The sequence below is a fragment of the Larus michahellis genome, chromosome 21, assembly GCF_964199755.1.
Source record: "Larus michahellis chromosome 21, bLarMic1.1, whole genome shotgun sequence".
Lineage (NCBI taxonomy): Eukaryota > Metazoa > Chordata > Aves > Charadriiformes > Laridae > Larus > Larus michahellis.
This window is the reverse complement of record NC_133916.1, coordinates 401,317-540,251: the sequence shown is the minus strand read 5'-3', so window position 1 is coordinate 540,251 and position 138,935 is coordinate 401,317. Positions and strand designations below refer to the sequence as shown.

General features: G+C 57.5%; 3 protein-coding genes across 10 annotated transcripts; all 3 read right to left on the bottom strand.

The window, feature by feature from the left end:
• Positions 1–23,787: 23,787 nt before the first annotated feature.
• Positions 23,788–28,542, bottom strand: ELF3 (E74 like ETS transcription factor 3). Its single transcript, XM_074564276.1, has 9 exons — positions 28,435–28,542; positions 27,474–27,642; positions 26,574–26,795; positions 26,228–26,314; positions 26,014–26,133; positions 25,727–25,816; positions 25,383–25,499; positions 25,027–25,222; positions 23,788–24,882 (listed from the first exon to the last, which is right to left on the bottom strand). The coding sequence occupies exons 2-9, from the start codon at positions 27,634–27,636 to the stop codon at positions 24,762–24,764; spliced, it is 1,116 nt and encodes a 371-aa protein (XP_074420377.1). The 5' UTR covers positions 27,637–27,642; positions 28,435–28,542; the 3' UTR covers positions 23,788–24,761.
• A 4,020-nt stretch (positions 28,543–32,562) lies between these two features.
• On the bottom strand, positions 32,563–76,680 carry KIF21B (kinesin family member 21B). Of its 4 annotated transcripts, XR_012584367.1 has the most exons (36): positions 76,590–76,680; positions 61,783–62,005; positions 61,240–61,422; positions 58,068–58,217; positions 57,695–57,829; positions 57,133–57,303; positions 56,526–56,641; positions 55,721–55,916; positions 55,129–55,318; positions 54,956–55,019; positions 54,250–54,474; positions 53,872–53,953; positions 53,341–53,458; positions 52,854–53,045; positions 52,010–52,209; positions 51,750–51,857; positions 51,243–51,311; positions 50,634–50,863; positions 50,092–50,239; positions 49,801–49,995; positions 48,126–48,227; positions 47,823–47,988; positions 47,460–47,520; positions 47,077–47,134; positions 46,371–46,576; positions 45,828–45,902; positions 45,542–45,655; positions 44,828–44,866; positions 42,455–42,591; positions 42,003–42,183; positions 40,996–41,160; positions 40,321–40,438; positions 39,408–39,578; positions 38,760–38,959; positions 38,050–38,318; positions 32,563–37,470 (listed from the first exon to the last, which is right to left on the bottom strand). XR_012584367.1 is itself a non-coding variant. In XM_074564345.1 (35 exons), exons 1-35 carry the CDS (start codon positions 76,625–76,627, stop codon positions 37,416–37,418), a joined length of 4,881 nt encoding a protein of 1,626 aa, XP_074420446.1. In that variant the 5' UTR covers positions 76,628–76,680; the 3' UTR covers positions 32,563–37,415. The 4 variants fall into 4 exon arrangements, 3 of the variants coding, with proteins under 3 accessions (XP_074420446.1, XP_074420445.1, XP_074420447.1); XM_074564345.1 differs by lacking the exon at positions 38,050–38,318; XM_074564344.1 differs by lacking the exon at positions 44,828–44,866 and having other exon boundaries at positions 32,563–38,318.
• Positions 76,681–80,941: 4,261 nt separating this feature from the next.
• Positions 80,942–134,081, bottom strand: CACNA1S (calcium voltage-gated channel subunit alpha1 S). Of its 5 annotated transcripts, XM_074564706.1 has the most exons (45): positions 133,886–134,081; positions 131,765–131,904; positions 127,543–127,648; positions 119,839–119,978; positions 119,153–119,286; positions 118,406–118,558; positions 117,922–118,127; positions 117,214–117,317; positions 110,705–110,853; positions 109,635–109,716; positions 108,949–109,109; positions 107,979–108,204; positions 107,198–107,405; positions 106,767–106,887; positions 106,195–106,309; positions 105,980–106,073; positions 104,698–104,767; positions 104,329–104,461; positions 103,916–104,045; positions 103,101–103,160; positions 102,423–102,529; positions 101,904–101,991; positions 101,528–101,635; positions 100,634–100,686; positions 100,221–100,367; positions 99,746–99,947; positions 98,150–98,308; positions 97,688–97,798; positions 97,097–97,180; positions 93,598–93,654; positions 92,443–92,571; positions 91,721–91,786; positions 91,092–91,183; positions 89,939–90,098; positions 89,289–89,416; positions 88,758–88,854; positions 87,303–87,405; positions 86,067–86,168; positions 85,837–85,961; positions 84,667–84,795; positions 83,847–84,046; positions 82,969–83,033; positions 82,371–82,480; positions 81,683–81,799; positions 80,942–81,434 (listed from the first exon to the last, which is right to left on the bottom strand). In XM_074564706.1, the coding sequence occupies exons 1-45, from the start codon at positions 133,937–133,939 to the stop codon at positions 81,174–81,176; spliced, it is 5,586 nt and encodes a 1,861-aa protein (XP_074420807.1). In that variant the 5' UTR covers positions 133,940–134,081; the 3' UTR covers positions 80,942–81,173. The 5 variants fall into 5 exon arrangements, with proteins under 5 accessions (XP_074420807.1, XP_074420809.1, XP_074420808.1 ...); XM_074564708.1 differs by lacking the exon at positions 93,598–93,654; XM_074564707.1 differs by lacking the exon at positions 133,886–134,081 and having other exon boundaries at positions 131,765–132,093.
• Between the last annotated feature and the right edge of the window lie 4,854 nt (positions 134,082–138,935).

The window sequence follows — 138,935 nt, the reverse complement described above, 5'->3', positions numbered from 1 at the left end:
CTTGGAACCATGGAGGCAAAAGTTTCAGGCACAAAAAAATCCCACTCATGGTTTCGCCCCATTCTGTAGACACCATGGGCTGTGCAGGTCTGTGGGCAGCTGGAGCTGCAGCAGAGAGGCTGGGCAGTCTACGTGACTGAGGGTGGCCAGACCACTCACACACCGCTGTGAAGTTTGGCCTTTGGATAGAGGGCTCTTGGGAGCTTGGACATGGATTATGAGAGTCTCTGGGCACAGTCAGGAAAGGCGGGCTGGCTCGGGGGAGAGATACACTTCATCCAGTCCCAGGCTGTCTGCTACACCCAGGTCTCAGACCCTGCAGCGTGGGCTGCCTGAAGGCAGTCAGGCAGCAGACTGCAGGAGGATGCAGGAGGGGCTCTTAGGGTGGGTTAAGCAACACCTGGCAGAGAGAAGAGAGTGAGATCTTGTGAAGTCCTTGCAATGAGAACCTATGGAGAAAGAGTAGGGCTTGCAGCTCCTGGGCAGGCATAAGCTAATCCCCTTCTCCATGCATCCATCCCTGCAGAGAGCACACAGAGACAGAAGAACATGCAAACACCTGTAAGCAACCTGGGGCTCCAGCTGCATGCAGACTGCCACCCATTAAGGCATGTGCACAGCGGCACACACTTTCACATGTGTGCCAAAATGGACACCCAGCACCTGCAGTGCCAGACATGCAGGGACAGCTTCATGTCTGCTCTGACACGGACTCAGGTGGGTTTCAGCCTCCAGTGGAAGAGACACCCTCGTCCTCCAGGGATGCTTCATGTGAAGTGTGGCCTGGGACTGCGTACTGAACCAGGAGAGCAATTACCCAGGGCAAACTGGTACATATGGCATGAGTTGATTTGTCCCTAGACTCCCTTCCTAACACCCCTGCATATACCAGGTTTGAGTGCAGGTTTGATCAATCAGATCACCATGGCCTGAGCACGGGGTGGATACTGTCTGGGAGCAGCCCCCAGGAGCCAGTGCGTATCTGGCCAGGCTGAAGGTGCGGGTGGAAGATGCTGCAGGGAGCATGGTGGGCCTTTGAGCATCCTGGAGATATGCAGGGAACCAGTCTGATACACCTCAGCAGTGCTTAGGGGAGGCAAACAGCTGCTGCGAAGCCCCCCACCTGCAGTAGACCCTTTGACTTCTGTTTTGCTGGGGCAGCTGGAAGCATCCTTGCCTTGGGGGTTGCAATCAAAGTGCAAGAGGGGTTGTAGCAGCTTATGACCAGCAAGGATTTGAACAGGGCAAGTTGCCCTCCATCTTGCTTATGGAGTAAAGCATCTCTCAGGCAGTAAGGACACATTCAGAGGCAGAGACGCATGAGTTTCGGTACCATGGAGGCTCTTGGCTCCTTGCCCAGGTGGGTGCCAGCTGTTCCTATGCAGGGTTGGATCCTCGGGGTGCTGGGACTGGGTCAGGAGGCCAGCAGCACCCACAGGAGGCCAGCGACCAGGCTGGCGTGGCTGTCTGGAGAGTAGGAAAGGGTTAGCATTCCTGGTGATGCCTGCATCCAGGTATGTGAGGTATGTGCCCGCACAAGCACACCAGGCTCGGCAAGGGAGAGACGCTCCTTGCTGGGGCTGTGTTGCCTAGAGATAGCTCTGCTGGAGCATGGTGGGGAAAGGGAGCAGGGGGGTGGTGTGGAGATGGGCCCCCACATCCCACGCCCCACTGACGACAACAGCTTCGTGGGGCCAAGTGGAAAGGTTGGCCGCTGGCCCTAGCTCATGCTCTGCCCCCTGGGGAATTTACCTGGCAAATGAGCAGGTGTCCCCTCTTCACCGCCCCTGCACAGCCTAGATTTGCTTTGCAAAACCAGAAGGTGACATCCAGCACAAGGAGAGGGCAACAAACACACCCAGAAACCACACACAAGGACACTGCTGGCTCTGTTCGTATTATCCATTAATCGATCAACCTGTCAGTCACCACGGCCACGGTCTCCACAGCAGCTGCTGTAGGACCTATGCTCCTGCTTTGGCATGCCCCGTCCCCCAGGGTCTGCAAAGCCTCCATGGGGACAGGCGAGAGGTGTGCTGGTGTATGACGGTGGAGCCAGCTGCTGCTTGAAGATGGAAGACAGTGGCTAATGCCACTGGCTTCCCCGGGGACAGGTTGTTTCATTCCTTAGGCTGAGAACAGCCATGAGATACTTGGCTCCATCATGGTGTATGGGTATGATAAGCATCACCCAAGCACAACCCAAAGCGGTCAGATCAGACCCAGACATGTCCTTAGTGCATGTCCCCAGAGCACTTCTGGGGACACCCTGTTCCCCGGGGACTGGACTCAGAGCTCATCTACTCAAAATCTTGCCTCGTACCCCAGGAAAACCTGACTGTAACAAACCAAGGGAACTTGCACGACCAGTCCCTGTGCCTGCTGCTGGGGAACAATGTGTTGTTTTGACAAAGGCAAATGCAAACCACAGCCTCCATCAGCCCCATGCCAAGCTGGGACCCATAGAAAGGTGGAGGTGCAGACCCCCAGGGCAGGCAAGTGAGCTGGGCGGGCTGCAGTGGGGAGAGGAAGGGGAGGTGAAGGTGCCTCTGCAGCTTCCTGGGCTGGGAAAGGCTGCAGAGCTGGAAAGGATACAGAGGCAGACCATGTAGACGATGAAGATGGTTTTTCAGATGCTGTTTTTCCTGTTCAGACAAAGTCCCAAAGGGGGACAAGGGCCAACAGGCTGTTGAGGGGCTTCTCCTGCACAAGTCCTTCTCTGTTCCTGGTGATCAGCTCCCAGGCTCTGTAGCAGGGCTGTCCAACCAGCAAAGTCTGTATTGCTCTGAGAAATACAGGCTTAGGGTTTTCTCCTGCTGCTCAGGCACCGCCAGAGTGCAGGGGGCTGAGTGTGCAGAGTCTGGAGCAGCGAGGGGCCCCAGGACAGTGCCTGAGGAGCTGCTGTGTCAGGGACAATGCCAGGATCCTTTCCCTTTGATGGCAGCACACAGCAGAAGTGCCCACCCTGCGGTGCCCTGGCTCAGGGACCTGCTTCACAAGCAGGGCGTGCCCTGCATCCCACGGTGAGGTGTTGGGTGCAATGCACTGGGAGACACAGAAACCCACCATGTGCAGAAGCACTCCGTGTGCCTGCTTGGCCCATCCCAGAGGCTGCATTTTGGATTTTGGGATGTGCAGGCGTTTCCCCCAGAGGAGCAGGATGGTTTTGTGATGCATCCTGGGGGTGAAAGGCTCTCTCCCTGGGCTATGCATTGGGGGAATTTGACCTCCCGGCACTAAAAGCCTCCCATTTCCCATGAGGAATGAGGATGCTAAGCTGGGTGGGCTCCTCCCACTGCTGTCCCTCACCGTGTCACCCGCCCAGAGAAGGAGCCGACCCTGATGAGGGCTTGTGCAGTGGCGCATCCTTCCCGCACGCCAGCCTGCTCAGCACAGGGAGGGTCCAGCACGCACAGCGACATAAAGAGCTCATTGTTCCCAGATGGAAATGATCATCCCAGTGACCTGGAAACACAGAGCAGCTCTGTCAGCAAAGCTATAGGGTTTCAAAGGCTGAGATCAAAGGGCCCCCGGGGTCAGACTCTGCCAGGCCTTCAGAGACACCTGTAATAAAAGATACCTCCTTCTAATTATTCTTATTTTTGCCTGTGACAGCCACGGGGGCTGTGGGGCTCGGCGCTGGCTGAGGGAGCAGCGGCAGGGACATCCTCCCCGCTGTGATGGGCATGGACAAAGGGCCGTTGTGCGGGGAAGGGCAGGCGCCGTGAGCTTTGGCAGAACAGCGTTTGCCCCCCTCTGCCTGCTGGGAGCCCTAGCCGTGCCCCTCACCCTCTCTGCCCCTCATCATCCCCGGACGGGCACCCTCCACTGCCCACAGCATGTCCCCAGGGATGTCCCCCTGCCAGGGCTGTGCTCTGGGGCCACACGGCTGAGCAGGGTGGAGAAGCCAGAGCCGCACCGGGCTGGTGGCCGGTGGGGACCTGACCTCTCCCAGCATGACATGGGGGCCCTGGTGCTGTGCACTGGGAACATACTCCGCTCCCTCTGCAGGACCCTGAAATCTCTCCTGGAGGCAGCTCCCCAGACTGCTTTCCTCAGCCTCTTATCTCCTGGACTTCAGACCCCAGCATCATTATCAGCAGACACACCTCAGGCACACAGCTATCAGCCTGTGAACACTGTATTTCTCTGTCTGTGTTAAATTGGAAGAGGGGGCCCTGGAAATGCCAGCGCTCTTATGCAACCAGGCCATGCTCCCTAGGGCCACATCCCTCCGGCTGGGGTCAGCACAGCTCCTGGCACGGCAGGGACACAGAGTCCCCTTGGCTGGTACCTATGGGGTAGATCATGGAGGCGTGAGAAGATACTTCGGGCTCCCTTTTGAGAAGTGTAAATGGCTTCCAAAGTGCCAGGCCAGGCACCCGGGTCCAGCAGAGAGCAAAGACCGTCCTGGCACACGGGTAATGAGCGGGGTATGTTCTCAGTAGGTTGGGCTCAGCAGGTGTTAGGAGGAAAACTAGGACTGTCTCTGACCTGGGACGTCACATAAGAAATTAGCATGGCTCCCCAGCAAATTGTTGTGCTAATTATAGGCGGAGGAGGTGACTTACAACAGAGACTCTTACGGCCAAGGGTCAGCCAGGTCCCGGACTGGCGTGTGGTCAGGTCTGACCGTGGGCTGCAGGTTCCCGAGGAGACAAGTGTGCATGGTCCCAGCATGGCCCTTTTCAGGTCAGATGGGCACCTCCCAGGTGCTGCTGCCTTCATGAAGGCAGCCTGGGCAGGCACGGCTCTGGAGAGCTCACCTGCAAGGCCAGGCCAACACACATCAGTCCCAGATGGGGACTTGAGATCCCCACCACTGCCACCCCTGGTTTGAACCTGGCTTATCCTTCTCCAGGCACTGCTGGGAAGACACTTCAACCTCTCCTTTCCCTCCTCTCCATCAGGGCAGCCAAAGGGAGCTGAGAGCGGAGGCGGCAGGGCGTGCATCACCCTAACCCCTCTGGCTGCAGATGTGCCACCAGCATGGGACATCCCTGGGGCTTAGGGACAACGGCAGGGTGCTGTATGCGGGGTAGGGGAACGTTGCAGATGGAGCACAGGGTCACTCCCCCATGGCGGGACTGACCATTCCAGGTTCTGCTCTTCAGGACAGCACACGATGGCAAATTTAGCTTGACGGCATCAAACATCCTCCCACTGGGAACTGTCCCTGGGCCCTCAGGAGCCACCAATTCCTCTGTCCCTGGGAGCTTGGGCAGTCCAGCTGACATGGCACAGTTGTACATCTGCACTCTGCAGACGTGGCTTGGACGGAGCAGGGGGACACTGCGGGGGCTGCAGCAGCCAGAGCCCCAGGGCTGAGGTCTCCCATGCCATGGGTCATACTGCACTCCTCTTGGGACAAGGGACATGTGCGCTGTGGTCTGAGCTGTCTCAGGGAAGAGGTGAGGGGCTGGAGGGCCCTGGGGTGCTGTCAGCTCCATCTGTGCCCTGGGAGCCCCCCAGATGCCACTCATCACCACGGGAGGCTGCGGGGTTGTGCCAGCCTCTGTTTGCTCTCCTTTCTGCTCCTCTGCACACAGCCGTGTTTGCCTTCACATGGCACCCGGAGCTCAGCAAACAGCGCGTGGGGAGAGACAAGCAGCTGGCAGGGAGAGCCAGCACTGGCTGTGTTCCCACTGCCGCCTCCCTGTGCTCTCCCCGTTGCAGGCTTTGCAATAAAAATGCGGATCCAGTTTGAGCTGGGTGGCTGCAGGGTGGGAAGACCTGGTGAGCCATGACAGCTGGAGCAAGAAAGGTGGTTGTGGGGAATGGGAGAGATTCAGCAACCTTGCTTTCGGGGGCGAACCGATCTGCTTTACCCCACGGATGCTGTCACCCGTGTATGATGGTGGTGGTGATGACACAGGACATCATGGGAAAGGCAACTTGTAGGGTGGGTGCCGGGAGGGAATTGCACCCTGGGTCCGTAGCAGTCTAGCCATGATTTCTGAACCTGTACCAACCGTCCTCTGCGCCATTGTTGTCCTAGGGACAAGGTCTCAGCCGTGGCAGGGCTCTGAACTCTTCTTTTTGCTGTTAGGGTTTATCTCCTGTTTGGGGGCCTAAGCCATGGCTAGCTAGGCCTAATAGCCTGGAGAGCTCGCAAGCACCCCAGGACCTGACCCCTTGTTCCCAGTGCTGCTGGCTCAGCCAGCAAGAGGCTCTTCAGACTGCTCCCAGGGAAGTCCCCGCTGGGAAACTGCACCAGTTAAATCGATGGGTTGGTTTGAATTGATTTCTCCAAGTCCAGAAGGCTAACGTGAACACATCTACAGACCAGAGTCTGCTGTCGAGAGAGGAAAACCACTCCAGTCTTAGTCTGGGGTGAATTCAAGGCAGTAAAATTATACTGGTTGGTGCTAGTGTCTTTTCTCGGCAGAAACGGGACAGCTCATTTATGTCACTTGTGAACTGATTTAAGCCAAACTGAAAGACAGCCAGTGTTATATCAGCAAAAGAACAAACATCCCAGATCTGCGCTTGGAGAATGACCCTCAGGGTTATGCGGTGCTCACCAGCTCGACGCAGGAGGGGTCCCAGTCAGTATACAGTTTGCTACAAGCACTGGCTGTGTATCCCGTGTGGTCATTGCCCTCCTGTAGCCATTTCCAGGCCAGCCAAGTCCAGCACTGTGTATGTGGACGAGGCTGGAAGTGGTCCAGGCTGGCTCAGGCCACCCCATCACCAGCATGAGCTGCGCTCAGAGAAGCAGCTGCATTAGGTCAGGGTGCTCCTACAGCCCTCCCCTGCTTCACTGGACCCGATCCTAAAGCACTGCTGGCGATCAGCTTCTCCTGGTGATCAGCTTAAGTCTCACCTGCTCTCACTGAACTGTCCCAGCCGTGCTAGACAAAAGGGCCATGACAGTGTGCTGTTGGGACACCATCAGCTAAGCTGCAGCAGGACCAATGGGCATGACCACATGCACTCACACCATCACATCCTACTGCTCATCAGTGCATGCCTTAAATCCTCCCACAGCACACGAAGCGGCTGGAGAGCTGGAGTGTCCCCAGAAGCACACATTCCTCTCCGCAGGTCACTAGCAAAGAAGGAGCACGTGGTGCTGAAACACCTCAAGGGTCCTGTGGCACTGGAGAGGCAGCGCCAGGTCTCTGGTGCTGACTCAAAAATACTGCACTTCCCGGATGGAGTTGTATCTGCAACCATGATCAGCATGGGCCTTCTGGGTGTGACTCTGCCAGGAACTCCCACAAGGATCTGATGATGCTCCTTGATAGAGGAGAGGCAGGACTGCTGTCCATCCCCACAGCTGGGGAAGAAGGTGCCCAGCTGGACCAGGCATGGGGTGACCAAAGCAGAACCCAGGGTGACACTATGGTTAATGGGGTGACACTCACTGATGGAGGATAAATACGAACATCTCGGCAGCTTTCCTCCACAGCCCCAGGTTACACATAGGGATATCGTTCCCTCGAGCAAACCTACCAGCTTTCCACCTGTGGCCTGCTCCCTAAAACACACAGACACTCCTGTTTGCAGCCAGGCTTCACAGGTGAGCAAGCCGTACCTTGGGTGGGTAGTGGCCATGAAGAGCTCCACTGCTGCCAAGGTTAAGACCCGTAGTTTTTGCCTTAGGTGGATATAAAGCTCCTCTGCCCACAGGATGACCCAAAGCTAGCCAAGACCCTTCCTTTTCCTAACTGTGGCCTCACTTATTTTGACTCCTGTTCTCCTTCCCTGCCAGCTACCCCCAGTCCCAGGAGTAGAGGGATGCTGGGAGACATGGCATCAGGTGTCATGTGAACCATTTTGCTTGCAGCCCAGCAGTGTTTTTGTATGGTTAAGAGCCAAAGGCAAGGAGGAGCTGCCCGCTGTGGATGCAGTGCTCCACGGGCTGGTCCAGATGTGGGATGAACTGGTGTCAGGGCTGGGCCAGATCCAGACAAGCCCTGAAGGGCTGGATGTGGTGTCTGCATCAGGTCCTTGGGATAGTGCTGCACAGACCCTGTGCTTGAGGCCCTTGCTTCACTTCTTGCTGCAGTCTCACCCTTCCCAAACAGCCTGCAGAAGGGTTGGGGTGGGCCACCAGGTCTGGGCTGGGGACTGGGTGAAACCTGGGTGCTCTGGGCCCTTCCCACCCTTCAGGGCATGGGTCCAGCCCAGCTGGGGGGCACGGTGTGGGGTTCTTGGGTTTGGCCATGGCATGGGCCGGGGCACAGGCACAGGGGAGGAATAGCTGCCCGCAGCGCCCTGAGGTGTGTGTTTTCCTTTCAAACAAGCTGTTACCATTCACCTCCATAAATAAATAAATACCAGGAGCCTGGCACTCGTCTGCTCCCAGCCATTACAAAGAGGCCAGTGTTTGCAGCCAGGCTCCTCCTCCGGCACTGTCGGGGCTTGCTCATCCCCGGGGCCTCCGGGGTTTTGCAAAGTCAGGGCATGGGCTCTTCTCCAGGGCCGAGATCCACTAGGGAGAGCATGTGGGGCTGGCCGGGGGCAGAGCCCTCGGGATGCCTGGGTGCCGAGGCAGAGCAGGTCCTGGGGATGGGAGGGAGGTGGGGAATTTCCACAGCCAGGCAGCCAGTGGCTGAGCCAAGCCTGCTCCTTGGGAAGCCCAATGACACAGGGAAACGTGGTGGACAACCCAAGGTCAGACTATGAGTCAGCAGCATGGATAGCAAGGTGCAGAGCTGGGGACAAGCCTACAAACTCCATGGCACGTGAAGCAGCATCAGGCAAAGCCTGCCAGGCTGCAGGCTCCTGCCCAAGGGTGCTCTACGAACCGCCCTGCTTCCGAGAAGGCAGGAGTGACGTTCAGAGGGTCCTGCAGCCCTTCCCCTCCCTGCAAACCTGTCCTTTCTCTGGGGAATGGGGGCAAATTGCTGCCTTCATCCAGGGTGGATATCTCTTCCAGTTCTGCGTTAAAAGGAGTAAGCAGCTCTGCCACGCTTGCTAAGCCCTAGATCTGCTGTCGGGGGATGCAGAGGCTCTGACACAGCAGAGGGCAGAAGGCAGACAAGCACGGTGTGAGAGCAGGACCACAGGGCTCCAGGCTGGCCGGGGGGAAGGGATTTCAAAATGGGGTTTGGTTTGGGGTCTCCACTGCCACTCTTAGTGTTGCTTTTTATTTCAGTGAGAAAAAGATTTGCAGGCAAATTAGTTTCAGGAATAGTACATGTCTGAAAAAAACCCAGAACTCCCCAGAGCCTGCAGCCCCTGCGCTGATGGCGGGGGTCTGTCCCAGCGCCGCAGGGACTATCCCCGCAGCAGACCTGGGTTGCAGCCAGGCACGGAGCCATCTCTGCGCCCTAAATGGCCTCTGCAGCGGAGAGACCTCCCAGAGCTGCCGGAGGAGCAGGTCCGTGACGGGGCTGACACATCCCTGTGGGCTGGGAGGTTGTACCATGCCTGGCCTCCTGCACCCATCGCTCCTGTCCTGGGGAGCCACCTGCTCAGCCTGATGAGGTGGCCAGTGGTCTTCCCATGCTGTGCCGTGCCATGCCGTGATGTCCCTTGCTGCAAGATGGCTGGGATGGGAAGGCAAAATAGCAGAATGGGGTCCCCAGCCACTGTGGCCACGGACTTCTCTGAAAGGCAGGGCAGGCTTTAGGCACCTCGGCCAAGACACCCAGTCCCTGGCTTTTGCTGCGGCACCAAGAAACAAGTGGTGCTGGGGACCACTATGGCTAAGCTGAGCTAAAAGCCTGGCCACCCTCAGCAGCCCTGGGAGACCCAGCAAGTTTGCAAGATCTCCAGCTGCCCTGGGTGCCGGGAACCTCCTGGCTTCCCGCATCTCTGCCGGGAGTCCAGCCAGAAGGTGACGAACCCCAGGTCCGCGTGCCCATTGCTGGGGGAGGCGAGCAGGAATGCAGTCCCAGTTGTTACAAACCCACTAGGCACTTGGCTGGGGGGAATCCTCAGTCCCAAAATGTTTCAGTTTGAACATGAGTTGGTGGTGTGCTTTGTTTAAACCAGGGCAAAGGGGTTTGCTGTGTCCTCCCATCCACCCCCCGTGCCCCACTGCCACTCTGCTCTCCCGGGGTGACCTGGATGAGGGAGGTGTGGTTTCGCCCTCGCACTGGCAGAACCCACATCTGCCCTTTATGTAGTTCATGACCCAACGTCTGTTTGCAAAATGAATGTCTGGGTGGTGCCGCACCCCCGGCTGACATGACGTCCTCGCTCAGCTCCGTGCTCAGGGGCCCTGCCCACACGTACATGCGCGCGCGCACACACACACACACACACAGAAACCTCCCACAACACAAACAGTGCTGGGGTTACACCAGCCCCAGATTAGCGGTGCTGGTGTGAGGCTGCAGGTGGGTCAGGCATGGAGGGACACAGGGACCTGCTCCGGCACTGGCTCCACGTGCCATCACACGGCAGTGTCTGTGGCCGTATTTCAGCTGGAAAAGAGAAAATTTCCAGCCACCATCAGGCCAGGATGGAGCTGCAATCATTTCGAAAACAAACAGCTGGAGCAAGGACCAGACACGGTGTTAAGGCAGTGCTTGACCTGTCCAAAAGAAGGGGGACCCGTGGGGTCCCTCAGTCCCTGGGGGCAGAGGTCCCTGCTGGCCCCCTGCCCTGCCCTGGGGACGGAGCCAAGGGCAGCGTGGCCAGGCTGGCCCTTTGCTGGCAGTCGGCTGCTCTGCAGCCATGGGGTGGGCCTGGGGCAGCGTGGGGTTGGTGGACCCTGGGAGCATCCTCAGCTCTCACAGTGCCTCCCTGCCCCTTCCTCCATTTTCTATAGGCCTTGGCCGAGGCCAGATCTCTGTACAGACCATACGTGGTACAAGGTTTCCAGCCCTGACTCCTCCAAGGGGACCCTCTGGGTCAGCAGCCAAGACCCTCCTCCAACACCCAAACCACGAGCCCAAGGGGTAGAGCAGGGAGGGACATGGATGGGGGCCGTTGCGGTACCTGGGATGCTTTTTCCTTCTCTTTTCCTTACGTTTTATTTCCAGAGAAGAGCCTCAGGCTTGCTGAAACCTGCAGACGTGCTTTGAGCTACCCCGCTTAGGGCTGGATCCCACCACCACGCTGGTCCACAGCCCAGGGGGAGAAGACGGGTGTTTGCAGGTTCACTGTGTTTATGGGATCCCAAAAGCAAAAAGGGGAGAAGAACCAGACGGTCCCAGGGGCTGGCACATGTGTGTGCGCACATAGGCACACAGAGAAGATGGCTGCAAGCATGGGGAGTGTGTGTGTGCAGGGCTGGAGTGTGCACGAGAGGAGCGAGGGGTCTGTGTGAGCAGAGGGGAGTGTATGGTGCAGGGGACGAGGGGACAGCACCACAGCCTTCCCAATGGCACGTCGGCTGGGCACAGGGTCTGCAGGGGCTGTGGCTGCGGCACATCCCAGCAGGAAAAGCAGCTGTTAGAGAAGAAGAGGTGGAACAGCTTCCCATGAAGCATCAGCAGGTCTCTGAGGTGCCCAGAGGGTCCAGTGCCTTGGGATGGCAGACCAGAAGGGCTGCTGTGCCTGCTCCCCGCGCCCTGCAGGCTCATGGCCCCATTGGTGATCAGGTGGCAAAGGACAGCCTGGGGAGGGCAGGAGGAGGCTCCTGGGGCTGTGAAAAATGTTCTGGTCCATCTGGGGACTTTTAACCCACTGGTTCCCAGGCTGGGAAGATGACAGTGAGGGACGCACAGAAGGCAAAGGAAGGAGGTCCTGTCCCAAGCAGGGGAGGGACGCTTTCATGGTGCAAAACCCATCACAGGGGTTTCTGTTGATCCCATCCAGGTCAGGCCTCCCGATCTGACCCAAATGTGACCCATCCTGACCCCAAACCGCCTTTTCCGGGCTTGAAGATAATTATGCCCTGCAGACTGTTCAGCCTCTGTGACGCAACTTGCAGGCGGGGGCAAAGTCTACCACTCCCCCCATCCGTGCCCTGTGGCTATACCCCAGTGCCTGGGGCTGGGCTCCTGAGCCCCCACCTCCACAGAGCTCCTGTGGGAAGAGGAGGGGGCTGCACCCTGCCTGCCTGCCCTGCTCCCGCACCCCCGGACACCCACCGCTCCTGCTCACCTGTCCTCGCCCTGGGCCCCACAGACCTTGAATAACCTGTTCCCACTCCTCTTGCCTCATGACAAAGCACCTGGCATGCAGCGAGGAGGGTAACCACAGCAAAGTGATCTCATCGCCACCCCAGGGACAGTGTGGGACAATCGCAGGGTCATGGGAGCTGCAGCCAAGGGCCCCTTCCCATCCAGCTTTCTCTGCGGTACACCTGTGTAAGGTGCCTCTTTCCTCAGGATAAGTGGGATTTGCCCTCACTGTTTGGGCATGGGGGACATCAAGCTAGAGACTATTGTAGGCACTGCATCTAGATTCCCAAAGTGCTGTTGTAGATCCAGGGTGAGCATCTGCTCTCCCCACCACCCTGTGCGCCGGCAGTTTAGCTTGTGTGTCTGTACAGTGCCAAGTCAATTCTTGCTATGCTGCACCCTCAGCCTTCCTCATTTGCTTTGAACGCTGGCCAGCGTGTCTGCCTCACGGTAGACCTGATTGCTGCTTTCATCCAAGTGAACTCCCATCAGCCTACCCCTGCTTTCTGGGACCCATGTGTTCTGCTCACCCGACAGCCCCAGGGATGCTTGGTGGCCTTCTCCCGGGAAAACTGCGATAAATACCAGTTGGTTGGTGTGGAGTGCGAACAACCCACTGTGGTCAGCTTGCTGGGGCAGAGGGGTGCTCACCTACCTCTCTGCCTGGGCAGCTGCATGGCACTCTCACCCCAGCCCATGGGACAACCAGGGAGCGGGAGCAGGCTGGAGGGGTGCAGCGCTGGCGTGTCAAGCAGGGGCCCCATGGGATCTTTGGGTTGCATCTCACAGGCAGGAGCAGCAAGAGGACACAGGACCCGCCTGGACGAGAAACACAGCCCACACCTTTGCTTTGTTTCCAAGAAGGTCGAGATGTCTGCAGCCAGTCTGGGAGACCTTGAGCTGTTTGGCTTGTTTGCAAGTGGCTGGGCAAGATGCTGAGGCTCTTTGCCTGGGGCTGGAGTGGCCCGGCCGGATGCTGGCGGCTGTTTGTGACCCTCAGTTATCTGCTGGGATGCTGTGAGTGCTGGAGGTCTCTGACCCCAAGCGAGTCTGGCCCTGAGCTCAGGTCACCAACAGGTCCCTGGGGACTGAAACTAGAAAAATAAACAGCATGAAATCACACAGCCCTTACAAATTGCCCAGCCCAAACAGGCCCTCGCAGTCCCTGCTGGTGACCTGCTGGGTGGATGGCTGCCAGAGCAGGCAGGATGCTGGCCAGCACTCCCACAGGTGCAGGTCTGGCACTGCCACCTCTTGCCGAAATACCAGGGATGGATGAGAGTCCACGCATGGTCTGCTTGCACCTTCACCAGGCGGGGCTGGGGGTCGGCTCCTGGCTGCTGGGGGTTCCTGCTGCCCCAAAACAGGGAGCACTCAACCTGTATCCTCAGATGCCCTCGCCTGTTGCTTCCAGCTGGCCCAGGGCTGGAGCAGGCCACGACACACCACTGCGATTCCTTGGCCCCATCAGCATACCACAGGGATTTCTGCCCGTCCCGTTTCCGCCCAGCCCTGCCCACCCCAGGGAGCTGGGAGCAAGAAGACAGGCTAGGGAGTGATCGGCTGGCACAGTGGGGCTGGGGGGCACCTGGGAGTCTTCTGTGGGTGTTGGGAATGGGACACAGGTGTGACTCGGGCTACCACCGTGCTGGGTGCAGCCTGTCTGAGGGTGTGCGCATGCCCGCGGGCGAGGAGTTGTGTGGGGGCTTGTGTGAGTAACTGCATGTGAGTAACTATGTGTGTAACTGCTTACATGTCTGAGTAGTGCAGTGTGTAACTCTGTGTGTCTGTGTGTACACCTGCAACTCACACACTGTGTGTGCAGCGCACTGTGAGTATCTGTGTGCAACTGTGTCCATAACTGTCACGCTGTGCGTGCATCTGTCGTGTACCTGTGATTGTGACTACCAGTGTAACACACTCTGCACGCATCTGTATGCACCCGTAACTGTGTGTCTACAGGCGTGTCTGCCGCTGTGTAACCCACTGTGTGTGCGGTCTCACGTGTGCAACTGAGTGTGCTTGTGGGTAACACGCCACAGTGCAGGATATCCGCACCCAGACGTGAGTTGCCTCATGATGTCCCCCTGTGCCAGGGGCACGGCCGTGCTGTCCCTGCAGGGTGGCACTGCTCCTCCTGCCCGCTGCAGCGGGGCGATCCCTGGCAGGGCCCCGGCAGGTTGGGGCAGGCGTGCAGGCAGCGGGTGCCAGCAGCTGCCCCCACCCTTGCTCTACCAGTCAGACAGGTGGGGCTGGCTGCATGCCACCGCCTGCATCCGTCACTTCTGGGAAGGGAGGATGCGAGAGGGATGGGTCTCGGCACAAAGGCTGGGGACCTGCACACAGCTAGAGCGGCCCTTGCGACCTGCTCCCTGGGGTGGCTTGGGAAGGGCTCCCAGCACCAGGGACCCTGGAAAGCCTCAGGGCTGGAGTGTGCCCAAGGAAAGGGGATGGCAGCCCACAGACACTCAACACCACCATGTGCCCATCTCCTCTACTGCTGTGCTCAAAGAATCCCTGAGGCACATCCTGGGACCCCTCCTTCCAGTCCCATGGCTGGAGCAGGGTCTCCTGCACTTGGGTCCCACCACTTTGTTGGGGTGGGGAAGGTGAAAGGTTTCCCCTGCATGCCCTGAGGAAGTCAGTGCCCATCTGCCCCTACAGATCCTACCCAGACTACCCTGGTCACTGCCAGAAGCTGACTTGGGGACAGACACTTTCTGTCCATCCTGGTGGACCTGCTGCCTGCTCTGACCCTGGCTCCTGACAAGGCCAGCACCCCAAAAAGGCACCAGTTGGAGCCTGGTGCCCGATAGAGCCAGGTCTTGCTGTGCTCAGCTGGGTACACTGGGAATTTACGGGGAAGAAAACTGGGACACTCAGCAGCTCTGACATCTCCACATCTGGAAGCCTGATCTACAGATCACTTGATGGGCAGTAGCCATGCTGTGGACACTGTATCAGATGCTGCTTATGCACCAGAAAGTGCTTGGTGGCACTAACACAGAGGCTGTCCTTAGTGCAGGTGCAGAGATTGTCCCAGTGGGGTCGGCACTGGGGCATGCGGATCTCATTGGGATAGTGCAGCTGGTGAACATGCTTATGGTCTCATCCCACAGGACCTTGCCTCAAAGTCCCCACCCCCCCTCAAGCTCATCAGCACCTCCCTATGGCTCAGGCACTGGCCTTCTTATCGGTCCAGCTTGCTGCCCCCCTGAAACATGTCTCACGTAATGGCAGTGGTGGAGGTGGCTCCCGCAAAGCGTGCTCTGAAACTCAGCTCATTTTAGAAAGGCCTGGAGCAATGAGAACCTCTTATAGGACCCACCCTTTGCCTGAAAGCAGGCTCAGGCCTGGACTTGTTCTCCTGCAGTCCTGAAGGCAAAAGCCAGAGGAGTGCCAGCTCTCTGGGGAGCCTGAAGATCCCATAGGAGCTGCCACCACATTGCTCCATGATGACAGCACCTTGGCCGGCTGAATGTGCCCCAGCTGACACTGGCGACTGTGGCCACAGGAGCTTGCCAGCAGATGGGGGTCACTTTGCCTTGGGATGTGTTGTGATAGCAAAGACCCTGTTGCCTAGGGGTCACTCCCCTGCATCCCTCCCAAAGGGATTTTCCCCCCAGCCAGATCAATGTGAAGGGACATCCTCGAAGGCTTTGTCTTGGGATGACCAGGACTAGATCCTCAGCTCCTCTCAGCCAAGATCTTCATCTCCCTGGCTCACCCCATCCTCTGGAGATGGAGGGAGCTCTGCCACCTCCACCCCAAGCAGACCTTTGCCCTGGGGCTCTGGAGGAGCAAGCAGCTGACGCAAGAGCATGTCTCGTGCTCGGTGGGTGCGCCCACAGTTCAGCAGGGCACCACCATCCCTGTCGCTGTGTACCGACACACCAGGCAGCTGGAAATTTATAATGTTCGTGGACAACGACAGGATACATCCCTTGGGCTGGCGGGGGTCACCCTGCCCTGTGGCACAGCTATGCTCTCAGGTGCTGTACTTTTCTAGGAGCTTTGGAAGAGACTGAGCTGGGGGGGTGTCCCCACTGGCCCAGCCATCAACTTCAGGGGCCATCAGGCAGAGAAATCTGGTAAATATGGTACAGCCGGCTGGACATTTCATTATATATATTTTCCAGCTCTGCTCACTGACCCTTTGAGCCCTACCAGAAATAGACACTGGAGGGGTGTGATGCTCCCATCCATTGCCATGGAAGTCCTGACCTCCCTGGCCCACCACAGAGTGACACACTGACTATGTCCCCCCACAGGTTCTCTTGTCACATCGCTGGCCATCAGCATCCCTCATGCCATACCTAGCGCTGGAGTCCAGGAACCCACCAGAGCTCTTCGTGGAGCACCCAGAGAGAGACTGCACTCTCCATCCAGGCCTGATGGACACAATAAAAATCTCAGCAAATGGTTCCCCATGGGTCTGGATTCTTTAGGCACCCGGGAACGTGGCATTGCAGTGGGGTGGTCAGCTTCTGTCTTCCAGCTCCCACCACTCCCTTGCATCTTCTCTCAGGTGTTTCGGACACCAGTGCTCCTCATCTTCCTTCCCTCTCCACGACCTTGTTCCCTTCTTCCTTCATCTCTAACTGCATGTGTTCAGGTGCTCTGTCACGGGGTGCTGGGGTGCTTCAGGATGGGAAGGCAGGGAGCCAGGACAGCCTCGCTCATACATCTCCATGCTGCAGCAAGGCAGGTCAGGCCAGGAGGAGTGTCCTGGCCACACCGGCTTTCAAAACTGTGTCTTTCAAAGAGTAGCTCAATGACCAGTGTCTTGCTGAACTGGGGCCAGAATATACCCAAAATGGTTTGGTGGACGCAAACCCCTTAATTTACTACCTGGATTTTCAGCTGAAAACTTAAGTGTGAGCACTTGGCCACATCTGGGCAGGAAGGTGAGCAACGAATGGAGGAGATCAGGGCTACTGGAGACTTCACTGTGAAATGAATCTGTAGAAGCTGGAGGAAAGAAAATATCAGCTAGGAGCTGCAGCCCATGAGTTAACACAGCCCTGTCCTCCCATTCCATAGCTGCAGTGTCTGCAACTGTCCCCATCCCCATGTGCTCTGATCAAGAAGCCTGGAAGAAGCCTTTCCAGGACACAGGGCTTTCAGGACCACACATCCTGACGGTTTGAGAGAGGGTTTCTGTGTTTTTTTCCGCATGGCCTGCTCAGCAGGAGGCAGGGAGAAGAGCTAGAGGTGTGTGGTTGCCCATGAGAAGGTAGGAGATCTCAGGAAGCATTGGTCTGTTGAAGCAAAATGTGTGTGTGATGGGACTTGGGCTGCAGTAACCCTGGGCAGCCTCTTCAGCATCTGCCAACCTGCCACGGATGCCATGAGCTCGGCTGGGCCCTTCAGTTCAAGCCCTCTCATTCCTGGGCTTTCCAGCTCACACCCAGTGACTCCATTTGCAAGCTGGTGCAGTGCCAGGCTCTGTGCCCTGTTTGGTGGATAACAAAAGGTAGAGTTGGCCAGGAAACAAGAATGCAATGAACATTTCTTTTTGTTTCACAATGAAACAGGACTGGGATTTTTGGTGGCAGTGGTGGAGGGAGGGGAAGGGAGGAAGCTGGAAAGACCCAAGAAGACCCACCAGTGCCACCCTTTTGAGGATGCCAGAGACCTAGAGCTGAACACCTACCCTGATCGGGGCGGTCCAGGATCTGGCGTTTTCTGCAGGAGGGGAAGCATCTGTGCAGGAAACAGTCTGGAGAGGATGCAGAAATGCAGCTTTGTCAGACCTGGGTGGGAATAAAGATTTGGGCTGGGACCAGGTCCCCGGGTCTGTTCCTGAGGAGCAGGGACCAGCTGATGTGGCCAGCAGGAGCCACACAAGTGCAGCATGGCCAAGTTACATGCAGAGCCCTGGTCGCAGAGAAGCAGCAAGCACAGCACAGGGCAGGTGGGGCTGGTGCTATCCCTCCCCATGGCTGACAGGGCAGCTTCTGCTTTGGTCCCAGGCTGTGGGGAAAATGCCTGGTGCTGAATCACCATAGGGGCAACCAGGAGCCGACTGTTTGGGGAGCCTGAACCCTCCAGCCCCATCCTGGATATGTTGGCATGCCAGGGAGACAAGCAGAGGACCTCCTGGTACAAACCCCTTGGAGCTCTGGATGGAGGCAAGGGACGGGTGGGATGCAGAAGCCTGAATGCAGTGCTGGACACAGGGAAAGGGGAAGATGGGCACGAGCAGGCAGAGGCATGTGGCATGCCCCAGGGTGGTACCCCTGTGCCCTGCGGGTGCTCCCCACTGTGCCCAGCCCACTGGCCACCTGCTTTCTCTGGTTCCAGGCAGCGACCACAGTAGCTTCCCCATTCCTACAGGAGTAACAGCCGCTCTCTTGTTTAACAACCAAACAGCCCAGGCTTTTAACAGATGAGTTACCATCAGCGAGTAGCTCTCCTGGACAAGCCAGACACCCCCGGGGCAACTACTGCTGGAAGCAATTATCAAAGAAATTGTTGGGCTGCGAGGCAGGGGGGAACGTTGTCTGGGAGCCCAGGTAACTACTGTTACCCTGGGGAAGAGGGACGCGGCCCTGGGGGGCCTGCCCAGCCCCAGGCATGCCAGCCCAGCCCTGAAACCAGGCTGGGTTTGAGCCAGCCATGGCAGCACCCTGCTACAAACCCCCGGCAGCACTGTCCTTCCCCGCTCCTGTGTGATACGTATCCCCTGGGCAATTACACTGCCCTCCTTATCACACCTAAGCATCAACCCCCCCCTCATATAATTCAGCTTCCAGAAGTGCAGGTATAAAATACCCCCATCCCTTACAGCACCACTCACCTTCCTGCCCCTAGCTCAGCCCCTAAAGCTCCATCCACGAGACCCCTCCCAGGACTGTGACCTGTCCATGCAACCTGGCCCACACCCTTCACTCCCCCCGTGCAGCGCGGAGATCCCCTTCTGTGCAATGCCCTTGGTCCCCGAGGTGTGCCTTGTTCCAGCGCGGCAGGTGTCTGTCCCCAGAGCACAGCCGCCCCCGCGACGGTGGCTCCCCTGCTCTGCCATCCCTGTGCACTAACCGCGGCTCTTCCCAGATCGGCTCAGGGCTGTGCAGATGGGGTGCCCCTTCAGGAGGATGCTTCTCCAGGCATATTTATACCAGCTGATTGCTAATCTGCTGGAAAAGCACCCAAAACAGTTGAGTGGTCCAAACTAGACACTTCTGCTCTCTAGCAATTTCCACGGCAGCGTCAGGGTATTCTGGAGCCTGCTTCTGCCCCTGCTGAATCCTGCGCACCTCCTCCGAGCACAGCTGGTCCTGAAACCTGGGAGATATTAGCCTGGGTGCCATGAAGCAAGCCCGGGGCTGGTCAGGGACTGGCAAGGACAGTGCCAGGTGAAATCCTGCAGGGAGAGATTTTCTTGTCACAGCTGCAGAAGTCCAGCTGCAATAAAGGTCTCCCACAGGCTTCCGATGCTTTTTACCCCTGGATGTTTTTAGGAGGACCAGGCCCAGCAATTTAAACACCTTTCTTTCCTTCTGCAAGCTTGTTCCGAGAGTCTGAAGGGCTGATTCCCACCTGGACTGGGTACCCCAAGGAGAAACACACCAAAGAAATGTCCCACCTAAGAAATGTTTCCCCCGAGGAAGTAACACATTGGATATTTTGAGCCAACCTTCCTTTTGGGTCAGGTGCTGCCCTGGCCCCACACCTGGGCTCTCTCCTCCTGCCCTCTCTGTGGAGTTGGGGTCGGTCTCCATCCTTGTGCCACTGGGAGATCCCTTGCACATGGCAATGGGAAGGCAGCTGGGACCCCACAGCCCCAGTCAATCCCAGTATGGGGTTCAGTCCTGCTCCCCGATCCAGCTAAGCTGGAGGCAGGAGGGTAAGAAAGGGTGAGAGCCAGTAGGGACTGCAGGGAGCTTGAAGAAAAGGCAGTGGGAGTGGGAGGGGGAGCAGGGGGTCCCCAGGGAGATTGTCTCTGCCTCCCGCAGGCTGTCCCTGTCCCCACCACATTCCCATCTACCCTGATACGCTGCAGGGATGGCCACAGTCTGGCTCAGCTGGAAAATCAGGTCATGCCGTTGTGCTCAGGGGCAGTTCGTGGTCTGGCATGTGCGATATTGAACACCTTCTTGCTGGCCCAGCTGAAATGTCTCCCCTCGCCCCATTTCTCTGCTCACATTTGACACATTTCAGCCACAGCAGCCTCCTTTGAGTCTGTGGGTCCAAAGCAAGTGCTGGCCAGGGCAAACTGCCCTCCTCTTCCCTAACTAGCACTAGGGATCAGCAATGGCCCCTTTGTCCCTTTCGGGGGTCTTGGCAGAGAGAAAACCCGCTTTAATGCTCAAACTGGAAGGGTGACCAAGATATTGCCATGGGAATTCTGTGACAGAAACATGTTCAGCCCGGGACCACCTGGTGGGAAAGGTCTCCCAGCAGACCCCAGTGTAAATCATAGAATCATAGAATGGTTTGGGTTGGAATGCCATCCAACCTGGCCTTGAACCCCTCCAGGGATGGGGCAGCCACAGCTTCTCTGGGCAACCTGGGCCAGGGGCTCACCACCCTCATAGTGAAAAATTTCTTTCTAAGATCTGAGCTAAATCTACCTTGTTTCAGTTAAAAAACATTACCCCTCATCCTAACACTAATCTGTGAGGTGAGGTTCTTTTGGAGGGAAATCCTATTTTCCTCCATTTTCTGTCATGGTTTGCCACAGCCATAAAATCCAGGCACCTCCAAGGAAATTAAAAAAACAAATAAATCATCTCTTTTTCATGCCAGTATTCTGGGAGGCTCTGCTGGGTTGTCTCAGTACAGGTTTGGAGGTCACTGTAGGGGTTACCCTGAGTGTGTGTTGGTGTGTGTGCGTGTGTCTCTGGCCTTGCTTGCCCTCCCCCAGGTCTCCCTGGCTCTTCTCCCCACAGACCCACGCAGATTTCATGGCAGGCTGCAGGATCTGGTCCCCCCGCCCATGCCCGCATACCCCTGCCCCCTTCTCCTCCTCTGGCACAGGGTGCCCATAAGCTGAGGGGTCTATGGACCCCCCGCCTCTGCCCCAAGCCTTATGGCTGGTGTGCCCCTGACATGACGATGGTGGTGGCGTGGTGGTGGCAGGCGGTGGGGACACCGGGGCCACGGGAGGCGAGGCAGACAGGTTCCCTGCCGCTGCCGGAGCTGGTTAAACATTGTCCCAGGCCAGTTAGGTAACACAAACCGCAGCGGGAAAGAAATGAAACTGCTCAAGCAAACAAGGTGTGCTTGGCAGGGCAACAGGCTGCGTGACAAAGTACTCCCCTCTCCCTGCCAACCTGCCAGGGTTATCTATTGACGGAGAATAAACACCTCACCCACAACCCCAAACTTGGAGGGACAGCAGCCAGAAGCACAGACAGGTCCTGCGAGACCTGGTCTGGGGCTTGGCTTGCCCTGCTCCCCGTGTCCCCTACCTGGACATGCTGATTGCCACCAAGCATCACCCGGACCCCCTCCGCTTATGTGGGCAGCCCAAGCATCTCGGCATTGTCCCTCCTGCCACCACATCCAGCCTGCTCCTTGTGGCAGCTCCAGGAGGTCAGGGATAGGCCTGGAGCACCCTCCGCTCTCGAGCCAGCAGACGCCAGCTGGGAAAACCTGTTCTCTGGGGAAGATTACGCAAGGAACGTGACAGAGGTCTGGCTGCAGCCCAGACCACGGACTGGCTCCTGGTTCACACGCAGGGACTGGGACATCTTCTTGCACCACAGGGCAACCCTGATGGTCTCTTCTCAGCATGTGGATCTGGGAGCAGTACAACTTCAGCCCAGTACACTAGGAGGTGTGGGATGGAGGTTTTCCATGTGATTTTATCATCCCTGGGATTTTGCATGACTGAAGACTCCCTCTTATGTCTTGCTGAATTGCTAGGGTAGGCATGGCATGGCATGGCATGGCATGGCCACAGGAGACCAGGCATCCCAGCTGGACAGTAAGGCAACTCCTCATGTAAACAGCAGTTGAACCCACCCAAAAGAGGTTGAATCTGGCCCATGGGCACCTTCTGCCCCTGGCAAAGCAAGTGAGTCATGCCCTTGATGCCACTGCAGCGTCTCCAAGAAGTTCTTCAGCTGCCGCTGAGCCCACAGACTGGGGCCTGCCAGCAGACAAGTAGGGCACCCAGGGCCATGGCCACTGGGAGTTTGGAAGAGAAACAGGAGACTTCAGACGGGTCTGTGGTTCCCCCAGCTCCTGGACCCATCTCTTATTATGCACCTCCTGGTGAAGCAGGAGCCTGGGCTTCCCCAGGCAGCTCGGTAGCTTTGCAGCAGGGATGCTCTAAGCCATCAGCCTCACGCTCGAGCTGAGGCCAGGCAGACTGGGGGCAGTTCCAGCTGCTGCAGCCAGGACAGACCAGGGGAGACAGCACAGATGGTCCATGTAAGATCTTGCTTTGAAAGACTTATTTCTCTCTCTCTATTTTGCATCGGGTCACACTCTTGCTAGGACAGGATGGGTGATTTTTAACTGTATCATGTCTCCAGCAGTAATGAAGGGCAGCCAGGGAACAATGGCTGAGTCCTCCTGCCAAAAAAGGCATCTCAGGCTTTGCAAGGCACCCTTACTTCCTACGGGCATCCCCAAAACTGCCCTCACCCCTCCACTGGGGGGCTGGCCGAAACTGTTCAGAAGGATGTGGCATTGCATTTGCCTGGGCATCCCAGATCTGGTCAAGCTCCAAGCTCAGAGGATGGGTCCCAGGGCCTTTCCCCTTGAGGGTGAACAGGAGCTGAGCAGTGCTATACCCTGCAGGGTCCTGTGCACCAGAAAGAGGTTAGGTTGTCAACAAGACCCTCTGCCCAGCAGTATTCAGAAAGACTCCTCATGAAATGCAGACAACGCACGCCAACCAGGAGTGATGCATGGACCACTGTTTGTCAAGCTCGCGGTAGAAACATATCTGAGAGCTGGCTTGGCCTCCAACCCCATGAATTCCTTCTCCCTGCCCCACGGATGTGTCCTGTGGGTCAGACAGTTCCTCCCAGCACCCCTGGGACACCCTCCCTGCCCCCTCACAGCTGGGGAAGGCTAGTTCTGCCATTGAGCAAGAAGGGGCAGATAATGTGTTTGGGCTGTCCACACTCCCAGGCCTTAGAAGTCCCCCTTCCTGAAGATGTGGTCCTTGAGAGGCACCCAGGTCCTAGGAGAGGCTCCCAAATAGACAGCCTGGAAGATGAGAAAGCCTTAAACATATTGCAGTGCCTGTGCTTCTTCTTGATGTCCCTTCACGGCTCAGAAGAGAGCACTGGCCAGAGAGGAACTGGAGGTCCTCCCACAGTTTGTGACCCCCAGCCAGGCTGGGACCTTAATGTGGAGGGAGCTGAGAGAGAACCCCCCCACCAGACCATGGCAGACTGGTCTCTGGGACGAGGAATTTTCTTCCCAGCAGCCTGCGACTGACCAACCTTTGGCTAGGAGCCAGCATTCCAGGAAAGCCCTCCTGCAAAGGCGAGTGCCAGGGTTGAATTTCTGGAGGCTTCTCTGAAGGGACAAGGTTTGGGAGTGGGTGTCAGATGCCCCGGCATGGCTAGCTTTGAGAAAAGACCTCCAGACCTCACTCCCACCAGCCTAAGGACAAGCAGCCCATCTCACCCTAAGGAAGACCCTGTGAGCCTGTGCCACGATGACCAGGCAAGTCCAAGCCACAGCAGGCGGGAGGGATGGTGGCAGACGGGGTTCATGCAATGGGACATCCCAGGTAACATGAGTCTGGTCCCCACCGTGTCTTTAAGAAAAACAAGCAAAATGACAGGGTTGTACAAAAAAACCCAACCAAACAACAATTTATTCCTCTTATGTTCCCATTTGAAAAGGAGGAAAACCACATGCACCTGCTGGGTGCCTGGCTGGGCTGGCATCCCCCTCCTGTGGCTGGCACAGAGCCAGCCTGTGCCCCCGTGACATCGCTTCAGTCCAGCTGAGCATCACCACCTGCCACAAGACACATGTGCGCCCTACAGTGCACACGCTCACATGGGAACTTCTTACTCATGAAAAAATATATCTGTACATTCATTCTTTTTTTTGGTTGTACATAAATTAGAAGCTACTTTTCGGGAAAAGGCCTTTTTCTAGAAACAGGCAGCCGGGCTGGAAACGCAGAGTGGCCCTGCTGTGCCAAGTCCTCCCCTGCCCTCAGGGCTCTCCATGGACACTTGAAGCTCCACAATGTTCCCATCTTCTCTCAGCAGGTGCCACACTGAGAACCTGCTGCACAGGGGCGCTTCACCCATCCCACGCAGAGCAAACAGGATGGTGGTCACCTTGGGCACGGTGTGAGCAGTGATGAGGGAGGACCCCATAGCTGGGACAAGGTCTGCCTGGTCACAGGTGAGACGATGGTGCTGTCCCTCTGCCTGGGCAGGAGGTGGGTGACGGCAGGAGTCTGGGGCTCTCACTGCAGTGCCAGCTGCCGCTCAAACTTCTCTTCCCCTTTACGTTTGTCCAGGCTTTGAAACAGCCAAAGTCACTGTGACTCCAGTCGGAGGTACAAATCCAGCAAGGGAAATAACGGTTTACAATAACCTACTGGAGCCAAAATATTAGCTTTAAACACCTCAGTGCCGGCAGTCACCAGCACACACAAACGTGCCCATGCAAGGGTTGGAGTTTCACATGCTGCACAGAGCAGCAGCTTCCAGATACAGCTGCAGGCAAAGTTTCCTGCCAAGGAGCCCAGCTTGGGGCTGGCCCCGAGGGGCTTGTCAGACCCCGGCTCATCCAGGACTCCTACAGCTCCTTGTTCCTGTTGAGCACCTCCTCCTCCTTCCAGCCGCTGGAGTTCTTCCCAAACTTGTACACCAGCCGTCGCCCATCAACTCTCTCCAGGATCTCTCGTTTGTAGTAATATCTGAAGGAGATGGAGGTGGAATCAGAGCTCCAGAAGCAGCCCTGTGTGCTGGGGAGCTGCTGTGGGGGTTAAGGCTGAGCTCTGGTGAGTCTGATCCAGCCCCATGGAGCAGGTTTGCCCCTGGGGACAGGGAAGGGCACTCACCGCATGGCTCGGCTCAGCTTCTCGTAGGTCATGCTGCTGTTTTTCTTCTTCTGGCCCCAGAGCTGAGCCACCGCTTCTGAGCGCAGGAACTTGAAGACGCCCTCCTGCCGGTCCTCCCACTTCATCAGCCCCTCATTCAGCTCCGGGTGGATCAGGATGTCTCGGATGAACTCCCACAGGTGGGTACCTCTTGGGGCTGAAAGAGGAGAGCAAGCTGTAGAGGAGGAAAGATCCTGCGCTTTGGATCTCCCTAAACCCCCCTGCCAAGAGGCATGGCCAGCAGACATGGCCCTTCCATCTCCCAGAGCCAAGTTGGGGGAGGTAGTCCAAGCTTCTGGACTGGAGGATCCACGTACAGTGCTTGCTCTTCCGGCTCTCCAGGCAATCTCTGCTCTCCTTGCTGAGTTTTCGGGGCCGTCCCCGTTTCCGCTTGCCATGTTTGCTGTCCCCTTTCTTGCTCCCTGCGAAGCCATCTGTGCACACAGACAAGGGGACATGTTACGCCGTGCAGGCTCTCTCAACGTAGGGAAACAGACCCAGGGCACACAAAACCAGACCCCCTCCCTCCTTCCCAGTGTGAGGATGGATATTCAGGTGTTGGCCCTAAATCTTCGCCAGATAGAGTGTGCTCTGCGGCTGCTGGAAGCACCTGGGAGCACGCCCTCCTCCCCCAGCTCTTGGTGGGAAGTAAAATACTCACCGTCAGGGAAGAGCTTTGCTTCCACAGGGTCGAGGTCGAGGTCACTTCCACCGGAGTCCTGGGAGTTGGGGCTGTGGGACATCACAGGCCCTGAGGGGCAAAGGGACAGGGCTCAGGCCCCTCAATGCTGCTGGCATTTGGAGATGCTTCCCCCCACCACCCTGCCCCAGACCCCAGCAGGCAGCCTGGTCCAAGACCCAAACCCACCCTTGGTGGTGGGGCAGTTCCCCACTGATGTCCCAGATCAGTGCAAGCAAAGGCAGCTTTTCGCTGGGCAAAACACTGACCTGAGATGTCGGAGCTGCCTGGGGACATGGCACCAGGCAAGCAGGTGAAGTCTGTGGATAGGAAGGGGTTTGTGGGCTTCATGTCCTCCAGAGAGTCCTTGGCACAGGGATTTCCCAGCTCTGAAAGGGGCAGAGAAGGGAAAAAGGGATTAGCTCCGCCTGCATCAGCAAGTGGTCCCTTGGGGAAAAGGCTTGGCTGGGGCCCCTCTCTTACCCAGGTGGCTGGCGCTCAGGAAGGTCTCCTGGGAAGTCGCATCCTCTTTTTCCAGCAAGTCAATGATCCAGTTCAGCTCATCGGAGGCTGCAGGGGTGGGGGGACTGGGATTAGCGATGCCTGTTTGGTATGGACGGGAACGGAGCATAGCAGGAGCTGAGCCCAGCCCTGCCTGGACTCTGGTCTGTGCCCCCACGTCCGCCTGTGCAACCTCCCCAGTGAAACCTCCCCCAGGCAGCCCCCTGCAGTGCCCGGGAAGCAGAGCGTCCTGGGCTGGTGGGGGGACGTTCAGCCTTATTCTTTGAGTTGCCAGGCCTGGGGACAAAGGGGACATTGGGACACTCACTAATCTCGTGCAGGCGGTCATAGAGCTCGTCCCCCAGGGGCCCGAAGATGAGGCGCATCTGGTCCCTGGTGCAGTGGCAGAGCGTGTGCCCGTCCATGTTGCAGCAGGAGAAGTCGATGGAGCTGGCGTCATACTTGTTCTTCTCTACGTGGTAGCTGATCCACTCCAGCACCTGCACCTTGGTCCAGAAGTATGGGAGCTCACTGAACCACTCCGGCTTGTCTGCAAGGCATGGAGAGCGGGGCTCAGGGCCAGGGCGGCTGTGCCAGCACCGTGTGCCACGCGTGGGCTGCCAGCTGCAGTTGGGCACCAGGTCTGGTCCTGTGGCGCTCACGCGGGGCACAGCGGGCCCTGCACTTGGAGGGTTATGGGACTGACAGGCGCTTAGTGCCTGCCCCTGGGTCACCTCGCTCTGCCCTGCTCCTGTCCTGGGGGACACCAAGGACATGACGCTCCCCACATGGTTGGTTTCGGTGCCATTTGTCCCGTCTATGCTGGGATCCACCCTGCTCTGTTGGTGTGTTCCCCGTGCCTCCCCCAGGGCCACCCCGTGACGGTCCCACTGGTGGAGTGGGGGGCCCCCCGTCACCCGGACTGTACTTCCAAACTGATCTCTTGGTGACCCCTGGCAGCCCATCCCCTGGGACATGCTCGGGGAGGAGGGCAATGATTCCCTCATCCCCCATGTGCCTCTGATGCGCTCCAAAGCAGCCACACGTTGTGCCACCCAGGGTCTCCCACAGCAATCTTTTAGCCAACACACCCCTGGGGAAACTGAGGCATGGTGGGAGCTGTTGACCTGCCCCAGTGGGACAAGGACCTTGCAATGTTCTTCCAAGCCTTGCTGCTGCCTTGTGTGCTGGCTCCCCTGGGCAGACACCACTGGTCCCTCAGTCCTACCTGTGCTCTGTGCCGGGGGCTGGCTGGTGGGGAGGCTCAGCCCCAGGGTGCTGTCGTCCCCAGGGTGTCCCAGCATGTTCAAGGTTGGCTGCACCTCGTCCGGCTGGTACATGGCGCTGATGTAGTTAGAGAAGATGTTGCTGATCTCGCAAGATCCCGCCATCAAGCCCTGTGATGAAAGATGACAGTGAGCCCTGGCCCCATGGAGGCAGGGGGACCTGTGCCCGCAGCACCCCAGGACCGGGCTGGGTGAGGCTGGGCTCTCCCTCCCTCCACCCATCGTCACCACTCAGGTCACTTCTGCAGAAACATCCGCCCAGCACCTGCCAGCCGGGGCTGGGGCCTGACTCACCACCGCCCCAGGGGCTGGGAGCGAGGGAGGCTGAGCTGGAGCAAACCAGGGACACGGCGGAGCAAACCGGGGACACGGCGTCGCCATGCCTGCTGAAGAAGCCTGTCCCCAGCAGCCTGGCCTCACCAGCCCAGCTGGCAGCCACAGCAAGCAGGTGGCTCGCAGAGAATGGCGTTGCACAGCCCCTCCGCGGGGACGGGCGTTGCAGGGCACTCAGCGCTCCCCCAGCCCCACACCACAGCAGCGCTCAGGCTGGCACAGCATCTGCCCCACTGCCCGCTGCAGGGACTCCGGTGCTGGCAGCTCCAGTCCACTCAACCAGTCGCAAGAAGCACATCCCGGTAACTCTGCAGCCAGGAGGGGACCAAGCTCCTGCCTGGCCCTCGTGGAAGAGCCAAATCTTGCTGTTCACTTGACAAAACCTGGGGGCTGGAGGGGGGGACCCTCCAGACCGTTGTCTTGCTGGCCCCCCAAAAGGGAGAGCAGGCATGCAGTGAGAAAAGACCAAGCGCGTCTCCCGACGAAGAGTGAAGATGCACAGGGAGGGGAGCAAAGCAGCGTCCTGGGCTGGGTGACATCGACAGGCCCCGGACGAAAAAGCTTTGGTACCTTCTGCGATGGCAGTCCCGGGAGCGTCAGCTAATCCAGAGAACAGCGAGGGGAGACGGAGAGCGCCCTGCCCGGCCGCTAGCCACTGCTCATGGGCTTGGGGAGGCTGGTGCCGATGGGCAAGCCCTGCCCGCGTCTCCTCTTTTATAGCACAGGCGGCGTAACGCGATCTGGCGGCCCGAGGGGAATTCCAGCCCGAAACGTTCATGCTCCCAGATCCAGGTGATTTGCATAATATGAACCACCGGGTCCCAGCCCAGCGCTGCCTTGCCGGGAAATCTGGGTTGGCCAGTTTAATCATTGTCAGAGCCCTTGCCCTGCCGGTGCCCAGAGTTTCACCCACACCGGCTTCGTGGGGTGTTTTCTTCGCTGCCATTTGCCCGGCTTGTGTTTGTTTGCTCGCAGCAGCAGGTTCACTCAGCTCCTGCTGCCAAGCAAACACACCCAGCAGGGCCGGAGCGGACCCCGGGGGCTGAGCATCCCTCCCTGGGGCTCTGCCGGAGGCAAAGGGGCCGGGAATGCTGCCCGGGGTGCGCACCCAGCCGTGTGGCATCCCTCTGCTCCAGAGGGCTGCCCAGCCCTGTACCAAGCGGGTGCCTTGGCCCCACTGGGAGCACAGGCTTGGTCACTCCCCAGCTTGGCACAGGCACGGCTTCTCCCAAAGTGGGGAGGAAGGACCCAGTGACCAAGCTGGGAAGATGCTGGGAGCGGGACTCAGGTGGGGACGCGTGGTCTGCATGGGGATGGAGCAGAGACCAGGCGGGTGCCTGAGTATTGCCTCTCTGTCTGTGGAGATGGGTCGATTTTTGCCAAGGGGGCGTCTGGGACAGGCTGCAGAGCTGTGATGGCCCATTCCCTGCCATTTCACAGGCACACACATACACTCACCAGGGACACATGCCAAGGGGCAAGGCAGCGTTGTGGGACGCATTTGGGGAATTATCTTCTGGTGGTTCTTGCCCCTCTGGCTCTTGGAAGGGGTACGTGGGATCCTGTCTGGATATGTTCATGCTGGTTTTAGCCCTGTGCTGGCAGAAGAACCTCAGGCCAGTCCAAGCCAACAGCTTGGCACTCATTTGCCTGGTGCTGGTACTTCGCAGAGCCAGACACATCCATGATCTGTGCAAACACAAGGTACCGCATGAGCAGGGCAGACAGCATCACACAGCCATCTCTAGGTCCTTGTCACTTCGAACCGGTGCCTGGCAGCAAACCGTCTCATGTGCCAAGGTGGTGACAGACTGTTGCAAACATGGATGCTCTACTTTGGCCCACAGGCCAGCAAGAGCAGGGTGGCTGTGTGCCCCACCCCCCTTGTCACGTCGCCCTGGCCTACCATGCCATGCTGTGGCCCAGGGGCAGACAGGGCCAGCGTGCCAGCTAGGAGGCACCGGGTCACGCTAGCTGATCACCCGCCCCAGCTTCATTCCTCCACAGCAAGTCACAAATGCCGGGTGCTGCCAGGCCCTTTTGTTTCCTCGGCACAGCATCCCACAGTGCACGGGGTTGTCACCATTCCTGGGAGCAGGCCCTGCCGTTGCTGCCACAGGGCAAGCCAAGACCACCGGGGAGAACACTGGTGCTGGGCGGACACAGAGCCTTGAGCCTGTGTTCAGCCGGGAGCTGAGCCCAGGGCTCCACTGTGCCTGGGGACCCGGCCGCCCAGCTGGGCTCCCGGTGCTTGTGGTTAGAAACCTGCCCCTGGGGAAGCTTTTTCCACCCACTGCTGAAATGCAGGTGTCTCTGGAGCAGAGTGGGACATGACAGATCTGTGCCGTGCCCTGGGCCACAGGCCGAGGGATGATGGGGAGGGCATGCAGCACTTAGGTTTCTCCTCCCCGAGCCCTGCCCAGCCCAGCCGCAGCTCTCCCCTACCCCGGGGGATCTGATCGGGTGCCTGATGGGGCACTCTGGCATAGACCACGTTGAGCATCCCCTTTTGCAGGTATTCCTTCTCTGCAGACCCACAGCAGACCCCGGGGAAGTGCCGCGGTTAGTCCATGCACCCGGGCTATGCCACTGGTGGGAGAAGCACCTCAGTGGGTGACACCCCTCAGCTCCCTGTGTGTGCCTGACATGCTGGGAGCCCTCTGGGTCCTCCTGGTGCCCAGCCTGTCCCTTTCCTTCCCCTTGTGCTTGGGAGCCAGCTGGCCAGAGGGCCTGAGCAATCCTCCCTAACACCCTGCAGGCACCCTCCGGCTTTACTGACCTGGAGAAATGTCCTTCCTGCCCATCTGCCTGACCCATGTGCCACAACCCAGGCCCTATAATGGGCCATGGGGAGAAGATCACAGTGGGAGACACTCCCTGGAGATGCTGAGACACTGTGCTGGGAGCATGGGAGAGCATAAGCCTCTCCTGGGGTGTCCCCATGGCCCTCCCCAGAGCCACAGTGCAGCAGTAAGCTGCTGGATGGCGCCCATGGGACCCTCCACTGCTGAGGAGCAGCCACAGCGCTGATGGGCTCAGGACAACGCCTCCTTAAGCCTGGGGATGGGTGGCAGAGAGCTGCCACAATCTCATCCCAGAGCTGGTGGCTCCCAGTGATGTGTCCCTGCTGTGCCCTTGCTGTTGGTCTGAGCTCCCAGGGAACCTTCAGACACGTGGAGAGCATGGCACAGGGTGCTGCCAGCCCCGGCTTGGCATCTTGCTGCAGCAAGAAAAAGATTGTCATGAGTTTGGAGTGAGTTGATGACATGAGGGCCACCAGTCTGTGGTGCAGTGAGTGGCTGGGACACCAGGCAGGAGGGGGATGCCACCAAAGTCACCTGCCCTGCCAGGAGTAATTGGGCCTGTGAAACGCCCACATTTGTTGCCCCCACAGATCCTCTTTGGCCTGGCAGCACTGTGGTGTGGCTGTGGGTACAGAGGGTCACATCGAGATAAGCCATGACCCAGGCTGAGGGTGACACAGGACACAGCGTTGGGGGCTGGTATGGCTTTGGGCACCACCAGCCCTCCAGAGACACCATTGGGGCCCGACTGGCACCGCTCTCAGGCCGAGCACTGCAAGGTGTGGTCTGAGCCCAGCCCCGGGGTCCCCAGCTCCCACCCTGCGGTGGCAGCAGGGTGTGGGGTGCCCCAGGCGGCGAGCGGGGTGCGGGCCCAGAGGAACCACATCCGGGGTGGTCGGTGCGGGCACAGCCTATGGCTGGCGGCTCCCCGCTCAGCCGCTCCGTCTGACCAGTTTAACCAGTGCTGGCTGGCTAGGAAAGAGAAAGTGGAGGCTGCTGGGGCTGAGGCCCTGCCCTGTAGAGTTGGGGGGGCACAACCCACGGCCTCCCTCCCTGCCCTGCAGCACCTGGCGCTGGGGCAGGTTGGCTGCCCAGTGCCTTGGGGGGCACAGGCTGGTGCCAGCATTGGTCACCTCTAGGTGCTCAGTGGGCACCACACGCTGGCACTAGCGTCACCTCCCCTCTGCCACCACCTGTATCCCCACCCTCAGCATCCCCACCTGGGCAGTGGGGGGGGCGGGGGAGACCCTGCTGCCACCAGCTCTGGCAGCTCTGTCGAACCCCAGGCCACATGGTCCCGCAGCCGGGGCTGCCACCTGCCGGCTGTCGCCAAGGCCACCACTCCCCTCAGCCAGCTGGGCTGGTGCCCGGTGTCCCCAAGGATCCCCCCAAGCCCCCGGAGAGTTGGACGCCCCTAGGGCTGCGGGTGACCCCCCGAGCCCCTGTCCCACAGCACCCTGCCGCAGTCCCAGGGCCCCGCCAGCTTGGGGACCTGGGGACCCCTCCCTCAGGAGGGTGTCGTGATGCTGCAGGATTGGGGATGCTCTGACTCCTGTGGGGGTTTGGCTGCCACTCGGGACTGCCTGGCCAGACCCCTGCCTCCCCTCCTCCTCCTCCTCACCAGGAGAGAGGGGCAGAGCCAGCCCGGCTGGGTCTGTGCTTCCTCCACCTCCCAGTACAATCACATCTGCCCTGTCTGCCTGAGGACTTGGGGCCTGTAAGGATGCAGGTCACCTTCTCACACCACCCAAGGCAGGGCCAGAAGGGCTGTAGCAGCATCAGTTCACCCAGCCTCTCCCCCAGCCCCTTGGCCAGGTGCATCGGCGTGGGACAGGTAGTTCCCGGCTGTACTCTTCCCTTCTTCAAAGCCATCTCCGCTCCGTCACTTCATTTCAGTACATTTTATTTGTGAAGACAAAAAGGCAAGGAACAAACACAGCCATTGAAAAAAACATGTACATCATGAGACCAAAATAACTTACACTATTTACAGGAACACATACATCAAGGTATAAAATATACGTACACGCCCTATCTTCTGACAAACCCAGACCGCTGGGCTGGGCTGCACGACCCAGCAGAGAAAAAAAAAAGCCTTCACAAGAGTTGGCCTCTAGAAAACAGCTCCAAGCAAGAAAAGGCACCTGCTATTTGCAGTATTTGTGCAGGGGGAAGGGGTGATGGAGCAGGTGACGCGACGCTACAGCTGCCCAAGCCCTGCCTCAGGGCTGGACCAGAGGGTATTGGGTGGTCCCAGGAGGTGGGGGATGTGGAACAGCTGGCAGGTACCAGGGGCAGAGCTGTCACGGATAAGGGGACAAGCCCCCAGGGGCAGGAGGAAGGCGCAGGGTTGTGCTTTTCTGGGGGTGAGGCGCAGGAAGGCAGGACAGGGCCTGGGGGGCCAGGGCTGTATTGGCTCCCTCCCAGTTACAGCTGGAGCCCCTGCAGCACACGGAGGGGCCAGGGCGAGGGGTCCCCTTCCCTCCCCAGGAGGGTGAAGGGGGCTCAGGGAGGGCGTGCAGCCTGCAGGCCGGAGCAAAACTCCAGTGAGCTTGCTGAAAACCAAGTGGGAGCCCTGTGCTTTGCAGGGATCATACCCGGACCTCATCCAGCATGAGACAGGGGAAGAACTGGGGTAGGGGCACTGGGAGAGCACCCTGGGGAGCAGGCACTGCTTCCGCAGCACCAAGGCAGGAAGCAGCACCTGAGACCCCAAAGCAGCTGTGCTGGGAGGTGCTGGATAGGAACAACGTACCTGGAGTGGACAGGACGCCGGTGCTCCAGCTCCTGGCAGCCGGCCAGGCTGGGAGATGAACCACCAGCCTGGCTTTTGTGCCACAAGAGCTGTGGGTGCCAGGGAGGGCATGGCCCAGGCTCTCTGGGTGGGCTCACAGTGGTTTGGGGGCCTGGTGCTTTCAGGCTCCTGGGTCATCTCCACCCCTTGTGTACAAAGCTCAGCTCTGGGCCAGCACTACACCCTCAGCAGCGGCTGGAGCTGGCCCCTGTGTGCTGGAGGGGGGGCGACCTGTGGAGCAAGAGCCAAGGCCCGGGGACAAAAGCAGCACCCAGAAGTTTGAGGAAGGCAAGGACCTCCCTGCACTGCAGGTATCATCACACCCTTGGCACAAACCAAGGCACCTAAGGGCAAATTAAAACAAGGTGCATGGTGCGAAGGCAGCTCCAAACTGTCTCTGCAATGGAGGGGCTGGCAGCGGGTGTCAGAGGCCACAGGAAGGGACTTAAGCTATGTGGCAGCCCCAGGGGAGCACCCCAGCACAGTGCAAAACGATGAAACAGCTCATATGCTTCCACCGGCAGGCAAACAGCCCTCACCATCATCCCTCGCCTCAGCTCCACCTTGGGTGTCCAAGCCCACGGCCCTGAGCTCTGAAGGACGAGAGTCCAAGGGGCCATCCTTGCCAGATCACCTGCATGTTGGGACCTTGTGCTTTAGTGTTTGGGGGAACCTGCCCCTTCAAACTGACAGTGCAGCTCAGCTCAGAGCTGCAAGCCCCTTCCCAAACCCCGTTGTGCCAGGGGAGCGGGGTACGGCCCTGTCCCGGCTCCCCAGCCCCGGGTAGGGGGTAATCTGGGGGCTCCAGGGTTACCCTGCTTTATGTTCAGTGCCTGGGACAAGATCTAGATTCAACTATGTTTTGGGGGTGAAAAATCAAACATCACACACGAGAATCAGCTTCTCTCACAGACACCCCCCCCCCGCCCCATCCCGAGGCCTTTACAGCACCAGTTCCCCACTGCTCCAGGCTGCCAGCAAATTACAGCAGGGTCTGGAAAATGGGGACTAGGACCAGCCCCTTCCAGTGATGTGCTTTGCATGACATTTTCCAGACAAGAAGGGCTTCATTGCATCCACAGAGAATATCTGAGCGAGCAGAGGCAGGAATACAGGCTGAGTTGAGCCTTTCAGAAGTCCCTTTCCATCTTTCAAAGGGACAAGAGGGACCACTTCCAAGCTGCAAATCAACTCAATAACTTACACCAACAATACCGAGCCTCAGTCCAAGCATCCCAACAGCAACGGGAGCAAAAATCTCAGTGTTGCAACTCAACTGGGGGATCCCACTGCAAAGGTGATAGCTGGGAGCACAGGGCAGAGCAGGATGCTGGTCCTGCTGCGCTGCCCAGGAGGAGGCAGGGAGGGGGACGTGAGAGGTGGCTCAGACATGCAGCGAGGTGAGGGGGAGGCCACGTGTCCCCAGGATGAATTCAAGTGTCAAAACCGTAACAATAATAAAAAAACACCCCAACAACTAAAACCACAAACTCCCCAAAATGCAATCCAATGACGACAGCACCCAGCTTGCACCATGAGGTAGCTAAACCAGATCAACACCCGAGAAACACTCTCCTGCATGGAAAATATCATCCCACTCAGATACTAAGACGTACACACACACACACACACACAGAGCTATGGGATCACAGAGTCACCCCTTGCTTCAAAAACACCTCCCCTCTCCGGACGCTTGCTGCTGTGCCCCAGTACCCAGCTCCCTCCACTTGCAGGCTGCAAGAGCATCGAAGCCCCCTCAACATGCTGCTGGGTGTAGCAGCAAGGTGGGTGCTCAGCATCACCCAGGATTGGCCACAGCCCTGGGAAATTAAGCAGGCACTTGTAGCCTACACACAGGAAGAAACTGGTGGAGAAAGGCAAAGGCAGGTCTGACCCAAAGCCCCCCAAGAGCAGGTCCCTTCACTGACTTCAGCAGGGAGCAGTGAGAGGTTCCAGGTCAGGCGCCGGCAGATCTTGGCGCAGACACTGATGTACATGGTACGCCTGGCTACAGACAGTCAAACACAGACACACGCGATGCAGCCGCCAGTCTCGGGCTGTGCAGGGCTGAGCCACGACCATGAGGGACCAGTTCCTGGGCAGGGTCACACCCACACACGCCATCATGCCCTCCACCAAGGCAAGGTGGGTGTTTTTTTCCCCCCAAAAGGCAAAAAATCCCCATGAAATCAATAGAGATGCTTCCGCCTTTCGGGATGTGGAGGAACTCCCACACTCCACCTGGAATGGTTTTAACGAGGGCTGCTGGCAAATGACCTGGGGCTGGTCCATGAGTCACCACAGTTGGAGAAAGCAGAGGGAAAACAGCCTGTGCTTTATGGGGCAGGTCCTGGAGCTGCTGACCTCTGAGATCCCAGCTCAGTGCTGGTGTGATCACTTGAAGAAATCCTTAAATTGGAGTTCAAATGCTGCTTCTTCTGTGACAGAGGGGAAGTGAGAGCACATGAGGCGAAAGCACCACTCCCAGGGTCTCCTCAGACATCACACAACAAGCCTGCCTGGCCCACAGCAGGACAGAGTAGGTGATGGTCCAACGAGCCACAGGAGAGATGGAAGAAAGTGTGAGACCAGGGCCTTGCCAGTCCCTTGCACAGGAGAGAGGATGGAGAGAGCTTGGAGAAGCTGTCTCCTTGGGGACACGCTCCTGGACAGAGTACCCAGCCTTTCTTGGAGGTTGGATTGTGCAAGATCATCCACTGCAGGATTGTCCTTCAAGCGTGGGGTGAATCGGGGGACTTGTGCGAGACCACTGTGTGCAACCCCTTCCTCACCCCACTCCTGGCACAGCTGGCTCCATCCTTGTTCAAACTCCGGCTGCTCTGTGCCTCGCTGGGCCCCCTCCGGCTCCAGATCCATGGGGGCTGACGGGACAAACCTCAGCTAGCTCCCTCTCTGGCAGAAGGTTGAGAGCAGAGCCTTGGGGAAGGAGTTAGCGCTTCCAGCTCCCAGTGATGGCAAAACAAGATGGGCCATAGGGGTGGGGGATAACAAATCCAGCCTTGGCTTCTTTGCCCTGTAACCTCCATTCCTGCTTCATTTCTCCATCTCAAGGGGGTTAACATGCTGCGGGAACCCACCACAAAACCCCTGCTGAGGGCCAAGGTCTCAAGAGCAGGGCTAAGTAGCCCTTCCCCTCCCCACTTCAGAGCAGGGTGGGCACGTGGGGAAGGGCACAAGAGCCACGGGTCAGCTGAGTTCATAACTGGGGTTTGGAGAACGTTGAAGGGAACCGTAGAGGGTTCGTCTGGAAGTTGCCTGACGGAGATGTACCTCCACAGCTGGGACATGGCAAAGGAGGTCAGAGGTTCACACCTCCAATTGCTAAGGACAGGTAAACAGAGGATGGGGAACGATGGGAGTACCTGGAAATCCTTCTGCAGGCCCCCCACAGCAGAGAGGCTGTCCCACAAGTAATGTCTCCAAAGCAGCAGCCCCTCTATGCTGTGGTCCTGGCCAGCAGACACCAAATGTCCTCATGGCCATGGAGTGGAGAAAGACACCTGCAGGAACCAGCCCCGGAGTCAACAGGCAGAAGAAGCAGATCATGGTGGAGGCCACATGAGCCCACGGTGGCAGGAGGGAATTGGGTGTCTCTGAGAAGGAGCCGAGGAGCTCTGACCCCCAGAAGTCCTGGCAGGCATTGCAGCAGGGTGGGTGAGAAGTGAGACGAAACATTTTCTGGTCACTGGAAAACCATCAAGAAACCTCAGCAGGAGGGAAGGTGGAGCTGATGGTGCCCCATGGAACTGCCTTCTCACAGGAGCTGGCAGTGCTCAAAGTACCAGATGGGACATTGTCCACCCCGTTGGGTCAGGCACAAATAAAACCCTATCCCTGGGCTGAGCTCCTGTAGATGACAGGGTCTTGATAGCAAGGGAGAGGTACCCTGACCTTCACCCGTCCTGTCATGTCTTCCAGTTGTTTTGCAGTTCCTAGTTTGACCCCGCGGGCAACCTCCTCCCGCTCCAGAGCTTCACTGTCAAGTCGCTGAGAAACAAAGGTGAGAGGGATGGCGTGACCCAGGGGTTCCCACAGGAGCCCTGCAGACACGCTGCGGAGATGCACTGCGAGGAGAAACGCTCCCCACCCCCAGTCCATGGCAGCATGCAGCCCACAAGACTTCCAGGCCCTTTTCTCTTGGCAAGAGGTTGCCCAATATGTTTTGGGGAGCAGGCAGGCCCAATGGGGCTCAGCCTCCAGCTCACCCCACTGGCAGCAACTAGGGACAAAGGGAAATGGTGACCTCCAGGGCTGACCCTGACAACAGGACTCCTGCAGCCCTTGAATGAGCTCTAACTAGGTGACACTCCAGGGAGCTGCTGTGCTTGGCCTCCCCAGGGCACAGGCTGCTTTGGGGGTGGCTGCTGACTCCCACCCCACCATCCATGCAAGCCACAGCTTCCATGGAGCTGACACAGTAGATGTGGGCACTCAGCAAGGAAAAAAAGAAAAAAAACCAACAAAAAACCCAAACCAAAACAACGTGGGGGTATGGCTGGGACAAAGGGGCAACTCACTTCTAGCAAAGATTTATCAAGTGGGGAAAAACGCAAAATAGTTTCATACCGTGAAGAAGCAGCTCAGACCAGAGAGAAAGAAAGAAAAAGAGAGAGAGAGGAGCAAAAGCAGGCAACAGAGAGAAAGACACAGGGAGAAGGAGATGGAGAGAAAGAGAAAAGGAAAGAAAAGACAGAAGAGGAGTGCATGAGCAAGAGAGTCAGAAAGAGCAGGAGGGTCAAGGCAGACTAGTAGCACGGCCCTTTATGGCAAGGACGCGTCGTGGAAGGCAAGGGGTGAGCCCAGGCACGTAATTCCATAACTTTACCCGGCAGTCACTGTGGTACAGATGGGAGGTGGGGCAGAGGAGAGACAGAGAGAGACAGAGAAAAAGGAAGGGAGAAAAGGGACATGGTCGAAAAGAGGATATCAGAGTCTTGCTGCCAAAGAGCTCCCCGAGAGCAGCAGAGGATGCCCAGCCCCGGGGGAGAGGCGTCCCTGCGTGGGGAATAACCCAGGGCATCACCGGAGCGCGGGCAGGGGACGGCTGGGGAACAGCTCTTGGCACTGCAGTGGGCAGGCCGTGTCATGGGGCAGGCTAAGGTCAGCACGATGAGATGAAGGAGTGGAGGGACTAGAAAACTGCTAGAGTCCCCCCTTCCCTCCCTCCCTGCTCCCTGTCCACTCAGCGCAAACCCACCCAGGCCCAGGGATGACAGCTCAACACAGGGGTCTCCCACCTCCCTAGGGCTCTGGGGAGCAGAAAGCCCGGGGCTTACCTGGAGGCGGTGAAGATGTGCTTTGAGTTGGTGCAGATGGCGTTGATGGGGCTGTCGTGCCCTTTGATCTCCCCAACGGGGGTGAAGTTGTCCACGTTCCAGACTTTGATCATGCCTCCTCGGCAGGCACTCAGCACCATGGGGCGGCCAGGGATGAAGGCCAGGGCACAGACCCAATCTTTGTGGGCATTGGGGATTTGCTGTAGGTAGAAGCACAGAGCGGACATCATGACCGACCTCATCTGCAGCACCACCAGCAGCATCATGCACCCAACCTGCGAGGCTCAGATCCCCATTGTTGCCTGGGGGTTGATCTGGGTTGTGAGGCTAGTGATGCTAAGTTAGGAGGCCAAGGGGATGGATTCAAAAGTCATGGCTTGGTTTGTTCCCTGGGCAGGGGACAACAGCCCTGTCTTCGGAGAGGAACACAACACCTGGCACTGCAACTGATGTTGCAGCCTGTGTGCCAGAGGGAGCTGGCAATCCCGAGTGCCCTACAGCACAAACTTACGGGGGCACAGAGCCACCTCGCGCATGCGCTGCCAGATTCCCAGGAACGGGAGTTGCCTGTTAGCTGAGCGCAGGACCCCAGCAGCAATACTCCTCTGCCCCGCGTCACCCCGAGGACTTGTGTGCTCCCCTCCAGACCTGAATAAGTTCCTGCTGCTCCAGATCCCACTTCTTTATGCCGTTGTCCCTGGAGCCGCTGAAGAGGATGTCTCCCTGAATGGCCAGGCACTCGATACCGTCATAGTGAGGGGGCTCAAAGTTGTGAGTGGGGCCAATATTGCCCACCATGCCCTCAGCAATCTCAAACACCTGGGGGAAAAATAGTGGTTGAGAGACCCAGATGTCCCTGAAAACAGAGTTGAACCTCTCTTGGGGAACTTGGCCATCACACTGTTTTCTCTGCTCAGGGCACCCAGAGTGATGCTGGAAAGGGGAGTGGGAATTGGCCAGTGGAGATTTTTTTGGGGCTGAGATCTGTCCGGGTGTCCTATCACCATCAGGGGCGGTCTGCCACCAGAGACAGCCCCCATTCTGCTACATTTTACTCATGGTGAGCTTTCACATACCTCCATGAGACAATCTAACAGCTTGCAGCTGTTAGAAGAGAGGGATCCTGCCTCCCTCATCATCTCACCCTCCCTCTTCACTCCCCTGGTGCCAGTTGCAATTCAATCTGCTAAAAAACGGCAAAAGCCTAAAAGGGAGGGGCAAACTCTTGCTCTGCTGGAATTGTGAAGGAACAGCCACAAAGCATCTGTATCGGCGTGGAGAATCGAGCAGAACAGGGTGAGCTGCTAATCTGGGTCAGCCATAACATGCAAGTACCAGAGCCTGAGGGATGAGAGAGATGCAAATCCATCTCCAAAGGCGCATTTGTACTGTGGACCAAGCAGAAGGCAAGATTTGGGGTGAGGAGATAAGCAAAAACCTCACATGCAGACTGAAAACAAAAATCTGGGCTCAGATTTCTGGGGGAGAGAAGAGACCTTAGGGGTTGCCAACATCTGGGCTTCCCTATGAGACACAGGGCTCTGTTCTCCAAGGAGAGTACCTTGACGTAGTGATCTTTGGAGCCTGTCACCACCAGGTCATGGTTGCTCGCTGTCTGGTTCACTGTGAGACACATCACAGGCCCAATGTGGCCACTCAGCTTCCCGATGGGCTGCAACCTGAGTTCAATAACACGGGTCAGACAACCCCTTCCCGGGTGCTGAAGCTCCTCCAAGGGGCTCTCCCCGGCAGAGCCCCCCACAGCCCTGAAGCCCTCCCAGTAGGGGTTGTTCCGTTTGGGGGACTGTGAGCAGGGACACCGCTCTTCCCAGTGATGCCAGGGGAAGAAGGCAGCCTCGGGGCATGCCAGCATCTGGCTACAGAGCCTAGGCTGCAGCATGGGGTCAGCAGCCCAGTGCCCGCCTGGCGGGGAGGTGGGCAAGGGGAAAACCAGAGGGATACTGCTGCTCATCTCATGTGTCTTTCCCCTTCTCCTAAGCTCTGCCCAGCTCACAGACAAACCCCCCAACCCGAAGTAGCTCCACTGCTGCTTATCACCCCGCTTATCACCCCTTGAGTCCCATAGGAAATGGTCCTGAAAGTCTATTCCATGCAATTTCCATTGCCAAAGAGGCTTTCACTTTCCCTGGTGGGAGTCATTTAAGGTGCCCCTGGGCAGACAGTGTCCACTCAGCATCCACAAGCTGTCCTGCCCACCCCAGCACGACCCCCTCACCTGCTCAGCTCCCAGATGCGGACGGAGTTACCAGTTGCAGTATAGAGCATGGTGCCAGTGGGGTTGAGAGCAATCTGGTTGATCTGGTGCTCCCCCTGCACGCTGGTGACAGTGCGAGTGGTGGTCCCAGCACATGCATCCCCAGAGATGACCTGTCCAGAAGATCTAAGTGGGAGAGAGGTCAAGGGATGAGCAGCGATCAGAGCCACTGAGGCCCCACTGTGGAACCACATGGGGCTGTTGGCTCCAGGTGGGCACATCAAGGAAAGGCCCTAGAGGTATCACCATCTCTCTGGCCACCATGGGATCAAAAAGACTTCTGTCCCCTAGGCCAGTGCCCTGCTTGCAGAGGCAGCCAAGGATGTCAGTGTGTGCATGACATGAAGGAGCCTGCCCAGGTTTCCATTTGAGGGCTGCTCTTCTCTCCTCCCATTCCTCTTTGCTTCCTGCAGGGAAGTGCTGGCAGTCAGCACAGGGAGGCGGAGGTATTTTTCCTCTGCACCAGGGGAGAAGCACCATCAGGCCAAGCTAGATGAGCTGAGGCTGGATGGAGAAAGGAGCTCTGTGCTGGAGCGAGCTGGTAACCCTAGCCTGCCATACTCTCCTAACATTTGAGCCCTGCTCCAGGTTGGCAGACCACAGCTACAGCCTGTCTCAAACTCCTCATAGAGATTTGAGTTTCCCAATGGAGAGCCTGGGATTTACTCAGCCGCAACGTTGTTAGTGGCTGTGCCTCCTCTACAGAGCTGCTGCCTCTCTTGACCACCCCCAGAAGTAGCAAACCTCTTCAAAGCTCTCTACCCTGAGCCTTCGCCGCAGGATGTGCCCATGGGTCCCCTCACCCCAAGCTCCCTGTTCCCTAAGGATGCAGTGCTGCAAACTGACACTAAAGCAGCTGGTACTTGACCCTCTCCACAGCCCCAGTAGATCCTGGGACTGGCTTCTGCAAAGCCAGAGATATCCAGAATGCCCAGGGTCCCCCACAGCTGCCTCCACCTGCCACGTACGTGAGGGTGCGGATGCACCGCGCCGAGTCCCGGATGTCCCACACTTTGATGTACGATGTGGACACAGTGAACACCAGTCCTGTGTGGCTGCAGTACTTGATGGAAACCACGTTGTTTGGATGACCCTTGAGGGAAGCAATTTCTTGGCCCGTCACCAGGTTCCACATTTTGCAGCTCCGGTCTGCGGGAGGAAGAATGTGCTCAAGAGTATCAGGCTGGTGGCAATACCCTTTCTGAGCATTGCCTCCCCACACCCACAGGGCCAGAGAAAAGGAGCCAGAGAGCCCCAGCATCAGGGCAGTGCAGGGTAAGGTTCAATGTTGAGGACAGGAGAGAGGCCAAGGAGGAACCATCCCCATGGTGTCTGGCACTTCACGTATTCTCCCGTGCCAACTTGCTCCCATTGCGTCCGCAGGCCAGCAACCCCCATGCCTTCTCTGTCGACCACACACCTTTGGACCCAGTGAAAAGCAGCTCATCGGTGGCATCCAGGCAGAGCACAGGCTTGGTGTGTCCTTCTGCCACGGAGACGCACTGCAGCGGGGCTGTCCGGGCGTTCTTGGTGCCACCCACCGGGTTAATGATGCCCCTTGCGTGGGAAAGAAAGAAGCAGCATGGTAGAGGGTGTGCGTGGAAACTCATCACGCTACACAGTCCCAGGGCCATGGAAGAGCAAGAGCTGCCTCACCCCAAGCATCTTCCACTGCCTGGTGGGCGATGGGCCCCTCCATCTGAACCCGGCATGTCTGAGCAAAGCTCTTCATGGAAATCCTAGAAATCTCTCCAGGAGCAGCCCCTACCTACTGCCTCTGCCCCAGCAACACAGATTGGGAAAGGGGGGCTGCCCAGGGGCCTCTACTCTCCTGATGAACCTCTCATGCCTGGCCAGAACCAGGAGACCCAGCTCATTGGTCCTCAGGTCAGTTTGTGACAAACTACACTTTCTGCAGCCCTGCTAGGATGAGTGTTTCAGGATACCAGCACCGCAGCTCCTTGGAGGCTGTCAGCCTGTAGCTGGTGACATTTATGTGGACCTCTTGGAGTGCGGCCAGAGGAGGCTGCAGCCCCTCTGCTGTGAGGCCAGGCTGAGAGAGCTGGCGGTGTTCAGCCTGGAGAAGACAAGGCTCCAGGGAGACCTTCCAGCCCCTTCCAGTCCCTAAAGGGGCTCCAGAAAAGCTGGGGAGGGACTCTGGATCAGGGAGGGGAGCAGCAGGACAAGGAGTGATGGTTTTAAACTGGATGAAGGGAGATTTAGATGAGATATGGGGAAGAAATTCTTTACTGTGGGGGTGGTGAGCCCCTGGCCCAGGTTGCCCAGAGAAGCTGTGGCTGCCCCATCCCTGGAGGGGTTCAAGGCCAGGTTGGACGGGGCTGGTGGGAGGTGTCCCTGCCCAGGGCAGCGGGGTTGGAACTAGATGGTCTTTAAGGTCTCCTTCAACTCAAATGATTCTACGATTCTGTGATTTGGAGACAGGGCCCTAATCCTTTACATAAGGCCACACGGGTGACAGGACAGCACTGGCATTTGCACCCAGCGTCCCTGTTGCAATGGCTATGGAAGTTCTGCACCCACCACTGGCTCTGAGCAGGAGAGGACCTGTCTGGCAAGCCTTCCTTCAAGAGACACCTGCTGCCTGTCCCTCTGGACACAGCATCTGCCAATCCCCTCCACTTCAGCAGTGTTCAGGCCCTTCCCTTCCAGACCCTAGTGTGCAAGGCCACCAACAGCTCTTCCCAGCTGGTGTCCCAAAGCAGAGCCTCCACGCAGCCGTGGGGTCCTGGGCTGTGCTAGTCTCTTCTTATAGGCAGGAAAGCTGAGGCACAGGGCTGGAGAAGGGCAGCCCGAGGCCATGTAAGGTTTGCATTAGTCATGAGGATGAAATTCAGGCTCGTTAATTTGGGTTTGGAAACCACATGCATGTGATCTTTCTTTCTCGTTAGCAGCTGCACTTAAATCTCAAATTAAACAGCCCTCCCCTGACCCCTAGTGTTTCTACCAGCCTTGAGGTGACACTGAATCTAAATGGAAATCCCAGCTCCCCGGGATGAGATGTTATTGATGGACTTTTGTTGCTGCCTGACTGCAAACTGCGCAAGGTCATGCAGCGCAGACACATCTGGTGCCACCTCCCCAGTGACTGTGGGAACTCAGGGCATGGTGACACCCGGGTGCTGCAGAGCTAATGTTCCTAAAGGATGGCGGAAAGGTGGCTCTCATGTCGGGAAATCTCTGTAGCCAGGAGGGTGCAGTGGGACAAGCACAGGAGCACCTTAACCCCAAGGCTGAGCTCTGCATCACAATCCGACTTGGTTTCTTTGGGAAAGATATCTACCCACCCACAGCCCAGCACCAGGGAAGCACAACCAGGTGTGGGGAGCACCTGGAGATATTTGTCTGGAAGATGTTTGCAAGAAGGACACACTGGGAGTGCCCAGGGCTGCCTTCCTCTTTCCCCAGCATCACACGGTCCTGCTGGAGAGCTGGGGGACAGGATGGGACACGGTGGTGTCATGCTGATGACAGCCCATCAGAGATGGAGGGGAACATGCTGCTACCCCAAAACAGCCAGTGCCCACAGGTGAACCCAGTGCCAAGTTTCCAAGGGCTGATCAGACTAGGAACAGTTCAAACTTGTAACCGAGGGGACAGTGTCAGATACAGGAGGTGGCATGCCAGGAGGGGACAGCACACACAAGGTGGGAGGTGAGGGAGAGCAGCAAGGTGCAGGTGGAGCATGCAGGGACAAGGGAGAGCAGACTCATGAGACAGAAAGAAGGAGGAGGAGGAGAGGAGGAAGGGATAATAAATAGAAAGTTGTCTATACCTCAGCACCTCCGAGACAGAGGAATCGCTGTCATCAGACCTAGGGGCAGAAAATTAGCAGGATTATGGGAGAGAAAACCCAGACTAGAAGAGGCAGCAGAGGAGTCAGAGATGGAGGATTGTTATTGCATCCAAGCCAGTGTAGGACAGAGAAGAGGAGGGGAGAGAGGGAGAAAGAGAAGCACACACGGAGAACCAGGGGAGAGGAGCAGGAGGGCGTGTGAGGATCAGACAGCAGGTCTCCATCAGGGAACATCGGCGCCGCTAGCAATGCTCCAAGACGAGGGCAGCTGCCCAACCTGCTGCAGGGGGAGGCTGGAGCAGCATTTGTGGGTTGATGCCAGTCCTTCAGCTTCCTGCGAGCCCCCATCCCACCTCATCCCATCCTGCTCCATAGCTTTTTCAAGGCGTTCAAGTCTGGCACAACCATATCTCCAAGTAGGGATTAGCCAGAGGCCAGGACTGTGAGCTCCTGCAAGCGGCCAGCTTAGAGGTGACACACAGCAGGCGGGACAGGGCAAGGGTCCAGCATGGCCCTTGCAGAGCATCTGCTCCCTCACAGAGAGGAGCAGGGAACGAAAATGGTGGCGGGAGGCTGGCTGAAGCCGACCCAAGTCCTGTGATCCTACACCCCACCATGGGACCGGGTACGCGCCGTCTGCTGTTACGGTGTGGGTCCCTCTCCCTCAGACCCTCCCGCCCCACCAGGACTTACTTATCCAAGGCAGACCCCTGACTCTGGTTGCTCGTGAGACGAGAGAAGACATTGCGGTCGTTGCGTGGACGGGTGGGTGGGGATGAGGGAGGCGTGAAGCCAACATCTGGAGGCCTGAGCCAGGAAGGATTAGAGGGACATATGACTTGGAAATTGCTCACCCAGCAGCTGCCTGGCATATACCAGGGCCCAGCAGGAGCCGGCCCAGCCAGCATCTCTCCCCACTTGTCTGGGCCACCCAGCCTCACCCTGCCCAGGTGGCCATTTCTCCAGCTCACAAGCTCACCTGGCAGGTTGCCCACGGTCATAGGATTTCCTCCTTGTCAGAGGCGAAGTGTCTGAGCCACGAGATTGCCTGGGACTAAAGCAAGAGAAACAGAGCACAGTGGGTGCCTGCTCCCCCTGCTGGGATCCCTCCATGCTCAATACCCATGTCCTTCCTCAGCAGAAAAAGGAAAAGCTGGGCTGCTCTGGAGTCGCCATCACAAGATCAGAGGATGCCTCAAGTCATCCCATGAGTGCAGAGGCTTTTGGCAACCCAAGAAGCCTCCAAGAAGGCTGATAACCCAGGGCAGCGAGCCAGGAACCCTCGCACACCCCGCTTCTTTCCTGGAGTACCCATATCCATCTGCAGAGGATACAAACATACTCCTAGACACTCTCCAAGGCCCACTGGAGAAACCTACCACTGCTTGCTGCAGATAAGCCTGCACAGATGCAGAATTGGTCTCGCCCTCACCACTCTGCAACTCCGCAGCCAGGGCATAGCTTCCCACCTGCATGGCCCACGAGCCTCCCAATGCGCAGACACCCATCACCCCATGCTCACAAGGTGCTTCCTCGCGTGGGCAGGCTGATGGTGCGTGACACCTTCTCCTTGTAATAGGGATCTCGGATGGAGAAGCTGATCCCATCCTCTTTGATCTCCATGAGGGATGCCAAGGACTTGGTGATGTTCTTGGTGGAGACATCCAGTGTGTGTCCTAGACACTCGGCTGACACCGCCTTCATCTGCCCTGAGAGCTTGGGCTCTCCCTAGAACAGGGCAGAAGGCTCAGGCACAGGCAGCACAGGCGGAGGACAGCAAGAGCGGCCAGAGAGCTGTGGGGTGGAGCAGCTCATGCTCTCTGGCCACAGGAGCTTGAGTTCCCCCTGCATCATGCTGGGATGCCCATCACAGTGCTGGCTCTCCTAATACTCTAAGCAAACGTGCAAGTCAACAGGTGCTTTCCTCCACCTTTGCCCACGATGGATGCAGCGCTGACCAGGAACCTCCTTGGTGCCCACACAAATCTGGAGGCTGCTGTTGTGGATGTTTCCCAAGTCTCTGGTGCTTCAGAGGACCACAGGACCAGGAGGCCTGGGTTCCGTCTCACCTAGATCTTACCCCACCCAAAGACCAGCCATATTGCCTTATGCCAAGCCTGGCTCTACAATGGTCAGACTATGGAGCAGAGACCTGGAGCATCGCTGAATGTGCCCTCTACCCCTCCTCCCATTCCCTGTGCCGGGGCCACACAGAAAGGCCAACTAACCTTGAACTTGAAGTCATCCTGGCTTGCTGAGCCCTTCATGGTGAAAGACTGGGAGATGCTGTAAGGGGAAAGGACCAAAGATGGATTTTCAGTGCCAAACCCCTTTCAGAGATCCGGGTGCCACCAGCCCACCAAACTCTTTGGGTCACCCCCTGCTCCCTGGCACCCTTTCTCCAAGGGATGACCTAGTTTGCACTCCCTGCTGATGTCTAAGAGATTTCTCTGCTCTTCTCCCCAAGAGCTGGGCACCACAGGAAAGCTTAGGCAGGGCTTTTTTCATCCATGTCCACCTGCAAGGTTCCATGGGTGGCACCAGACATCCCACCCCACCCCTGGTCCCCCCAGCCACCACGAGCTCAGGCAGGGCTGGGCTGGGTGCTCACCTCCCATCTGAAGCCAGGCTGAACTCCGAGACTTCCTCGTCCGTGCTGGTGTAGCCATTCTCTGTCCAGGCAGGAGACAGCACATCAGCAGCTCAGAGGGGACCCCTTCGTGCTGAGCCCCATCTGAACCACGTGGAAGAGGGGACAGCCTGGGCAGTTGGGGGAGGGTGGGGGGCAGTCCTTGCCCCTGTTGTGTGGTGGCGGGAGCACATGTCCCCACCCAGCATCACCCCTGGGGGAGCCCTGGGCACACTGGTCCCAGCCATGGAACCTCCAAATGCTTCTTGGAGGGCTGGCATGGGTGGGCACCTCGCCCCACAGGCAGCATGCCTGGCACGAGGATGCGCCAGCCCTGCATCCCACCTTGCTGGACGTTGTGGATCAGGGCCTGCAGCTCAGGGTGTGACTCGGCCTTCTCCCGCAGGGCGTCCAGGATGGCATGGTTCTGCGAGGAACCGGTCACGTCCGTCTGACGCAGGCGCCCCTCCAGCAAGCGGATCTGGGCCTCCTTCTGTGCCACCTGCAGCCCCTGGGGAAGGACAGCCATGCCAGGCCTCAAGCGAGTGTCTCGGGTCCTTGCCAGCAGGTCCCCACCCTGGCACCCTGCTCCCCTCCCCGTCTGCGGGAAACCCCATCATGCATCCAGATCCCGGCTTGGCCCCGCACCTTGTCAATGGAGGCCTTCAGGAAGTTGTCCAGCAGGAGACGGGCTTCAGCCAGGGAGCAGGAGCTGATCACCACTGAGGTGTCCGTGGAGTCCAGCTCCTCCTGAAACATGGAGGGACAGGCGTTGGATGCAGCAGGGGAGCTTTGCCACTGGGTGTGGGATTGGCAGAAGGGGCACTGTGGCCAGCACAGCACCTCCAGCGCCCTGCCAGCGCTGCCCAGTCCCGACACTCGCTCTCCTCAGTCTGCCCAAGTGGCTACGGAGGAGATCCAGCCATGCAGACAGCCAACGCCACCTGAAGGGCTTCTGTGTTGCTACAGGAATCCTGCTGACAACACTTAGTTAGACACTAATCTGCAGATATTCACAGGAATCCACAGCAGATCAGGCCACCGGTCGAAAGGCTATTGTGAATTAGCAACAGCCCCTTCTTCCCTGCCTATCGGAGTGACAGCCAGGGACAGCACACAGCCTCCAGCTCAGGCTGCAGCCACTAGAGGGGAGCCAGGAGCTGCACAGCCTCTGTGGCATGCCCAGTGCCTAAACTGGGCACAAAACCTGCGGAGTTTCTGCTACAAAAAAAAGGCAATCCTCCCCGGGATGTTTCCAGCACATAAAACTCCCTGGGCAGGAGGGGGGCCGCAACTTCTTTCCTACATCCCGTGACAGTGTGGTGCAGGGCACCAGCCGCGGGTCCATGGACGTACAAGGACCTGGCAGCACTCCCCTCCACAATTCATAGGATCATAGCATTGCCCAGGTTGGAAGGGACCTTTCAGATCATCTAGTGCAACCATCGACCTAACTCTGACAAAAACCATCACTAAACTATATCTCTAAGCGCTATGTCTACCCATCTTTTAAATACCTCCAGGGATGGTGCCTCAGCCACTTCCCTGGGCAGCCTGTTCCAATGCTTAATAACCCCTTCAGTGTAAAAATTTTTCCTAATATCCAGTCTAAACCTCCCCTGGAGCAACTTGAGGCCATTTCCTCTTGTCCCATCGCCTGTTCCTTGGGAGAAGAGACTGACCCCCCCTGGCTACCCCCTCCTTTCAGGGAGTTGCAGAGCCAGAAGGTCTCCCCTCAGGGTCCTTTTCTCCAGGCTGAACACCCACAGCTCCCTCAGCTACTCCTCATGAGACTAATTCTCCAGCCCCTTCATCAGCTCCGTTGCCCTTCTCTGGACTCGCTCCAGCACCTCAGTGTCTGTTTTGTGGTGAGGGGCCCAAAACTGGACACAGCACTCGAGGCGGGGCCTCACCAGTGCCGGGTACGGGGGGACCATCACTTCCCTAGTCCTACTCACCACGCCATTCCCGACACAGGCCAGGATGCTGTTGGCCTTCTTGGCCACCTGGGCACACTGCTGGCTCATATTCAGCCAGTTGTCGACCAACACCCCCAGGTGCTTTTCCGCCAGGCAGCTCTCCAGCCGCTCTGCCCCAAGCTTGTAACCCTGCCTGGGGCTGTTGTGACCCAAGTGCAGGACCATTAACCACCTCATGCATTAACCACCTCATGAGTAGCAACTGTGTGGGTGAGGCCCCACGGAGCGTGTGGCACGGCTTACAGGAGGACTCCGGGACGCCCAGCCTGGGCACGCCCAAGGACACCCTCACCTCCCAGGGATGCTCTTACTCTCTGCCAGCTGGGCCCAGTCCAGCCACCCACCTTGGTCTCCTCGATCTGCATGATGGTGGCCTGGCAGTCAGAAATGCTATCGTTGATGTAGTCGATGTTGGCCCCCAGCACCTCGATCTCCTCGTTCAGCTCCTGCAGCCCCTTCTGCTCCTTGGGGCTCTCTGCCTGCAGTTTCGCCCTCTTGCCCAGCAACGCTTCCTGCAGCAATGCCAGCTCCTCACGTTTCTGGGGGAAAAGGCAGAGGGATTGGCACTGTCAGCATGCCGTCCCTCTGCCCCACACCTACCGCCCAGCTCTCCCTGACCCCAGCACCACTGTCACCTTGATGAGCCGCTCCATGTCAGCCTCCAGGTTGACGATGGTCATCCTCTGCATGACAATGTCGAAGATGCGCCGCTCCAGCGACTGCCACTTGAGGCGGGCAGTTTTGCTGAAGGTCTGGTTCGCCCCCTTCTTGGGGAACTTCTTCCTACAGCCAGAGGGGAGAAGAGGCAGATGAGTGACTGGCCTGGAAAGCTGTGCTTGCCCCAAAAGGATGCTTGGCCTCTGGCTGGCCAGAAGCAGAGGAGGCATCTGCATCGTTTCTGGATTGCCCAACTTTTCCATTGCCCCTTAGCAAAGGGAGGGACAAGGGATGAGCCTAGCAGGGTTTGTGCCGTGGTGTTTAATACTTGTGGAAGGTCAGCACTGGGCTCAAGCCCAGGTGGCAGTCAGTCACACGCTGCCCGCACAGCCTGTCACTGGGTCAGTGGTTTAACATGGGCCAAATGCACAGTAAGAAGCTGGCGTTCAACCTCCATCAGCAGCCAGACATGGGAGTCCCGGGATGCCTCATCACCCATCCACACAGCCCCCGCCCTGACCTGGTGGGCCGAGCCCCGTTCACGGAGGATGAGGGGTCTCCCAGGAAGTTGTTGATTTTCCTGTTCCACTGGCGCACGATGCTGGAGACAGAGCGAGCACCGGACTCGGGCTCGGAGGAGGTGGTGCTGGCTGAGACCTCCGCGCCCGAGTCCAGCATGGCCGGCTTTTGGCTTGTCCTGCCCGCGACCCGGTCTGACATGGGCTTGGCAAGACGGCGCAGTGCTGAGACCTGCCCAGAGGAGAGGCAGAGGGTGTCAGACAGCCCAAACCTGTTGCCGTCACCCCCAGGTCCTCACGGGATCAAGAGCGGCAGCTCTGGAGACCCAAATCCTCAGGGCCATTCGTGCCCCATGGGTTTCTCCGTTCTCCCTCATAGCCCATCCCCTGCTGCCAGGCTTAGCTGCCCCAAGAGACCGGTGATTCTCTACTGCCTGCAACCATCTCCCACCTGGCTACTGAGCCATAAAAATCCTCCCACCCTTTTGGTAAACCCGCTTCCAGAGCTGGCACTGACTGGAGGACAGGGCGTCTCTGAGCCAAGTGCTGGGGCCAGGACCCCCAAGGGGCCGGGGGCTATATGGAGGCAAACCCACCCCCCTGCCCATCACCTCCTGAGTTTTCCTCCGCAGCACTATTTCCTGCTGCCGCTTCTGAGACTCCAGAGCCCGGATCTGAAACTGCACAAGAGAGAGAGAGAGAGAGACTCCTGGGGTCCTGCCCAGGCACCCCAGTGATGGTCGCAGTTGCAGGGCTCCCACCACTAAAGCTTGGAGCAGTTACTTTTGCGAGAACAGTCTCACTTCTGATTTTAACAGTGAGCAGGTTTCCAGCCTTGAGGCTGGCCCTGATGCCACGTTGCCCCCTGACCATGGCGAGGAGCTCACAGCATCTCCCACAACCACACTGGGAGCTGTGGGAAGCCCTTGAAAGCCATTCAGCTGGGGCCATGTGGCCCTTGGCAAAGGCCATAGGTGTAGCCATGGGCCCTGGGCTTCACCAACTGTTTTTTACGAGCACCTCAAAGTGCCAGAGAAGGACAAACATCCACCACCACCCAGCCCAATTCCCCCCCTGCACGGGGATGCCCCACAGAATGCAGCAGACTGGGCTCTCACTTCCTGACGGCGTTGCTCCTTCTTGAGCTGTGCAATCTCCCGATTCCTCTTCGTCTCTGCCAGACGCCTCCGCTGCTGCTCCTCCCGCATCTGCTTCATCAGGGCAACCTGGAACAGGAAGGTACTGCATGGCGGTGCAGGCACCTGACTGTCCCAGATGGATGCCTTGCACTTGCTACCAGGGGTGGAAAACATAGCTTCTGAGCAGGGAGCCAGACTTGACCAGGGGATGCCCTCCCTGCCCTGGCATGTCTGGGTACCTTTGCCTTCTTCATCTCGGCCACCTCCGCCTGCAGCTTCCTCAGCTCCCGCTCGTAGCGTGACTGGTTCTTAAGCAGGCGAGCATGCTCCTTCTGGGCTGCCTGGAGCTTCTGCAGGTCCCGGTTCATCTCCTTCAGCCGCTTCTCATAATCTGCTTTGATCTTGTTGGCTTTCTCCTCCGTGTAGCACTCCATGGTGCCTGGGGGAGCGAGGAGAGAGCTTGTGATGGCCACGCACCCCAGGCTCCTCCTGAACCTACACACCCTGCATGGAGGCACCAGGCACTGCTCCCTCCCCATCCCTCAGCCCTCTGCTCTGGCCCCATCACAGGCTGGGGTCTGCCTGGGGGAACCCAGTGGAAGAGACGGGTTCGGGCTCAGTGGAGGGTGGGGACAGCGGGTTACAGCACGGTCACTGGGCCGAGAGGAGCTGCAGACCTAGATCTACAGCCATGTACTTGGGTGATCCTGCCCTGCTGAGCCAAGAGATCAGCTACACCATCAGGTCTTTGGGGTCTTCATGTGCCCCACAGCACCTCAATTTCCCCAAGTATTCCCACATCCCATGAAGCAGTGTTCAAGGCTTTGCCTCGCCACCCTTTCCAGCCACCTCTTCAGCATCAGTGGGCTTAGGACCTCTTCAGCTGACTAATCCTGCTCCCGCAACAAGACAAGTAGGGTCTTGGGAGTCCCAAGGGCTCAAGCAGAGGCAGGGGGATGGCAAAGCTCTAGCAGAGCCAGCATTGCATGCAGGGGGTGGATGCTTTGGGTCTGAGTCAGGTGGGCAGGAGTGGGGACTGGGGCCTGATGCTGCGGGGATGGGATCCCATGGGGCGATTCTCACTGAGGTTCTGTAGGACCCGGTCCCGCTCCAGCTGTGTGTCCCGGATCTTGTTCTGCAGCAGGATAAGCTTCTCCTCATACTGGTGCTTGAGGGTCTGCAGGCGCCGCTGACTGTTCTCCAGCTCATCGATCAGCTTCTGCTTGATCTCTATCTCACAAGTCAGATCCGCCAGGTCGGCCTGGAAATTCACGGCTGCAGGCCAGTGGGGAACAGTCAGGCTGGGAGGGATGGGGAAGCATCACTCCTACGGCCCCACCGGGTCACAGCACAAGGAGAGGGCAGAGGGAGCTGATGGGAACCCACATTGCTGGGGAGCAGCTGCACCCCAGAGCGTTGGAGACTCCCTGCAGCAACCCTAGTGCTTCTCCAAGCCCCCCAGAGGAGACATGGCAGGGGGAGTCCCAACAGACTCTCTCTTCCCAGGCCCAGGAGACACCAGCAAATACACCCCCATACCCTGGGCTGCATGTGCAGCCCCGCACTTTACCCTTCTCCTCTGCATCTGAGTCTGAGTCCACCAGGCTCTCTTCACTGCCCGAGTCCTCATCTTCATCCTCACGTCCGTCCTCTTCCTCACAGCCGCTCTCATCCTGTTCCTCCTCCTCCTAAGAGATGAGTGCCTAACCTCAGCCTCTGCAGCTCTTCCCTGATCCGAACCTAAGCTGAACCCACAGTGACGGGCTGCAGCACCCACAACGGACCTCAGCCTCCCACGCGGGATGCCTGGGGGCTGCAGCACCATTTCTGGCCCCTCAGTGTACACTGCTGAGCATCGCCCCATCCCCCTTCACCTACAGCAGCTGAAACCAAGCCCAAAGGGATGTGGGCTCCTTGCTGCGCAGTGGGGCTGTCCGGGGAGCATCCAACTTCCTCCTACTCCAGCATGGAGTCCTCAGCTCCACAAACCCTCCAGCCTGCCTGCAGGGCCAGGCTAGGCTTGGAACCCCCTCCCACATGGGGCGATGACAATGCTCCACACCCAAACACCCCCCTCGGTACAAGCACGAAGCCCATTCACCTCTTCCACCTCGTTCTCATCCGTTTCCTCCCCGTTGTCCTGCTGCAGTTTCTGACGCTTCTTAAATGCTTCCTTCTCTGGGCTGAGGGAGAGCAGAGGGGTGCTGGTGAGTCCCAGTGCAGGGAAGCCCAGCAATGGGTCCTGACAGAGCCCCCATCACCTCCTGCTTTGGGACCCTTTGCGGAACACAGCCTCCAGGATCATGTGGTGGATGACCAGGAGACCAAGGGCAAGGCAGTGCTGGGAGGGGAACCCAGGCGTTTGGGCTCTGGCTTTAGCATGGGTGCAGGAAGAAGCAGGATACCAGAGCCCACAAGTACAGACAGGGACCGACACACAGCCTCCCCCTCCCCAACATTGCACAGCAGCTGCCTTCACCTCTTCCTTCGCTGCCTCCTCTCCTTCTTTTTCAGGCGCTCCAGGTCCTGCTTGGCCCGTTGGAGGACGTCGGAGGCCTCTGTCTCCACCAGAGCAGCAGGGCTGCACAGGCCAGCCAAGCCGGGTACTGGGGACGAGCCCATGGAGTAGGGGGGCCGGGCAGAGACGCGCGAGAGGCTCCGACGCAGAGACTCATTCATGGACTCACTCTCCAGGAGCTTCGTCCTAGGGAGTGGAAGCAGGATGTGGTCAAAGCGGGGACATCCCACTGTCCCTTGGAGGAGGGGATCTTGCCTGGTTTTAGGATGGCGTGAGCCAGGGACAGAGTCACCACAAAGCCATTCCCATTCAAGTTGGGTTAGAAGGTCAGGATGCTGCAAGACAGGGTCCCAGGACCGTGCAAGAGACTGGGATGGACCCAGCTTTGGGGGGTCAGCAGTCCCTGGAAGACATCAGGCACTCCTGCCAGGATCTCCTCCTCCATCAACAGCTGCACAAAGGACAACATTGGCCAAAGCACTGCCTGGCACCAAAGCTGGGACTCCCACCGCCCCAGTGGTCTTGTCTGCTACTCCATCAGGGCTGATGACTCACCCCAGTGATGCTGGAGGCATGGAGCTGTGAGCCACACCTGTGCTCAGACCCCACCATGGCACCTGCCGGGCCAGGAACCCAGGTGACTCACTAGCCCCCATGCTCGGCTCACCTCAGCTCTTCAATCTCCCGGATGTAGTTCTGGATGAGGGCACCAATGGCTTCATTACCGTCACCTGGAGGAGCAGATGGATCAAGGCAAGACGTGATGAGCTGTACCGCAGCACCCATCCCAGCTACACTGGCTGGGCTGACCCGCCACACCACACACTAACCCAGCCTCACCTGCCTTGGCCAGCATCAGATTGGCCTCCTGGCTCATGAGGTGGGTAACCCTGCTGTTGATAGCATCGATGGCCTCCTGCATGGCCTTCACCCGCATGCGCAGGGCACTGTTCTCCTTCTGCAGCATGGCATTCTCGCGGAAAAGGTCACTGTAACCCTCCGAGCCATCCTCCCCAATGACCCGCTTGCCCTGTGGGGACAGGAGGGGAGTCCCTGAGCACGGGGCGAGCTGGGACACGGGGGCCCACTGCCGCATTCCTGGGGGCAGCCCCAGCCACCAAAGCAGAGGCAGGGACAAACCTAAGGACCAGGATGCCCTGAGCTCAACAGGCAGAAGGTGAGAGATGCTTCAAGGCTTCTCCCTGCCTCGGCTTCCCCAAGAGACTTGCCCAATGTCCTGTGGCGGTGCAGGAGCTGAGCCTGTCTCTTAAGCCTCCTGACCTCTCCCAGCAATTACCCCAATTAACAGGGGCAAAACATGGTAGGCAGAAGGGTCTTTCTTTCCCACTAAAGTCACCCCAATTCAAACTTGAGGAGGAGGCTTTCTGCTCCTGCACCCATCCCATCTCTGCAGGCTTGCTCGGCCACTCACCGCCTTGTATTCCATCAGCTCCATCTGCAGGCGGGCGATCTCGGCCCGCAGGGCGCTGATCTGCTGACTTGTCTTGTCCTGGTTCACCACCACCTTGTTCTTGATGTTGCGAGCCCGGTTGGCATATTTGAGCGTGTTCAGGGTCTCCATGAAGTCCCGGTCAGATGGGCTCACGCAGGCGATCATGATGGTTTGGCTTGGGGAAGTGAAGGTCAGGGTGAAGAGACAGTTTCCCCCACCCTGCACCAATATGGCGCATGGACACCTGGGACTCAGCACAGGCCACATGCCCCCAGACACCCATCCTAGGCCTTTCTGTGTTTTATAACCAAGTTATAAACGGGGTTCAGTCTGTCCCAGAGCCAGAAAACTGGCAAGACCCCATCAGGCAGCACTGAGGAAAGCCAACGTCCACCAGGCAGCCCCCACACAGCAGGATTGCTGGGGAAGAATGGGCTCTTCAGAGAAGTACCCCCAAAGCAGGCAGGGAATTAAATCCATCCTGTGCTGGGCAACACCACCTGCCAAGTCCCAGATCTGCAAGGGCTCCGGAGTTGTTTTGCACCAGCTAATGCTGCCAAAGCTGGCTAATTGTACCTGGGACTCATGAGAAGCCAAGGTCTGTACATCTGCAAAGTCACGCGCTACCTGCCAGGAGGAATCCTCCCCCCACCAGGCAACCCAGGAGGCCTTTGAGTCCTGAAAGAGCTCCTAGATGGCTCCATAGACTCCTCAGCCCTATTTGCAGGGGGACAGCCTCTGCAGTCCTCTCCCGGGGCTCAGCCCCGGCTGGGACCCCCCTTACCTGTTGCCCCCAAGGGAATCCTGCAGCAGGCGGGTGAGCTTGGAGTCACGGTAGGGCACGTGCACAACTTTCTTGCTCTGGTCTCCGAGAGCACTAATGACGTTCCCCAGGGCCAGCTATGAACACAAAGGAAAGGCAACCCCCAAGTTCAGCCCCTGCTGAGAACACAGCTGCCTTGTAGCCGGCACGTCAGGCTGGGGCGTGTGCTGCGGCACAGGTCTGGGGGCATGGGGCTCCCCTTGCCAGTCTCAGCACCCTCCCCTGCACTGTGCCTCTCTCCCACATGCACTGAGGAGCAGCATCAAGCCCTGGAGTGTTTTTTTTTTTTTCAAGCTCAAGTTAGCAAACCTCGACCTTCTGGGGACTTGCACCCTTGTGCCCAGCTCTGCCCCTTCCCAGAGTCCTGCCCTCAGCAGCAGAGCTGTGCCCTCACCACTAGCATTTTGGATTGTGTATATTGCTTCCTACAGGGACAGGTAGCGTAAACCCCAGCAGAGACAGCAGCAACCCCAACAGCCCAGAGCAGCTCCAAGCAGGACCCAAAGGTGTCCCAGGCTCCCCCAGCCAGGCCCTGCCTCCCCCCTCCCCTTGCACGCCAGTGCCGTACCAGCCCACAGTTGATGGAGATGCCTTCCTTCGCTCTCTCGCCAGTAGCACCAGTTCGCTTCAGCCTCTCCGAGCCAGCCAGGTCTACGAAGTGAAACTTGGCCGTGAGGGTTTCATACTCGGTGGTGGGTTGGGTTCCGTCCAGGAGGCTGGTGACCTCCCCATCATTCACCTGTGGCCAGGCACACATGGAGAGGGTCATCACCATGGACCCGGAGCAGGCAGGAGCTCCCTTGGCCACACTCAGACATCAGCAACAGCCTGAGTATTCACGCTCCACATCCCACCCCTCAAGGACAGCAGAGAGGATCCCAGCAGTGGCTTGCTCTGGGCCATCCCTTGGGCCAGACCATCCCTGCCTTGGATGGGGCTGCTCCAGGGCAGACCTCAGCTCCCACTAAACGGAGCTGATGCTATGACTGGAAAAAAGAAAGACAAAGCCCTCTTGCTGCTCTCCAGACTTGCAAGACTTCAAACCCTCTCCCCTTTCCAAGGGACCCCCTGCCATTGCCTGAGTATGAGATCCAGGAACAGCCGAGCCATGAGGCAAGAGCACATCTCACCAGCTCCGGGCGGGTGCACACTCTCATCTGGCACAGGTGAATGGTGAAGATGGCGTGGGAGCGGGAGCTCTGCACATTCATCTGGGTGCTGGCGGTGGTGCGGGAAAGAGCCCCCTGTTTTAGGCACTGGATCAGCTACAATGACACAGGGCAGGGAAGAACGAAACCTTGAAGCACCCTTCTAGGGAGTGAGGATAGCACCGCGCCGCAGCCCAGCAGGCACACCGACCTCTCCCTGCATCACCCCAGGGCTGCTCTATCCCATCCCAGGTGAGATCGCCCCCCTCGCCTGGCTGTCCCCATGTAGCACATCCCTGGATGGTGGGCACCATGTCTCCCTCTCTTCTCCACGTCTGTGCCATCCCGGACCCACCTCGTCCTGTGAGCTGATGAGGCGCGATGTGACTCCCGTAGTGTAGATGCTCCCGCTGGCATCCTCATGGATTTTGATGTTGGATTTGCGGTGGCGCGCATCAGGGTCGCGGGCGCTGTCAAACAGGTCCAGGATCTCCTCGTTGTAGAGCTGAGCAGAGCGGATGCGGGTGCAGGGTGAGTAGTAGTAAGCAGGAGGCTGCTAGAGCCTGGGGCAGCAGAAGCATCGGGATCCGCCCTCTGCCATCCCGCTGCTGCAGTCCTGGGAGCCAGGAGGACAGGCTGCACAGCTGCGGGGGTGCGTGCGCTCATACATACCACCACACGTGTGCTTAGGTAAGGCTGAGCAGGAGAGCCGGTGTGCGTGCGTAGGAGAGGACGCACAAGCACGTGCATGCAGATAGGTGATGGATGGACAATCTCTCGCCTGCATGCATGGGTACCCAGCTAGTGACGGGATGCCCAGAAGGAACGGTGCGTGTGTGCACCCGTAGGTGCAGGCGTGCATACACGTGCCTGTCTGCCCCACGAAGCTCTGAGCTGCACTCTGGGTTGGTTCCAGCTGCCCAGCCCTGGCTTGTCCCCAGCCCAAACAAGCAGCTGTGCAGGAACCAGGACACTTTCAGAGCCCTGTCCCCAGAGCCTGAGCAGACAGCCGGGAGGTACGCATCCCCCTGGCCTTCCCTGCTCACCCGGGGACCCCACGGCCACATGAGCCAGCGGAGCCCCTCTCCCAGCACAGCTCCCTGAGGTCACCTCTGCCGGTGACAAGGGGGACCAGGGAGTGCTGGACAAGCAGGGAACACCTGGAGGGTCTAGAGCTGACAGAGGGTGCCCCCATCCATATCCTGACCCTGCAGCCATCCTCTCTCACCCTGGGGAGGAGGGACGGGACATCCCTTCCCATCTGTGCCCCTGCCACCACCACTCCATGCCACGCGTCACCTTCTCGCACCCATGTCCCAGTGCGGACAGCAGGGTCACCTGAGGACCGCAGGCTCCCAGCCAGCAGAGCGGATCAGGCTAATCCGTCCCTGGCCGTCCCAGGTGCCAAACGGGCTCCCCAAAGGTTTAAACCCTGCTGACAGCCTGCTCCCAGGAGCAGAGTCACAGGACAAGGATCAACGGGGCCAAATCCTGTACCACTGCTGGGACAGCAGGGCTGGTAACCAGCGTCTGATGTGGCCATGTGCCCACGCTGGCGCAGGAGAGCCATTACACAAAACCCTCCCTGCATTGCACAGCGGCACAAGAGCTCCTGGTTTGATGTCCATGCCTGCAGGGTGGACCAGTGGGCAGAGCCCTTGACGGGGTCCAATGGCCTTGGTCACCAGGCCATCAGGCAACAGGTTTTTACTTTCCCTACACGTAACAGAGCCCTTGGAGAGCCTTGAAGCCCCCCCAGCTGGTAGATGACCACCCACCCTGAGGCTGCCAGCATCCCACTGGGCACAGCTGAAGTGGGGAACATGACCATGAATGGCTTTGAAACACAGCAGAGGAAGCCTTGCTCCCATCCTACACTGCAGCCACCGGACATCTCTGAGGCTATTTTGAGAGCCAAAACCACCAGGGGTCAGAGGTGATGAAGAGAGAGAAAGGCTACAGGAAATGCCCACAGCAGCTGGTGAGACCCCATGCAGGGCCACTGCTCTGTCACCCCCAGGTGCTCCTGGGGTTGCACTCTTGGTCTGCAGAGATGCTTCCTAGGATGGCCTGGGACAGAGGCAGCACAGGCATCCCCTCCCCTGTGTTCATTCCTCACATGTCCCAACCCCAGCTAACAAGTCACCCAGCTCCTTGGGGCAGTGTCGAGTCATCCCAAACTGAGTGGGAGAAACTGAGGCAAGAGAAACTATAGCTGGACTGCAGAGGATCTCCTAGAGGGCAGACACGGGGGGCTGAGAGGAAAGGGAAGGTGTGTCACACAGGGTGAGGGGACACACTGATGCTGGCTGAAGGCCAATCCTACAGCCTAGGGAAGGCAGGACTACGCCCCAGCCCCAACAGAGTTAGGGGACACTCCAGCACGTAGAAAGCCTGACAAGGTTCATCCCTCAGAAGGACTTCAGAACAGCCAGGAAATTGTCCCCATTTCCAACCCAGCCCACACATTCCCCAGAGCGGAGCCCCACGAGGTCAAAGATGCATGGGAAGGCAGCCAGGAGCTCAGACGGGCTAAGTGGTGGGGAGGGAAGGATGTGGCTGGACACAACAGCACCATGGGAGCTAACAAGGTCTCTGCAGATGGAAAGCTGATTGGGAAGGATTTCTCCAGCAAGGAGGTCAGTCCTCCAGGCTAGGAGGTGACCCTGAGCACTGCTTCCCCTCACCAGGCCATTGACATCTGGAGGAACCCAGAGGTGATGGCCACCAAAGCCACATGGAGGCAAGATCACAGCACAAGGACACTCTCTCTCCATCTGCCTGTCTCCTCGGGGCTGTACCCCAGACGGACACACTAACCAGATGAAGCTCGTTCAGGAGCTCAGCTTTGCTCAACACCTCCCTATGCTTTCTTGCCAGGGCCTTAAACCATTTCCCATCTTGAACTTTGAACTTTCACCTCAGGACCTGCCACAGGGAAACCACTGCAGACACACAAGGTCCACAGGCTTTCTGGGACAAACTTCTCCAGGGAAAGAAGCAGTTAATGGAAGAGGCTTTTGAAATGGAGAGGCAAAAGCAGAGGCGGGAGAGGATGCAACGAAGCATTCTCAAGGTCAAAGATGCAGTAAAGTACATGGGAAATAACACGGCTCTTCCTCAAACCCCCCACAAGAATGGCACTTTTTCCTCTCCTTGTTTCACTGGGAATGCTGGTCCAGCCCCAGGGGAGCAGGTGTGCCGCTATCCTCAACCTCAAAGAGGAGTTTGCGAGCTCGGGGTCCCCTGAACCTCCAGGGGACAAAAGCATAAGCCCCTTCCCCATGGGGGTGGCTCCCTGCAGCCAAGAAAGTGCCACCCCAGTTTGTGGCCATCATGAGGTCAACAACATTCAGGTGCTTTGAGACCCCTCTGCCTAGGCACGCATCCCCAGCCACACGCCTGCTGTGGGGTCCAGTTCAGCCAGGAAACAGCCAGGACACGGAGGACTCAAGGAGCCCAGGGCACGGGAGCTGAGCAAAGGACAGAGCAGGGCCACAGTGTCACCCAGACACGCTGTCACCAACCTCCAGGAACTGGGCGCTGACTTTGAACTCGGGCGCCGCCACGCCCTGACTCTGCGCCGCCCGCTTGCGCTCCTCAATGCCGCTGAAGAGGTGGCCGATAGCCCGCGGGATGATGCCCTGCTCATCCTCAGAGATGTTCATGTCGAAGCCGGTGCCCATGGTGTATGTCTTCCCTGCGCCAGTCTGCGAAGAGGCAGCAAGGGGGAAGCTGGCTGGTCCCTCCCAGGCTCAGCAATGCCCACCACGCCCCACACCTCCCCCTGCCATCCCAGGCTCCCCAAACACCTCTGCTGATCCCCCCCGCAACACCGGCTCTCACCCTCCCACCCCAGCCCTGCTTCCCTCTGCCCCCACCCAATGCCACCCCCTGCCCCAGCTCTCAGCCAGCCCAGGGACAACTCTCTGTCCCCTCCATACTCAGGAGCTTATAGACCTCCCACCTCCCCTAACCTCTGCAGGTGCCATCTCAGCATCCCCAGCCCCCAGCACCGCAGGACAGCCCAATGCCCACGCCAGAGCCCAGGGTGCCAGCAGAGCATGTACCTGGCCATATGCCAGCACGGTGGCATTGTAGCCCTCGAAGCAGCCTTCGATGAGCTTGCCCACGCACGTCGTGTAGATCTGCTCCTGCCATGTGTCAAGGTCAAAGACAAAGTCATAGGTGAAGGCCTTGTCCTTCCCCAGCAGCACCTGGGGCTCGCCGGGTGTCACCGAGGTGCAGATGTGACATCCCTCTATTTTCTCTTTGGACAGTTGGGGACGGATCCTGTAGGAAGAGAAGCGGGCTGTGGGCAGCCTCAGGGCTCACCCCTGTCCTGGGGGACACGAGTCTGGGTCTGAGGATGTGAGCGTGGCCCATGCTGTAATCGGGGCTGCTACGGGCAGGGGACCGGCAGCACCTCTGCCTGCAGTGTGCAGCAAACAGTGCAGGGGATGCTTCAACTTATGCACCCAGCGACACCTTTGATCCGTTTGTGGCTGAGAAAAGAGATCGGTGCATCCCAGCGACAGCACCAGCCACCTCTGCAGCCGAGGCGACAGGCAGGGCTGGGTACCACGGCACAGGCGCAGCCAGCAGCGACACGCGGCCTGCACTTAAACATGCCCTTGCACCAACCGCTCGATGGGGCTCAGCACAGCCCGCACGGGGCCAGCCAGGCTCCCCACGCCTGTGCTGGCTCAGGCACTGCCATGCCCCCAGCCAGGCAGCGAGCGCTGGGCTGCACGTACACACTGATCAATACAACAAAGCAGCCCTGACAGGGACTGCCAGGGTACGGGCAGCCAGCCGGGATACGCTGCAGCCAGCCGGGATACGCTGCAGCCAGTTGCGCTTGCCCGAGAGGCAGCGAGATCAAACTGCAGTTACAAAGGCACGATGTGCAAAATGTAAAAACATGACGAGAGAGTCCCAGCGTGAAACAACCGTCTAAACCAAGCCACTGCCCAGCCCAATGGCTGTCCCCAGCCGCGGACTCTGCAGAGGCGAAGGGGACAGGCGAGGCTGCGTTGGGCTCCTGGCTCTGGCGGCACCCCACCACCGACCCACTGCATCTCCACCCACCACACTCAACACCACCACCCCCGCCCCCTGCCCCAAGAAATTTGGGTACAGAGCAGCTGGACCTGTGCAGGCACGGCTCTGCTTCGGTGCAGGCACCGGCGTGCGTTAGGGCTGCAGCAGCTCCAGCTTTTGGTGGATGTGCCGGCTGCGGGAAGCTGGCTGGTCCTGGGGGACTCCTGGAGAGAGTGGGAATGCGGAGCCAAGCGCCATAGTGAACAGCCCTCATTAGAGCTAATGACTGCACATCTCCCCTCCCTGGGTGCTTCATAAACACAGCTATTAATTCCTCCGAAGCCGCATCGCTGGCAAGCTGGCGCAGCGACCGCAGCAGAAGCTTTGCTGACTGGGGGTCTGCAGGAGCCACGGCTCCTCACCAGCCTGGCTGGCAGCAAGCAAAGCCCTGGAGGGCCAAAACCCAGTGTGTCTGGGTGGACAGGGTGTCCCCAGCAGCGGCACCCTACTCACCCTGCCGGGAGCCTGCACAGCAGACGTGGGAACGGTTATGTGCATCCACAGGTATATTTAGCTCAGCAGCCACAATAGAAAGCAGCTTCTGAGATGCTCAGCCCTAGACTCGCTCCTGTCGCCTCCGGGGGTCCTGCCCTCCTCCAGGAAAATTAACCCCCGCTTTAATTACTTTTTGACCAACACGATGTGCTTCCCCTCTTCCTCACCCGAGACGTGCACAGCGGCAGCGTCCCTGAGGAATAGGCTGAGGAACAAACTGGAACCGTGGTATTTTCAGAAAATTTTTTCCTCTTGAGAAAAATGAGAGCAGGGCTTTTAGCGAAAGACTTATTTCTCCCCCCCACAAGTGATTAAATATGTGCACGTGGGTTTGGAAGAGAGCAGCAGCATTGGAGGGGTGAGCGCACACGAATTTTCCATCGGGCATTTGGGGATGCACCTTGAGCCTGGCCATGCTGGGCTGTTCCCACTGTCCACACGCCAACACCGATGTCTCCCCAACTCCAACTCCCCAAACCTCGCTGCCCAGCCAGCTCCCAGCACTCGAGGGACCCCATCACTCGCCCTGGCTCTCACAGCCAGGGGACCTGCAGGGGCTGGAGGGGACACAGGTAACAGTCCTCAACATGCCCCCCCATGCCATCCATCTCCCCAGGGTGACCAGAGATGCGAGAACCCCCTGGGAGTGTCCTGCTGTCCGGGCAATTGGCCAAGCATCACCTGGGGGTGTCCATGGGAGCTGCTGCCAGCTGTTGTGTGAATACAGACTCCCGCTACCACCACGGGACATGTGGAGCAGGAGGGCAGGGATGAGCACCAGCAGCCACAGCCCCACGTGGGACGACACAGAGGTGCCACCCAGCATCACGGGAGATTTACGTGGGCACCAAGAGACATTACAGAGTGTTTCTCTAGGCCAGTGCAGCTGGTCCTCCTGCTGCCCAGCATCTGACTCTCCCAGTTCTCCCACACCAGAGGGGTGTCATCCCTGCCCTCCCAGGAGCTAACATCACCATGCCAGGTCACCACTGGACAACACAAGACCCTGGTCAGGCCAGGTAGGTGTACACACATAGGTCAAGTTACACCCATACCTCCTCCAAACACGACATAAGCCCATCTGCAGAGCCAGCATGGGCTCTCTCCTTGGCCCTGTCCTCAACCCCACCAGGTGATGCTGGGGGAGCTGGCAGCGCTTGCCATGCTCTGCCTCAGTTTCTCTGCTCTGCAACAGATATCAGTAACTTTGGTGGTCATAAAGTCACCATCTCAGTGCGTTCTGGCACTCCTTGCCCCTGCCTCTACCAAAAAGATGCTGGCCATGTCCTGTCTGTCCGTGGGTTCGCAAGAACTAGATGTGATGCCGTCAGGGCCCAACCTGCGGGACGATGGAGCTGCTCGCTCACATGCGTCTGGACACAGCCAGCCAACCTGCTCTACGCCCGGTCATGGGCCAGAAGGACAGCTTGTGCCCAGCACCAGGACCCACTGCAGAGCCAAACACAATGTCCTAAAGGGTTGGGACACCCACAGAGAGCCCAACTGATCCCCTGGGAGCCCATGGCACAGGCTCCTGTGGTTATGCGGCAATTAGGGACTTATCTGTTAAGAAGTAACCAAAATAAACCAGCACTTCACCAGTAGGGTGCTGCCTCGCCACCCTCCCAGCTCAGGCAGGAGCGGAGCAGAGCCCCAGCTCCACCGGGCACCGTGCGCTGGCCGTCCCTACGCTGGCACGGGTGACTGCTCCTCCTACTGGAAGACGGTGTGGAGAGGACAAAGGCTGTCCTGGGGCCAGCAGGATGATCAGCACCAGCCTCATCTCCCTCCTGCCCATGCTGACAAACCAGCCTCAGCGCAGGCAATAGAGACAGGGAGGGGAGAGCCAGCAGGACCGCAGCGGTACCATGAGCCTGGCCACCACCTTGGGCCCCTCCATGCTCAGCTCGCTGCAAAGGGAGAGTGACAAGGGACTGAGCACCCAAGACAGAGCTGCATGGTCCCGGTTGAGCGCTCCTGAGAAGCAAACCTGGCTTCTTCCCAACGCCGGACACCCGACACATAGGTTTGGGAGGCAGACGGACGCACAGAGACAGAGGCACAGGCAGGGGTGGAGATCACTCCTTCCCGAACCGGGAGCTCTCGCTGGGGCGATGATGGGCAGCGCAGCAGGAGCCTGCCTGCTCCAGCATCAGCATCCAAATCCGGCAGCACGAGCAGCGTGCGTGCCAGGGAGAGCCCGCAGCCAACCGGGGACACAAAGGAGACCTCGGCCGGGAGCCTCTCCATCGCTCCCCTTCCCTTCCCTGCCGGGCTGGCAGGCTGTGAAAGCCCCGTCTCCACGGCTGGGCTGCCAGGGTGAACGAGCATCTGGGAGGAAGCGGGGAGCGGGTCCTGCACCCTGAGGGGCAGGGAGCTTCAGTGCGCACACGGGCCTGCCTGGCAGTGAGCACAAAGGCTGAGCTGTTCGGCGCCGCTGCCCTATGTCAGCGTTTGGACGGGGATGGGGGGAGCTGAGCGAGGCTGGGAGCCAAGCGCTGGATGGGCACCACGGGGCAGGCAGCCCTCGGACGGTTGGCTTCGGGGGTCCCTCCACCCCAGCAGGAGCAGTCCCCCATCCCAGCATCTCAAGCCCTGCAACAAGCGGAGGTGATGGGGTTCACCACACCGGGCACAGCCAGTAACCCCTTTGTGTCCCCCTGCCTCCTCACTTGACTGCCTCAGTTTCCCCCCTCCCAGCCCACCGCTATGGCAACCCCAAGGGGCTCCAGAGCATCTTTTGGCCCCCAGCACTTTGCCAAAGCTGTGCCTGCACACTCCCATAGCCCTCCTGCCCACGGTGAGAGTCACGACACGCCCCTGCCCCCCACAAACTGCCTGCACCCACACGCTGAGCTTCCCGGAGGCTGCAGCACCCTGCTGAGACACAGCCACCCTGGGGCAGGGCAGCCACCCCATCCGGCACAGCCTGTCAGGAGAGGACGGGCATGGGGGCAGAGGGGATCCAGCCTCCCCCAGACCCATCACCCAGCACCGCCCACCTCAGACCGGGGCTGTCCCAGCCCAGGGTGGCCAAGCACACGTGCACTCACCACCATTTCCCAGCTCCAGCTGGGAGCAGACGCTCCAATCTGGGGGTGCAGGTGACCCCCCCCCCCCCCCCCAGCTGCAGCTGCCTTTCGCCGCCTTTTATAACCTTGTCCCTGCAGACGGACAGAGCAGCAGGCTCCCCGGCTACAGCAGGGAGCTCCCATCTCCCCGAGACTGTTCTGCGAGGGGAGGGTGGCTGCCTGCAGCCCACCGGCAAGAAGCAGTTCCTCTCCCCTCCCAAGGCCGGAGCTGAGTCGGCTGCCCGGCCAGGCAGGGCTGGTCTCCCAGGGAGCCGAGCCAGAGACCCGGGGGGCGGCAGGTGGAAGAGCTCCACAGCGTTTTCCTTCTCTATGCCAGGCCCCGTAGGATCGGAGCCACTTGCTCTCGTCTACCCTGTCTCCAAGGCTGCCTGCTGCGATGCCGGCAGCCCCGGCACCAGGTGAGGGGCTGGGGCACTGACCGTGGCTGCGGGCACCTCTGCTGGTGTGGGCTGGCAGAGGCTGGAGCTGGCAGACCCTGAACAGTCACGCAGCCCGGCTGCTCTGGATGTGCCTGCCAAGACAGGCAGGCTCGGCAAGCCCAGGCAGCACTTGGCTCTGCTCCCCACATTGCCCACATTCATCCTGCTCCCATCCCTGCTCCCTGTATCACCTGCCTTCACCCCGCTCCCCACATTGTTGGCGTTGGCCCCATTTCCCCTCCCCGCATCACCTTGCATTCACCCCACTCCCATCCCCACATCACCTGCGTCCGCCCTGCTCCCATCCCCACTCCCCCGCCTTGCCCCATCCCCACTCCCTGCATCACCCATGTTCATCCTGCTTGCCCTCCCTCCAGCCTGACAAGCACCGGGGCTGCAGCAGCACCTGCCAGATGGCCCAGACTCATGTGTAGCCCATCTGTCAGTCTCGCTGCCCTCCCTGCTGCCCTCATGCTTTGCTCTCTTCTGCCCCAAACCTGCCCTCCATGCTTTGCTGCTGCCCTGTTATCCCTCCCAGTGGCACAGGGCAGCCAGGAGGAGAGCAGCTTTAACATCGTCCTGTGCTGCCCTAGGATAACCCGGCCAATGTCCCCTGGGCATTGCAAACCCTACAGGCAAGGCAGCGTGTGGCACGCAGGGCGCAGTGCAGCAGGGGACAGGGCAAGCTGCTCCCCAGGCAGTCAGGAGCTGCCAGCATCACCAGGTTAAGATCAAAGCTAAATGCTCCAGGTTTTCCCGTATCTCCAAGCCAGCCTAGCAAGCATGGGGCTGCCTGCCCTCACCAGCGGACAGCAGCTCCCCAGGTCTCAGCTCAGCGTGGCTTGATCCCATGGGGGGATCTGCTCCCTTGCCCGGGAAGGGATGCCCCATTTCCCCTGAGCATGGGGTCCCCAGGAGAGGGCTGGCTGCCAAGGGCTGGCTGGTTGCACACAGGTTGCTTTGGACCCAAATCAAGACAAAGTTAAGCATTTAATTACAGCAGCAGGGAAGTGGCTCAGCAATCAGAGAAAATTGAATCAGGGTCCCCAGGGACTGCGAGGTCTGGTCAGCAAACACTCCAATTAAGAGATCTAGCAAGCCACCCCTCAGCAGGAGTGAGCACAGCACAGGAAGGCGCTGGGCTCAGCCTGCCTGCAGAGCCACCCAGGCCACCCCATAGGTGCCTGTGCCCCAGCCAAACACCGCCAAAGCAGAGGGTGCCATGGCCAGCACAGCAGGACCGGCACCAGGGGCAAAAGGGAGCTCCCTGGCTGCTGGGTCCCCACCCCTCCGCAGCGCCGGGCAGCCTGGGGACAGGCGCGTCCCCACAGAGCCGGGGTGTGCGTGCATGTTTCCTGGTCACGGCTCAGCGTAAGGAGATGCCTCCACTCTGCATCCATCCCCGAGGAAGTAACCCCAGCACAGATCCTCCGCACCGATGTGCTGGCTGTGCCCAGCTCCCAGCTGCCCAGCCTGCTCCCCTGCAGGGCAAAATCTGCTGCCTTGGACCCAGAACTCCCTGGGCCCCTCCTAATCCTCCTGCGCCAGGCTTTCCCAGGCTTAGGGAAACCTTTAAATCAGGCCTTGGCAGCCGCCATGTGCTGCTCATTAGCTCTGGCAGGAGCACACGGGCGCTGAGCCGTGCCATCTGCTCTGCGCCGAGACCCACCACAGGTCGGGGACGAGGGACGCGTTGCCTGCGCAGGCACCCAGCACCCGGGGACACCCAACCCAAGGCCGCAGGCAGAGAGGCAGCAGGGCCCGGGGGAAGCACGGGATCGTGCTTTACCCAGCCTAGAGGGGAACAGGATCCTGAGTTTGGGATCTCCCCGGAATCCTCCTTCACCCCGTAAGCGGCTGGGCAATGCCATCAGCTCTGTGCTGGACCTGCCCATGAGCAGAGGCTGGGAAACACCACGAGGATGCTTGTGATCAACAGACCCAGGACAGTCACCCTGAAAGGGGTGCAGGGCCATAAAAGCCCGCTGGGGGGGGGTGGGGGCTGGGCAGCACAAGGAAACACAGGTGTGGCAGCAGATGTGACTCCACGCGCAGCCCGGCACGGCCCCCGCTCCCCTCCGACCGCACGGGAACAGCCCCAAAACCACCGGGCTCAGCATCGGCAATTACTGGAGAGAGACAGGAAACCATCGTTCGCCAGGAGACTGTGGGCCAGACGCCATCGGCCTGACCTTGCTGGGGGCACGGAGATGCCACGGGTCCAATGGAGACAGACCCTCCCAATTCTGCACCTCGGCGCTGAGGCTCCCATTTCCTCCCAAGGCAATGAATCACACCCACAGGGTCTCTCCCTACCCCCAGTGCCCCTGTGAGGTCCCCACGTCCCAGTCCCACCGCAGTACTGGAGATAAGGCTTTCCTGGCCCCCCCAAAAGCAGGCACACCTGCAGCCCACCGGCACACTCCGATTGTCACTGGGAAAACAACCCGATCTTGACAGAAGATGCTGCAACCCCAGAGCCCACAGAGGACATCTGGAGCAACATACCCACAAGACAGGAGAGTGGGTGGCACAAAAGAGGTGCCTCTCCGCCCCCACCACTCCCCCCCCAAATAATCCCAAGCCCTTGGCCAGTAGGATGGGGGATGCTGCAAAGCACCCAGGAGCAAAACCGGTCCCACAGCTGGGAAGGGAACAGGCACATTCTGCCTTAACAACCTCCTCGGGCAGGTGCAGCGTGAAATAATAGGCGAGCAGAGACCACAGCGACATGGCCCAAGAGACCCCCCCCCTCCTAGCACAGGCAGGGCCTGGGTTGTGTCCCCCAGCCCTGCCACTCTGGGCCAAGGAAGCGCCCTTGCTCAGTGCTTGGAGGGCACAGAGGAAGGCAAGGACCAGGAGTCCAGCTCCAGCCTTTCTCCCTCAACACGCTGCCTTTCCTCCTTCGCCAGCATTGCTCATCTCCTCCCAGACCAGTGCAGGGATGGAGACACCCGCTCCTGCCACCCAAGCCGCGTGCCCCCAGCACACCCACAGGGCTCTGCCAACAAGTTATTTGGGTTATTATACCCTGTGGCACAGAAGCTCACGGGACCCTTGTGACTTCTGGGGAAGAGCGTCCCAAACCCGGCACATCCCACCCTGCCCCACTGAGCCCCCGGCACCTCCATCCATCTCCCCTGAGCTCCCACACCTGGATCCTTGGGCTCCAGTGCTCAGACGTGCCCCAGGCCGCGGCCAAGGAGGAAGGAAGAACCCAGGGAAGAAGTCAGAGGCAGTTTTGTGTCTGGTGCTAGAGGTCAGATGGGCCCCTGGCTGCGGCAAAGCCGGGGCGGGTGGGCAGAAGGAACTTTCTTAAATCTTTCAGCCTTTGGGAGGGCCAGACCAGTGCAGGAATGCCCCTTGGGTCGCCCCTGTGCCAGTCTCCAGATCTTTGCCCTCAGTGCTGGCCCAGACGTGGGGGTGGCAACACTGGGAGGACAGACCCTGAGCTTGGAGGGGGGCTGCTGAGCCACCCCCCCAGGGCACCGTGGAGGCACCCACCAAGAACAACAGCCAGGCATGAGCAGATGGGCAGGGGGGTGTCCACAGCCCCGTGGGGTTACGTGGGGTGAGAGACCATGGCACAGGGAGTTTGGGGCCCGGCTCAGCTACAGCAAGCTGTGACAAGAAACAGCCCCCTGCCATGTCCTAGCCCCAGGGAGGTGCAGAGGAAGGGAAGGGATTTCACTGGGACCTGGGGCTCAGCCCGGAACCCTCACTTGGAAATGGGGACAACGACCATGTTGTGCCCACATGGAGCAGGGCAGAGGAGCAGATGCCAAGCGGGATGAGGCTGCCGAACGCCCCTGCCCTCAGAGCAGCACAGAGCCGGCGGGGACACAGGGACACACCGCTAGATCTGCTCCCGGTCTGCCCAGAGGGGAAGGAGTAGCGGGAGGCCGGTCGCCTGCCCTGCCACCAAGCCAAAGCAGAAACCCATCAGCATCCAGCCAGGGCAGGGAGTCACCCCGTGGCATGCTGATCTCCTGCCCGGCGGCAGCTGCCCTCGCAATCCACCACATCCCAGTCCTGCCGGCTGTTTAACCAACGACAGGGACTGTTTTGACAGGCTGCGGCAGGAAACCGTCCCATGGGACCACCGGGGCCAGCCCACCCCCCAGCAGGAACAGCACGACAGCCACCTGGCCCGGGCTGTCTCCTCAGTTAGCACCAGGCTCAACAGGGGTATCACCTTCCCTCTCTGGGGGCCAGGAGCCATGTTCCTGACAGCTTTGTTTAGGGCTTCGTCTCCTGCAATTTCCTCCTGCCCCCAATTTCACTGCTGGTGCAGGAAAGCCGCAGCTGGTTCCGTCCTCTGGCTTAGAGACAGCCTCAGCCTCCCCGGCTCCTGACACTTCGTGGCGTTACGTATTTAAATCCCTTGCTGATGGGCGATGGGTGCTGGCACCAAAAGCCTCTTAAAGCTGCTCTGCTCCCAGCGATGCTGCAGGCGATGGCATATCTGCGTGGGACCGCAGGGTGCGGCCCTGTTCCCCCCTCGCACCGGCACCACCCCCTTTCTAACATTTCCGCTGTAAAAGCCAGCGAGTGTGCGTCTGATTGAAGCCAGGCACTGAAAACCCCTTCGCGCCCACACACCTGCGCTCAGCACTTCCCTCGGAGACTCACCGGGGTCCCCACCCGCCACAGCCCCCGGCAGCTCTCTCCGGACCGGGGAGGCCAATCTAACCCTGCTTGCTGCGAGCTGAGAGCACGCACACCCCTGCATCTCACCGGGGCTTGGGAAGCCCCAAAGCAGCTCTCCCGGATGGGTTCAGCACAGCAGTGAAACAGCCACAGGCCATGGGGGGTCCCCGCTGCCAGGGCCGAGCTGCCCTCGGCGGACGCAAAGGAGGGGGAAAGCAGCTGGGGATGCTCATACTGCTGCTCTGCCTGCCCAGTACCCCCAGGCTATAGGAGCCTCCTGAGATATTTCCTTCCTGGGATTGGGGCTGCTCTCCGGGGAGCCCCCCAGCCCCCACAGATGGGGTACCCCAGCGTTGGGCTGTGCCACCACACCAGGACAGGCTGTCCCCCCCCATGACCACAGCAGCCTGGCACATCGCGTGCAGTGGGGTGGGTTTCCCTCGTCTCTCCCCTGCGTGGCCCTGTGACATCAGAGCAAAACCAGGCCGACACCAGCAAGACCTGGCAGGAGACAGTGTCCCACAAGCCACTCCACAGGGTCCCCTCAGGACCACATCAAAGGGCCTCAGAGCTGCAGCAGCACCATGCTGATGGTGGCAGCGGGTACCAGGCTGTACCGCCCCTCTCCATGCTGGAGCCCTTGAACAGCACGTGCACCAGTCTGGCACGAGTTGGGCTCACGCCACTTCTCCATCCGGACCCAAAACTGCCCCAGGAGGAGCTCGTTTGGAAGGGCTACAACTCTGCCTCCTCAGGGACCGACCCCAGCTGGTCCCAGAGCCTTTGGGTGCACAGAAACCACCCCAGCAGGCAGAGGAGCCCTGGCCACACGGCCGGAAAGATACCAGGACGCTGACAGGGCCAGGAGCCCAGCTGATCCCAGCACCTGGCCTTCACCAGCATGCTTCCACCAAGCAGAGGCCCTCCAGGGCACATGGTGCCATGGGTGCATGAGTCTGTCCCGTCCTCAGCAGCACAAACCGTCCTTCTTCCCAAGGCGGTGGGAGCAGCTGCCCGGGGCAGGAGACAGCCAGCACCAGGCTGCCCACATGGAGCACAGAGCATCACGACACGAGTGTTTGCGAGTGCAGCAGAGCGCTGGAGGTTGCAGGGTTTAAATAACCTTGAAATACGACTCAACTTCCTTCCCCAATTTCACAAGCTCCGTTTCCTGAGTCTCTGCAGATGGCCAGGCATGCTTGGGTGCCTCGGGCGGCTCTGGCACAGCGGGTGCCACTTTGTCTCTGATGAGCTGGGCAGTTTGAAAGTGCCCTCGGGGAGCATTTCTGCAGCCAGCCCGGCTCCTCAGACCTCTCCTGGCCAAGGAGTTTAATGGCCTCTGGGTCGATACGCGCCATCGGCACTTCCTGACACAGCAAAACCACCCCGTGCGCAGCAGCAGGGCTGGGCTCCACCTCCCGCAACAAGCAGTGGGGTCCCACTTCCCCCCCCCCCCCCCCCCCCACTGCTGCACCCCAGTGACGCCAACAGCACCTGACTGCTGGGGGGGGCTGTGCTGCTGAGGCTCAGGGGAAGGCACCAGTCCCTGCGCTCCCGGCTGGAGGATGCATTGCAGCCACCCATCTGAAGGTCACCTACAGAAGGAAACGGCGCTTGTTGCCTTCCCCAGTCCCTGAGGAACACATATCCCCCCCCCGGCAACAGCAAGGAGCGAGGGGTCCCCGACCACCCTGCTCAGCACCATCACGGCCGGCAGCCGCTTCCCGGCTGAGAGCTGAGACCGTTACACCGGCGCCCAACCCGACCGCTGCCGGCAGCTCGGCCCATCGCTTCCTCCCCGGCGGCGTCCGCTGAGCCGGCAAGCTCAGACGCGCCCATGAAGCGACACACCAGGCTTAACGCTGATGGGCAAGTGAAAGCAGACCGTCGGGCCGCCTTAACGCTGATGGCAGACCCTGCCTGCAGGGAGGGCGGGAATCGGGGCAGGATCCAGCCCTTCCCTCGCAGACGGTGCAGGTCTGTGTTGCAGGTACAAGGTGCAGGTACAAATCAGGCCCTGGGCCAGGAGCAGCCACTGGGCCTGCATTTCCCTCCGCCGACAGCAGTGCTGCAGCAGGTGCCAGCCATTTCACCCCTGGCACACAGGAAGCCTAAATAAAGCCCCCATGCCCCAACCAGCGGCCCAGCACCTGGGTCCTTTGGACCCCCAGTGCCAATGGGGCCGCCAGTCTCCTGAGGGAAGGATGGAACCTGTGAAGTAAACAATGAAACACGACAGCATCTCTCCTGCCTCCTCCTGCCAGGCCAGGAGAATCAGCAAGAACTGGGCTCCCCCCAAGGAGAGCACAGCCCCACCATCCCTGCTCCTCTGTCCCCGCTCCTCCCACCTTGAGGGCTCTGTGAGGCCCCAGAGATGGGTCCCCGTGGCTGCAACACCTCTCGATGCTGTCGGCTGGCCCATCCCCATCAACACAGCCATTTAATCCCATCAGCACACAGCGCCTTCCTCCAAAGCCCCCATCGCTTCCCAGTGTCCCTGGTCCTTCCCCAGGTCGCACCTCACTCCCGCCAGCAGTGGGGACACAGAGACTGCGAGGAAATGGCACAGCTGGCACATTCATATTATAAAGGGACAAAAGGGGAGCTTTGATCTGTGTCCAGTCACACCCCAGAGGCATTCAACCTCCTCTGTGCTCTGACGGCTGAGGGAGGTGGGATCTGTGCGCAGGTTTGCTCGGAGGGTGGGGCGTCTTGGAGATTCCTGCAGCCCAGCTGCTCCACCAGTGGGGTGTCAGGAGCGCTCACAAAGGAAAACCTCGCTCTGCTCCCAGCCCAGGGCAGGAGGGGGCCCATCACCAGCCCCCGGGGCTGCTTTGGCAGAAAAGCCAGGTGGTCTGCGGGGAGAGTGGCCTGCACTCAGCCCAGCCTCAGGAGCCACCTTCCCGCATGGCGCTGCGACCTGCTTGCTTTGTCTCGCAGCCTCCTTGCTCCCAGCCCGCCTCCTTTGTCCTGCGCGCTCACCTTCACCAACGCATCACCCCGGCTGCCTGACACCCTGACACCCACCGGCCACACCAAGCGGGATGCCAGCTCGCTCCCTAAAGGAAGGGGGTGGGCTGAGTTGGACTTCCCCCCCCACCCCGACCCTCGCCATGGACACTCCAGCCCCACCGCAATGATGCATAGTCAAGTCACCTCCCAGCCGTCATCCCCTCCCCATACACCAAACAGTCCTTGACCCCATCGCTGGCAGAGGCCAAAGTGATTAGGAAGAGCCCAGCAGAAACGACTCCACAGACGCCATCCCCAGTGGCACCGCACCCACTCCATCTCCCGGGCAAAAGGGATGCCGGCCTTGAGCAGAGCCTTTGTTAAAAGGCTTCATTCAGAGAGAAATGCAGGATGGAGGACGGGAAGAGTCTGGCCAGCAGGAAATCTCCACCCCCAGCTGCTGGCATCACTTGGTTCCCAGGTCAGTGTCCTGGTACGGACACCCCTGCCTTGGCAGAGCCCAGCCCAGCCCTGCCCCTGTGCAGACACCGCGGCAGCACCCGCACAAGGGGGATGCTGTCACCTCCCCTGCAGCTCCCTCATCCTTTAAAACTGCAGCCTGCCCCGGATTCTCAGCCTCTCAAAGGGAACAAGGCAGAAAATCACCACCGCCTGCTTCCAAGACAGGAAGACTGGATGGGCAGGCAGCGCTGGGAGGTGTCCTAGTGCACACACACACACACTGCACACAGACATGCACAGCCCCACACCCACCCTCTCCCTTCACCACTGACGCTGCACCCAGCACCCAGCATCTTTTGTGCTCTCGCTCTGCCCAGGCAGGCAGGGACCAGCCAAGGCAGTGCCCTCTGCAAATCCTCCGCCCAGGGGTAACGCAGCCCCCCTGCAGACCGCCACCAGCACCCCCCTGCCTCCTGCCGTCGGGGCTGCGGACGGGGGGACACGCATGCCCTGCCCTGCGGGAGACGAGGCCGGCGCAGCCGGACGGGGGGGTCGGTGTGACCGCGTGGGGCTGGGCCTGCCGAGCCCTGTCCCCACGGGGGCCCGATCCTCCCCTCGCCCAGCTCCGCTCCCACACCCCGCACCGCGGCTCGGGGCGCCGAGGGCTAGGCCGGGTTCACGCGTGTCCCGCGGACCCGGCGCAGCCCCCGGGTGAGCGGGGGGGGAGCCGCACGCCCGACCCCTTCCCCACGCGGGACGGCGGCTCCGGCCGTGACAGGGTCGTCGTCCCCGCGCCTCTACCGCTGGCTCCGGGGGGGCTCGTATCCCCCCTTCCTCCGGGGGCTCCCTCCTCCTCTCGGGGCAGGGAGAAGCCGATCGCCGCCGGTCTGCGGGACCCCAGCGGCAGCGCACAGAATACACCCAGCCTGGCACGGCGCTAACAAAGAGCCCCCCCCGGGTTTCACCCACCCCCGCGGGGCTATGCGGGCGATGCGGGCTCTGCCCCGCCGGCTGCCGCCCAGCCCGGGGGCCCTGGGCTCCCGCAGCTCCCCCCCGGGCCCCCGCAGGAATTAGATGCCACCGGCAGCTCCTTTATTGAGGTGCCCGATCCCAGGCGCATTGTTCCCAGCCCCGAGTCAGCACAAAGGACACCGAGATGCCGCATCGTTCCCTACCACGCGGGGGGGGAGGGGGGGAGAGCAGGCAGGGACCCCCCCACCCCCCACTCCCCCGGCATCTTGCCTGACACCACCGCGGGGACCGAACCCACCCGCGACGCAGCCAGGAGCTGCCGATCTGCAAAAGCTGGGCTCTCCAGGTGAGGGGGCCGGGGAGTCCCATGCCTCGGCCCCCCTTCCCCGGCCGGAGGGGAGATGGGGGCATCGCAGGGCTCCGCAGCGGGGGGGGGAGGGGGGGACGGTGAGGTGAGGGGGGAGGCAGCACCGAAACGATGCGGAGGGGGGAGGGGTGTGGGGAGAATAGCGGCGGCGGTGGGGCTGCGACGGGTGGCAAAACACGGCTCGGGGGGGGGGTCGGGGGGGCACCCACTGCGCCGAGCCCCCCTCCGCTCCCCGCGCACAGGCAGCTGCAGCCCCCACCCCGCCGGTGGGCACAGGGCCCGCGGGCGCGCCGAGCTCCCCGTGCCCCGGGGAGAGTGCCCCGGGGGGGGCTGCCCCGAGCTCCCCGCGACCCTCCGGCACTCACCTCACGGCCACCTTCACACAGCTGTCCGGGGCCGCCATGCCCCCGCCGCCCGGGCACCGCCGCTGCCCGAGAGCACCCACAGGCGGGGGAGGGGCGGGGCGGGCTGGGGGCGGGCCCAGGTGCCGGGCGGGGCGGGGCGGGGCGGGGCGGGGGAACACGCCCCTCGCCGCGCTGCCGACAGGCGACAGGCGACAGGCGGGGGAAAGGGCGCGTGGCGGACAGACAGACACGGAGCTGTCGCGTGCGCCCCCCCCGCAGTCACGCCGCACACAACCGCATCCGGCCCCCGCTCACACACACCGGCGCACTGACACACACCCGCGCACTGACATCCACACTCACACTCGCACTCACACACACTCGCTTATACACGCGCATTCCCACTCGCACGCGCACACTCGCGTGCGCACACTCACACTCACTCGCACACACTCACACTCACGCACACTCTCACACTCTCACCCGTGGTCCCTGCTGCCCCCTGCCGGGCCAGCGGCCCCGCTCCGGCCTGCGCACGGCTGTACCGGGCTGTACCGGGGCTGTACCGGGCTGTACCGGGGCTGTACCGGGGCTTTTCCGGGCTGCACCGGGCTGTACCAGGCGTCCCCCCCTGGGGACAGCAGGAGAGCAGCTCGGGGTCCCGCGGGGCGGGGGCTGGGGGAGCCCGGGGAGCCGGTCAGCTGCCTGCCAGCCCAGTGCAGCCCAGTGCAGCCTGGATCAGCACAGTGTAGCCCCGTTCAGCCCAGAGCATCCCAGTGCAGTCTGGTGCTGCCCAGTGAAGCTGCTCTGGTCTAGACCTGACTCGGTTACCAGCCTCGGGAGCACCCCGGCCCCACAGAGGGTCTTGTTCCCCCAGCCCTCCTGCCCTCTCCTGTCCCTGAGCCTCTGCCTGTCACCCAGGTCCAAATGGGAGAAGCTCGCAGCCAGCCCCGCGGGCTCGGGTGCTGCTGCGAGGGGACAGTGGAGCTCTCCCCATTCCTGCCTATGACCCACCCCTGCCATTGCTGGCATGCAGCCCCCGGGCGGCCCCCGCTAGTGGGCAAACACAGGGGCATGGCGGCGAGGGGCTGGCAGAGGTGGCTCATCAGCAGTGAGGCAGCCTGCGTGTAGCTGACGGTGCAGGTGCTGCTGGGTGTGCACACAGCAGGAGGCAGGGGTGCTGAGCACAGCTGTCACCCCACACGCTGTCCCCAGCCACCCACTGCTGGTGGGGCCACATTACGTTTGGCACTGAGGAGGGAAAGAGCTCCCTGCAAAGGCATTAAATGCCAGCGCCACATGGTTCCCAGACCAAACGCTCCAGCCTCCTGGTGCCGATAAAGGACGTTTCCAGCCTGCTTTGGGGTGCGGTAACGTGGTTTGGGGCAGAGGGAAGAGACCAGGACCCTGCAGGTCCCCACCCCTGCAAGCAGCAGTGCCTGGAGGAGGACAGAGGTGAACAACAACTTCCAGGGCTTTTCTTTCCACATAGTTGGCATCACTCAAACACTTCCATGACTTCGCCTGGTTCCATCCCAGAGCTCTGCGGTGTGGGGGGATGGCACCATTGAGCAGCAGAAGCCAGCGCAGGGCAGTGGTGACCTCGGTGCTCCTGCCAGAGCCACTGGGACTTGGGGGGGGGGGGGAGGCGCTGGTGACTCTGTGGATTGCCCAAGGCCGCGGTGAGCATTTGTCCCAAGAGGACAGGGGTTAAGGCTGGCGGCATGACTATGAGAGGATAGTGCCCAGGTGCCGGCATGGCTTTCCAGCATGGCTGTGGGGGCCAAGCACGAAGCTGGGCACCCATGCAGCAGAGGATGGTGCCCACAGTGTGACTGACTCCATCCTATGAGCTGCCCTCGGGAGGCTGGTTAGGGGGACATGTCCAGGGCCCATTAGGGAGCAAGACTGGGGACAGGCAGGTGCCAAGGAGCTGAAGAAGCCCTGTCCTGGCTTCCCTGTCCGTTGTCTTCACGTTGCTGGAGCTGATGCCAGATGGGCGTGCTGCGCTGTGCTGGCAGCGCAGGCAGAGCCCGTGGTGCCCAGGGACACAGGGAGGCTCTGGCTTGTCAGGAAAAAGCACCTCCCAGCCTGATGCAGGTGTGACATCTGCAGGGGAACCCCAGCTCTGCAGGTCGGTGTTGATGTCAGGGTGAACAGCGATGGACTGTGAAGGGGAACTGAGGCATGCTGAGGTTTACTTTGAGGAGCCCAGGCTGTGTCCTGGGAGAGGTTGCCCATCTCCTCTGGGACAGCCAAGACATGCCAGCAGCAGTGGCCGCCAGCTAATGAGTCAGAGCTGTGCCCATTGCCTGCCCTCTGCTCTGGGCTCTGGTTGTCTTCACCGCAGGAGCAGTCCCTTCAACCCGTCTGCTCGTGCTCCACCTGAGGCTCCCAAGGAACCAGGCCCACATGCCATGTGCACGCAGGGCTCTGCACCCTGGGGGAGCTGGCTTGGCATCTGCTGGGATGGGCAAGTTCCAGGGCTGGTTACAACATCATGGGGATGAGCAGGATACGGCCTGTCCGTCGTCCTGCAAGGATGTGAGGAGCTGGCATTTCTCTTCCTTTGTTCCTGGGGGCTATGTTTGCAAGGACACGGGGGCCGGGCCAGACTTCCCACCCTGAGATGTTTTTTCTGAGGCTGGACCCTTCCCCAGCAAAGCTCCAGGCAGAGAGGGGCAGTGCCCATGCTGTGGTGTTGCTGACCCCGTCTTCCTACTCCTACCCTTGTGCCAGCCACGTCACAAGCCAGATCTATTCCCCAATTCAGCTAGAAAGCAACTCAATAAAGACCCTCCAGATGCTAATTTGGGGCAAATCAGCCCCTGTGCAGCCCCAGACCCCAGGAGAGGGTGCAGAGGCACTGCTCCATCACACACTATGTCCCCACCATAGTGTCACTCTTTGTGTTTGGAGTCCCCTGTGAGCACTCACCTTCTGTGGGAAGTGGCACATGCAGTCCCGCACCTCACTGAAGGGACCAGGAAACTATCTCCATTCACCTTGGAACTAACGAAGCATGTCCTCGACACCCTGCTGGCAGCGCAGGCGCCAGAGCCTCATCGGCAGCCGCCCCGTGCCCCTTCTGCAGGAGCGGGTGGACGCGTTTGTGAGTGTGTGCGAGGACGTAACGGGGTGCACGTCATGCCCCAGGTCAGTGAAGCAAGAGCAAGGGATGCAGCAGCTGCCCCTGCGCCACCCCTGCTGATTGCCTGCATTCCCCCCCGGGGAAAGCTGTCTGCACTGCCATGTCCCCGGTACGAGCTGGGCTCTCCAGCACTCAGGCTGCAGCTGGAGCTTAGCAACAGCCATTTCTCTTTTATTAAGTTAACAAATAAATGCCCTGCTGGAGAGCAAGCAAGCTCTATTGATTCAGCACCTCCCCTGGGACCCATCAGTTTGCTGCATTTTAATATATATTAGGCAAGGAAGAGCCCTGCGTTGCCCGGTTGGGCTGAGCTGTGGGCCCTCTGGAGCAAGACCCCAGCAGAGAGATGGCCTGGGGAGTCGGGGCTGCCCCAGCACCCGCTCGGCACCCAGACCCCACCAGGGGCACTGAAGTCTGTAAAGCAAAACCCCTGGGCAGACCAGTTCCTGGAGAGGAATAACCTCAGCTGCTACGTGACACCAGCAGCAGTGGACCGTGTGCAGGCAGCACCTGGCAGCGCTGGCACCAGCATGAAACAAGCGCTGTGCTCCCCGCACTCTCCTGGCTGTGGCATCTCTGGCCTGTCCCCGGCAGAGCAGCGGGGATGTCTGTGGGCTGGATGAGACCCTCCTGTGGGCCAGGCTGGGTGGTGGGTGCCCAAGCCTGAGAGTGGTGTTTGGAGATACCTGAAGTGACAGAAATCACACCACGGTGGCCATCTCTCCCCTTGGTTAGTCCCAGGGCTTCTGCACTGACGTGGATGTGCTCTCATGCCTCTGCTCCATCCCCAGTTTCTTACCCAGCTGGCAGAGTGAGCCAAGAAGCTCCCAGGCCCCACCCTGGTGCAAAGCCTGTCCCTGTCTGCTGCCCCAGCCCAAGGCAGATCTGTTCAAGCCACTTGTGCTCCTCTTCACAGGACAGGCTTGGCTGCAAGCATGAGACAGGCTCCAGCGGAGACATAAGGACACTGGGTCCAGCTGCTGGGATACCAGGAGACGACCAGAGCTTGGCACCCTCAGAATGGCTGATTGAGGCATGAGCCTCAAGGACAGACCTCCCTCAGCACGGGGGCTGTAGGCTGCCACATCAGTCTCTGCTTAGCTCTGGTTAAATGTGGTCTTGCACGCGGTCTCCCCAGGCTGGGCTAGACAGTGAGCAGCCATGGGCATGGGCTGTGCAGGCAGGGTGGCAGAGGAAGGAGGAGACAGAGGGACCCACAGAGTCACACTGCAGGAACACTTTAATGACCTGCCCAGCTCTTGCAAGACCCTGCTGGCACAGCATTGTCCTGTCCTGCACCAGCATCCTGGAGACCCAGCCCAAACATCCTCCTGCAGCTGGTCAGAGCCCACCAGGACCCCAGGCAGAGAAGGGGAGCAGTTCGACATTGCTCCAGTAACCCCCCTACAAGCTCCCGAAGGGACTGAGCCCACAGGGCTGCATCGGCAGGCGGCTCACAGGCGAGTGGTGGCCATGGTCTTTGCAGAGAGGGCTGCGCTGAGACCTGGGGAGCTGACTGGTGATGCAGCCGAGGTGTCCTGGGGGACAGAGCTGGTTTTTGTGGCCTGCAGTGTTTCTCTTCCCTTTAGCAGCTCCACAGCTGCTTTCTCCACTTCATCCATCTCCATCTGGCTGCTGGCCACCATCTCGTCCCTGGTCACTGCTACAAAGGATGGGTCACGAGCCAGAGCCACGAGGCCCCCGGAGATCAGAGCCTGCAGCAGAGGATGGCGTCACAGCCCCATGTGTGCTCACTCGGTAGAAGTGTCCCTGGCTGCAGGTAGCTTACCCTCGCCTCCTCCTCCCTGCTGCCCTCTGCACTGACACATACCTGCTCCTCATCCTTGTAGCTAAGCTTTGCCCTCCGACCTCCCAACCTGGCATGAGCATAGCACCCCTGCCGGCCCCTTTCTCCAGCTGGCAGCCCTGCCTTTCCCTCTGCCAAGCCGTGCCCCTGCCTTACCTCCTGAATGAGGAAGGTGATGGCTGGGGTGGAGGATGTGCTTGGGTCACCACCTTCACCTTGCGGGTAGCCTGAGCTGGCCGCTGTTCCCATCACAGTGCCATCCTCTCCAGGCAGCTGGGAGAGAGGAGCAAAGAGCTGCAGCCTGGGCTTGGGCAATGCCCATGGAAGATCTCTCCCGTGTGAATGTGGAGGATGCAGGTACTGTCCCCAGCCTGGACATGAACTCCCATCTGCTACAGCTCCTGGTTCCAGGGCACCACCCGCAATGGGACCAGCAGCGCCATGTGGGCGGAGAGAGATGGGAGCCCTTACCTCCTGCCCTGGCATTTGCCAGGCGATGAGGCACTGTGGCCAGACAAGGGCAGCAAGGGGAGTGTGGGAGAAAACATGACGCGCCCCTTTTATCTGCCCTGGCTCTGGAGGCAGACGGGGAGCCATAGAGATGCTGTTTCGAGCTGTCCCAGCTTGGATGAGCACCCTGTGCCCGGTGCAGTAGCAGGGTGGGGGCTTGGCTCCTTCCCCAGGCTGCTCAGAAAGGAAAGCTCCAGCAAAGCTGGGCTTCACGGCAGGGAGCTCTAGAGACCAGCTCCTCCGCAGCATGGCTGTGATAGCCTTTCCCAGGAGGGGAAGGAGGTTCACCCTGTCCCCTGCATTGCTGCCTCCGGACATACATTGCCCCCTTTACCTCCTGGGGGAGGAGGTGCAGCCCTGATGATGGGTGACCCCCAGAGGTGACCCCTCGCCTTCTGTTCGGCCTCCGTTGCAGCCTCTCCATGGGTAAGGGGTGGTTGTGCTCTGGGAAAGGGAAAGGTGGGGGGACATCAGACAGGCACAAGAGCAAAGACACCACTGACACCCAGAGCAGGGAACAGGTTAACTAGACTTGGGAGAACCAAAGGGTTAAGGGGTTCAGGACCAACCCAAGTCCTAGCCCCGGCCCACTGCCCCATACTGTCTCCTCACTCCCAGTTGGGAAGAAGAAGTCCCTGTTCATGGAAACAAACACGGTCTTGTGGCCCTGCTGCCCGGGGGTGGCCAGTTCTCCCCCAGCCAGAGGCACTGCCCTCATCCTCCATCACCCTGAGGGTGGGAAGGCGGGAGGAGGGACTCCTGGAGCTCCCCAGACAGGTTCTGATGTGCTCAGAGATCTCAGCTAAGCTCCAAGTTTTTGGGGTCTGCATCTCTTCCTCCTGCCTGCCAATATCAGCCCCTGTGGTAGTAGGACTACCCTGGTCCTTAGGCTGGTCCTGATTGCCCAGATGAAGAACGATGCTGAGACTCACCCCGCACTGGTCGCCCGGGTGTTGCTGGCACTGTCTTTCTCAGCATCTCGTCCTCATACTCCATCCTGGCAAGGACAGACACGTGCGTCAGCCTGAGTATGGATCACGTGCCAAGACCAGCTCCACCCAGGGGTGCAGCCCTCCCCACCTTCTCCACCCTGGGGAATGGAACTGAGGGGGCAGACCAGGAGGGGCACCTGGGACAGATGAACAGGGTGGAGACCCCAGGAAGTAGGATTAAGAACATCCTCTTACATTGGTAACCCTTGTCCCTTATACCTGTGCCCAGGCAGGTGCTGGTGGCCCCTACCTGGGCCTTGGCACTCAGAGATTGGTGGGGAAGGGGGAAGGGTCATTCCTGAGATCCCTTGAGCCCTGCTGTCCACCTCAATCCTCATGGCACTGAGATGAAGGAGTGATGGGAAGAACAAGAAGGGCATGTAGAAAGTCACACACTCTGACGTGTGGAGCCACACGCAAGCCCTGGAGCCACAACACAACACTGCATGTTCTGGGGACATCTTTGATAGTGCCAGTCTGGGGTATCTGCCCTCCCTGTCCCCTTGCCTCGGCCCTGGCTCGCACCTCAAGGGTGGAATTTCTGCACAAAGCTCCTGGGTCCATGGAGACACTTCCACGGCCAGGGCTTGATTCCTACCCCAGTTTGCAGGGACTTTGCTGCTGCAGCTCAGCCACTTCTCCAGACCTTACCCATCGATGAAGAGACCCCGGGCTTCTCCAGACATTACCCATCCATGAAGAGCTGCTGGGCAAGACCAACGTACAGCCAGCTGCCAGCACAGCCCCACTAGGAGCCGCTGGGCACGGCCCAGCTCTGCCCTTCCTCGCCTGCCCACGTGAGGCTCACCAGCCCTTACCCTTCCAGCCAGTCATTGCTGTTGGCATTGTTGACGTTGGTGTTGCCTTCCTGGGGGAAGTCATCAAGGAAGACAGGGGAATCGAGGTCCTCGCTGCCCACCTCTGTGAACTGCAGGGGCCTCTGGCTGGCCACCTGGGGCTGCAGGGGGCTGCTGGGCTCCAGGAAACTGTCGACCTGGCCAAACAAGCCACCTGTCCTCTGCAACCAACAGGAAGGGCGTCAGGGGAGGCCTGGAGCTCTGGGCTGCTCTGGGGCCATTCCCATGGGAGGAGACATATGGGGGTGAGCGTGAGAACAGCAATCTGTCTTCTCCTCTCTCTGCTCAGGCCTCGCAGATCACATGGTTTCAAAAGCATCACTGTCCAGGTGGGGAAACTGAGGCATTGAGGGGTGATGGTCAGACAGCAGCACTGGGATGAGAGCCAGCCCTGTGCATGACAAAATCCTGGCTGCCCAGGCTGCCTCAAAGACTCCCAGGGAATGGGAAATGAATTTGTTCCCACTCTGGTGATGACGACACCTGAGCTGTCCTGCCTTAGCCTGGCAGAAGGTGTGAATGGGGCCCTCCAAACCTGTGGGTCCTTTTACAGAGGGGAAACTGAGGCAGAGAAAGGTTGCCCAGGATGACTCAACCAGGATGTCCTGATGCTCAGGAAGAGGAAAGAAGTACTTGTGGTCCACATTGTCATTCATGGTGAGGCTCACCTCTGTGGACTGTCCTCCAGCTGCTGGTAGCCATGCTGACCCAGCACCAATACATCGAAATGGGGGCTGGGTGGGACCACCACCACCTGGGGTGCCCTGAGGGCTGCACTCACCCTGTATATCCCTTCCTCCATGGCAGCCTCCACCATTGCTCTTTCTAGCTCCTCCTCAGCAGTCAGGTCCCCAGAAATGGCCCGATGGATTTCAGGACCAGCTTCTTCTTCAATGCTCCTCAGCCCAGCCTGGTGGGAACAAGATGGCATGGCTGGACGTGGCCTGGCCCCACCACCCATCTCACTTTGGGCTTTGGAGATGGAAACACGATGAAGTACGCTTGCCTGGTAAGCCATGCTGCCCTGCCAGGTCTCCTACCAGGGACAGGCCATGGGTCGCCCTGCAACTCGCTGTCTCTGTGCTTGGTGAAACAGCTTCTGGGCCAATGCTATCCCACAAAGGGCAGCGTGATGAAGGGCGATGCCCAAGGGGTAGCTGTGCCTTTGTCCTGATCTGGAGCTATCTGAGCTGGGGCCTGGATCTTTTCTTTGCCTTGCACCTTTGGGGCCTGGTCTTTCATCTCTACCAGTGACTTCCTCCCTGCAAGGTGAAGAGAGGCTGGGGACATCCCAGCTGCTCTGGACAGGCACATAAATCCTCTCCCATCCCACCCTGACAGCATCCTTCAGTGCTGCTGTGCAGGCTTCTCTGACTGCAGTGGTCCTGCTCAAGATCAAGCACATTAGTTCCTCTCCACCGAATGTTGCACTGAGGCAACGAGAGATGAGACAGAGAGCGCTAGCACACAGAACTATCCACAACACCACGGTGAAGAAAGGATGAAGGCTCTGGGAATGGAGAAGAGTAGGTCAATAAGGGCCTGAATGAGCAGCATGTGGTCCAGATATTGGTCTGTGGTGGGTGTTTCCAGGTCTTAAAACTACTTGGTAAGGCATCAGACCCTGCTGAGTCCTCTCTGCAGCTGAAATCAGTGGGTCAGAGAGTCGAGAATTTGCTTTGTTTCCAGAGTCACCTGCACTCTGGAGACTAAGGTCACCCTCAGCGGTGGAGTGCTCATGGACAGTTCAGTGCTGGTTCACTTGGGGACACTTCATTTCCAGAGCCTGAGGCACAGAGGTCCCTATGTGTCATTGCAGCTCTGTCTCTAAGTCACCTTGGACTTGCCTGAGCTGGGGGAAGCCTCTTCCTTGATCTGCAGAGCCCCCCACCACAACCTGCCCACCCTCAAGGAAGGGCCACCCCTCTAACACCACCCACACGCCACCAACCTGGATCTCCACAGGGTTCTTTTTGGGCCGGTACCCATAATACTCCTCCTGGCGCTTCATGAACTTCCTGAAATGCTCTTGTATGAGGAAAGTAGCATAGAATTTGCCCACCGTTACCTCGTCATCTGCAGGAGAGAATACCAAGCTGACAATACTGTCTATCACAAGACCCCAAGTTGTCAGTCCAGGTGTCGCTCTGCCCCTCTTGGAAGCACCACCTGGTGACATACCTCCAATAGGTGGGATGACCTGGTCCAAAAGCTTCATACTCGTTCGCTTCCAGATTTTTTTGATAATGGCTCTGAGCTCCTCGTTGGCCTGCTCGAAGTTACCTGCGAGAAAAGCAAGCGAGACAGAGCGGTTCATTCCCAGGGGAACACGAACATGAGTTAAGACAAAGCATGTGAAAACCTGGCCAGACTCATCCAGGGTGTGACATCTCCTCTCCAGCCTCCCCACCCAACAAAAATGAGCTTTGTAAGAATGAGGCTTTGATTTTAGCAAAAAGACTTTAACTATAGAGTGAGTCACATCTAGCAAACAGGTGGAGCATTAGTGCCACCATCTCTGTTCTGGTGATCTACAACAGATTTTAACCTCCCCTTTGGTGCTCTCACAGGCTTTACCATTCCTGCTCGCCTGCAATCCCAGTCTGTCCCCATGCGTGCTCCAAGATCTCCTGTGCTCCTCCCAGGGCTACCTGTGCTGTGCTCAAGGCCATGTTCGCCAGCCCAGCTGGAGGGAAGGCACCCGTGCCATGCTGCTGGAAGACACCAGCCCCAGTGGCCCACCACTGCCCAGCCTCACCTCCTGCCAGAGCTGTCTGCCCTAGCCCAGCCACATTGCTGCTCGTGTGATACTGCCTAACCCACAAGCATGGAAACAAGTTAGTGTGGCATCTTCCCAAAGCAGGGCTTTGCAAACCATGCTGCTGGCAAGGAAGGGGGTGAACGCAACTCCTCCCCAGCACAGCTAAATTCAGAGGATCCATCCCCTTCCAATGCCATCTGAGATTATAAATACACGGGGAAATGCAAAACTGGAGCAGGTGGTGCTATGCTGAGGCAGGGAGAGATGAGAATACACTCAACAGCGCAGGAAGGGAGGCTGGAGGCTGTGCATTGTGTCTGGGATGGGAACTGGGTCAGAATCACTCCTGAGCTGTTCAGGGTGAAGTTATGCAGCTGGGGTAATTGGTTCACTCTTCAGGGCTGTGACTCCTGTGCCTGCAATCAATCATGTCCTCCAGACTTGGCCTGAGCAGCCCCATGCATGAGCCCATGGTCTCTGGTCCAATGAGATGATTAATAGCAGGAAGCCAAGGATTGCACCAGAGGGTGTAGCCCCATAGGCAAGTGCCCTGAGGTACCCAGACAGAGTGGGAGAACGCTGTGTAACCAGCACCCTGCAGCACAAGGAGACAGTCCCACCGCCGGGCTGTAGAGGCAGACAGGAGCATCACTTACCTTCTGTCTTGATCTTGAGGGCTGTCCTCACCAGTGCAAAGAGGGTTGCATTGAAGGTGACAGTGCCATCGCTGTTCAGGGGCATGTTCATGCACACTAGACGCTGCACAGCAAACCAACAACTGTGACCCCAGGTGGCAGAGTAGGCTGGCAGCTCCCCACAAACACACAGCCCGTCCTGGCTGCAGAGTTGCCACACTGGCCGGGGAGAAGCTCTGCTCGGGGCACTGAGCTGCTGGCCAAGGAGTCTTCCCAGTTCTACTCGCTCTGCCCAGGCCCACGGGGCTCTGCACCGCTGCTTGGCAGCACATGGGCCAGGGTCAGCAACATCACTCGTCCTAACCATCCAGCTAAACCAGACCAAGCTGCGGGGAGAGCCAGGTCAGATCTGTGGAAATAACCCAACCTATGGGGCAGCGGTGCCATGGGAGAAGCTCATAGAGTCACAGAATCATTTAGGTTGGAGAAGGCCTTTAAGATCATCAAGTCCAACCGTAAACCTAACACTGCCAAGTCACCATTAAACCATGTCCCTAAGTGCCACATCTACGCGTCTTTTAAAACTCTCCAGGGATGGTGACTCAACCACTTCCCTGGGCAGCCTGTTCTAATGCTGGACAAACTGTTTCAGTGAGGAAATTTTTCCTAATATCCACTTGCTACTCAGGAAAAGTGCCCGACCTTGCCTCGCTACACCCTCCTTTCAGGTAGTTATAGAGAGCGATAAGGTCTCCCCTCAGCCTCCTCTTCTCCAGGCTGAACAACCAGGCAGCAGGAGACACACCATTGCTCTCGAGGAGATGGGAATCATTCTGTCTTGCACTCCACCCCACAAAAAGTGCCCCAAGCTGCTCTGAGGGATCTCGGGATCAAACCTCCTAATGAGTTTTCCCAAGACCCATGAGGGTTTACACCAGTGCCTGAGCCCCTGCCTCTGTGGTTTACACATTCGCCTCACACCGGCAGAATGACCTAAGCCTGGAAAAGTGTACTTATGCCTACAGAGCTCGTGTTTCCAGCTCCCTCAGTGCTATCAGCCCTTGGAAACAAACTTCTGCAGCCCAGTTGATGTGGCCAGGTACTCAGGCCCAGCATTGCCCTCCTGCGCCAGATGCAGATGTGGGGCACCCCAGTGTGGTTTGTGAGTCCCTCTGCACTGAGGGCTCCAGGTCGGGCAGAGAGCAGCCCACCAGTGCCACCCCCCTTGGTGTGGGGGTAAGCACAGACAAGTCCTTATCTTCAGGAGCCTAAAGCACATCAGCTCCATGCAGGTTAACAGCATCTCTCCTTGCTCCCAGAATACTCCCCTCCATTAAACAAGAGAGGTCATGTGTATAAACCACAACACTGTGAAGCTGTCCGGATTGTCACCCTCAGCCTCCCTGGGGAGGATGCAGAGACAGCTTGGGGAATGTGCCCTGTGCCCACACGCCCTGCCATCCCGTTGGCTCTTACCTTACAAGCTACACGGTGCGGGCAGAACTTCCCGAAGCCCAGGGGAGGCTGGATACGTCTCAGCAGAGTCACTACATCCAAGTGTTTGATTCTGCCCCTGTGGAGGCAACAAACTGCATCAGCAGTGTGGTGGCAGACATGGGGGACAGTGGTTCAGGCAGGGGCTGGGTGGGTTCATCCTTGTGGCCTGCCCTGTGCTCCCGTGGTGGGCAAGTCCCTACACTTCCCTATGCTCCTCTTGGGGAAAGCAGCTGTTCCCCATGGCAGTAGACAGCAGACAAAGGTGTGCAGTGGCATAGGAAGAGTTGGCAGCATAACCAGGGTTGGATGAAGAGAGGACTGGAAGTCTTGTGTCCCCAAACATCCTGATGGCTTGTATCAGTCCTGGAATATGCTGGCAAGTCCACATCCACCTCTGAGATGCTGGGATCTAACTCTTTGACAGTGCCACAGCTCATGCTGCCATGCGTGTCTCAGGGAAGTCCTCCCCACGAGCCATCCCCTCTGTGCCACTCACCCCCTGTCACTCACTTGGCCTCAGGGTCGTACTCAGCCCAGATCCGTTTGAACTCATCCAGGTGATGGGGCCCAAGGATGGACCAGTCACGTGTGAGGTAGTCAAAGTTGTCCATGATGACGGCCACAAAGAGGTTAATGATCTGAGAGCAGAGCAGCATGTGTGAAGGACACAAGTTAGGGCAGGGCCAAGCATTCAGCAGGTCCCCAGGCAGAGGGACAGCGAAGCACGGAGCAGAGCAGTGCTGCCCATGGGCCCCAGGGAAACACGGGCAGATGTGTTTGAGAGGAGAAGGGGCTTGGGTTCCCCTGGAGCCAGGGGATGCTGTGTGTCACCCCATGCAGGGATGGGCCTCCCACCCAAGGAGATCATGTGAAAGGCTGCAGCAGGCACAGGGCATCTCTTCCCTCTTCACCCTTGCAAGAGCCAATACAGACACTTCTGGACGTGGGGGCTGTGGGAAGGAACTAATGGTGGACCCTGGGCCCCACAGGAGCGTGGTGCCAGGTTTATAGCATGGCTGGGTAGACAGGCTGGGGGATGATGCCCCTAGGAAGAGGGTGCTGTGGGGTCAGCCCCACGAGATGCAAGGCTAACTCAACACCAGGGGCTGCCTAGGGCCAGGACAGGGGTGGCAAAGGGAGCCTGGTGGGAGCCGGCATACCAGGAAGGCACAGAGCATGTAGAAGCTGATGAAATAGAAGTAGGCGAAGCCCGTGCCACAGGTGTACTCCTCGCCCTCAGCAAAGTCTGACTCAGGGTCGCACAGCTTTCCGTAGCTGCAGTCCAGCAGGATCTCCTGCCAGGCCTCGCCGGTCGCACACCTGGGGAGAGGGGATGCCTGCTGGTCCCTGCCTGTCCTGGACATGAGCTGGGCACGCAGGGAGGGTTGTGGCTAGCCCAGTGCGCAGGGGAATGGGGAGCCACTAAGAAAGGAGCAGTCAGGATCCTGGGATTGCTGCGCTGCTCTGGGGAGTCTGCTATTGAAAGCTCCAAAGTGAAGTATTTGGCATCAAGGAAAGCCTTGGGCTGAGCTCTTGCTTCCCCTTGAGCTTCCTCACAATTCACAAATTAAAATCCAGTCTGGGAAGGAAGCATTCAGAATAGAAACCCCAAAGTGCCCCTCTCTCCTGCAGCTCAGCCACACCATGCAAACTGACAGCCACTCTTGAAGCTTCCACTGCTGCAAGAGATTTTTCTGTAGGGCAAAAAAGAAATCATAGAATCATAGAATGGTTTGGGTTGGAAGGGACGTCAAAGACCATTTGGTTCCAAGCCCCCTGCCCCGGGCAGGGACACCTTCCACCAGCCCAGGTTGCTCCAAGCCCTGTCCAACCTGGCCTTGAACCCCTCCAGGGATGGGGCAGCCACAGCTTCTCTGGGCAACGTGGGCCAGGGGCTCACCGCCCTCACAGCAAAGAATTTCTTTCTAATATCTAATTTAAGTTTCCCCTCTTTCAGCTTAAAACCATTCCCCCTTGTCCTATTGTTACACACCCCTGCAAAAAGTCCCTTTTCAGCTTTCTTGTAGGTCCCCTTCAGGTACTGGAAGGCCGCTGTAAGGTCTCCCCGCAGCCTTCTCTTCTCAACGCAAAACACCCCCAACTCTCTCAGCCTGTCTTCATAGGAGAGGTGCTCCAGCCCTCTGATCATTTTTGTGGCCCTCCTCTGGACCCGCTCCAACAGGTCCGTGTCCCTCCTGTATTGGGGACCAACTACAGAATGCTGGCCTCCCTCACTTCAAGCTGGTGGGCTCCCCTGCCTACTCTGAGCCCAGCTCCCTCCTCGAGCTGCTTGCTTGCCAAGACAAGACTGACCTGAAAAGCAGCAGCACAGCTTGTGGAAAGGTTTGGAAGTTGTTGTTTCGGTTGATCTGGGTCCCGTCCACCATGGCGATCTTCCCAAACATCTGTAAATCACACTGTCAGGTCCCCAGCATGCTTTCTCAGGTACCGACCACCCTCCAGAGCACCCCTGTCCCCGAGTTCCTCTTCCTCTTGCTTACTTGGCTTTGGGTGTCCCCAAAAGAGACTGAGACTGGGTTGTGGGCGCTCTGGGGCTCATGAGCAAATTGGACATTCCTGCTTATGCTGAAAATGCCCCCCTCTACACTGCACTTCATCTGGGCCAAGGAAACAAGGTCTTATGAACCAGGCACAAGCACTGGTGACTGTGTGTCTAGGTTGTGCCTTTGACTCCAAAAGTGCTATTTGCTGCATGCTTCAGTTGCCCCAGCTGCAGCCTGGGGATTCAGTTAGGGTTAGGGTTAGGGGGAGGCTGCTAGGGCAGTAAGGATCCTTGGAGACCAGGGTAAAATGGTGCCATCACGTGCAAAGTCCCAGGGAATGCCTGGGAGGGGACCTAGTCCCTCTCCATCCCATCACCCCAGATGCTATCAGGCTCAAGGCACCTATTCAAGACCAAATCCCACCCCTGTGTCTCTCACCTGCATCCCGATCACAGCATAGATGAAAAAAAGCATCACAATCAGCAAGGCTACATAGGGCAGAGCCTGTGACAAAAGGACCATGGCTCATGTGAGACACCAGCCCAGCATCAATGCAACACAGGGACAGGAGGTTGGGTCTGGAGCTACTGCGTGAGGCCAGCATCCAGGCCTCCATGTGGGGAGGGGACAGCTTATTTTCTGCCTGTCCCTCTAACCACCCTCCCACTATTCCCACTCTCCAGTTCTCGTGCATGGGAGGCTTATGCCAACCCCCAAGGCAGCACTGGGTCTCTGCAGCTGGGACGAAGGCTGAGCGCAACCCAGGGATGCCCAGGGCTGAGGGAGCTGCCCAGGCTCAGGGACTGTGTGCTGAGATGCTGCAGAGCACCCTTGAGCTACCCACTTGGTGCAAGCCTTGCTGGGACCAGGGCTGATGGGACCAGGGCTGATAGGCCCAGGCGGACCCTGGCTGCTTGCTCAGCCCAGCTCTGACACGTGGTGGTGTGAGCCAGGTAGACCCCCGCCATCTTCCCACCCGTACGGACAATGTTCTCCTACACAGCATAAGCCCCTGGTCCAGTCTGAGGTCAGCAGCCTGCCAGCACTGCCTCCTCCACCTGGTGAGCACAGACTGCTCGCCTGGCCAGCCTGAGGATCAGAACTTGCTGCCAGCCCAGGGCATGTGCTTGTCTGTGAGGGGAGCACTGTTCCTCATGTACCTGGAAGGACTTGATGAAGGTCCACAGGAGGGTCCTGACACCTTCCCCCCGGCTCAGCAGCTTCACCAGCCGCATCACCCGGAACAGACGGAAGAAAGTGATGGAGACACGGGAGTTGTCATCGGAGTCCTGCAGGCAGAGCACAACACTTGAAGGGCAGTGGGTACTGATGCCCCCAGGCAGACAAGGGGGTGTCCAGGTCCTAGGGGTGGAAGGGTAACGAGATTTCCCTTTCCAGACACTGGTCATGGTCCCCACAGCCGTTGCCTGCATGGAGAACCAGACTGCAAAGGGGATGTGCTGGCACTTTCCCTCCAGCCTTCCCAATAAGTTAATCTCCCCAGCGCCATTGTGTCATATCTCTGTGCCCCAGGCTGCTTGGGACGCCTGGGTATGGGTACGAGAGCAATCCCATTAGCTAGGGGGTTGGGATACTGCAGGGAGAATGGCATGCTGTAACGCAGGCTGGGAGCACTGTGCACGCCAGGCAGGGCCACCCAAAGATAGGCTCTGGTCCCGCCAGGCTCTCACCCAGCACGTACCATATGGGATGCTCCCACTTCAGGGCCCATTTGTAAGGTGAGCTGTAGGGCAGGCACCAGGCACAGGAAGGGTTAATGATGGCTGTTTAAGCATAGAAAGGCTGGTTTGAGAATGTCCCAGCAGGGCTTACCTCCTCGGGGTAAGGCAAGAGTTGCCCCTCTCACCATTTCTCTGACTAACAGTGTCAGAGGCTGCAGTTGTGCAGGCAAATCACTTCAGGCCTTACACAGACAGGGTGATGGTCAGAGGAACCAAGGCCAACTGTCCTGCCCTCAACATCCAGGGACACCTTTGTTAGATGCTCCATTCAGGTCAGATATCACAGTGCTGGGGGGTGAGATGGTGGAGGGCAGGGCTGGGCCAGCAGATTGCCCCAGGAGGGCTGGGGAACAGCCAGCACATCTCAGGGTGGGAAGGGGTGTCTGCGTGTGGTGTGTCTCGCCCCAAGCCCCTCTCAGCAAGGGAAGAGCTAGACCCCGGAGAGAGCAGCTGGGTCTGGTGTGTCTTCGTGACATGCAGGACACATGCAAACACCGGCCACAGGCACGCTGGCATGGCCATGGCAGCGAAGGGGAGAGGGGCGCACCGCAAGCACATGCAGCTGATATTTACAATGCCATCACAGCCTCCGCCGAGGCAGTACAATCCACCACTGGATGCAAGAACAGTCTGTCAAGAGAACAAGAGAGTCAGCAGAAGTGAGGCAGGAATGAGAGCGAGGGAGTGATGGGTGTTTGCAGAAGAAGAGGACATAGACACAGACACAGAAGAAAGATTAAGATGAAAACTGGGGACAAGAGGAGGAGCACAGGAGAAGGACAGGGAGAAACCCACTGTCACTCAGACTCACAGACAAGGCAATGCGACTTTTAAGGGGCAGAGGCAGCAGATGGATGGCCAAGGAAACACACTTACCCACTTCTGTGCCCCACTCCATCTCACCTGCTGTGACATATACGTCTGGGGCAGGGGTGTATGGGCCAGGAAATCTGGGCCAAACCTCAGGACTGTGTAATTTCGCTGCCTCCCATGGGCAGACCCAGGACAGGCCCAGGGCTGTGGCTGGTGGGATCTGGAGGCAAGCTGACAAGCTCAAGCCAACCCATGGCTCCTCCACAACAAGCCTGGCTGCTCTCAGCACAGCTGCTTGGACACCAAAACCGAACTGGTGCAGGTTTGCTGAGAGCGAGCACCGAGACTGGTAGTCCCTTGTGTCGGTAGGAGGCAAACTACCGCCCGGCACCATTCACCCACTAAGCAGGAGGCGGGAACTGCTGGTCTCCATGCACGTTGGCATGCGCAGGGCACACGCACTTGCACGCAGATGAGGGCTCATTCACACGCACACACACGCACGCACACAAACCCTCGAGGCTCCTCAAAGCTGGCTGGAGACGCACTCCTCTCTGCAGAGAGCCTAGGATACTCTGGGGCAGGGGGATGCCTTCCCAGCACAGACACCAACACCTGACCCTCGGTGGGGTGGCCCAGCCCCAGCACCCTCTGCACAGAGCAGGCTCGTTCCTGGGGGCCCAGCCAGCGACTGCAGGAGGCTTTGGGTAGGCTGGGAGGGTCCAACCTTGGAAAGGGGCTGAGCTTCCAGGGCAGGCAGTGGCAGGAGTGACACAACAGCATGGACGCTGCCATCCCTCTACACTTCAGAGCTTGGGGCAGCGCTGCTAGAGGGGCCCCCACCCCTAATTCCCTCTTTCCCCAGACCCCTCAATACCCACTGTGATCTGCAGGATCATTGAATAGCTGCGAAGGTCTGGCTGTGGTGGCTAGCAGAGGGCTCCTGACAGCACAACCCTCCCCACCATCTCACCCCAACAGCCACACACAGAGACATGAGGGAGGAGAAAAGAGACAGAATGAAAAGAGAGAGGAGGACAAGACAGACTTTGCAAACCAGTCAGTCGCATGCCTGGGTGCCACCAGGAATGGCTCCCCTGCTGCGAGGTGTCACCCATCACCCCTGCACCATGGTGCAGGCTTGTTTCATGAAAGCCACCCTCCTGAAAACACTGCAGCCCCCAAGGTCTGCCTGCACCGACAAGGTGATCTATGGCAGGTGCAGTGGTTGCAAAAAACTCCTGGGGGTCAGAGGCAACAGATCCACTTTGCACTGACCTCTCAGCAGGGAGGAGACTTGCTGGAAAGCGAGGTGAGGTTTCCCCTCCGCCTCCTAATCCTAATCCTCCCCTACATCACCAGATGGCTGGGAAAAGCTTGGTGATGCTTGGAGAGATGTGGGATGGATGGAGAAGAAAGCCCATGGAGGAAGGGTGAAGCAGCTATGAGGGGCTCTGCTCCCAGGAGAGGACACAGATGGCCACAGGAGCATGAGACCTGCCAGAGCAGGACTACCTGTGACGGAGGTCCCTGAAGAGCCTGGAGGCCTGGGAGGGGAGACCAGTGCTCTGGTCTCCTGGGGGAGAGGACCAGGGAAGCTCAGGCCATATAGGACCACTCTTGAAATCCCACCTGGCCTTCTGCACACCCCTGCCACTGCCAACAGTGTTGTGGCACACAGAGCACAGCGCCTGGGTCAGGCCCTGCCAGCCCAACCAGGGCACTGGACTCCTCTGTGTGCCTGTAACCCTGGGCATCCCCACGGACCCATGGCTGAGCACAGCAGTACCTTGGCATCTGCGCCAACTGACCTGGTCCCTCACTCCACAGGGACTGGAAAGCTCTGCCCAGTGCAGGGCCTTGAGCACCCTTTGAACTTCATTTCTGAGTGACAATAGGATGGGGAAGGAGGTAGCACACTAGGAAATGATACCCTACAGGCAGTGGGAAACCAGGTCACAGGTGCAGAGAGCTGTGGGGGACAAGGATGGGGTCCTGGAGGACCTGGTGACAGATGAAAGCTGCTGGCGTGAAATCTGGGAGCTCATCAAGGCTGAGAGGCCCAGAGGCTAGAGGACAGCAGTATCAACCTGCAGGGCTGTGCAGGGAGAAGCACGTTGCTGTCACAGGGGAGGAAGGTGGATGGCTTTGCTCATCCCAGCTATGTGAGGCCTGGATCACCCTCCAGAGAAGAAAGTGACTACCTCTAAGGGCCCCTAAACACTCTCACCTCCCCAGCACAGAGAACGGCTGAAGATCACCCTACGCAGGGGTGGCAGTGGCAGTAGCTCTGCCAGATACAGCCCTGCAGTGTACCAGAGCTGGCAAGCCCTGCTCCCAAGAGAATATGGCATGCAAAGTCACTAGAGAGGGTTAATCTATAATCTACCTGATCCTACAGCTGCTTCTAGAGTTACCATCACATCTGCTAAATGCAGCACACGACCTCCTGGTTGCAGAGGGGCATTTTCAGTGCTAGACACGAGGTGTGGATGTCCCAGTGCTATGAAAGGCAGTTGCAAGCTGGCTTCCTAGCACTGCTCTGAAAATGCTCCCAGCAGAGCACTGACCATATAGCCACTGCCTGCAACCACACAGACACACAGTTTATATGCTGTAGAGCTTCTGAAACAGTGTATTGAGTATACACATGCACACATACACCTATGTGTATATGTATAGATTGCTGCATAAAGGGACACACATAAATGAAATGGCTTGAAATTCCTCCCCTGGCACGGGACAGCAGGGAGCTGTGGGAGCACTTTTTCTTCCCACCTGCACTGATCTGAGGCTGGATGCATGGGTGACTGCCTGTCCAGGTGTGTGCATGGGGAAGACAGGCAGGGTGGCTGAGGCAGGGTCTGGCACACATCCTGCTGCTCATGGTCCAGTCCTGAGCGAGCAGACTCTTTCCACAGGATCCCAGTGCCTACAGATTCAGCGGAAGGGAAGGGAGGGGGCAGTGTGACATGCCAGCCAGCCAGGGATGGTCCCCTACTTCTAAACAGTGCTTAAAGGTCCACAGGGCCACGGCTGTGATCTCCATACCCTCATGCCATGGGCTGATCCTGGTTTGTTCCTCCTCAGAACCAAGTAGAGCAGGGATAGAGGAGAGGACACCAATACTCTGCAGGGCTGGACACCACATGGGCATCCCTGTCTCACCCCAGTGCGGGCCCTATGGCACAGGCTCAGGAGGGTGCCAGCAGCGGTGCACTGCAGGGACACCTTCACGCCCTAACAGCCCGACACTTACGTCAATCTCACTGAGGATGACGTCAATGATGCTGCCAATCACTATGAGGAAGTCGAAGACATTCCAGGGGTCCCCGAAGTAGCCCTGCCAGGAAGAGCCAGAGAAGAAGAGTGAACATCCAAGGGTCAAGTTAAGGGGGAGGTAGCTGCTGGAGCCTAGAGTTAGGAGTGCTGGAAGGATCATTATGACCTCTGGCACCTCAGGGAGAGCCAGAGGAAGGGATGGTGGTTAGACCTGGTACCCTCTGGTGAATTGTTTGGTCCTGTCTTGCAATGGTGTGAAATGAGGAGGGTAGATCAAGGTAGCTAGAGCTATGACCACACCAGTGACAGATGACCCTGAAGATCGGAACAATGGCTGCTTGGATTCGGTTGGATTTGGCTAGCAAGGGCGACCCTGACAAAAAGCAGTCCTTCCAGAAACTCACAGGTCCTGTGCATGGGGGTCCCCAAGGGTCTCACAAGGAGAAGGTCTCTGGAGTTGCAGGCCTAGGGGTGCTTGTACTGGAGAGATGCCAAATGCAGGGTAAATGGATACCCCTGGCCTGGCCTGAGGCCCTCTCCTGCTCTCTTGACCATGCCCTCCTCTCACCTTGGCTTTAAAGGCCATGAGCTTGAGGATCATCTCCAGGGTGAAGAGGATGGTGAAGGCCACGTTGAGGATATCTGAGATATGGTTCATTTCTGCAGATTGGTTGTAATGCTGAGGAGAGGGCAGAAGAAGCCATTTTAGCGCACGGCAGGTCTGTTGTGAGGTGAGAGGTATGTGCTGGATGCAGACCCCCCTCCCGCAGACCTCCCTCCCACAGACCTATGGTTCACCAATGGTCATCCAAAAGGAAATTTGCTTCCTGTAGCCCCTTCTCTGAGCTCCCCACATCCAACCGGTCCCACTTTGTCCCCGTCCCCAGGGGTACTGAACACGCATCACAACCTTTGCTGTGTAGGAAAGACCTCCTCCACAGAAGCACTCTGGGAGGTGGCAGGGCTGAGCTAGCTCGACCACTGCCATGGACACCCCTCCACCACTCGTGGTGGGCACTGTGCCCCTTACCTGCATGCCCAGGCAGATGGTGTTCAGCAGGATCAGGAAGAACATGAGGTACTCAAAGTAGGAGGAGGTGACCACATACCAGATCTGGTACTGGTAGGGGTTCTTGGGGATGTAGCGCCGCAGCGGGCGAGCCTTCAGCGCATACTGCACACACTGGCGCTGGGGAGAGGAGGGCAGGTGTGATCTCACAGAGGGGCACAGGGCAGTGTCAGGCACGGATTCAACAGCATAGGCACAGAGTCAACACCACTGGCAACGCTGCACATCCCCACAGACACAATCTGGATCCCCTCCTCTCTCAGCCAAGCGACATGGGCCAGGGACAGCAATGGTTCAAGTATCTGATGTGCTTCCTGCAAATACACCTCCCGAAGACCCACATGGGACCAAGTTTCCAAAGCCACCGCTTGCCTCCAAAGATTGCCATGCTGCCCTTGTACTGATCCCTCCCATCCTGAGCCTGTCTGGTTATCACGGCACTTTCCCAGGGTCTCTCAGGACTGGCCAAGAGCAGCCTGAAGAACTCACATGAATCAGGGGTGAAGGGGGCACTGAGTTTTCTCTCTGCACCTGAGAGGTGCTGAGCAGGCCCTTCCCTCCCTAGCTGGCCAGGGCTATCTCTGCTGGGTTTGCGTGTGCTCACGTCATCCCCAACACCCTCAGCTCGTGCTGCCTCTGCAGGCTTGCTCAGAACATAAGCATGCCAGCAGCTCCTCAGGGCCAGCAGGCATCCCTGTCTAGCTGTCTTCCCCAGTATGCACCACATCCTCTGCTGATGCCCGTCTCGCTTCTGCTGCTTTCAACCTTGATGTCCCCAGACAGAATCACAGCATGACAGCATCACAGAAGGACTGACAGTGGAGGGTGACTCTGGAGATGGTCTAGTCAAAGTTCCCTGCTCAAAGCAGGGCTAGCTAGAGCATGTTGCCCAGGACTGTGTCCAGTGGGGTTATGAATACGTCCAAAGCTGGAGACTTCACAACCTCTCTGGGAAACTTGTTCCAGTGTATGAGCACCCTCACCATAAAAAAGGGGGTTTTCATGTTTAAATGGAAATTCTTTTCTTCAGTTTGTGCCCATTGTCTTTTGTCCTGTCACTGGGCACAACTGAAAAAAGCCTGGCTCCATCTTCTTTACACTCTCCCACTAGCTATTTATACACATAGGTAAGACCCCTGTGAGCCTTCTATTGTCAGCACCAAACAGACTCAGCTTTCAGACCCTCCTTGTATGACAGATGCTCCAGACACTCAATGATCTCAGTGTCCTTTGCCAAACTTGCTCCAGAATGCCCATGTCAATTTTGTACGGGGGAGCCCAGAACTGGACACAACCCTCTGCTCCAGCTCAGTCTGGGCACCCCACCTGCACCAGAAGGCTCACTCCCTCGTTCTGGTCCACTCTGCCCTTCCCTTGGAAGGTGTGCATTGTACACATGGGTCCAGCTGACCCTGTCCCAGCAGTGAACAGACTCAGGGCAGGTTGAACTCATCTGTGCCAGCAGTGCCACCACCAAGGGCTTCTCCAAATCAACCAGCTCCAGCAGTGCCAGATCCAGGGCTGGTCCACCTTGCCCTGACCCAGCAGTCCCATTACCTGGTTCTTGTCCAGCTCACAGTTCTTGTACTCGCTCTCTCCCTGCTCCTGGAAGGTGACAATGACAAAGCCCACAAAGATATTCATCATGAAGAAGGCAATGAGGATGATGTAGATGATGAAGAACATTGCAATCTCCACCCGGTAGTTGTAGATAGGGCCTGTATCCTCAGCATTAGTGTCAATGGCCATGTAAAGCAGCCTATAGGAGGGAAAGCGAGGCAACAGAGATCCCAATTAGGTGGGAAAGACCACGTCTCCTCTTGAAGGTTACAGAGAGCTCTGGTGACATGCCAGATCCAACAATGGTGGGACAGGGCTGCTGGGATGACCTCGTCAGCTCCACAGCCACTGCCAGGATGGCTAGCCTTGCTCCTCAGCCTGGGCAGCTCTTCTTTCTTTACCGGCCAGCAGCAGTGACCCGCTCCCAGCACAGACCCATCCCTCAGCAGGCCCCACACACAGCCAGACTCACTCTGGCCAGCCCTCGAAGGTGGAGACAGTGAAAAGCGACATCATAGCTGAGAAGACGTTGTCAAAGTGGAAGCTGCTATGCAACCAGACCCGCTCCTGTAGCTCAATCTGCGTGGGGTCCCCGTCCACGTAGTTGATGAAATAGCCCCTGCATCAGAAGGGACATGGTGCTCACCAGGCAGGGCCCCCTTCAGCCCACCCGCTGCGGCGCTAACCCAGGGCTCTTCGGGCCCCGGGAGGGGAGGATGTCCCAGTGCTTGTTTCCCATTTACCGCAGGGTGAGGGAGAATAGCATGAGACCCCAGATCCACCTTTTGGATGCAATATCCCCACACAGGAACACAAGCGGCCCCTGCCACAACCCTCCCTCCCTGGCCACTGCCCTGCTGGGGCTGAGCTGCAAAGAGCTCTTACCTGCACTCCTTCTCTGTCATCTTGGATGGATCTGTGCATCTATAGAACTTGCCCTGCATTTAACAGAGACCATGAGAGGCTCTCATTTTGCTGTGACTTGAGAAGCCCCGGGTAGTTTTGACTTTTTCACAGCACACAGTCAGTCTCCACTCTGCCTCCGTCCTGACTCTTTCCCCCACCTCACACCACAGCTGGCTTCCCACTCTGCATGTCAACGCAACCCACTTCACATGGCAGAGCCATGGCAGACCCTGGGGCCAATCCCAGGCTAAGACAAGTAAACGTTGCCTAGCGACGGAAATAAGTTTTCCAGGGCCCTGAGCTGAGACCTATCTAGCTCATCCAATCTGGGAGCCAAATATTTGGAAAATAGGGAAGAATGCAGTAACCATAGAATTAACTAAAAGTTAAGGGATGCTGACGGGTCTGTTCAGTCGGTAGAGTGTCCTGAAAGTTCTCCCCATGTCGTCTGGGAATTTAAGGTCTATTATTAGAACAAAGCTGAGCTCAGCCAGGGCCAGCTCTGCGTTGGAGCAGCCCAGGCCAGAGAGCAAGAGTCGTGCTGTGAAAAGGAAACACTTTGCATCAAAAGCACAGAGGAAGTCATAAGCACTTACTGCCTTAGAAAGGGGAAACTGAGGCACTAAGTGGGGTGAGGCAGCTGGTCCCTTTACATATGCTGCCTGGACCTGACAGTATCCTAGGAGTTTCCTGCCCTCCTCCCACTGCAGGCTCTTCTGCTGGGAGGCTTGATGCATGCAGGTCTTGCAGAGCACACACAGTACGGCCTGTGCTGACCTCAACGCTGGCAGACACCACCCCCATGACTAAAAGAGCCTGTCCAGGATGTGCCTGAGCAAAATGCCTCTCCTGCCCACCTGAGACACCTCTCACCTTGAAGAGCTGGACCCCGATGCAGGCAAACATGAACTGCAGCAATGTCGTGACGACCACAATGTTACCGATAGTCTTGATGGCCACGAACACACACTGGACCACGTGCTGTGGAGGTCGAGGACAGTGTGCACGTGAGCATGCCTGGGGCAAGCTCCTGCTGTGTCCCCCACACCCTCTCACTGCAGGGATGGGCCCCAGGGAGAGCAGGAGCCTGCTGAGAGCAGTGGGATGGGGCAGACCCCTTCCATAGACTGCGAGTGGGAATTGGGTTCCTGGCCCCACAAACCCCACAGGGCATGATGCCTGCCACTGCCTGCCACATAACATCCCATCGGGATTCCTATGGGCTGAGGACCCCCAAATTTCCTCTTACCTTTAGCCCCTTTGCCCTGTTAATGGCTCGCAGAGGCCTCAGCACCCTCAGCACTCGGAGGATCTTCACCACTGAGATGGTACTGGACCTGTGGAGGAAGGCAGAGCTGAGTCGGGGCAATACTCCTGCCCAGAGCAGCCTGGCACAGCCCCACCAAGCAGCCAGGGAGGCCAGGCTAGGACCAGGGGTGAGGGGCAAGGCATGGCAGAGACATGTGGATGTCACTAAGCCATCACCCCATAAAAGGACAGGGGACACTGGCAGCTGGAGAAAGCAGCTCCAAATCTAATTCCTTCCCAGATCTTCACCTCTGACACTCAAGGAGTTTGCCTCCCTGCCTCCCAGGTGTCCACGCCCTGTCCCCCTAAGCATGACTTTATGGACACTAACACACGGGCTCATGCCCAGCCCTTGGGCTGCCGCCTCCTTCGCCATCCAGCACAGCGAGCTGCAGCACCCCAGCTGCCCGGCCAGGCTAAAACTGCCAGTGCCCACCCTGCAAAGCATGGAGGTGCTTACTCAATTCCCATGGAGATGAGGGAGACAGCAACCACCAGCAAGTCGAGGATATTGAAAGAGTTCCTGCAGAAGGAGCCTTTGTGCAGGAAAGCACCATAGGCTGTCATCTGGGGAGCAGAAGGAGTTAGGAGAGAGGTCAGGCTGTGGGGCAGACAAGGCATGAGGGGCTTCTCACAGCTCCGTGGCCTGGGGACACTATCCTGCTCAGACTTCTACCTCTGCAGCCAGGGAGGAAGTTGACTTCAGCTGGAAATCCTCTGTAATGCACAGGCTGGAGACAAAACACTTCCCAGTCATTCAGCAAATTAAAGAGGAGAATAAGAGACTTGGAGTGGGAGCAACAGGAAGCAGCTGCTTGGATTACTGTTTTATTCCACAGATTTCCACTGCTTTCTCTTTCTCAAAGTTTTTCCTAAGGGCATGTCAGAATGAAAATGCTGGTGCTGTGGCCCATCCCTCCCTGCGTCACAGCACAGCTGACTCGTCTGTCTGACCTCACTGGAGGGGACACATGGCCTAGACTGCCTGAACTCTGGGGACGTGAGGATCAGCTGGCAGCTTCTCCTTGCTGGGACCTCAAGCTTTTGCCCGAAGAGCACGAATGCCCATGGCCAGAACAGTCTAGACCCTTGCGCTGGATCATGCGCATGGCCAGGACCACAGGGCAGAGGGACTCACCTTCAAGACGATTTCAACTGTGAAGACAGAGGTGAAACCAATGTCAAAGTATCCGAGAATCTGGGAACAGAAGCACCAGAACCGGATGAGATTTGGGTGACATGGGAAATGCTCTGGTGTGTTCAAACATCCTGGCATTGTGGTTTTGCCCTCCACTCTGTGGACTGGGGAGGCCACGTAGCTCAACAGAGCCAGTAAACCCAATGCCAAGAAGAGTCTTCACCTTCCCTCAGCTTTGCTGATTTTCCCCAGTGGATGATCCAACCTGTAGCCTGGTACCAAGCTACCAGTTTCCAAATGAGTGAGGCTTGACCCGATTCACCTGAAAGCGTCCGATCTCCAAGGGCACTAAGTGCCCTGGGAAGCTATCTCAGGTGAGAGCCCCCCAGTCCCTGCCAGACAATGCCTGGGTGCAGACACATTTCTGCCTCGTGTGGCTAGACCTGCGGCTACCACTGCTCCATACTGGCAGTATTTCAGGGTGCTGCACCCACCAGTGGTCCAGTTTGCCACCTCATGGGATGTCCCTATCCCCAATAAGCCACCACAGCCTTGAACAAAGGGAATCTCGCACAGCTTGTCAGGTGGATCTCTTCATCCAGAAGTAAACTGAGACATGGAGCAGTAAATCCTTGTCCCAACTGTGGCCTGAACGGAAAACACAACCAACCTCTCCTCCCAGAGCCAGGGATGAAATCACAGCTGCCTGCCCAGGCACATCTGGCAAGCAGGTCTCTGCTTACTGGGGAGGGGGAGCTGGGGGTCTCCATGAGGTCTTCCCAACACATCCCAAACTTCCACAGCTACGTAAGCACCTGGTTGCGGAAGGACTCAGCCCGGATGGGATCCTCAGCTGCCAGTGAGATGCTGCTGAGCAGAATGAAGAGCAGGATGAAGTTGGTGAACCAGGTGGCATTGACAATTCTGTGGCACAGCATGCGAAATCTGCCAGGGACAGAAATGGCATAAAATGCTGTGAGGGGATGGAGGAACATCAGATAGGGCCATGGATGCCTGGAAGAGGGTTATATGGTTAAACCTTGAGGACGGGAAGGCCCTAGGCACGAAGGAATGTCTGTGCCAGCCCTTCCACAGAGAATTCCCAGCGAGCTGGCTCTCTTCAGAGCTGACTGTTATGCACAAGTAGGACTCCATTGGGAAGGGTCAGTGCCAGAAGTGCCTGGGCCAGGCTTGGCTCCAAAAGGCAGGGAGAAGGGTCAGTGCCTACTTGTTGGTTGGGCTGAAGATGAAGAATGAGCTGGCTTCAGGCATGGGCACGGCCTTCTCTTTCAGCTGTAGCTCTGCGAGGGGACGTGGCCGAGGACTTAGGGGGATTTCAGGCTCATCTTCTTCATCGTCACCTGCACAGTGGTCACAAGGAGGGAAAAGGAAAAAATCATCCAGAGAGACAGAGGGAATGGGACCCTATGGACAATCCTCTGTTCCTGATCTGGCATCTGTGCCAGAAAGACCTCAGTACCCTGAGGCTGAAGGAGGGTCATCGCATCCTTTGCTCCTCACACAGCCCAGGTGCTGGCACCATCCCTCTGCAGTGTCTCCCCAGCTTTCCTGCTGCCCTGCCACAGACAAGTCTTACCTGGGAAGTCTGCAGAAGGGTAGGGGTCTTTGATCTCATTGACATTGGATTCAAATTCATCCACTTTTAACTGAAACAAGGGAGAGACAGAGAGGAGAACATGCAGCTGTGTGTGCCAGTATTGCTGCCAAATGTTGCATGTTGGCCAGACCCTATCATCTTGGAAGTGATGTGGGCCAAAGAGTGTCTCTGCATTTGGTCCATACAGCACCAAGCACATGGAGCCCTGGCCCACGATGGAGCAGGGTGAGGGGAAACACCTCAGGGGTGCTGCAATCTGAGCAAAGAGCAATACCAAGCAGATGTGACAGGGGAATGTGTTCTGGGCAAAAGCCTGGGGCCATGGTCCTATACCACGGGTGGAATAAGACATGGGGTGACTTCTGGGTGAGTTCCCATGGGGAATCTCTGCAAAGTGGATAGGGAAGCAGCTGCTGGCCAGATACTTGTAAGAGGCAGCTCAGCACATAGTCACCACAGCTGAATTGAGGGCTTTGCATACAGGGGTTGCTGGTGTGGGCATAAGGGAGGCCTGGGGTGCTGCTGACCTGCTCTGCTCCCCTTTGCACTGGTGTGCACCAGCCCATCTCAACCACTGACAACTGGCTGTGGCCAAGGAAATGAGGAACGACTGAGGGAGCTGGGGTTGTTTAGCCTGGAGAAGAGGAGGCTGAGGGGAGACCTTATCACCCTCTACAACTACCTGAAAGGAGGTTGTAGAGAGATGGGGGCTGACCTCTTCTCCCTGGTGACAAGTGATAGGACGAGGGGAAACGGGTTCAAGTTACGTCAGGGGAGGTTTAGATTAGATATTAGGAGACATTTTTTCACTGAAAGGGTTATTAAACATTGGAATAGGCTGCCCAGGGAGGTGGTGGATTCACCATCTCTGGAGGTGTTTAAAAAAAGGGTAGATGGGGCACTGAGGGACATGGTTTAGAAGTGGCTCTTGTCAGGGTAGGCTAAAGGTTGGACTCGATGATCTTAAAGGTCCCTTCCAACCTCAACAATTCTATGATTCTATGATTCCGAGGAGAAGGATCCCCAGCAATGGACCAGTTTCACCAGGCAACATGCCCTGCCTGTACCCAGAGAGGCCTCATCACCAGAGGATGCTAACATGAGAAGCGATTCTGGCCCAGAAGAGTCCAGACCCAGGCTGGCTCCAAGCCTTTGTCAGTCCTGGCTGGTCCCTCATCAGGAGGGACCTGGAGGACCTCCAGGACCTGGAGCCTGGTCCCTTATCAGGAGCTCCCCAAGGCCCAGCCCCAACAGCACTGACCTTGGCTGTTGTGGGAATTCCTTCTCCCTTTGCTTTCTGCTCAAGCTTTTTGGCCAGCATCTGCTTCTCATCTTCAGACTTCTCTGGGTAACCTCTGAGTGGGGAGGAGAGAGCAGGAACTGAACTCTGGGCAGGGGCATGGGTGATGCCATTCTGTCCCCTCACACCGAAGTTTGGGTTTGGGAGCTCCCACTGCCAGGGACTGAAGCACTCACCTGGACATCTTCCGCCGCTTGCGTTCCTCTGCTTTGGCCTTCTGGGCTAAGGTCAGGCTCTCAGCCTCAGCCAGGTTATCAACTGCGATGGCCAGGAAGACATTGAGAAGGATATCTGGAGGGACAGCGCTAAGGATATGAACTTGGTTCCTGTTTGGAGGATGTGGCCAGAGCCATGGTCTCCAGGGTGCCCTGAGAAGCCTTCCAGGACTTAAGCTCTTGAGATAACCCTGGCTGGTGATCCCTAACTCTGCACCCATCCTTGTGAGTACGGAGCTCTGGGCTGGCTCTGCCTTAGCTCAGTCCATACAGCTCAGTCTTGTGACTGCACCAACTGGAGGCTGAATCTATGCCTGCTGGTCATCCAAACCTGCCCTGTGGTGTGCTTTCCTCCAGACTCCAGAAACCAGACACCACCATTGCAAGCCCTGAAGCCTGTGTTTTGTTCTCCTGCTGTTCAGAATGGAAAAGCTTAAGGTAAGCACTGAAAACCTTAAGGAGTCAGTCCTGCATAGCTGATGCTATGGGGCTGGGTACAGGGAGCTAGGCCTGGCTTCGCAGGCAGAGGATACAGTTCCCACAAACGAAGAGGATGATGAAGTAGATGCAGACCAGCATGCCGGGAAAGGACGGGCCCCCGTAGGCCATGATCCCATCATACATGATTGAATTCCAGTCCTCTCCGGTCAAGATCTGGGTGCAGAACAGAAATAGCCACAGCAGAGCATGGCAGAAGCCCACAGCTCGATCCTGCCCTCCTGGCTCCAGCCCCGAACCCTCACATCCCCTACAGCCCCCACAACCTGACCCCACCTCACTGCTCAGCCCTGAATCTGCACTACTGCTTGTGACCGCAATTGCATTTCCCTGCTCCTGCCTCAAAGCCACATCACCTCCCACAAACCCACATCTCTCTGAGCCCCAGCCAGGAGACCCAGAGTGCAGGCAAGACCCCCCCGACACTGTCCTCCAGTCCCCTGCTGCACTTCCCGCAGCCCCATACCTGGAAGACACTGATGAGGGCCTGGGGGAAGTTGTCAAATGTGCTGCGCCGCACTTCCATGTCCTCAAAGTCAAACTTGCCCCCAAAGAGCTGCATGCCCAGCAGTGCAAAGACGATGATGAAGAGGAAGAGGAGGAGGAGCAGAGAGGCAATGGAGCGAACCGAGTTGAGCAGAGAGGCCACCAGGTTGCTCAAGGACGTCCAGTACCTGTGGAGAGGAGAGACAGGAGCGTGCAGGAGGTGAAGGAGTGGGGAAGGCTGTGGGCAGGATCAGGCAGGCACAGGGAACAGATCGCCTGGCCCGGGGGGATGTGCTGGCAGCCCAGAAAGGGGGGCTCTGAACCAGCACCACTCACATGCTGGGCACTGGGACTGCTCCAGGCAGGCCCCAGGAGGTGGAACTGAAGCTCCAGGCGTGGTGTGACAGGCAAGACACACTGCTGCCTGCGCAGTGCACCAGCAGGCAGGATGGCGAAGGGGGATGAACACACAGCGGGTTGGTGCCAGAAAGAGAAGCCATGTGTCTCGGCCCACAGCACCCCCATTTACAACACCCCAGAACCCAGAATGAGAGAGAGAACTCCAGGACACTTCCAGCAAGCCCTGCTGTGTCCTACTTGCCACTCCCAGACCATCTCCCGAGGACAGAAATCCCCAGCTTGGCCTTGTTCCTCTATTTAGAAACTACCAGCTCTGCTCACGCTGCAGCCCTCTGCAGGGATGAGGCCAGTGATGCCTGGGGACCATGAGCCACCAGCACCCGCAGAGCTCCTTCCCCAACCTGGTGATCTTGAAGATGCGGAGGAGCCGGATGCAACGTAGCACAGAGATGCCCAGGGGTGACAAGGTGCCGAGCTCCACCAGGATGATCTCCAAGATCCCCGCACACACCACGAAGCAGTCAAAGCGGTTGAAGAGTGACATGAAGTATTGGCGCAGGCCCAGCGCGTACATCTTCAGCAGCATCTCAGCCACAAAGAGTGCTAGCAGCACCCGGTTGGCATTGTCTGGGGTGGGAAATCCAGCCCATCAGAGCATGGACCTCTTAATCGCAGCATGGCACAGCAGGAAGGGAAGGAGGGCAGTGCTGCTCACCTCCCTTCTCTGCCCACCACCAAGCCCTGAGCTGCAGCTGCAGCAAATGCTGCTTTTCAGAGAGCACACAGGAGAGGAAGATGAGGAGAAGGGTGATGTGCAACTGTGTGCTTATACATGTGAGAGTGCGGCTGAACTGTGCATGTGAGTCCATGCAGCGCGTGCATGTGTACTGGGCTGTGTGTGTGTGTGTGCATACATGTGGCTGAGCTGTGTCCGCATGTGCACAGCTATACTCCGTGTGCCTCTGTGTGTTTGCATGTGGCAGGGTGCAGGTAGTGTGAACGCATGCACCAATATGTGTGGCTGTACTGCATGAGTGCATGCAATGTGTGTTTGTGTGCACTATGCATGTACACCTGTAAATGTATACACTCTGCGTTCACCATGCAAACCCACATCCCTAAGAATATATACACTGTGCATGTGTAACTGTATGCACCATGCATGTCCAATGTGCAGGTGTGTGAGAGTGCAGTGGGGATGGTGTACAACCACTTGTGTGCTGGCTGTGTTTGCATGCACGAGCAAGTCTACATGTGTCTAACAACCCCTGTGCCATGCCAGTGTGGCTGTGCGTACACAGAAAGAGTTCACATGTCTCCAGGGCAGCAGGGTGTCCTGGGCCCCACCTCTCCCTCAGGCTCTTTGCTCACCTTGCACCTGTGTCAGCCATTCTGGCTGGAAGTGATGCTCAGAGGCGATGGAGAGGGTGTTGAGTGCCACCAGCAGGATGACAAGCCAGTAGAAGAACTTGGACTTCACCACATCACGACACTTTCTACGAAACATTCGGTTCCAACGCCTCCACTGACGGCTGGAGAGACAGCCAAAGGGTCAGCAGAGCCGGCCAGCAGGTCCTGCGCAGCCCAGGGCTGTGCTGGCAGACTGCAAAGCCACCCCTGCTCCCTTCTCCAGTGGCCTTCCCATAAAAAGCCTGAGGAACGTAACCCTGCCCCTGGAACTTGGTGCATTCACTCAGGCATTGCAGTTCATTCATACAAACACCTCCTGGCTCCTTTTTGGCCTACAGTCACGTCTGGTTGGCTGCTACAGACCCAGCTCTTGAAGCACAAGACATGCTGTATGGGCCAGGAGAGTATGCTCGGAGCCTGGTCCCAAAGTGAAGAGGTTGTTCACCTCGAGGTGGCTTTTTGCCAGTACCAGAGCAAAATCCTCTTTGCTGTCCACAATGTTTGCACCTCCTCCTGAGCACACAGCCACTGGCTTTCCCCCAGAAACCGGTGGCTAGCAAGAAAGCCTGGCCCAGCCAGGACAGCAAACGAGAGACTGGGCAAGCCCACATGCAGAGCAGCAGATGGTTCAACCAGTGCATACTTACAAGTAGAGAATCCACTTGTTCATGCCCTCAATTTCATACAAGCTCTCTGTCTCTGACCCTCCTTCATCTGATGGCATCATACCTAAGGAGGGAAAAACATCCCAGGCTTTCCTTGGAGGCCTTGGGAAGAATACGTGGGAGGGAACCTCTCCCAGGAGCACATTGGGAAGAGCTTCCCCATTAGAAGTGAAATCAAGACATGCGGTTCCAGGGAAATAGCAGTGAAAGTTTGGCCAGGTTTTGTGTGTCAGGTGCGAACCAAGTAGGAGGCACCAGGAACATCTGCCCTGCAGCAAGAGCAGCAGCAACCCAGAGCAGCAGCCTGAAAAGACAGCAGTGTGTACGCAGGCTCCTCAGGGCAAGGCACGCACAGCGTGGAGAAAACTGGGGTCAGTTTTGACCTGAGCAAATGCTGAACAACAGGAGGTTTGTAAGAGCACTGGCCACAGGTGTGGAAGAGGCATTTTGTCTTTCCCACTGTTTCCCAAGGCTCTTTGCACACAAGTATCGCTCAGCTTGAGGCATCAAAAGTTACCTCACTGGGCAGGGTAACATAGCAGACACTGTCTCAGTGTCAGAGCTCCTCAGGCCTTGCTGAGACTTTGGCTAGATGCCCTGTACACTCACCTCCTTCCCTGAGCCCCTTCTAATCCCTTAAAATTGTCAAGCAATGGCAAGAAATTCATGCATCTGTTAGCGTGCGAGCTAGCGACCCTGCACTCTGCCCCTGCACACAAAAGTGCACATGCCCCTCATGGCTTCTCATGACCATTGCAAGTGCATTTTGCCAAAGGAGACCTAGGCCTTGCTAGTAGTCTGCAAATATTAAATACAGTGGTTGAGGTGGTGATTTAGCACAAGGCCCAAGTTATTGGTAGTTGGGATCAGATTCAATAAAATGATTCAGGAAAGAAAAAAAAAAGGAGGAGGGAAGCAGTTCTGCAGAAGTCAAAGCATTTTGTTTCATAGGGTTTCACTTCTCCAAAGGTGTTTACCTTGCCCCTCTAGGATAGTCAGTGTTATGAACCCAACCCTCTAACTAAGGGTCTTTGACCAAGCAGAGTTGATACCTTCTCCCCTGGCCCGGTCACTGTCCATGACCTCAGCGTGGGTGATCCAGTCCATGTAGCCCTTCAGATCCTCTTCCAGCTGCTGCTTCTCCCGCAGCTTCTGAAATGTGCCTCGTGACTTGGCCTTCTCACGCTCTTTGGTGAACTCGCTGGGACAAGGCAAGCAGCAGAGTGAGACTCAGGAGGGGGACCACATGGAGGTGAGGTACGAGATACCAGAACCCTGTGCAAGGCAGTTCTTGTAGAAAGATAAAAGTCTGAAATACCCTACCACCTAGTGCTACCACTAGACTGCTCTAGTGACTTTCTTCTGTCTTGGCCCTGTTCCATGATGCAAGATCATGGAGGATCATCACCTGATGATCCCAGGCAGGCAGGGTTTCTTCCCCACTACTGGCTGCTCCTTGGGAGCTCCTTGATGCAGGATGCTGCGGTTGGACAAGCCAACTAACGCTAGACATCAGAGGCTGTGGAGTTCTCCAGCCCTGCTAAGGATTAGAGCAAGTGGGGTCTCACTCACGTGGGGGGCAGAAAGCTGCTCCAAGGTCTCCACCCTGTGAATGGAGATGATGAGTGTGATCCACTTGCACGCATTGGATTGAAATGTACAAAAAAGACCCTGAGCCTACACAGAACTGAGGAGAAAGGCCTCCCCCTCACTCCCCGGGACAACACATACTTCCCAGCAACAAAATCAGGATGCTGGCACCTCCCCACAGCACTGCATAGTAGGTTGAGCATTGCACCAGAGATACTTTGTGCATAGCAGCTTTAACTGCACTACTATGGGAATAAGCACTAATTGAGTCATTTGGCACAGAAGTGTTATGAACACTGTAACCAGACTGATGACAGCTCGTTGTTGTATTTGGAGGAGACTGTTGAAGCATTAATTACAGAATCACAGAATGATAGGGGTCGGAAGGGATCTCTTGACATCATCTAGTCCAACCCCCTGCCAGAGCAGGGTCACCCAGAGCAGGTGGCACAGGAACGCGTCCAGGTGGGTTTGGAATGTCTCCAGAGACGGAGACTCCTCCACCTCTCTGGGCAGCCCCTTCCAGCTCTGCCACCCTCACAGGAAAGAAGTTCCTCCTCATGTTTAGGTAGAACTTCCCATGGTCAAGGTTGGGCCTGTTACCCCTTGTCCTGTCCCTGGGCACCAATGAAAAGAGCCTGGCCCCATCCTCCTGACACCCACCCTTTAAGTATTTATAAGCATTGACAAGATCCCCCCTCAGTCGTCTTTTTTCCAGACTGAAGAGACCCAAATCCCTCAGCCTTTCTTCATAAAAGAGATGTTCCAATCCCCTCAGCATCTTGGTAGCCCTTTGCTGTCCCCTCTCCAGCAGTTCCTTGTCCTCCATGATCCAGGGAGCCCAGAACTGGACACAGTACTCCAGGTGCAGCCTCACCAGGGCAGAGCAGAGGGGGAGGATGACCTCCCTCCAGCTGCTGGCCACACTCTTCTTGATGCACCCCAGGATGCCATTGGCCTTCTTGGCCACAAGGGCACACTGCTGGCTCATGGGCACCCTGTTGTCCCCCAGGACTCCCAGGTCTCTCTCCACCGAGCTGCTCTCCAGCAGATCACCCCCAACCTGTCCTGGTGCAGGGGGTTATTCCTCCCCAAGTGCAGCACCCTACACTTGCCCTTATTGAATTTCATAAGGTTTCTCTCTGCCCAACACTCCAGCCTCTCCAGGTCTCTCTGGATGGCGGCACAGCCTTCTGCTGTGTCAGCCACCCCCCCCAGCTTTGTGTCATCAGCAAACTTGCTGAGAGTGCACTCCATCCCCTCATCCAGGTCATTGATGAATATATTGAACAGGACTGGACCCAGTACTGACCCCCGGGGAACACCACTCGTCACTGACCTCCAATGAGACTCTGTGCCCCTGATCATGACCCTCTGAGCTCTGTCTTTCAACCAGTTTTCTAGCCACCCCACCACCCATTCATCTAACCCACACTTCCTAAGCTTCCTGATGACCATGTGGAAAGCCTTGCTGAAGTCAAGGTAGACCACATCCACTGCCCTTCCCTCGTCTATCCATCCAGTCATTCCATCATAGAAGGCTATCAGATTAGTCAGACGATTTCCCCATGGTGAATCCATGTTGAGTACTTCTGATAGCTTTCTTTTCCTTCACATGCCTTGAGTTGATGCCCAGAATGAGCTGTTCCATCATCTTTCCAGGGATGGAGGTGAGGCTGACCGGCCTGTAGTTCCCCAGGTCTTCCTTCTTGCCCTTTTTGAAGACTGGAGTGACATTGGCTTTCCTCCAGTCCTCAGGCACCTCGCCTGTTCTCCAGGACCTTTCAAAGATGATGGCGAGCGGCCCAGCAATGACTCCCGCCAGCTCCCTCAGCACTCTTGGGTGCATCCCATCAGGACCCATGGCCTTGTGGATATCCAATTGACTTAATTGATCTCTAACTTGATCCTCCTCAACCAAGGGGAAGTCTTCCTTCATCCAGACTTTCTCTGTTACCTCCAAAGTCTGGGACTCCTGAGGGCTGGCCTGAGCAGTAAAGACCAAAGCAAAGAAGGCATTCAGTAACTCCACCTTCTCCGCATCCTCTGTCACCATGGCTCCTGTCTCATTCAACAGCCAGCCCACATTTTCTCTAGTTTTCCTTTTGCCTCCGATATACTTGAAGAAGCCCTTCCTGTTGACCTGGACATCTCTTGCCAGGTTTAATTCAAGGAGGCCTTGGCTTTCCTTGTTTCATCCCTGCATACTCTGAAGGCATTCTTGTAATCTTCCCAAGTGATCAGTCCCTTCTTCCATGTGCTGTGAACTTCCTTCTTCCACTTGAGCTTTTTCAGAAGCTCCCTGCTTAACCATGCAGGTCTCCTGCGTCCCTTGGCCGATTTCTTCCTCTTAGGGATGCACAGATCCTGAGCTTGGAGAAAGTGGTATTTGAATACCAACCAGCTCTCTTGAGCCCTGCCAACTTCTAGAGCCCTAGCCCACGGGATCTCTCCAAGCAGTTTCCTGAAGAGGTCAAAGTTAGCCCTCCTGAAGTCCAAGGTTGCAATCCTACTTGTTGTTTTGTGCATACTACCCATGATCCTGAACTCATCTTCTCATGATCACTACAGCCAAGGCTGCCCCCAACCTCAATGTCCTCCACCAGTCCCTCCTTATTTGTCAGTACCAGGTCCAGTAGTGCACCTCTCCTTGTTGGCTCCTGCACCACCTGTGTCAAAAAGTTGTCATCAATACACTGGAGAAACCTCCTGGACTGTGCATGCCTGGCAGTGTAGCCTTCCCAGCAGATATCAGGGTGATTGAAGACCCCCACGAGAACCAAGGCCTGTGATGATTAGGGGACTGGAACACCTCTCTTATGAGGAAAGGCTGAGGGATTTGGGTCTCTTCAGTCTGGAAAAAAGACGTCTGAGGGGTGACCTTATCAACACTTATAAATACTTAAAGGGTGGGTGTCAGGAGGATGGGGCCAGGCTCTTTTCAGTGGTGCCCGGAGACAGGACAAGAGGCAATGGGCACAAACTTGAACATAGGAAGTTCCACCTAAACATGAGGAGGAACTTCTTTACCCTGAGGGTGGCAGAGCACTGGAACAGGCTGCCCAGAGAGGTGGTGGAGTCTCCAACTCTGGAGACATTCAAAACCCACCTGGACGTGTTCCTGTGTAACCTGCTCTAGGTGACCCTGCTCTGGCAGGGGGGTTGGACTAGATGATCTCCAGAGGTCCCTTCCAACCCTATGATTCTATGATTCTATGATTCTATGATTGCGAGGCTACTTTCCACTGTCTGTAGAAAGCCTCATCAGCTTCCCCATCCTGATCAGGTGGCCTGTAATAAACACCCACAACAGTGTCCCTCATATTAGCCTGCCCCTTAATCCTTACCCATAAGATCTCAACTCTCTCTTCATCTGATCCCAGGGAGAGCTTGATACATTCCAGTTGCTCTCTCACATAAAGAACAACTCCACCACCTCGCCTCGCTGGCCTGTCTTTCCTGAAAAGGACGTAGCCATCCATGACAGTGTTCCAGTCACGTGAGCTGTCCCACCACATCTCAGTAATTGCAATGAGATCGTGGCCCTGCGACCGTGCACAGATCTCCAGCTCTTCCTGCTTATTCCCCATGCTGCGTGCATTGGTGCGTAAGCATTTCAGAGAAGGAGTCGTGTGTGTAGTTTTCACCCCTGAGGGGTGGTAGGCCTTCTGGTTCTCAAAAATACTGGGACGCTCTCCCGCAAGTGCTGAGCTACTACACCCAAGCACTTCACCGGCAAGCTCAGTAGCATCTCCCCCATGCTTTGAATCTAGTTTAAAGCTCTCTCAATGAGCCCTGATAACTCTTGTCCTAGAACCCTTTTCCCCCTGCAAGATAAGCTATTCCTGCCTGTTACCAGCAGGCCTGGCATCTTGTAAATCAGGCCATGGGCAAAGAACCCAAAGTCCTGCCAGCAGCACCAGGCTCGAAGCCAGGCATTGATCTCCTAGCTCCTCCTATTTGCCCCCTCATCATTCCCCACAACTGGGGGGACAGAGGAGAACACAACTTGTGCTCCGGATCCCTTGACAAGTTGTCCCAAGGCCACGAAATCTCTCTTCATTGCCCTCAGACTTCTCACTACCTCGTCGCTGCCTACCTGAAAGATCAAAAGTGGGTAATAATCTGAGGGACGTGTAGATAGGGATGTGTAGATAGGGGCAGGGATCAGAATGAAGCCCCCATAATCCAAAGGAAGAGATGGTGAGGGACCTGCTCCAACACCTGGACATACACAAGTCTATGGGGCCAGATGGGATCCACCCGACGGTACTGAGGGAGCTGGCATAAGTGCTCCCCGAGCCACTTTCCATCATTTACCAGCAGCCCTGGCAAACCAGGGAGCTCCCAGTTGAATGGCATCTAGCAAATGTGACAAGAAGGGCCAGAAGGATGATCCAGGGAACTACAGGCCTGTCAGTCTGACCTTGGTGCCTGGGAAGGTCATGGAACAGATCATCCTGAGTACCATTATGTGGCACAGGAAGGACAACCAGGCGATCAGGCTCAGCCAGCATGGGTTCATGAAAGGCAGGCCCTGCTTGACCAACCTGATCTATGACAAAGTGACCCGCTTGGTGGATGAGGGAAAGGCTGCGGATGTTGTTTACCTGGACTTTAGTAAGGGCTTTGATACAGTTTCCCCACACCATCCTCCTGGAGAAACTGGCTGCCCGTGGCTTGGATGGGAGTACTCTCTGCTGGGTAAAAAACTGGCTGAAGGGCCAGGCCCAGAGAGTGGTGGGGAATGGAGTTAAATACAGTTAGCAGCTGGTCATGAGTGGTGTGCCCCAGAGCTCGGTATTGGGGCCAGTTCTCTTTAATATTTTTATAAATGGTCTGGACAAGGGGACTGAGAGCACCCTCAGTCAGTGTGCAGACGACACTGAGTCGGGTGGGAGTGTCAACCTGCTGGAGGGTAGAAAGGCATTGCAGAGGGATGTGGACAGGCTGGATCGATGGGCCGAGGCCAATGGTGTGAGATTCAACGTGGCCAAGTGCCGGGTCCTGCACTTGGGTCACAACAGCCCCAGGCAGGGTTACAAGCTTGGGGCAGAGCGGCTGGAGAGCTGCCTGGCGGAAAAGCACCTGGGGGTGTTGGTCGACAACTGGCTGAATATGAGCCAGCAGTGTGCCCAGGTGGCCAAGAAGGCCAACAGCATCCTGGCCTGTGTCGGGAATGGCGTGGTGAGTAGGACTAGGGAAGTGATGGTCCCCCCGTACCCGGCACTGGTGAGGCCCCGCCTCGAGTGCTGTGTCCAGTTTTGGGCCCCTCACCACAAAACAGACACTGAGGTGCTGGAGCGAGTCCAGAGAAGGGCAACGGAGCTGATGAAGGGGCTGGAGAATTAGTCTCATGAGGAGCAGCTGAGGGAGCCGGGGGTGTTCAGCCTGGAGAAAAGGACCCTGAGGGGAGACCTTCTGGCTCTGCAACTCCCTGAAAGGAGGGGGTAGCCAGGGGGGGTCAGTCTCTTCTCCCAAGGAACAGGCGATGGGACAAGAGGAAATGGCCTCAAGTTGCTCCAGGGGAGGTTTAGACTGGATATTAGGAAAAATTTTTACACTGAAAGGGTTATTAAGCATTGGAACAGGCTGCCCAGGGAAGTGGCTGAGGCACCATCCCTGGAGGTATTTAAAAGATGGGTAGACATAGCGCTTAGAGATATAGTTTAGTGATGGTTTTTGTCAGAGTTAGGTCGATGGTTGCACTAGATGATCTGAAAAGTCCCTTCCAACCTGGGCAATGCTATGATCCTATGACGCTAAAACCTCAGACAGTCATGGACACTAACACAAAAAGTAACTCAAGGCTCAGGGTTTCTAAGCATGCAAAAAGAGTGAGAAGAGTAGGAGAGGAAAAGGAATGGAGACTTTTCCAGGCTTTCTTCTTGTACAGTTAAAACCAGCCAGTGTCCACACTCTGCTCACTCACTGATCTGCTGGCAAGGAGAAAGCACAGGGTGGCACTTACCCACTGAGCACCCCCAGCACCAGGTTGAGAACGAAGAAGGAGCCAAGCAAGATAAGGCTGACGAAGTAGATCCAGGGCCATTCATTCCCAATGGCATCATTTACCTGGCAAGGAGAGAGGCAGAGGAAGCATCTGGAACACACTGTCTGCTGTCTGTCTCCCTGTAAGGCCCCCTCCACAGCCTCTGGGTGCTTTGCCCCCTCTAAAGTGAGTGCTTGGGATGGTAGCAGATAAACCTGACTCTGAGACTTGGCTCCTTATGACTCTGCATCTGGTTTTAGTGGAGGTAAAGCCAGACCCAAGCATTTTGGGAGCAGATTTAAACATCCACCCCATGTTTAAGCCTCCACAAGACAGTCTCACAAGGACTGCAAAACATGGGGTTTTGCTGGAGAAGTATCCACCAGCCAGCCATTGCTGTGCCTGGCCTGTAAGCCTTCACAAAGGTGGGAGCCGGAGCACCCTCCTATCTACCTGGAAAGGAAGGACAGCTTGGGCAGTGCCTGCAGAGGTACAGTAGACATGCCTGGTGCACTATGGGATGTACATCACAGTATGAAGCTTGGTGGGGGCAGGATGTCTTTCACTGTTGGGGAGACCTAGCTCTGCTATGAGGTCCTGTGTCCTGGAGATAATTCTCCCCTGTGAAGCAGGACCAGTAGTCACCTCTGCCGAGCTGGGCACAAGGCCCAAGCTGCTGGAGCCTACCCAGTAAAGGACTTCGGTCCAGCCCTCCATAGTGATGCACTGATAGACAGTCAGCATGGCAAAGCCAAGGTTATCAAAGTGAGTGATGCCGTTGTTGGGTCCCGGCCAGCCACTTCGGCACTCAGTGCCATTGATGGTGCAGTGTCGCCCGTGGCCAGAGCTGGTGCATGGGGCTGGCTTCTCCAATGCCACCGTGGCAATGACATCTGTGGGGGAAAGCCGTGGTGTGAGCACTAGATCAGGGCAAGTGGAGCAGGTCCCAGCACCTCCCAGCCTCCTGCAGAAGCCTTTCCCCTTGCATCACCTTCTCCTACCACGTACCATCACCAAGCTGCGTGCTGTACCAAACATCCTTCGGTCCCGCCACATTCCCAGGCCTGACACTGGCAAGACCAGACTTTCTGCTACCCACAGAAGCTCTGTGGTCCCCACAGCAGCCACATAGAGACATGTCTGCCGTATCGCCCCCCCGCCACAGCCCCACCTGTCCCAAGGTAGTAGCAGGTCTTGTGCATCTTGCCCTTGAAGAGCTCTTGCCCGACAATGGCATAGATGATGATCATGAAGAGAACCAGTAGGGCGATGTGGAGCAGGGGCACCATGGCCTTGATGATGGAGTTCAGGACGACTTGAAGGCCTGCACCAAGAAGGGAGAGGAGATCAAACACTTCCTAAACAACTTTGGGTGCACCTTGCACTCCTGCCAGCCCCTCTGACAAGCAGCCTCTGAAATGTCCCCTGCCAAGGGAAGAGGGGCATAGGTGGGTTGGGACTGAAATCTCTGAAGCAAGAAATCCTTTCTCTACCCACCATGCGAGCATGTGGAAGACCCCAGCAGAGCCAGGCACCAGGCAGTGCTGGAGGCTTCCTCATGCCCCTCTATTTGTTTTGTTTCTCTCATCCTGGCTGTACTCGTATGACTTATGGGAGAAGGAGATCCCTGCCCTGAGAAACTAGAGTGAGGTCCTGGCCCCTTTCACACTGGCCACCCAAAGGTGCTGACACTGAGCCATGGAGGGATTCCAGCCTGTGTGCTGACATGCAGATCCCCGGTGTTGACAACTGCAAGCTGTAGGGACGAGCAAGAACCTGTGGCTCCTCCACACCCACCTTGTGGCTGGGCATGACACAGCAGCAACAAGAAGCCTGACGCGTGGCCCCCACCCTCACCAGGCACAGGGATTCAATCCACCTGCCAGCCCTTCATGCTGGCAGGGCACCTAGCACCCACTCGGCACTCCGGACACCAGGCGCAGGGGTCTCAGCACACGAAATGCTCGCAGAGCCTTCACGTCGAAGCCGCCTTTTCCCCCTGAAGTCCCTCCCTGCTTCGCATTGACCTGCTCCAGGGTCATGGTGATAAGCCTGAAAGAGCCAGGGCACAGAGCAGGGAAGAAAGAGGGAGAAGCAGAAAGAAGGACAGGGAGAAAGAGAAGGGCATGAGGATGGAGACCAAGAAATCTGTGCTCTGCAGGTAGGAAAGTGAGGGATGGGACTCTGCCAGCTGTGCTCAGCCTGACACAGGGGACAGATCTTCCAATTCCAACTCCTGGGCGCACTTGTGGCTGCACAACCCTCCACCTTCACTGCTGAGCAGCCGGGGGCCCTCCCACCCCCTGGTGCCCAGTGGACCCAATCCCTGTGCGCCAAACCCTGGAGGACCCCATGCCACTCCCTTTCTCCAAGGACAAGGAGACCTAAGAGCTGTTAAGGAGTCAGACAGGAAGAAAAAGGAGTTAGAGAGGATCCCAGGGGATGTCAGGGCATGAAAAAGGGGCCCATGGGAGAAGACCATGAACTGAGTCTACGAGTTGGCCCCAAACCCACTGCAGTCACTAGAAGAATCGATGCAGCTCATGGACTATGGAGCAGGTCTGGTACAAGATGAGCACCAGCAGCTTCCCCTCCTTGCATTACCCTAGGGACACGATGGAGAAGTCGAGGACGTTCCAGCCGTTTCGGAGATAGGCATCCGTATGGAAAAGAAACCCGTAGGCAATTATCTTGAGCATCGCCTCAATGGCAAAGAAGATCAGGAAGGCGTATTCGATCTTCTCCTGGGGATTAGAAAGGCAAGCAGGAGAGGATGCTCCATTAGAGCAGACTGTCGCCTCCCTTGGCATCACCACCGCGCACAGCTCTTCCCCACGTGTCTCTGGATCAGCCCCTGCTGTCAACCCATCTGTGATCTCCCCCACACTCCAGGCAGCACTGTGGCTACCCTGGGCATGAAGGGGTGATATGCTGAGCCACCACATGCCACTCTCTGGCCTGCAGCATGATCCTCTGCATCCCTTCAATGGCATGCTGCCAGGACCATGTCCCGGGGCTATGGGCACCTCTTCTAACAAACTACACCAGCAAAGCCACCACTTCCCAACCCAGCACCCAAAGATGCCTGGCCCAGGGCACTGCACATCTCTGGTTCTCCTCCCTGCTGCCTCATCCTCCCATTCTCCCATAGCCTTCCTCCTGCAGGCAGCACTGACTCCTCCTCATCCTCTCCAGCTCAGGGCTTCCTTGGTCTGTCCTGGAGACACCACACAGTCACCATGGGACAAGCCAGCTGCATTGTGGCTGCCCTCGTGCCCTGGGCTCCCAGGGAAGTGAGGCCTTGGGCTCAAGACCTCTTGCCTAATGCCAGACATCTGCCTGTCAGTGAGCTGCTAGAAGCTGACCCGGGGGCTCTGCTGGGCAGAGGTGTTGCACCCACTCTGAGGTGGGACCTGGCACCCCAATGCAGGGGCTCGGCACAGCCCTGCAGCCACAGGGCCCAGAAGAGCTCGTCTTTCCCCAGAGTGCAGCCAAGAGCTGCCTGTGCCCACCTGCTTCTGCCTGTCACTGCAATCACTGCCCTTGCTGCTCATGACCCTTTCCAGACTTGGATTAAAATCCCGCTGAAGCAGCCAGATGGACGGGGCTATTTATGTTTCTGGTTTTCCATGGCCCCCCTTCTCCATCTGCACCCCAAGAGGGCAAGGAGTATCCCTGCTTGGGCTCTGCAGGGAATTGCACCCAGAAAGGTAGAAATGCCTCTCTGAGACCAAACTGGGAGCGGGTCCCCACTGGTGAAGGCTGCAGTGCTGCGAGCACACCTTCCTCCCAGGGTCCTTCTGGCTTGCCAAATGGAAAATGCTGTCCATTGAAGAAACCAGGGCCAGAGCTCAGACAGAAGCATTGCTTGCTCAGTCACCACATCCAAAAGCAGTGGTCTTGCCAAGCATCCCTGTATGACTGTCACTCATACAAGCACCAGTTCCTTGTTGGATCTGAGGGCAGCAATGGTAAGAGCAGAGAGCTAAGCATTGCAATTATTGATGTTATCAGGGCTCTGTCTTCAAGCTTTTAGCTAAGGCAACTCAACACCATTCACCTTGCCCCCTTATTAGTGACAGATTCCCCCTACTCTATCCCCAAAACCTGAACTTGCAATCCCTGACATGTAAGTACAACTGTTGTGAGGATCATTTCAGGTTCAGAGGGATGGCAGAGCCGCATCGGCAGACAGTGTTGTGGTGGGGTATCTCCCCTGCTGCAATGGAGCAGAAATGGGGGAGCCCACTGCAAGCTACAGCAGCCCTGCAGCTGCCAAGGCCCAGGCTGCTGAGTGTCAGGATCCAGCCTGGAGCCCCAGCATTGCAAAAGCTTCATCCAGCAGGACAGAATCAGGCTCCAGGGTCTCTGATTAGCAGGGATCTCCCTCCAAAAACCCCCTGCCCAGAATCAAAAGGTGACCTTGGAGCTCCCTTTGAGAAGCCCAAACCAGAAGAACAGTGCTTCTCTCCAAGAATTCAGAGCTGGCTACTCACGGTGGGAGGCTGCTTAGGGAAGGATGGCATGGCTGCCTGGCAGAGCTGGGACTGGGTGTATGAAGAGCCCAGCCTTCAAAAAGCCACTATAAAAAGATGTAGGTCTTCGCAACACGCTGGGCTGCTACACACACACGTGCTTCAACCACGTTAGGGACATAGTCACCTGGCCTGTGGGTGCTGAATGGGCTGCAGAGCAGCAGGAACAACAGTGTGCACCACACCGATGCGATGCAGTGAGAGACAGCTCCAGCCTGCTCAGCGATGTCAGCTCCCAGTCCCTATGGCCACACAGGGCTCTCCAGAAAGAGCCCCAGCTTCCCGTCCCTGGTGTCTCCTCCCAGGGAACAGGGGGATCAGGGCTTGGATAAAGCCTCTGAGCTGGCCAAAGTGGGGGATAGATAGTGAGGGGACAGTGTGACCATAACACAACCAGACAGCTACCCCTGCTGCCCAGCAGAAGACATACTCGTGCAGTGGGAATCACAGCACTCACACCCCAAAGTGTCTCCTGCTTCCTGCCCTCCTCCATGCCCTCTGTTCCTGCTCCTGCACCATTCTCCCCTGCACCTCCCCTAGACCCTCTCAGTCCCAGTTAGGCCCTGGTCCCCTTTCCCCTGCAGCTCCAGCCCCCATCACCTCTGCTGTGTCACGCCGCCCTTCGCTGCTAATCTAAGGGTGGCCCTTGCCATGGCTGAGGCAGTTGTCACAGATCACAGGAGGTTTGAGGCTGGCAGGGATCTCTGGAGATCACCAGGTCACACCCCTTGCTGCTCAAAGCAGGGCCAGCTTATTTGTCCATGCAGGATTTGAATGTCTCCAAAGACTCCACAACCCACCTGGGCATCCTGTGCCAGTGTATGACCACCCTCCCCAATAAAAACGTTTTTTCATATGTACACCAATGGGTTGACCAGGATGCATGCGTGGACTGCCTGCACCAGGACACGCAGGGCGGGGAGCTGCACTGCTGAAGTCTTTCATAAGGGCTTTTTAAACAGAAAACACCAATAAGGGTGCTCTCCAGAGGCTTGCAGCAACCATGCTTCGCAAAACAGTAGCTCTGTGTCTTTCTCCCATTCCCCTGAAGGTAGATGAGGCAAGCCCTGCAGATGGGAGAGGGAGAAGGGGACAGGACAGCTAATCCTTGTAGCTCAAGGGCAGCCTTGGACGCAGTGACCATGAAATGGTGGAGTTCAAGATGCTTAGGGCAGTGAGAAGGGAGCACGGTAAGCTTGCTACCCTGAATTTCAGCAGAGCAGACTTTGGCCTCTTCAGGGATCTGCTTGGTGGAATACACGCTGGAAGGAAGAGGGGACCAAGAAAGCTGGCGGGGGGCTGATCATCTTCCCTGGACTCGCTCCAACAGGTCCATGTCCTTCTTGTGCTGAGCTGGATGCAGTACTCCAGGTGGGGTCTCATCAGAGCAGAGTAGAAGGGAAGAATCACCTCCCTCGACCATGCTGGCTATGGGGTCCAGTACGGAATTCACGGGGACGCCATACTGGACCTCATAGTCACCAATGCAAGTGAGCTCACTGGGGATGTCAAGATTGGAGGCAGCCTGGGCTGCAGTGACCACGCACTGCTGGAGTTCACGGTCCTGAGGGATACGTGCCAGACAAGGAGCCTAGTCAGGACCCTGAATTTTAGGAAAGCCAACCTCCGGCTCTTCGAGGAGTTACTCAATAGGAGCCCCTGGGAAACTGCCCCCAGGGACAAGGGGGAAGAATAGAGCTGGCAGATCTTCAAGGATGCTTACCATAGAGCACAAGAGCTGTTGATCCCCAGGTTTAAGAAATCAAGTAAGAAAGGGAGGAGACCAGCATGGCTGAGCTGCGACCTGCTGGTCAAACTAAAAGGCAAGAAGGAACTGCACAGGCAGTTCAAGAAGCATCAGGTGTCCTGGGAAGAGTATAGGGATGCTGCCTGGTTATGTAGGGATGAAGTCAGGAAGGCCAAGGTGCGGAACTTGGCAAGGGATGCTAAAAATAACAAGAAGGGCTTCTACAGGTATGTCAACCAGAAAAGGAAGGTTAAAGGAAGCGTGCCCTCGCTGATGACCAAGAATGGCAAACTAGTAACAACAGATGAGGAGAAGGCTGAGGTTCTCAACAACTTTTTTGCCTCAGTCTTCACTGACAGCCTCTCTCCTCACACCTCCCGCTTTGAAGGACTGCAAGAGGGGGACCTGCGGGACCAAGTCCCTCCCACTGTAAGTGAAGACAAGGTTCGTGACCACCTGAGGAACCTGAATATACACAAGTCTACGGGACCTGATGAGATGCACCCCAGAGTCCTGAGGGAACTGGCTGATGTAGTTGCCAAGCCACTCTCCATGATATTTGAAAAGTCGTGGGAGTCAGGTGAAGTCCCTGGTGACTGGAAAAAGGGAAACATTGCACCCATTTTTTAAAAAGAGTAGAAAGGAGGACCCTGGGAACTACCACCCTGTCAGCCTCACCTCTCTGCCTGGGAGGATCATGGAACAGATCCTCCTAGAAGCTTTGCTAAAGCACATGGGGGACAGGGAGGCGATTCAAGAGAGCCAGCTTGGCTTCACCAGGGGCAAGTCCTGCCTGACCAACCTAGTGGCTTTCTACAACAGAGTGACTGCATCTGTGGACAAGGGAAGAGCTACAGATATCATCTGTCGGGACTTCTGCAAGGCCTTTGACATGGTCCCCCACAACATCCTTCTCTCTAAGTTGGAGAGATACGGATTTGATGGGTGGACTGTTTGGTTGCTAAGGAACTGGCTGGATGGTCGCATCCAGAGGGTGGTGGTCAATGGCTTGATGTCCAGATGGAGAGGGGTGACAAGTGGTGTACCTCAGGGACCCATACTGGGACCGGTGCTGTGCAATATCTTCATCAATGATTCAGACAGTGGGATCAAGTGCACCCTCAGCAAGTTTGCTGATGACACTATGCTGAGTGGTACAGTCAACAGGACAGAGGGACGGGATGTCATCCAGAGGGACCTGCACGATCTACAGAGGTGGGCCCAAGCAAACCTTATGAAGTTCAACGAGGCCAAGTGCAAGGTCCTACACTTGAGTCAGGACAATCCTCATTATCAATACAGGCTGGGGGATGATGTGATAGAGAGCAGCCCTGCGGAAAAGGACTTAGGGGTGCTGGTGGATGAAAAGCTGGACATGAGCCAACAATGTGCGCTTGCAGCCCAGAAGGCCAATTGCATCCTGGGCTGCATCAAAAGAAGTGTGGCCAGCAGATCCAGAGGGGTGATTCTCCCCAACTACTCTGCTCTCAGGAGACCCCACCTGCAGTACTGTGTCCAGCTCTTGAGCCCTCAGCATGAGAAGGACATGGACCTGTTAGAGCGGGTCCAAAGGAGGGCCATGAAGATGATCAAAGGGCTGGAGTCCCTCTGCTGTGAGGACAGGCTGAGTGAGTCAGGGTTGTTCAGCCTGGAGAAGACAAGGCTCCGGGGAGACCTTAGAGCAGCTTTCCAGTACCTGAAAGGGGCCTACAAGAAAGCTGGGGAGGGGCTGTTTGCAAGGGCCTATAGTGATAGGACAAGGGGCAATGGTTTAAACTAGAGCTGGGCAGGTTTAGATTAGACATTAGGAAGAAGTTCTTTACACTGAGGGTGGTGAGACACTGGCCCAGGTTGCGCAGAGAGGTGGTGGAGGCCCCATCCCTGGAGACATCCAAGGCCAGGCTTGATGAGGCTCTGAGCAACCTGATCTAGCTGAAGATGTCCCTGCTACTGCACGGGGGTTGGACTAGATGGCCTTTAAAGGTCCCTTCCAACCCAACACATTCTATGACTCTGTGCTTCTTTTGATGCAGCCCAGGATGCGGTTGGCTTTCTGGGCTGCAAGTGCGCATTGCCGGCTCATGTTGAGCTTCTCATCCACCAGCACCCCCGAGTCCTTCTCCTCAGGGCTGCTCTCAAGCCATTCTCTGCCCAACCTCTATTTGTGCCTGGGATTGCCGCGACCCAGGTGCAGGACCTTGCACTTGGCCTGGTTGAACTTCATGAGGTTCGCACAGGCCCACCTCTCCAGCCTGTCAAGGTCCTTCTGGATGGCATCCCTTCCCTCCAGCATGTCGACCGTGCCACACAGATTGGTGTCGTCAGCAAACTGGCTGAGGGTTCCCTCCATCCCACTGTCCATGTCGCCGACAAAGATGTTAAACAGCACTGGTCCCAGTACTGACCCCTGAAGAATGCCAATACATATAAATAGATGAAATTTCATTTATGCAGGACGTTACTCAGTACAGGCCTGCCGCCCATTAATGGGAAAGGTTGTTGGGCCTTCTTGGGCAGCATCAGTACCTGCCCGGGAGCACTGCGAGGCTGGTTGCTGCCAGGTTGTCCCCCCATCATGCCACACTACCACATGCTGCTGGGCTTTTTCCAGCTCTGCCCTAGCAGGCATCCTGGTCTCAGCCAAATCCCAAACTCCCTCCCAGCAGGAAGCCCCCTATCCCTGCTGTCCCCACCTCTTGCTTTCCACGGTCAACCTGCCCCAGTTTTGCTTTGCCTCTTTAATTCTCAGCTGAGATAACAGTACCTTTCAAGTCCTGTTATGCCCCCTCGGCCAGGGAAGAGACCAAAACCAGCATCTTGAGCTTAACTCTGCCCCCAGCTCACAAGTGTTAGATAAGCTGCTCAGACAGTGCACTGGGAAGCTGAATGAACACCCCAGGAATTAACTCTCCCTGGGTATTTTTAATTGCCCTCCTCTGTGAGCCCATCTTGGTTTTATTTTTAAAAGACATAACACATTGCCAGCAGTGACCCCTTCTCTTCTTTTTCCAAGGAAATGAGAAGTAATCACTACCTTCACTGCCACTAAAAGCCTGTTGAGAGGGAAAGACACAAAAGCACTTTGAGGAACTAAAAACTGCACAAGTAAAACCTTACTTTGTATTTTGTGTCTCAGATTCTTTGATTGCTTTAATATTTTTCCCTGCAGAGCCTCTAAGGAACAGGCAAAAACCAGAGAGGTGCTTTAAGTCACAAGTTGCCAGCAATACCTGCACAAAACACACACCCCATCCCAAAGCTGAGGAGTCCAAAATTAGCAGATTAGCAAAATTAGCAGATGTCCATTAAAAAAGGGTATATTTAGATGCTTTGATTCAGTCACCAAACTCAGACTCTCAATGGAAATCAATGTGGATAGAACCACAGTGGGGATCTGAAGAGAAGAAAGGGATGGCAAACCAAAAATAGTGCAAACTATTGATCTGGATCACATCAAAACATCTTATTTCAGGCAAAATGGAGTGACTGGGGAAAAAAAAAGAACAACTGATTGGAAAGCAGCAACATCTCTGCTTAACAGAGATGGTTTTTTTCCCCATCAATAAAAAGTACCAAAATTAAAATACAGTTTTGAAATGAAAGGTCAGAAAGCTTTATTCCATAAATGCTGAAACAAAACATTTGAGCATTTCTGGAACAGGATGTTTCCTTTTGGAAGTGTCATGATAAAAAACTGAGGGAATTTGGTCATTTTTTAGCATCAATTCTTCCTTCACGTGTACTTCACACACCAATGTGCTGCCTTTGATCTCAACCTAGGGGTGGTTTCAGCCCCTCTGAAAACCCATTTTGCAGCAGTTTCTCCACCACTCTGCCTCCCTCTGACTTTACAGCACCTCTCATTGGACTGATGACGCCTGACTGTGCCCCACAGGGCGGCAGCAGATGCCCCACTACAGGTATTACCATCTTGCACCCATGCCACGCTGAGCGACTGGCTCCGCAGAGCCCTCGAAGCCCAGCACCTGGCTGCCCAGCAGGACAGCAGGAAGGGCAGTATCTTACCAGGCTGGAGTTGGCAACATTGGTGTCATCCTCAGGCATCGGCAGGTAGATGGCCAGTGCAACACAGTTGGCAAAGATGGTCAGGAGGATGATGATCTCGAAGGGTCTGAGAGGAAGCGTTAAGGAGACAGGAAGGAAAAAGCAGGTACACCCTTCAGAGCGTGCTGGCCATGGCTCCCTCTGTACTCAGTGTCTGTGAGGGAGATGCTGCTGAGCAGCTGCTCTTGGGTGGGCCATGTCTCCCTGACTAGAAGGCATCTAGGGGCAAGACAGCTCAACCAGGGTCTCCTCCAGCAGAACATCCAGCTGCTAACATCCTCGGGTGCCCTACAGCCTCAGTGCCCCAGTGCGGTCAGTGCTCCTGTAACTGTCCCCAGGAGTGCCGTGGGTTGGGAGTAACAGGACTGCTCAGCCTGAGCTCCATCCCATTCCCCAGAGGGTGGAATTGTGCTGTTTGGGCCTTATGACATCTCTGAGCAAATAGGGCGACTTGCTGTTTTCCCCTGAAGGCCCCAGGACAGGCACTTGGTCACTCCCAGGCTCCTGCTGCTGTCACTGCTCTTCCAGGGCACTGAAACAGCATGGTCAAGCTTCAGCTATCATGTTCTTGAAGCCCCAAAAGAACTCAGACTCTGCCTCCAGGACCTCATCCAGAGCCAGGCTTTCACCACAGGGACCCCACTCTCCGTTCCTCCCAGCATGGTCCAAACCTGACACCCTGTGGTACCCTGGGAGTGCAGTGGACATCTGGTTAGAAGATGACAGCCATCATCTTTTGTTGCCCTTATGCTGGTCACATCTGGACTGCGCTGCTGCTCTGAAGCGCTTGTGCCTAGCCACTGCACCATGCAGCTATGCACATACCTAAAAGCAAAGCGTACAGCATTATGCAAAAACCTATAAGAAACATTTTTGGTCACAATGCTAATCTCAAAGTTTCCCGGCCAACAATGTTTCTTGACGAGTACATCTCAGTTGTCCCTGATCCACTTGCTTTGCCTGTACCCCTGGAAGCTACTAACACTAAAAGCAGATGGAGGAAATGAAAATGTTGGTCCAGCTGCCCACTGGGCCAGACCCACCTACAGTGTAAATCAACAGTGACGCAAATCACCACACTCCCCTCCAGTGCCTTCTCCTCTCCATTTTCCTATATGGAGACAACATCCACACTTATGACCACAGCCAGCATCTACCCCCATAAACTGTTTTGAGACCTCTCATCCCCATCCTCACCTGTAACTACCAACCGGCCATCACAGGCAAACTGGTAAATCTCAGCCAGTGGGTTCAGAGGTTCCAGGACAAGACAGGATTGCCCAGCATCCCCATCTCACTTTGGGCAGACCTTCCAAAGCAGAACAGCTCCCGGGAACATGCTCTGTGGGAACGCCTACAGCTTATGCCACTACAGAGTCCAGCACAGCCCTCAAAACTCAGTGCTCCAGCAGAGACGCCCTGCAGCCATACTGATGCTTCCCTTTGCCATGGTTAATCAGCTAATTACCTCAGCTTTCCAGATAATTGTGCTAAGGCCTGCCTGGGCGGCAGACCACTGTCCAATGTCCACTGTGGCCATTCCACTGTCCAACCCAGCATCAAGGGGCAAGGGGCGCCTAGGGAGCATTCCCTCCATGCTGGCCTGCTGAGTGCTGACAGTTGTGCCCTATGCTCATCACACCTTACTTTGCCTTTCCTGGACACTTCTATCCATCAGCTCGATGACACTTTAAAAACTGAAGTCAGCTGGAAAAGCTGTTCCCCTCTGCGTTCCAGGTAATGGGGCAGAGCCCAGGGGTTGGAGGCTGCTCTGACAGGGTGAGATGAGCAGCCCTCCTTGAAGGGTGACCTATCTTGTTACTGGAGCTAGAATCAGCTTGCTGCTGGCCAGTCTGTCAGTCTGGCACTGAAGTGCCAGCAATGCAGTGGGACAGACTGAACCAAAGGAGAGGCATGTAGTATCACAGAGCACAGTGCCTCTGCCTCTTGCCACTGAGACAGAGCCTCAACATCCTCCTCATCTCCTTGTGTAATCTCCCTTCTTTTTCTTCAGCAGCCTCCCGCCACACAGCACACAAGGGTACCAACATCTGCCTTGCAGCAGGAACGAAGTACTTAGTGCCTTACAGCCCTGTGGTCCTCCAAGGTCCGCAGACTCCTCACCCATGTGCCCTGAAATCCTCCTGGCTGAAAAACAACCTGGAATACGTGGAAAAACAACCTGGAATACCACGAAGTTAGACATGTCCCAACAACCATCAACTTGCTGGGCTAGCTGTCAAGCGCACAATACCCAGCAGTTTGCCGAGTACTCAGATTTCCTTGTGCTAACAAACACGGTGGGGTTCAGATGTCAGCAAATTTCAGCATAAAATCCCCTCTGCCTCGAGCCAGCCTGACTTTCACCCACCCCAGGCTGAGTGCAGCAATACTGCCCACTCTCCAGTTGCCTGGAAAAGACCCTGTCCCGCTGCTGTGGCTCAGCTTTGTGCTCTGACAGCAGAAGCTATGCAGCAGAGATGGGCCCAAGGAACACGAATAGGTACTGCCATACTGAACCCAGACGCCAGGTACTCCCACAGAAAATGGTCACAACTAATCTCCCCTTGGCAGCCTGCCTGGCCCTGAAGACCATAACAACCCACAGGAACTGGAACGACCCTGTCATGCCTTGCAAACCCTGATCCCTGAATGAGGGCAGCCAGGTGCATGTGGGTATAAATACAGCCAGGCACAAGAGAGGCGCTGGAGAAACCCGATGCCCTGGATCATTTGTCCTGCACAGGACAGAACCCCCTGCACCTGCAACCTTCCTGGTGGGACACCCACCTCTCCCCTCCACACTCCCCTTCCAGGGCACTAATGTGGGAATGACCCCCTCTGTGCTACACACTCTCTCTGGCACATGTTGGCGCAGGAGAAGGAATGTTTTTGAGCATGTTGGAAGATTCAGTGCCTGCTTAAGACACAGACACAGTTCCTTTCCATATGCTTCTAGAACAACCCAGTCCTTATGCCAGAGAAGCAGAAATGGAGAATTCCACAGTTTCAGCTCTGCTCCCTCTCCCCAAAGGAACAAGGGCTCAAAAGCCATGGCCAGCACAGCACCACCAGAGATGACAGCATGTGCTGAGTGCCTGAAAATGGGCACCCTGGGTTTTGAACAGGATGGCATCTCTGACAGTGCAGGGGCATGGATTTGGTGTCCCCATGGCACTACGTGTACAGCAACGCAGCCAGCCTAAGGCGACCAAGCCACTTCCAAGAGGAGCAAAGCCTGGCCAGGGCTGGGATGATCCTGCCAAGGCCAGAACATGCAGACAGGTTCAGCAACTGAAACAAGAATAGTTGGGGTGGAAGAACTGGATTTTCTGGAAACATCCCCAAATTCCATTGTTTTTGCATAAGCCCAAATGTACTGCTGAAGCCAAAGCGAAATGTTTCATCTTCCATCTCCTTCCCTTCCATAAAATACAGGTGAACAACACAATATTTAATGGCCTAAAATAGTTCCTGGATGGGTGGCAGAAACATGACATTTTTGGTATTTCCGAGCTATAACATCCCAGTGAAAAGATGGCCAATCAAAGAGCAATCACCCAAACCTCATCCCTAAATTAAGGGCAGGGAGCAGCTGCTAAATCAGGCCGGCGGTGACACACACAAAGAGCCATCCCAATCAGCTCGCCATGGTCTCACCACCCACCCCCAAACCTCTCCCCTGGGCAGCCTGTTGTCCCCAGCTCCATCCTCAGCTCCTGCTCCCCGACCCTGGCCCTCCTCCTCTGCCTGAACCCATTCCCACCCTGGGATGACCACTGGGCCCCCTCCTCACATGCCAAACCCTCTCCCGATGGGCTGTCCCCCGTTTCTCCCCAGCGCAGCTCCTGCCAGCACAAAATCTGCTTACTCCCACAAGTCCCTTGCCATCCAGGCTGTCCCTGTCTGTCCCGCACCACCCTACCGAAGGTCACCATGGCCTGACCCACTTCTCAGCCCCAGCTTCCCCCACAAGCCTATTCACACCCGCAGTTTGCACAGCCATTGTCTTTGCCAGCACATCCTGACAGGGCTCCCTGAGTGCCTTGTTGCCTTTTACAGACCCAACGAGACAGCCAGCACAGGCTTGAAGCGGGCTGGCAGCTCAGGGTCCTGTCCCCAGCACCCCTGCTCACAGGCACACACAAGGGTGCTCCCGTGCCCATGCAGACAGAAAGGATACTTCCACTCCACGATGCTGATGCATGCCTTCCGCAGTGGGTTTTGCAGGGTTAAGCAGAACAGAGCCCTGGCTGGCCGGGGGGCTGCTGGCGGTACTGGCTTCTTGGACTTCTCCTTCTGTTGCCTCTTCTTCACGTCATCCTGGGGAGAAGCAGGCTCCATGGTGGTCTCCCCCTAGCTGTTTCTCCCCCTTCTGCACCACGGCCAAGCCCCCCTTTCCCAGGTCCCAGCCTGCTGGAGCTCCTCCGGATCTCCCTTCTTGTGGAGTCTGTCTCCTCCGCACACCGGGGGAGGCAGCGGGGGAGTGGGGGCTGGAGCCTGAACTCGCATGTACAAACACACAAAGCATGAGTTTAAATTTAGCTCCCAGCCTGGCTGCCGGGTGCTGTCACAGCTCCTGAGGCAAAAGGGCCCCTGCAGCTGTTGCTTCTTTACCCAGCATACCAGGAGCGAGGGAGTGCTTCGCATGCCAGTGGCCCAGGCTGGGGGTGGGAACAGGCTGCCCAGCCCCGGGCACAATCTCTGAAAGAAAAGTGCCTTTGTCCCAGGTCAGCTCTTTCCCCAGCTCCCCCGGACCCCCTTGCCTGAACTGGCAAGCCGGACTGCCTAGGGCAACACGTGCAACCCCATTTGCTGAATCACATTACTCAGGGTGAGATGGAGAACCCAATTACAACTGGTTCCCAAAGAAGCTTACCCCACAAATGGACCAGTCCCCTCTCTTTGCAGGATTTCACCTTCATTTGGTGCAGACCGCTTAGTTGAGCCCTGGACCGTGTGGTCCTGGGGCTCTAGGGCCTCTGGGGCTGGGTCCGTCTCACTGACAGGGACTTTGACCCCAATCTCGGAGCTCCAGGGAGTCATGGCAAGTCCAAAAAGTGCTGTGGCTTGCTTTTTTGGAGGGATAGAGGAAACCCTTGGCTGGCACCAGTCACTCAAACAACCCATTGCTCAGCCCCACCTCTCCAGTCCTGCTTGCAGGGTATGGAGGGTGCCCGGGGGTGCAGGAACCCAAAAACTCTGGGCTGGATTGTGTCCTGGCAAGTCCAGCTGGACTTGCGTAAACTCAGTTGGATGAATGGTATGAAGAGTTATGAGCTGTAAGGCAGGCAAGGAGAGAGGCAGCTTATCAGCACTTCTTCCCAGCAGGGAAAACCGAGGCACCAGGGAGGGGTGCTCTTGGGGTTTTTTTCCTGGGGTTTCCTGGACGGAGTCAGCAAAATAATTGCAGCAATCTTATTGCTTACAGTTATGTCCCATGGCAAATGCTATCCCTGTCCTCCAGAGATGTCACGGTCTGATGTGACTGACCAGCTGCGCCCCAGTCAACCCCATGTCCCAGGGAGCTGCTCTACCCACGGCACCACACTGCCTTGCTCAAAGCTTTTTCCCCTTTGCTCTGCAGGGTCGTTCCACTGTGGAGGGAAATGACTTTGCAGCTGTGCGCAGGCTGTGCTGAGAGCCAGGAGGGCCCCAGCGCCCAGGGAACTGATCACTCCCTGCCCATGGCATGGAGATAGCATGGGAGGGCAACTACTGCAGCAGCAGCAAACTCTGATGCACTTTGGAGGAGGGGACCCTCAACTGTAAAGGGGTTAAATTAGTAACCTGCCCCCTCCTACACCGCTCTGGCACATTTTGTGAAAATCAGAGTCAAATTGCTCCTGCTGAGGGCTCCAGCCCTGTCTCCAGGTGAGGCAGGTCCACGCACATTCCCATGTCTCATTTTGTTCTCCTTCTTCCCCCTAAACCCTAGTGAAAGCCAGGAGCCGTGTTTCTGCTACTGCCTGTGCGGGAGAACCTGTCCTGGGGACCGCAGGGATGTGGGGCCCATCTAGCGGTGAGCCGGAGAAGAAACCTCAGCCCTTCGACTCGCCCGGGGAAGGTCTCAGAGGAACAGGCCCGGGTGGGCAAGCTCGGGCTGCGCAGCTCGGGGCAGGCAGAGGCCGGTGGAGAGGACGCTCAAGGCCTCTCTGATCTCCTCCACACCCCTTTGCTCACACACCCTGGGCGCAGCTGCTGGCAACTCCGCGCTCTGCCCAGAGCCATGCTGGCAACCCCCAGCCCGGCGTGGCTTTAACAGAACACACATCGGCGCTCTGCTTGACAGAGACCTTCCTACCTGCCCCACACGGAATGGCTCCTTCCTCGTGAATCTCTTTGCGTCCATCCTCATCTTCCTCCCACACTTCGTGGGCCTTCGTGTTCACCTCTGGCCCCACTGCTGCGCAAAGACACGGCCTTTGGAAGGGCCCCGAAGGTGGGGAGCCCATGATGGCGGCCTGGCACACCAGGGGGGCCTCTGAAGAGCGGGGATGGAAACGCTGCCTGCGCGGGCTGATCTCCAGCAGTGACCCGGACAAGCGACACCAGACGCGTGTTCATCCACCTGCCGAACGCCTCCCCCTTCCCCAGCCCGGCTTCGCCGCCTGGCGACTGCACACCGCGGTGCTGCAGTCCCGCGGGGCTGCCCGAGTGGACGGACGGACGGACGGACGGACGGCAGCAGGCACTGGTCCCGCTGCGGGCCCACCACGGCGTCTCTCTCCCACAGGCGCCAGCCGACCGCCCGACCGCCCACGGGAACCTTCAGCCGGAGCCGGAGTCCCGGCAGCGGGTCCTCCCGGTCCGTCGGTGACCAGGGCAGGGCGAGGCAGCCTTGGGGCCGCGGCGGCCGGACCGGAGCTGCCGCTGGCCCAGGTTCTCCCCTCGGCGTCCGGGTCGAGCCGAGCCGAGCTGCTCCCGCCCCGCTCCCGCCCCCGCCCCTCTCCCGCCCTCCCGCTCCCGCCCCGCTCCCGCCCCGCTCCCGCCCCCCCGCTCCCGCCCCGCTCCCGCCCCTCTCCCGCCCTCCCGCTCCCGCCCCGCCCCCGCCGCGCTCCCGCGCCTCCCTCTCCGGCCCCTCTCCCGCCCTCCCGCTCCCGCCCCTCCCGCTCCTCTCCCGCCCCTCTCCCTCCCTCCCACTCCCGCCCCGCTCCCGCTCTCTCCCTCCCGCTCCCGCCATCACGGCCCCGCCCGGTGCTGCTGCGGCGCCGGGCGGACACATCCCTGGCGAGCCCCCGGCCCGCCTCGGGAGCGGGCGCAGCGCTCCGGGACGCCTTTGGGAGGGCGTCAGCGCAACGGGCCCCCCGCCACCGCGGGGGCAGGGGGCTGCTGGAGGGAGCGCGGGAGGTAGCGGGGTGCCGTGGGGGCAGCCGAGTGCGTGTGTGTGAGTGCGGGGTCTCTGGCAGAGTGGAGCGGGATGCGTCCTCGGGGCTGGTGTGTCCAGGTGCGGGCCGCGGGGGAGGCTGGGTGGGATCCCGGGGCAGCTGCAGGCAGGGAGAGGGACCCCGCTGCGGGAGGGAGCTGCGTGGCTCGCCCCCCTGTGTGTATGTGCATATGTGCGGGTATATATACCGAAAGAAAATTGGTTCTGTTTTACCTCAAACCAGGATATTAAATTTTTCTCACTGGAAGACTAAGGGACCTTGATGCTGATCAGCCGGAGAGGGGAACAGGGTGAGGCCACTGCTGCTGCTTGTGTTTTGCTGAGTGCTTAGTGTGTATGTCTTAATCTGTTATATATAACCCATTATATATATGTGTGTGTGTATACATATGTATATTTACATATACATGTGTCTGTGTATATGGATGTGTTGGCATCTTGGGGACAGGGATGGGGGGTGCCGACTGGGAAGCCGGGCTCAGCCTTACGGCCGGTTGGACCTGGGGTGTGGAGCTGTTGCAGGATTCAGCAGCCCCTCGGCAGGGACGTGTCTTATTTGCCAGGGAGTTTACTTCCACGACCCCTGATCTTTTCTTGTTGAGTGTGTCCCTTGGAGATGCACACATGGTCTTAATTTTCAGGTAGGTAGAAAGCATCCCTTTACTAGGGTTGAACCCACATGCCAAAACCCAGATAAGAAGGTTTGTTTAAATCCCCAAACAGATGGAAAGTACCAGCACTGAAGACAATGACAAGGTAAGGCTTTGACTCAAGTTTTTTTGAGTCTCCTCAAAAACCTGGTGTATGCCAGCATGTAAAATATTTACTTAATGAAAGAATGAAGTCTCCTGGGTCATGGGGACCAAAAGAGCCACTGTCTGACCCCTAGCTGGGAAGAGGGTCTTCTGGCAAGGCTACTTTGAGCAATTTTTTTTAAATGTTTTTGATTCACCTATCTCAACAAACATGCCTTTCGTAGTTGGTTTATACATTCACATAAAATAAGGGTTAAGGCACCTGTTTATTGCATAAACATAAATGCAGTCACTGCTCACCAAGCAGCAGAACAAAGCCCATGAAGAAGCAAACGCGGTTGCAGTATTGTCGCCTTCCATTTGTGCACTGTTTCTGGATTCAGCCTTTGTTCGGAAAAAGGACTCGTGACCTGAATGGCAAAATATTTCCCTTTCCTAATTGGCTTTCCAACCCATTATTTTATCACAGAGATGCTTCCTGCATCTTTCTTAGACTGTGTTTGATCTCATACCTCAAAGGATGATAAGCCATATTCAGCCAGGCCAGATGTCCATACATTTCAGTGCCCCATCTCTCACACCAGCCAGGAGCAGATGCTTGGATAAATTTAAGGAGCAAGGTCATGTTTCAGCATAGTTGTCTCTCTCTGTCAGCCACCCACTGTTCTACCCACCTTAGTCAGCAACTTTGTTCTAGTTATAAAGCAATTGCGATTATGTGGGTCTTATAACTAATACAGCATTCATTAATTTTTGTATTTTCTACACTGAAATAAGAAAGAACAAAAGAAGGAAAGAAGATAAGGGAGGGAAGGAGAATGGGAGGAAGGGAGAGATGAAGGAGAAGAGAGAAAGGGACAGAAAGGAAACCCTAGATGTTGGTAAGCCCCGTTAGTCAGGACAACAAAATCTTGAGACAGGATTATGCAAGCAAATCGCTGAAACTCCACCTGTAATGTACTTCTGCCAAACTTTTTTTCTACTAAGCCATCGGCCTTTAAGCTCTGGAATAATTACTAAATTGGCCAAGAATACAAAAGTACAGCATTGTTCACACATTAAGGAAAGTCATAAAATCAAGAGGCTTCTGAGGTAGAATACAGCCGCAGCTGGCACGCGAAGAATAAAACATCTGCGATTCCCTGTACAAGGTTGTTTGTGAAACTACATGAGGGATGGAACGGAACGCGCTTGTTCTGTGGCCTTCCCTTGTGACGAATAGCAGATATGGGAATGAGATGGTACTACGGAACAGATAAGCAGCCTACACGCTACCTGAGCCAACATTTCGTCAAATGTTGATGAAATGCTGTCCTTTTGTGCGAACTTTGCTCACTACAATGTACCAAAACACACCTCCATCCCGGAGGCTATCCGCCCCTGAGGTGCGACGACTCCTCCTTGAGTACATTAATCATAATAAAAGTACATATGACTAAAGTCACTCAAACTCCACTTTGAAGATAAAAAAATAGTATAAAAATAGCCAGAGAGAGAGGGGATGCTAGGGAAGAGACCATCGCGAAGAATTCCATCGCTGATTTCCAGGATCAGTCAACGGGCTGAACCTTTCTTCCCCTCCACAGGGACGCCTTTGGGTAAGACTTTGATTATACCGAGTCCTTCCTTGGGGACTTAGAAATTTCTCTAGAGAATGTCTTTCCTACATCTATAGCCAGGCTGTATCGTTTATAATTTTGTCACGCGTTTTGTATACTTAGCAATATCTTTATTTGCACGTGCTTTGCAGACAGTGTATTTATCACCGGCAATCCTAAACTGCACTGTTTCAGTAGCTAGTCGTTTCGGTTTCTCACTGAACGCGACCAAAGAGTCGAGCGTGGCCGTGCTGGTTCATGAGCACGACTAGACCGAAGGTGCAGTCCACTATTAGTGTACCCAAATTGTAACAGTTTAATACATATTAAACGCGATTGGTCTGATAGTGCTGAATTGGGCATCACTCAGAATTTAAACCCAGACACACCTGGCCTCCCATGTCGGTGAGGAGTGTTAGAACACGAGGGGGTTTATCTTCTGCCAAAACTGCTTGGCCCCTTTTCACGCAACACAGAGGGTCTCACAGATGCCATTTGGTACAAGAGCTGCAGTGCAGAGTCCTTGTTAAGTGTGGAGAAAGTCCCAGAAATAACTTAGAGGATTTTACCCTTACATCTGAAATGTAAAGTCATGAGAGAAAATGATTGTTGTTCAGGCTTAGGTTTAAACTGAGGAGCTACATCTGTAATAGATCTGGGACCATAACAAGTGATATTAGTTGGACAGCATGAGATCTAACACAGACCAAAGATGCCCCTGTAAGACGAAATCGAATTGCTGTGACTGTGTCACACTGACGACAGGGTCCTGAAGGGAGGAGACCAAAGACCTGCTCAGGTCAGAGCAGCTGCCACTGAGCTGCCCACATAAAACCACCCCAGTATGCCCCTTCAGATATATCACTTCTGCAGTCCTCACATCTCATGCCTGCATCCTCTCATATATCCTGAGGATGCTGTCAGCTCACTGAGGACACAAAGTCCCTTCCTCCTGGTGGCTGTCATCATGCAGTACACAGCAACCAGTTAAATTTATGCCCTTCTGCCATTGCAATAGTCCCTGGAATACAGCAAAATGGTGACAGTACTTACTGCTCTGGTTTAGACATGCACACTCAAAAATGCACATACCTCTTCCTTCTGGGGTCTGCTTAAAGTTTTGTAAGGCTCAAATGAATAAGTGTGTGGAGAGCCCAGAGTCCAGCTATAACCAGCCTCCCCAGGATGAATGTGTTTTGAACAACACCCCTGGTTTCTTCAAGAGAATAGTTCTATTTTTTTAATATCAACACTAGTCCCTCAGTTGGTTCAATACTGCCAATGACAAATACCCTTGCCACCAAGAGAACAACGGCTGGCTCTACCAGAATCTCACAGCACCAGAATCAGCAGGACCCCTGGGTAGCTCTGCAGTTGTTTTTCTCCTGAGGAGATTAATGTGCTAGCTCCAGACATTCACAGCCTTCCCCCTCTCTCAGTCCACTTACTATGGTCCAGGAAATCAGTTTGAAAGATCTGCAGGTGGATCAGGACCAGAAGCAACCAACAGAGCGTACCAGTCCTGTTTCTTTCACGAACATCCCAAGGGATAGGAGGTTGATGTGAGGAGTTCGCTGAATCTTTATTACTACTTCTGGCTAAGCCGTTGACCCT

What these genes read in the sequence shown, in the direction of transcription:
- ELF3 (XM_074564276.1), bottom strand. Translation starts at nt 27,636, where the DNA reads ATGGCGGGATCTTGCGAGATCAGCAACATCTTCTCTAACTACATCAGC. An exon ending in TGACCGCCTGCACGAGATTA is followed by an intron (nt 26,315 to 26,573) that starts GTGAGTGTCCCA and finishes CCACCCCTGCAG; the next exon opens with CCTCCGATGAGCTGAACTGG. An exon ending in AGCAAAGCTCTTCCCTGACG is followed by an intron (nt 25,500 to 25,726) that starts GTGAGTATTTTA and finishes CTGTGTGCACAG; the next exon opens with ATGGCTTCGCAGGGAGCAAG.
- KIF21B (XM_074564344.1), bottom strand. Translation starts at nt 76,627, where the DNA reads ATGGCGGCCCCGGACAGCTGTGTGAAGGTGGCCGTGAG. An exon ending in ACATGGAGCGGCTCATCAAG is followed by an intron (nt 49,996 to 50,091) that starts GTGACAGTGGTG and finishes CTTTTCCCCCAG; the next exon opens with AAACGTGAGGAGCTGGCATT. An exon ending in CCCACGCGAGGAAGCACCTT is followed by an intron (nt 45,903 to 46,370) that starts GTGAGCATGGGG and finishes CTCTTGCTTTAG; the next exon opens with TCCCAGGCAATCTCGTGGCT.
- CACNA1S (XM_074564706.1), bottom strand. Translation starts at nt 133,939, where the DNA reads ATGAGGATGGACGCAAAGAGATTCACGAGGAAGGAGCCATTCCGTGTG. An exon ending in GAGTACGACCCTGAGGCCAA is followed by an intron (nt 88,855 to 89,288) that starts GTGAGTGACAGG and finishes TTGCCTCCACAG; the next exon opens with GGGCAGAATCAAACACTTGG. An exon ending in ACCCGGGCGACCAGTGCGGG is followed by an intron (nt 82,481 to 82,968) that starts GTGAGTCTCAGC and finishes TCCCTTTCCCAG; the next exon opens with AGCACAACCACCCCTTACCC.